The sequence below is a fragment of the Melopsittacus undulatus genome, chromosome 6, assembly GCF_012275295.1.
Source record: "Melopsittacus undulatus isolate bMelUnd1 chromosome 6, bMelUnd1.mat.Z, whole genome shotgun sequence".
In the NCBI taxonomy this organism is placed as follows: domain Eukaryota; kingdom Metazoa; phylum Chordata; class Aves; order Psittaciformes; family Psittaculidae; genus Melopsittacus; species Melopsittacus undulatus.
In genome coordinates this window covers 33,277,412-33,421,590 of record NC_047532.1, presented here as the reverse complement: position 1 = coordinate 33,421,590, position 144,179 = coordinate 33,277,412, and the positions used below count along the sequence as shown (strand labels likewise).

The 144,179-nt window shown below is 38.8% G+C and overlaps 2 protein-coding genes across 2 annotated transcripts; both read left to right on the top strand.

Moving 5' to 3' along the window:
• Positions 1 to 77,078: 77,078 nt before the first annotated feature.
• On the top strand, positions 77,079 to 89,521 carry LOC101880865 (phospholipid scramblase family member 5). The gene is made up of 8 exons (XM_013128551.2): positions 77,079 to 77,110; positions 77,688 to 77,913; positions 80,489 to 80,640; positions 84,431 to 84,473; positions 84,979 to 85,199; positions 86,148 to 86,309; positions 88,582 to 88,743; positions 89,483 to 89,521. The coding sequence occupies exons 2-8, from the start codon at positions 77,901 to 77,903 to the stop codon at positions 89,519 to 89,521; spliced, it is 792 nt and encodes a 263-aa protein (XP_012984005.1). The 5' UTR covers positions 77,079 to 77,110; positions 77,688 to 77,900.
• Positions 89,522 to 108,031: 18,510 nt separating this feature from the next.
• Positions 108,032 to 123,964, top strand: LOC101879867 (phospholipid scramblase 1). The gene is given in 10 exon segments (XM_031047292.1): positions 108,032 to 108,174; positions 112,566 to 112,597; positions 113,411 to 113,509; positions 115,327 to 115,496; positions 116,531 to 116,573; positions 120,047 to 120,267; positions 121,005 to 121,166; positions 122,203 to 122,364; positions 123,585 to 123,611; positions 123,613 to 123,964. Coding segments are annotated over 9 exon segments (930 nt in total). The 5' UTR covers positions 108,032 to 108,174; positions 112,566 to 112,584; the 3' UTR covers positions 123,646 to 123,964.
• The last annotated feature ends 20,215 nt before the right edge of the window (positions 123,965 to 144,179 follow it).

Below are 144,179 nucleotides of genomic sequence, written 5' to 3'. Positions count from 1 at the left end.
GAGAGTTAGGAAGGAGAATCCAAACAATGTAGCCCCCACGGATTGAGATAAGCACAGTTTAATAGCTAAGGCACAACACAAATCACTACTGCCATTACTACTACAAATAATAATGATAAAGCCAATAACAAGTGAAGAGAATACAACACCTCACCAGCCACTGACCCATAACTCACCCCACCCTGCCCGACCGAGCACCGACTGATACCTCCTCCATCCCCCCAGAGCTCCAGCCCTTCTGGGTCTCTCCCGGTTACATCCTGGGTATGATGTGCTATGGTATGGAATACCTCTTTGGTTTATCTGGGTCAGGTGTCCTGTCTCTCCTTCCTCCCGGCCTCCCCTCCTCCTTGGCAGAGCATGAGCTCAGAAAAGGCCTTGGACAAACCAAACATTTGAGCAGTAACTCAAATCATACTTGCTATCAGCAACCATTCCCAGACCGAAAGTCAAAACACAGCACTGCACCAGCTACCAAGAAGGAGAAAAATGACTGCTACTGCTCAAACCAGGACACTTCTATAACTGAAATACATTGACACTAATCAGAACAAAGTCTTTGGTGTTCATGTGCAGAGAAAAGAGCACCATGAGTAAAACCATAAATATTAAAATGGCTATGTGTATGCTATTTGCTACTTTGGTGCTTTAATTCTAAAAAGATGGATGTAATAGAAAAGTACAGAGAAAAAGTGAGAATCATAGAAAGTAAGTTATTTGTATTATTGTATTTTTTTCTGTAATTAATATCAGGACACCACAACTGCACTTGGAAAACACAGCTCACTTCTCAGTATTGCTACACTAGCACTTGATTGGAAAATGAATGAAAAATTTCCCTACACTTTCAAATTTGAAAATTGAAGTTTCATGCAATGTTGATATTCATAATCTTTAAAACTGGTAGAAAACAGGTGTAGGTTGTCATGGTATCATGACATGCAGATATGTTTGGTTTCCTTTCCCAGAATTTAGATTGTCAAAGAGCACCAGTCTCAGAGAAGCAGTGTAGGTGAGTACAGCGCATAGGTTCCTTCTAGGGAATATCCTTGTATTGTTAGCTAAGTGGCTATCTCATTTTTGAAAATGTTCTTATTGCTATAGTTCTGAATGTTTTTCCTGTATGTGTTTATGTAAATTTACCAAGTGAAATCAGTTTTAAATGAATTTGTGCAGTTTTAATACTCCAAGTCAATATGTCTTTCACAAAGTAGATACTTTCTTCTGGTTCTCAAAAGTCTCTTTATCAGTTTCCATAAATGCATGGGAAAAAAAACTTTATTTCAACCAATTATTTTTTCATGTTTTGAATAATAGTTTGGAGGGTTTTTTTTTATTTTTTGTTTTCTCCTCTGTGCTTTGAAGGAAAAGTCTGTGTGACAGTTAACAAAGCTGCCCTGACTTTGTAGCCTACATTTTATGACACATGAGATAACATGCTCTCTGTATGGGTCTCCATGAGTTCAGCTGGCCACAGCACATAGGCAGGCTTCAGGAAATGGAGACTTCTCCTCTACTTCTGCACACACATGTGTATCTGCTAGTGGGGGGCACCACAGATCACAGGCATAGCACAAAGAGGGTGTTTGGGAGTTGGTTGAAGTGTGCTTAGGCAGATTTTGGGCTATGCTATACCATTGCTCTTGTGTTCCTGCCAACACAAGCAGAGCTGGTAAAGTGGAGACCATGGAGAATACAGCCTGTAGTATTTGTAATGAGCTACAGTTGCCTCCGCTCAGCTATTTCCCCACTGCAGGAAATATCGGCAGTCTATCCATCCATGACTTGTTTTGGCCAAGAGAGGAGAAGAGCCTTTGTGGTGACATGAGGTGGTACATGTAGCCCTGTCACCAGCAAGAGGGAGCACCCAGCCACCAGCCTCACCTCGGGAGAACTTTCTGCTCATCACCACTCTCCTTTCACTCTCCTGAAATGTTAACACATATGCAAACAATACACGAAAATAACTAGAAGACAAACCACCACCAAATCGCCAGCCCTCATTCCTGAATGAGCCACTCACAGTCAATTGCCTTTTTCCTAGTTTAATTTTCTTTGTGCATATTATAACACTCTGTATGCTCAGTGACAATCGCTACGGTGAAGCTGCATTTCATTTCCTCTGACCACTAAAACTGTGGTCTGCTTTACTTGCCTGAAACAAGTATCATGCACAGATTTTAATTATTTAGTCATGATTTAGCATGCATGATATATGGGTATCATTACCAATGGCTGCAATATCTCTTGGCTATTTAACATGAGGAAGATGCTCTTTGTTATTAACATCTGTTCATCAGGGACACAGACCTTCTCAGCATTACTAGCACCTTCTGTTTTTGTCAGGAGAAGGGAAAGTGATCAAGAGCCTCATCAGAGCCTAATTTGGCACTGATGTGTTTTCCTTTCTCTTAGCATAGCCTAGATCTAAATTGTCCCTTAAAATTACAGCAGCTTTTAAAATACTGCTCAATAACTAGATCTGACTAGGCGTAGACTAAGATGGTACAGATACAGATGTAACATTATTTAAATGTTACGGTTGTGTGTGGGCTAAAAGATGAAAAATACGTTAATAAAAGACGTGATGGAATTAGAAAATAAGATTAGGGAATTGCTTTAGCTGTGAAACCATCTTCTAGCTATGAAAAAATGGCTAATCTTATTTTTCCTCCACTAAGCTCATTCTAGTTTTGATGCAGCCTAGTGAAGGCCTCACAGCAGAAATGTCCCCGTCACATTTACCTTGTTATTATAGCAGGCATTTCGTTAAGCCTTTTAAGGACATATCTTCAGTTCACAGTTAAACAAGGCTCTGTTTCTTTGCTGGTTTTTTTTCCAGTGAGTTTATAGCAAAGGTCCCCAGCCTTTTGTAGGAGGGTGTCTCTGTTAGCTGCGTTCCAGGTGGGTTCAACCTGAAGGGATGGACGTACTTTGAGGAAGGACTGCACTTGAACTTTTTTGCAAATCCCTCTTAAAGCAAAGGTAAACGAAAAAAGGGATTTCTAAGAAAACATTCGATCCTGTAAGTCCTGCCAATACCAAGCGAATATAACAATGTGCTCCAGACTATTATCTTATTTCTACCTAAAAGCATCAAAATCTGATCATGTAGATAAAAGAGGAATCTTCTCATGAATATACTCTACATGATTAAAACTCCAGCTCCCTATGGTTTAGACCTGGAAGACATTTTAATTATCTATCTAACATCTTGCTATTTCTGAAATTTTGACTGCAAATATTTCTGACATAGTGTTTCATGGAGTATCCTTTCCTCATACTGTGCTTTTTTTATGCTCCAGATGTACAGTAAACAACAAAAGCTTGTTTTATCTTTTACTCTCCCTCAGATGAAAGTGAAAGATAACTGAAAGAAAAAAAAAACCTTTTAAAGAATATGTTTTAATCATAGATATCCTGCTTATAATCTAAAAGTCCCATAACAATCTCAAATATACTTTACCAAATAGACCCAAACTACAGAGAACTGAAAACCCCAAACATTAACACTACTGTAAATAAATAAATGAATAAAAAAATCAGCAAAGAAAAACTGTACCACTTTCTTATTTTGTCAGGCAAAAATATTAAAAATTTTGTACATAATTATTATTTTTAATCAATTTTAGCAATTTTCAGTACCATCCTATCAAAAACTAACACCACAGAAAAAAAATTGCCATGATAATCATAAGCATGTTTTGATTCTGAATATGTAAGTAAGAGAACTCAAATGCCAGGGTGATTTTCCAAATGTAATACAGCCTACAGGGTAATACTTCTGCTAATAATATGTGAGAACCTAAATGTAGCATATGAAAGGCAGATACCAAGTTTACAGTGAAATGCTTTTAAAGTTTATATTAGAGTGACTACATAAATAGTTTTAAAGCATGGGGTTATTATATATTCTGAATGAGAAATACGGAGAAATTTGGACAGACTCAGTCTGTGCTGAATGCTTGAGGGTTTTCTAAAATTGCCATATCACTTTTTAAGCTAGAGTAATGGCCTGATTTTTTTAATATACCTAAAATACTGTCAAATACTTTCTCAAGTTTCCTAGATTTGTCCCTGATTTTAACTGATATGAAGCAAATGACTGATAACTTTCAGACCAGGTTTTTGACCCATAGAAAATGTCTACACTATGAAAATGAATGCAGTAATAGGATGCATGAGCTGGTGAAGATTTTAGCTTGCAAGGCAGAACTGTGCTCTGTAGCTTGTCTAAGCAGGGTTTAACTTCGTTACCCAAGGAGTATTCACTGCTGCATTTGGCAGCCTCTCACAGGATGTGCTAGCTGAAGCACAGCAGCATGAAAACATGGTTGGCATCTGAACCAGTGTCTTCATGGCAGCTGGCGCCCAGACCTGTGCCAGCACGGGCTGTGCTTTGTGACACTTCAGTGTTGCTGTGTCTGTTATCTTCAGTCAGGTGAATAGTGAAGTCAGGATTTGTAAACATGTTTGTAAAAGAAGTCTCTAAACTAGGGATGTGGTTTGTGAAATAGATCTATAAATACGACTTTTTCACATGAGAAGAAGAAAACCAAAGAAAAATGAACTAGTGAATTCATATGTACTTTGTAAAACCAAATTAACCACTTTGCTGATAGTTTGCACACAATATGTACTTATTGAATGAATTAAGAATCAATTCATCAATTGATTCTCACATCCATAACCTCATGTTGAGCAGGCATGTATCTTTAGAAAACCTGCTTTTTTTAAAAAGCAGTTATGTCAAACTCATTTTATATGATGGGCTTGATCTGATATCCTGGTGCTCGGTAGCAAACATGTTCAGCAGAAGTTATTAAGTTAAACAGTATTAATAGAAAAATAAGCTCTATTGTTATTCTATTTGCATTGTTAACCAATAGGTGCCTGTTAATAACTCTAGCAGGGAGACCTGGGGAGAAAAAGTGATTCCCGTATCTTTTGCTGCTGCCTCTTTTATGCTCACCTGAATAAAAATGGGACTTCAGAGGCTGATGTGATCAGCTTGAATTGTGACTTATTTGTGCCACGAGTGACGGGGCACCCCAGGGCCTCCTCTGTGTATTACCTCAAGCACTGCAACACGGACACTGCTCTCAGAAACAGGCAAGTGCAGCTGGTCTCCTGCACATAGGGCCTCTATGCCTGCTAGGTCTATGATGGCTGCATATATGCTCAGCTCCAGGGTTGTCTGGCTGTGTTTCCAGAGAAGGAGGTAGAGGAATGATAAGTTATCTCAAAACCAGTCAGATCCAGCTGGGGTCTGCTAAGTCAACACAGGTTGTGCTCATTGAACTAAACACGTGGAAATCCTCTTTTGGCAGCAGCCAGATTTCAAAAGGGCTTTTTTGGATGCATTTTACTGTATTAATGCATGGACCCATTAATGTCTAACACTGACATTAATATAATGAACTCTGGGAAACCAGGTGCTTAGAGCATAATGCAGGTATATCGAATAGCTCTGCAGGAGACAGTTTGATACAGCAAAACTCATACCGTTTTAGAGTTAATTGGTTAGTCTAACTGAACCAAGTCTGATTTTTCACAGAGATGGCAAGATACATGTGTACTGTGCTGGGTTTGAATTTTATAACACTTTTCTTCTCTGGACTTTTGCACCAACTATAATCAAGTCCCTGATTCTCAGAGAATGAAGTTGGTTGTGTTTCATAGAATCATAGAATGGTTTGGATTGGAAAGGAACTTAAAATCATCTAGTTCCACCCCGCCTCCCATGGGCAAGGATGCTTCACACTAGAGCATGTTGCCAAAGGCTCTGTCCAGCCTGGCCTTGAACACTGCCTGGGAAGCCACTTCTTTGGGCAACCTGTTTCACTGCCTCAGCACCCTCACAGTAAAGAACTTCTTCCTTATTTCTAGCCTGAACTTCCCCTGTTTAAGTTTGAACCCATTACCCCTTGTGCTATCACTACAGACCCTGACAAAGAGTCCCTCTCTGGCATCCTTGTGAGCCCCCTTCATATATTGGAAGGCTGCTATGATGTTTGATGGCACACATACACATTGCATGCAACACACTGGGAGTTGCTGTTGAACTGCTCTAATCTACACAAACTGCTGTAGCAATTCCTCTAAGCTGAATTAATGTGGAGTATTTGGAGTAGCTTCTGAAAGCACCATCTTCCACTTGAAAATACTAATTAACTGCTTCTTTCCCTGAACACAATCCAAGCCTTGTTCTCCTTGGAGCACAGGAGTGTTTTGAACATGTATCTGGAAAAAGATATTTTTAAAAAATGTCTTGCATGCTCAGCTCTGATTTGATCTATAAGTTCCTATATTATCACGCTTTTGTAGTTCACCTGCACTTATGCAAGCTTTGATAATTTGGGTGATGTCATAAGAGTTTTCTGAGCTTCTGTGTCTGGTCAGCATCTGCACATACAGAAGTCATGCATGCAAGTTTCTGACCATTAATATTCTGATATGGTAACAAGTTACGGGGCTATCAAAATTCACTATCTCTTAGCAAGGCAGCCTTACTCTTAGCAAGGTAGGGAATTGAATTTGCATTAGGTTTCTTTCCAAGTATATATATATATATATATATATATGTAAAGCTTTAAGTTAATAGACTAATTATAGCCAACCATGATAGTGCCTGAAAATTTCTGGGATAACACATATCACATTTCACGCTCAGAATGGAGCATGTGTACTTCTGAACCAGGGTGGAAAAGGTTCTGGGTTGTCACCTTCCCAGTGCCACCCCTGCAGTGTTAACATCAGCACTAAACCTGGGAGTTCTGTGCACCTGTGGGGCCCAGCCCCACCCCTGCATGGGGCTATCAAAGCCTGGGCTTGTTTGGTTGTTAGAGAAGTAGTGAGGTATTGTTGTGGGTTGACCAGGAGGTAGCTGACTGGGAGGTTTTCCTTATGCTGCTTTAGGTTTGAAATCTGGAGAGGTTGACTGGAAGTGGTAATTGATTTACATGAATGTCATAGTTGTGGAGCCATGCTGGGTAATGGAAAACAGTGCTGTTTTAAAGAGGTGTGGCAATAAGCAAGAGAGGTTTGTGAAGGAAGGAGTTCCCAGCATCAGATTAGTCTGCTGTAGTGGCTGTTCCTATGGCTTCCAACTTTGTCCACATCAGGGATTCTTAGGAGTTATATGTGGCTTTGGTGAGAGGGGTTGTTTGGCAGAGTGGAGGAATGGTATTCATTCATAGTCATCATGACTAGGAAGAAGCAAGTGTGGACCTTCAAAAGGCTGCTGCCTGATTTCCTGAAAAACAAATTTCCAGAAGCAAATACTGTTCTATTATTGAAAGATAAACACTTAACCAGTCAAGAAAAACTAATTGCTGTAAAATGCTTTATGTGGATGCTGTAAATGTAGTGGTGATATGGGAATGCAGGGTTAATTTTGGTTAGAGCTTATGTTTTGACTGGGATAGGAATTGCGAGTTCCTGTTTTTTGATCCAGCTTTGCATAAATGTTACATAATGTTTGAAATCCAGTGGAATTGCAGTGATGTGGAGCTAGTTTTCTGGTGCTGGATGGTGGAGCTGGGTTGATTTGTTTGGTGTTCTTTTTGTAGTGGATTTTATTATTTTATCTTAATTTATTTTATTATTTGCCTTATTTAGTCTGAGTTGTGAAGAATGCCAGAGTAACAGCAAGAAAACAAAGTTGGTAAAATACAAGCAGTAATAGGTCAAGTATCCAAATATCATCTTCTGTGTTTTTTTTTCTCTTTGCTCTGGAAGCAGCTTCAGAGCTTGAAAGACATTTCAATCTACTTAATCATTGTTAATCCAACAATTCAATACACTGAAAATTCTTATTTATGCCATGAAATTGCTCTAAAGGTTAAAATGTCTTATGTGCCAGCACAGCAAGTTTCCCTTGAGGTTCTGTCAGAACTGAATTTGAATGGCTTTGAGTCCAGGTAATTCCAGGCCAATTAGCTTCAACCACACTGAACCTGGAAGATGGCCTCATTCAGGAAGTGGCAAGTTTCATGCCTAGAAAACCCCACTCATATTCTGCTCCAGGGGCTGGATATAAATCTTTAGTGTTCTCATTAATTTTTTAAGCTGGGGAATGTAAGCATCTTGCACTTTCAGAGTTCGGTAACAATGTCTCCAACTGGTTATTTCACTTCTTTTGTCTATAATAATGCCCCATTTCATTCCCCATGTATTATTCATATATATCTTAAATTTAATCACCAACCCACTAAAGTTAAAATCACACTACACCTGAGATATAAACATCATCACACTGGATTTGAGAACACAATATGCCTTATCATAATTAGTCCCATGCTGAGGTAAGGTTCCCACCTTTATTTTGTGATGATGCCAAGGCTTTTCTGGTTATCAGTGTCTTTTTGTACCTGTAGAGCAAATGCAGCCTTTTATGGCTCTTTTCTTCTTGAGTCCCTTCTTCTCTACACAGCCAAACTTTTTACATTTCACGCTCAGCCTTCTGGTTAGCTGTTTACTGCCACATGTGAAAGTAGTGTTAGCCATTTAGGGATGTGCTGCCTTTGACTGTTGAAATCACTGTGTGCGCGCCCTTCATGTTCTCCCGGCAGAACTGCCACAGAGCACTCCTGATGTTACACAGGGAACATCTCCTGCAATAAGCCCAGGCAACGTTCTTTGCCTGTTCTGGCAGTTTGAGCACTGTCCCTGTCTTCATTTGCTCCCCAGACAATTTTGTGGTTTCAGAAGTGAAAAAGGATGCTACTATTGACTTGGCAGAGTGTTTCCACAGACAACTCTTTGGTATCGTTGGGATGGGGATTACAGCAACATTCTTGTGCATTGGGACAGTATGTGGCAGTAGACTGGCAGTGTGCCTATGTTTGCATGGCAGAGGGGTTCTGCTAGAGTCCGGATCATTCCTGTTATCTGTGACACCATGGAAATAAAGCTGGTCTTGTAGGTTGGTCTTTCTGTTTAATTACTCAGTCTTGAATGGAAGGTTGTGGACTGGCTGGCCTTTTACCTATTAAGTCCTAGGTTTCCACAGATATTTGCTGTTGGTTACCTCTCTCCTCTGTAGTTTTCTGAGCAGCATAATTTCTTATTTGTTCTTGGGTCTCTAGTCTGATCACTACAATGTGCTACCAGCTATCTTGAGTTCTGATGATGCCTCCTTATAATACATATACATAAATACATACATAATATGTATAATACGTATATGTATATAAAAGTAATATAAAACAATAAGAAATTTTTTTTGGGTGGACAATTACTGCACGACTATACGTGTATCTTCAACCTGTATTTTTGTCAGGCCACATAACAAAACCCTGGTTTTGCAGGTGGTTTGGGGAAAAAAACCTCAAAATTTTAGGCAGGAAGTAATCACAATTAAGTGGCCTATGAGCTGCTTAGCAGCAATTTATTTGGTATATAGCTAATAACTATCAAATATATTAAAAAAAAATTGCTAGAAGTCAGTCATTTGAACATTATTTAATTTTATTTTTTTTTCTAATGGAAAGCAAACCCAAGTTAATTGCAAGAAGAAAATTAAATTAGAATTGGCTTGTGTCTGTGTTAAACATGAAAATGTTGATGCTTGTTCAGTTTCTCTGTATTCTCTCATGTTTTAGATAAAGGTAATATGTACAGTTGGTGCTTTATACAAAAAGCTGAACTTTTCTCTGACCTTTGCAATACCTGGGGTCAACAGTGCATAGATGGAGTGAGAAAAAAATTATTTGGATTTGTTGCCTATCCATAATTAAAACCACTAATGTTGTTCTAATGCTGCCTTTGTTACAGAAATCACAGTGGTAAGCGCTACATCTCACTTTATGTTATCCTCAAGAAGCCTTTCATGCTTATGTATTTAATTATCTAGCTTTCTTTTAATATATTTGTCAAGCAATCTTAAATATATTATTGCAATACCGTATCTGTAATACTATCTCCACATAAACAAATGTGCTTTTTGACTACAGCATTGAGAACTCCCTCTGGTTGGATTCCCAAACTGCTCTGCAGGTTGCTGGCTACAGCAGACTACCAAAACAAATCTCTTACCATGATCAAGGTCAGAGCCAGGTCAGTCATTCACAGAATATTACATCTCTTCTTAGAAGCAGGAAGCATTTGATATTTGATGTCCCTATACACCATTCTTTGATGGATTTTCCTTTTCTTTCCTGCAGAGGGAAAAAAACTGTTATGTTAAAACTGTTATATATATTTACATATAATGACTGATATATATTTAATACTGATAGTGCCCTGGAAAACCATTAAGGAAATGCATCTTCTGGCTCTGCAAAAGTATGCAGTATGTTATTCTCCTGGAGTCTAAGGTAATACTTTGTGGAAAAGTGCGTTCACATGAGGACACTGGTCATAGTGGCTTACATTCACATCAGTTATTTCAGTAAATGTTTAATTCCCAAATAGACTTCTGCAATGATTTATGAATGATCTAGGAAAGGAACACGGTAAGCACTTTAGATGGTCAAGTTTACCTTGGTTACCTTGTTTATTATGGTAGGCTAATTTAATAGGCTAAGATCAAGGCTTCAATTTTCTGTATATGTATCTACAGCTACAGAAAACTATCTGACTAATGTTGTGACTGAAAACTGAGCAATGTGTATGCATACTTCAAAATCATTTGGCTCTAGAATTTTTGTACCAAAAATACGAATAAGATTGCTAAACCTGTGGGAGGACTCTTATTTTTCATTGTGCAGTTTTCTCAAGTTTTGAATTCAGAGCTGATAGTTTGAATAGTTTCTTTGGTAAGTTCTACTTGCTTCACTTTCCACTCCCCTAGCTTTTAAATGCTAGAGCTACCAGTGTTTTCTGATACAAGGAAAAATTAAAGATCTAGACAAGTTGTGGCATATGTCACATCTTTAGTAAGACAGTGGTCTCACTGTCAGTATGCTGTGTTGTGCTGGAATACAGAAAAAAGCTGGTTTTAGGAGGTCAGAAATGAGAAAAAACTCCAGTTAACTGAAATAAAATTGCTATGTGTGGCAAGATCAGCTATGTATTACTGAAATTCCAAGATCATGTGAATGATGACAAAGCATTTTTCTGAATTTAGCAGCAATGATAAACACTACTCCTTGGTAGCCCATACTCATGCTGTAGTGTGAATTCTCTCACTCATAGAATCATGCAATGGTTAGGGTTGGAAAGGACCTTAATATCATCTGGTTCCAACCCTTCTGTCCAACCTGACCTCAAACACTGCCAGGGATAGATCATGCTGTAATCTTTCATGAAGGACCTCAACAGACAGTGAATAGCCAAAAGAGACCAAGATCAAAGTGCATTAAGCTGAAGAAAGACCCTGGAGGGACCAAAATACGTGTAATTTAATTAATTCTAGTTTGCAGAAGTACTTTAGCTTTACTAGTTGATTTGTATGTTGCTTAGACACAACTTGTGCTCTAAGTGCTTGAACATATAAAAAGATGCAATTTGAGGGATTAACAAATTGTGCTCAGCAGCACATTATTTTTGAAAGTATATAACAAACCATGGAATATATTAATTTAAAACCTGTTACTGGAAATCTTGTGTGCAACTGATTAAGTTGTATTGTCAAACTGGACAAAAAGTGTTGATTTTTTTTTGTAAAACTAAGATAATTTACGTAGTGTTACTTGGATTGCAGGCACTCCAGAATAGTAAGAAGGTTGCAAGTAAGAATAACAATCTGAGTTTATCTTCTGGTAAGCAAAGTAAGATTAAAAATTTGTGGATCACTCTTACACCTTACATGAAGGTAAGCACCTCTCATTTCTGTACAAGTAAGCTCTATAATTAGTGTAACTCCCATTTACATATAAGGAAGAAAAATGGATTTTTCTCATTATTCCTGATCCAGATATTTCCAATTAAATAACCCTGAGCCAGATACCACAAAGAGCACAAAATGAAGCAATACACTCTTTTAATGCAACAGCCTCCTAAATAACAAGATCACTTGATTATTTTTGGTTTTAGGCACAGCTCAAAGTAAAGCTGGGCCTGGTCAGGATAGTCTGTAAATTGCACATAGCCAAGAGAAGCTGTCCTGCAGACCTATGTTTCCCCATTTCCACTGTCTGTACTGGGAATGAGTCAGATGATGACTGAACTAGTGTAAATCATGTCATATATGATTTACCAGAGGAGACAGACAGGTATTTTTCTCCTGGTGCTTTGCCATCCTAATCTGGCTGTGTGGAAATCCTGCATTGTGCAGTTAGATTCTTCTACTAGCTTGATAGAGTGTGTAATCAATGATAAATTGTACTTATTTTGGCATTTGTCTTGTTATTCATGAGAGATTAAGACTAAAATATGAAGTAAATCCTAATTCAGAGTGCCTGTGATGGATGGTTGGCTTTCTTATTGCTGCTCATAGTCCTTTAAACTACTTGTTGTAAAGACTAAGATGGTAGAAGGAAATTGCCTTGGAAGTTTTTATGGCTCATTACCTTCCTATTTATTTTCCTAGCCTCCAGTATCCTGGCCAAGATGTTGAAAATCTTTTGTTTGTTTGTTTGTTTGTTTTAAAATGCTAAAAACATAATCCTCTAATTTCTTTGCAATCAGTTTTATGATTTAACTTCCAGGTAGCTGAAGTTCAGGGATGCCAGTCACTTTCCAGAGTTATTTTTGGATAGAGAGACTAATATTCAAGGCAGGCATGTCAAGTCTTTCACAAACATGGTGACTGTCTTCCAGGAAGCTATGGATATGATTTTTGACACATTAAATCAAAACCTGAAAACGCTGAGACTGTCTTCTATCTAGGAAACCTGTTGGTGCCAGATTACTGCAATAAATATAGTGGTCTTTCATCCAAACAGCTTCCTTCACTGAAAAAGAAACACATAGATGCACATAATATACCTTTTTGGTTTCTTCTCTCCAATTATGCTAACAAGCTTCATGCTGAGAAAGGATTAAGGCTGGTGGACAATCAAAGACAATGCTTCTTTCTTGGTGAAAAGGTGTGAAAAGATATAGGCACTAGTGCTGGAGTTATTAGGCATACCTGCAGGAGGCCATATGACTAAGTTAGGCCATGAGAGACTGAAGTATAGAACATGCTTAGTCACTATTCTAAGCTCTTCAATGACATATTTAACACCTTTTGATTCGAAAGGAAAAGCCACAATGCAAATATTCCCCTGGCAGGTTCTGCTCAGTGTTTGCAGCTCAGCAGGGCAGCGTGACACCTGGCTGAGTAAAATTCCCAGTGGGAGACCTGCACTCGCCCTGCCAGCGGGGCACAGGCACCTGCAGGCGCTCAGAAAGCAAAGCTGAAGATTAAAGAGGCAGGAAGGTCCTATGGAATAAGCCCTATACCAATTTCATTCCATAGTAGGGGAGAATCAAAAGGTAGAATCAAAAGAAATGTTATGTAAGTACCTCTAATACTTTTTATTAACCTTATTATTGCTTCTTTAGAGAACTTCAAAGACTAGCCAAAGCAAGATGGTCAGGGTAAGACAAGATTTCTTGTTCAATTGCATTACCAAGCAATTATGACTTATATTTTAAAATAAAATTTATACATGTTTTGGCTTCCTTGGTATTTTTTTAAAGTCTTTCCTAAATATATTTTACTTTAATTTCAATCAGAAAGATTAGGAGATTGGATCAATTTTATTTCTTCTTTGTAGCTGGCTGTTTATTACCTCTTTTAAATTTATTCCTAACTTTGTATGTGCAGTTCTTTTTGGAACACCATAATTATATCTTGCCTGCTTTCTGCTCATGTGCACTATTGATACTAGCCTGTGAAACCCAGTGGTGTCCAATTGAACTAATCATAAAATACTATGTAAACATCTCCCTGCATCAAGGTTGTATATTAGGTTACATTCCACACAGACAATGTGAACTAAAAATATTGTAACTGAGAAATGGGTATCTAATACAAATGTTATTAATGTACCTCCCAAAGACAGCTCAGAGGCAAAGGTGACCACAGGGGTGGAGGTAGATGGTTACAGGCTGCCTTCTCTAACATCTGTGTAAATAGTGGAAAGGTGGCCCCTCTGAATTACAAGGGCTGCAGTTTCAAATATTAAACTACAAAAAAGTCTGTTACTGTACTAAAGAAATTGCCTCTAGTATCTTTTCTTTTTTCTTCTTGGCCGCTGGTACTAAGGGAAATACCAGAAGACCACCAAAGAAGAAAGGGGCAGGAAAAGGACATAGGCATAATGAATGCCAAGATTTAATTGACACAGTAGCAGCTCATACTGTCTGTTCTTTTTGTGGAGATGTAATCCTTTACATGTTGATAACACAGTACTATATAGAACTGACTAGTATTCAAAAAAATAAAGTTTCTTCTTTAAAGAATATTCTTTTCCACAAAAGTCAATAATCCTGAATATTAAAGTTGCTGAGCAGAATGTTTAGAAAAAGTTTTGATAGTGAGGAGAGACAGTTAGCTGTTAAAAATAGCCTTAAAAATTATTGTTGCTGTAGAGGCACCAGTAGTCTGGAGGAGGGATAGATAGGTGGTTTAAAATGGGAAACTAGGACATGGAAAAACTATGTTTTTCCTTCCTTTTCCAGTTTTCCTGTTACTATTTCCTGAAAGGCTATTTTGTTGTAATTCTGCTATGCCTGATTTTTTCACCATCAATTTCAGCTTACGTTTGCAAACAGGTGTTGAGGACCCCATGTAAGAATGCAAATCTGAGCGCAGGCTACAATTTAGAAATTGCTCCAGAGTGTATTTTAAGGATGTATGGAAGGAAAATATAGTTGAATATAAATGCAGTCTGCTATTTATGTAGGAAGAAATCACCAGTTCTAAATTTCAGCATTTCCATTTTCTCTTCAGTGGATAGAAACATTGATACAGTAAGACGTTATGACCAGTTCAAATAAGCAAATATCAGTAAATAGCAAAATTAGAGAAAATTTTAAGTTTTCCATTGCAAATAGTCACATGATCTTAACATCAGTAACAACTTTTGATTATAATTCATTTAGGTGAAAACTGCTTTTTGTGGTAGAATGGTTAATAAATTTGGGCAGTTCATGTATAAGAAAACTGATTGGATCAGAACTCTCTTGCTGCACACTAGAAGTATTGTGGCCTTATTTTAGAACATCCCTTAAATGAGACAATTCCATGAGGTACATGAGGAATTTCTTAAAGGAGATTTTGAGGCTTAGTAACGATATAGAGAGATTTTCCTTGGACTCTTAATCATCACTGGGACTTGAGTCCACTGCAGGTGATTTACATCCATAAACACTATTTTGAATATTTCCATCTCCCCATCCTTGTGTTTTTTACATTTTCCTAAAAAGTGTATATTTCAGGGCAATCCAGGTTTAAGTTCCAGTCTAGACAGAAACTTACATGTTCCAATTTCTGTTGGGGAAGGGAGGAAAGGCACACAGGGACAGAAGGAAGTATGGTACAAAATTACTAATACCTCAATGATAAGTTAATTTACCTGGTTAGTGCAGGAGTTAAGTTGGCTTTTAACAATTGGAGGTAGAAGGCAAAAAATCAGGAAGTTCACAAGCACACTGATATAATTGTTTTATGCACAGCATGTGGTTCTTCTGTATAGAACTGTTATAAGTTGTACTGATGATGGTCTTCCCTGTGAAAGTGTCAAATAAATAGTTTTAAAATAAAAACAAACAAACCCAAACCAAAGAAATTGCTGACAAACAAAAAAAACATCCTCCCCCTCTCCCCCCCCTGCCCTCCCCCCAACAACAACCAACCAGATCATCTAGCACTCACCATATACAACTGTCCTCTTATTTTCTCAGGGGGGAAAAAAGAAAAACTGACCAAAAAAAAACCCCAAACAAAACAGAAAACCTAAACACCCTAACATGTTTTAATGGTTCCTTATTACAATATTTGAAAGTTAGGTCCAGAAAGGTATAAAATTACATATGCAAGAATGCCAAGACTGTGTACGTATTTGAAGTTTTTGATTGCCAAGCTGTCAGAAGATTGGCCATAATAGTATAACTGAATTTCAGTACAACATTTTTTAAGTCCATATACAGTGTAGGTGTAAACTTAATGTTGTTGATGAGCCTCACTGCTTACCAGAGTGTCACAATTCTTTTCCTTCCACTGTTTGCTAGCTTTGATTTCAGTGAAGCTGCTGATGACTAGCCATGATGTTATCCAGATGAAGGCTTTTAAGCAAAACTCAGCAGGTATTCAGCTCAGCTGTAGCCATTCAAGTAAGGCAGAGTAAGATATGAAATAAAATCTATTTGTATTTAGGAAGCAGTCTAAGTACTTTGCTAATGCATAAAAAATGGGTGGCTATTTGCAGGACACTTCTATTGGAAAGACAATTGCTGTTGTAGGTGCTGGGCTCAGCAGCCTGTGCTGACATGGGGTGAGAGGTGGGAGCACCCTTTGCTCTGGGGCCTAATGTGTGTGGAGATGTGTAAGGGTGTGCTCTGGGTGCTTTAACATACAAGTATAGGCAAGACCAGGCAGTTGTGTGGGTAAGAAAAAAAAAACCTACATCTCGTGCTGTGTTAAGGGGCTAGTATGTTCAACACCTCTGTAGAGCAGGCTCTTGAATGCACTGGTCTCTTGAGCTTGAACCAGCCTGGGGAACTGGCAGCTGGTTTCTGTTTCCATCTCAGAGTAGGAGGACTGGGGTAAACAGCACAAAAGTGCCCTCCTGCTGTTGGATGCCTCTTCCTAACTCCTTTCAGATATGTAGAGGATTGATTCTTCCTCACACATGGAATAGCTGCTGAAATACTAGTACTGAATACACTGCCTGCTTTTAGCTGAAGTTAAAGCAATATTCATACAACAGTATGCTGCTCTGTTGACGGGAACACAAGCATACTTTTTATTGTATCAGTGTTTACAACTTTCAAAATTTTAATTGGAAGTTAATGATGTATGGCTCTTCTAGTAACTAAATGAATATTTGAACCGCTGCAACTTGCTTTAATAATTGTTCAGCTGATCATTTAAATTATCAAAGATCTTTACATGTGCAAAGTCATATAAATGCTAAAAATTAAAAATTAATCACCTTGATTTACGTAACTAAAAGCTGCCATCTAATGGATATTTTTCAACAAGAAGACAGCAGTAATTATGCAAAAAAAAATATTCGTTCTTGTAGTTTGAACAATTATTGCAATTTCCACCAGGGGATTTCGCAGTCAGGTTCCAGTTCTGGGCAACAGTGATTAATATAATGGTTATTAATGAGAATTCATTTTTGTACATAGAGGGGTGTTTGGGTGTCAGTGTTCCAAAAGCAATGTGGTTAGCATATTAATTATAAAAGATAGCTTTGGACTGGTGACTAAGTAACTATATTGATTTTTTTTTTCTCATTTTCTGTAATGTGAAAGGTCAATTAGACTTATAGAAACAATGGAGCCTTCACAGCAGGGACTATCGTTTCACTGTGCTGACATCTTTTTAACCATGTACAAAGTTCATTAAATGTGCAAAGGTAGTAATGTTAAAAGGAAGAAAGTGATTGGGTCAGAGGTCACAAACTGTGGCAAACTGACAGCCTCTTGTGGATTACGCCACAGGAGCTAAGTAATAGTGAGAATTGCTTTCCGGTTGCCCACTGGGACTGAGGGGAATGAAGTCATAAGCAGCTAATACTATTGGGTTAATTAAAAGGAATATTGACAGCAGCTTTGTTTGTTTTGTGCAGAATTGGATGCTGTTAAACAAGTATTTTATTGGTTAAATAATATTAGCGAATTTTTGTCTTGAATAACAGATTGACAAATTTTAACGTCTACGGTGTCCAGTAAAAATGTATTGAACCAAATGTGTCTGACACTTGTACAGTCTTCTATTTCACTGTCTCCCTTTGTATTACGTGTTGTCAGGTGAAACCCGTTCAAGTAATTTTCCTTTCCATTGAAGTCTGCTCTCCAAGTGTTAATGTCCAGGCCTTTTCACAGGAAGGTAACCAGCAGCTAAACCTCTCCTCTTCATGAGATAATGTGGCTTACTAGATGTAACTGGAATAACTGCTGTTCTATTCATTTGCTTAAGCATTTATAAAGCTTTTAATTCTTTTAACTAGTCTCATTCAAAGCATGTTAGGCAAACCAAAAATCCCATCTTTAAGGACAAGATGTGTCATAATTTAGGACTTGATTTGATTTGTATTATTCTAATGTTTGTAGAACAGCTGAGTAAGGCATTCATTATTATCCTTGTGGAATTAATAACTTTAAGAGCACATCTGTGAAGATTTCAAAATTGATTGCCATTGCTGCATAAAAAATTCCATGTTTTTGTACTATATATTCAAGAAAATAACACATTTTTATAAGTTTTCAAAGTGTTTTTCTTCACTGGAATGCTGAATATGCTAGATGTGACTAATTTGCTTGTAGTCTTCATCTGAAAACATCAGGGTTTTTACTTTTCCATGCTAAAAAGAACAAACTTGATGTGAAGTCTCTGTGTAGCAATATGCGTCTGATTGCTTCAAATTTTGTGTGATCGTTCTTTGATTTCAAAATGAGCTCAGAGCTGGCAGTGCAGTGAAGATGTACAGGTAGACTTCAAAGCTGACTTTCTTCTTCCGTTTTCTGTTCTGACACTACTGTCCCTTTGGTTTGTTTTGCAGAAGCCTACAGTAATACATACTTCAGTATTTGACAATGTTGGCAAAAAATGGAAGCAGAAATATAATTACTCTCTTCTTTCATATCTTGGTTGAAAAACAGTGAAGATCATGCCTTGCATGTACAAGAGAGGAGCATTATCAACTGTATTTAAGAAAACTGTAAAAGCATGTACTATTATGATATAGCCAGATTGTTACAAAATAATAATTTCTACCTTTTAAAAACTGATCTTATTGCAGATCAGGAGGAGTGCTTGGAATGGTAGGAGACTCAAAAGGAATGGCGCATCCAAAGATTATTAGAGTGTGCTGTTTATATCTTAAGGGTTGGATGACTTAAATTGAGAAAAGGACAAATTTGACATCTGACAGAAGCTAGCCTTCAGATAAACAAAATGATCTTTCTGCACTACCCCAATTAAATAGGTATACAGCTGTAGACAGCTTGTTTAGTAGTTACACAGTTATGAGCATGTGCGCTCTGCACAGTTTCAGTTTGTTAATAAGTCACCTAATTTCTTGCAATGACTCTTCTCCAATACTTTTTTTTTTTGGGGGGGGGGGGCAACGTAGGAATTAAAATAAGCCCTTCATTTTGGCCTATAATCATTTTCTTGTAAAAATTTGTCCATTCAAAGCATCTGGGAATGTCTTGTAATAAGTTTTGTGCCATATGTCATGTTAGGAAGATAAACGTCTCATCTTGGAGCAAGTGTCTAAGTTCCTCAGAGTTGTTAAGGCTGGTTGCACAACAGTCTTTTCAGATACAGGGACTTGGGGCAGTCTTGCCCACCATTTTACAGCTGTATAGTATAGTACAGCAGGTATTTCAAGTCAGGGTTTTCATGTCCCAGGTTAGCATCCCACTTGCAAACTCATCTGCTTTTTTCTAAGAACTGGGTGTTGTGTTGGTTGAAGTACGTTCTAACAAGAAATAAAACTTTTCTTCTATAAAAGCTGAATAGTAATTGTTTAGTGGAACGTTCAGCAGACATAAAGAAGGTGAGATGGCAAAGCAGCTTCTGCTTACATATACTGAATCTCTGAGGTAAAGAAATATATTCATGTTCAGTGGATAAGCACTGTGCTCTAGAGAGAGATAACTTGACACTTGTATTCACATCTTTCACAGTTCTCATCTGCAAGTGCTAACTTTTGACACCACTGTCTGTGCATGAAGGGTACTGATGGCAAGAGTAATACACAGTTGCCGTCCCCATATTGTAAGGCTGGCACCTGAAACATCTATAACCCATCTAATGAAATAGCTCCATGAGTTTGCACTCCAAGCTTACGTGATCTAATTTGAAGGCAAGTAAGTGGGTCATATCTAGTACCTACGCATGAGCCCTCATCATTAGTGTGCCTGTTATCCAGTGTTGTGTAGCATATCTGCAGGGGTGCAATCTTGCCTCCGGGTGTCCCTGATATTTGTGGTAACTGATTAGTTGCTGCCACTGGCTCTTCCTGATAAATTCCATATGTGGAGGCTAAGACCTGCAGTAGTCTGATGTCGTGATGCTTTGAAAATGTGTAATGAGTTGCTTCATCAGGAGAACTAATTTTTGTTTTCCATATCTACTTTTTAAAGTTATATGTCTGACTTGTTGACTGAGATTTATGTACAAATGCAGCATTGCCCAAACTCCACCTGCAGCATGGCTTATACTTCAAAGCTGCTGCTGCTTACAAAGCGTTCTTTTGTCTCTACAGTAGATTTACACCTGAATACCAAGTCTGCTGAAAAAGCAATGGGGTGCAAGGATTATAAAACTAATCAGATTAATTAATCTCCCTTTGTACTGAATCACAAATGAAATATATTCTCACAGTGGTAAATTTTTATTTTGAAGTGATCAAGAGGTTTTGCCCTAGTGCATGTTAGTTCATTAAAAAAACCAAACAAACCCCAAAACAAAACAGCATGGACCTCTGAGCTCCACTGCACCCTAGCACCCTATGTGTCTGCAATGGATGGGCGTAAGCCAGCTCCAAATCATGAGCTGTAACTGCCTGACAGATGCCCCAGTATCCCAGTGCATCACTACTGCTTCCAGACAAGCACTGGCTCATACATTGCCTCCTGAGGTATAGATGTTTCCATAGTGGCTCTTCAGCCAAGCATTGAAATAGTTTATGTTCAGTTAAGTCTGATAAATACCTAATATCTGTCAGGGACACCACTTTGACATCCCACAGCAGCCTGCCTTTCAAACAACCTGAGATTTATAGCTTTCAGCATATATGTTGATTCTGGGAGGGAATATGGAACTCTTCTGTATCAGTCACTCTACCCTGTCATGTTTCTGAAGCTTCTTGCAAACAGAATCTTTCACTTCTCTTTTGATCATGTAAGCTGAAGTAATCACTTAATTTTTCTGGAGAGTCTCTGTTCTAGATCTCAAAGATTCCCCCTCTTCCCCCCATCTCCCTTTTAAAGAGTATTTATGGAGAAATTCCCTCTTAAGCAGAAAGCTCTGTCACTAAGATTAGAGCTCAGCTGTAAGGTGCATAAGCTAGAGAGTTAAAAAAAAAACAGAATCTGTTACTTCACACATGATTACTTTGCTGTGTGCCTTTCTGTTGTCCTTCAGGCTGATGTCAGTTTTTCCACTTACAAGTAACTACCTTATTTCAATGTTAAGGGGGTCCACAAGGCAACTGGAGAGGCAGAATTTTTACAAGGGCATGTAGGGGTAAGAAAAGGGTTAATGGGTTTAAACTGACAGAGGGGGAGATTTAGATTATACTGGGAAGAAGCGTTTTACTATGAGTGTGGTGAGGCACTGGAACAGGCTGCCCAGAGAAGCTGTGGCTGTCCCATCCTTGAAAGTGTTCAAGACCAGGCTGGCTGCAGCCTTGAGCAATTTAGTCTAATGTGAGGTGTCCCTGCCCATGGCAGGCGGTTGAAACTGAATGATCTTTAATTATTCCAACCCAAACCATTCTATGATTCTGTGAAATGAAGAAATTATGCAGACTACCTCCCAACTCTACTATGATGTGATGAGCTTGAGGAGAAAATTTATTTATTTGGGAGGAATATGAAATCCCAACAGAACTGCATGGTTGGCTGTTACTTTTTCATTAAAAGATAATGGTGTAAAATAAAAAGGGAAAAATTTGGTAAATATTTGTTCTTTAAGCTTCTGTTTTATTAGAGATGTTGCCTTAGTGCAGAAATGGCTTTTCATCACATCTTTCTAATTGAAACATTGGAGACTGGTCATATTAAATTGAAGTCTTATGGTCCCAGGCCTCTCCATCTTCTTCATAAGGTTGTTTAGTGACAACTCTTAATTTGCTATTCAGTTACACCTAGTAAGTTGTGCTACTCTTGAACCAGATCCTCAGATCTGTCTTCATTTCTTAATTGTTCAAATGACAATGAACCAAATTGTGGTATTTTCTTGAAAGGAAAACTGCCTGGTTGTCATCACACTCTGGGGGAGAGGAGGGGAAAGGTTGTGTTACTCATGTATGTTCTGATTGTATTCTTCTCTATTCATCTAAAAAAATAATTGTGAGCCATCTGCAATGTTGAAACAAAGTTCTATTCTCTGTAACCTGAGAGAAAATTACCTGCTGAGTATCTATTTTCAGGTTCACTCTGCTAGTCTGTACCACTGTTCATGAAAAGAGAGTTGTAAAAGTTGCAAATTCCAAAAGTAAAAAAAGTACACATAGTGGTAACCAAAAATTGATGGAAGTGTATGTTTTCCCCTTGTTCACTTTTATGAAAGGTAATACCAGAAAACATGGATTTTTGAGATTCTGTAATTCTAAAATGTCACATTTAAAAAATAAAAAAGATAAAATTTAATTTTCGGGCTTAAATAGAAATGTAAAACACTTTAATTACTTCCAGATACTTAGACCTACATACAAATGCAACCTACCAGGCCATTCCTCTTGACTCAGTATCCTGACTCTGATCAAGGTTGGTATTTAAAAGTAATGGCTAAGTTATGGAGTGAACTGTCCACAGGGACAGTTTTTCTCTAACCCTCATTATTTAGAGTTGGCTTATATTCCACAGCATGATGTTAAGCAACTAAGATACATCATCAGTGGTGGGAACATCTCAGTTCTGAAAATCAAATTATTTATGTTTTTCAAAACTTATAAATCAATGTACATTTCTTAAATGGAAAAAACATGAAATTCTGGAACAAGTTTCTTTCAAATGTATATAGTACTGCAGTATAACAATTCTATAGGAAACAAACTCTTATGAAAGTCAGGCTTCATCTAATAGCTTCCACATACTTCAGGGTGAAAAAAAGTTATATACAAATGTCCTCAGTCTTTTGGAAAGGCTGTGACCTGCTTGATATTTAAAAGTCCACAGGAGTATATAGGAATGAACACAGCAGTTGTTCCCTCATAGTATGTTATTACAAAGAGAACTGGGGGTCAAATTGCATGAATGATAAATGGAAGGTGCTTGAAATGAGTTGGTTCTTTTTTGAACATTATACATTGACCTTGGCAGTTTTGACAATTACATCCATCATTTCTAAGAATCCATTCCAGAACACCCGTCTGTTCTCTAATGTGGCCAAGTAAACAGGATTTGTGAATACACGAATCAAAGATTGATCTCCTGTGCCTATACACTGATTAACAGTTGGTTTCCTGGTGCAACTTTTCCATTCTATGAATTATGTGAAGATCATAATTCACCATGGCACACCTGTAGACAAGCATGTTGGAATGCTTTAATCTTCGCTCATGAGGTCTTGGTAGGATCAATAGTTGGCTTCTGAGTTTGATAAGCAAAATGGAATAAAACCATTAAAAAGCACATTCTACACAGCAAAAATGGTGTTTCACTGCCTTAGTGTTTTCCCTAGCAACAGAACTTGCGGAAAACAAAGATGGGACAAACCGGGGTGGAAAAGCAATTTTTATGCATTCAAAAAGTAAAAAGAAATGTTTCTGCTTGGAATTTACAGCTGATGCATCTCAGACTGGCCATGTAAACAGGCCTTATAATCTTAAAACAGATAACAAAGCATACTTATAACAGCTATGTTTAATGGAGAGGTATTCTTGAGTAATACCTCTTGATCAAAACATTTCTATTAGTCTGGAAGGTGTTAAGCTGAATCAAAGTTGGCATGCAACTCAGCAGTACAGTAGTGCATATAGAATCTGTGCAGAGTTGTCATATGCTTTCCAGTATATTTCTACATATTCTGTAACAAAAGACATGGAAAACAATGCAAAGCTGCACTGGAGAGATAAATGTTGAGATGACTGAAAACCTGCACAGAGCAAATGGATGAAAATTGAGTCTGAAGTCCCAGGGAGAGGACACCCAAAGCTTTGTCTCCTTGGAAGGGATCCAAGCAGGGACCATCCAAGCATGTTTAGAGGTTTGACTTGATGTTCTTAAAGGTCTTTTCCAACCTAGTCGATTCTATGAATCTATGGTAATTCTGTTATAACGGCAAAATCTGAGTTCAGAGAATTAATGCAAGGACATCAGCTATGGAGGCAACCCTAAAGTAGATCTTTATCTCACTTTCATTTAGTTATTCTCAGAAGACTTAGCAAAAGTGAAACTAATGGAAGCTCTAAGAGAAATAGCTGGCTGGTGTGAAAGGGTGCAAGCTTTGTGGAAATGTGCATAGTGCAAGAAGTGGACACAGGAAAACATAATAATCTATCTCCAGCTATGATAAGAAGTTTTAATAACTTGTGTACTCTTTGACAGGTAATTGTGCACTAGTTGTTTGGTGGTTTGTTTTTTCTGTTTTTTTTTTTTGTACAAAATTACTCAGAATCGGAATATACTGGTAAAATGAAACAGAATCTTCTGAAAAAACTCACTGTTTTTTAATTTTACCTACTTGTTTTTACACTGCTTTTGGTAGAATAGCTTACACTTGTGTAAAACAGTGAATATGTGAATAAATCAGGCTTAAAATGCATACTGAAAATGGTCTGATTTGGGACACAGACTGTGGAAAGCATGTGCAGCACTATATTAATAAAGCACCTTTTACCCACTGGCATCTTGTGTTGATCCAGGTTTTTTTTGTTTGTTTTGTTTGGTTTTTTTATTTTAGAAAAGCAGATTGTTTTAGCAATTTAACTTTTATTTTGGAGATGGAAGGTACATTAAAAAAGTTATTTAATTACAATGAGGAGTTTTAAAAGACTCACTTTAACATAAAACTTAGAGATTTAAGTGGGATAAATTACAACATGCACAGACTTGGCCTAAGTAAGGCCATTCTGAGCTGTTTATTCCATGTTCCTGGAATGAACACAGAATTCCATGAGATCTTGAAGCTGAGTATTTGCTGGAAGTGACTCCTGATGAACTTACTCATATCAGCTTCAGGGAGTGGTGTTGGCTAGCCTTCATTTTCTCTTCCCCCCGCCTTTTTCCTATGGCTGTGAGAATGTCATGCCTCATAAAAGAATGTGATATTTCAAATGGATTCACTTTTTAGCCTATGTGATCTCCCTAATAGAAACACAGAATTCCTTTGCCCACAATTTATACTGCCCAATACAGATACTGCTCTTAATACAGGCTATTCTGTTTTTTTGCTCCCAATCTACCCTTTAGTATTCTGATGCTCTTCTATTTTCACAGTTGTATGATGTGCTTTAAAAAAAAACTGCACAAAATCCATCCACTATAACTAGGTCTGTTATTAATTTCACATATTACATTATAGGAAATTACAATCTACTACATTTATGGTAAATGTCAGTGTGGTAAATGTACCTTTGTAACCTGGTAACCCTAACTGCCCATCAGTTTGGTGTTACAGTATACCATTATGAGAGAAGGGTGGAATTAAGTTATACTTCAGTGAAGGCTGCCCTGTATTGCTGCTTTTTCACAGTTTGTTTTAAAGCACTGCCATTCATTTAACTCTTTATTAAGACTTCAAATATTGTTATATATGGCTCAGGTTTGCTGACAGAAACATTATATTCTAGCATATGAGTTATTTCAAATATTACTATAGAATTAGCTTCCCATGAAGCATGGGTTTTCCACAGTTTTACAGAATTATGTTTTCTTACAGTGGGTATCCTTTCATTTTGCCCTAAAAGTTTCAAAACCTCACACCCTTCTTCTGTGATGTGACATGAATCCTAGTTTAAATCAATAGGATCTGACAGAATCCGTACTTACCAAGATTTTTGTTGTGTCTCATGAGGTACTGCTGGAGAGAAACAATTTATATATCTAATACTTGGTCTCTGTAACCTCAAGTTATCAGTGGATGCACAGAAATACATATATATTTCTTTTTTTGCATGTTCTACAAAGAGATGTTGAGCTGATTCCTCTTTTGGGAAGTAAGTAGTGACATGTTAAATCAGGAACGTTTCAACATTGCTGCCTATATGGAAACCAGCTCACATTGCATGCCTCTGCAATTCACAGGATATGTTTGGTGAGTCACAGTGTTCCATACAACATCACTGAATAAAGTTTTTAGTTTTATGTTGCTGTGGGGCAACTTTAAGGATGAAGCATGCAAGAAGAGTGGCTTTCTAAAAAAAAAAATTTCTCGTTTCTAGCTCTTGAAGAATAGCACTAGAAAAGCACAAAAATGTTTTAAGGCCTTCTTTGGGGGGGATGAGGAGCAGGGGAAGTGGCTGGAATATGGATTTTGATTGTGAACTGACCTTCTGTTAGAGCAGAAGGCTACCTCTCATAATATCTAACCAGACAGAGCTGTCGTTCTGTGCCATGAAGCAGGAACATTTTTCTTGTGTGACTCCCAGTTTCTCCACTTCCTACAGTTTCTAAACAAAACCGGTGATGCAAATATTCAGGCAACTGAAGCATATTGCTTTGGTCCTTTACTATACTAGGAACTGATAGAGCATTTATAGTTTTACTGTAAGCTTAACACAAAAGTGAGTAGGAAAGTACCCAGACCAAATAGAAACATCTTGCTGGCAATCCTGTGTCATGTAAAGGCAGCTTCATAACTCATGGGGGTGGAAAATTATCAACAGTCTTTCTCCTTCCCCCTCTCCTTTTGCAATGAATGAACTATAAAAAGATCAAAATGGTCATGTGACAAAGAATTAAATAGATCGCCACAGGTAGTATCACAGGTGCCTGCTTAACTCCTGTTGACACAGTCTATAGCTCAGTGATGGGAAGGATGGAGATTCCCTGACTGCTGGTCAGAATGAGGGTAGGGTGAGGGAAGTCAGACTAATGGCTCTACCTCAAGCCATGAGTTTATTACAGAAGATTATTATTATTAGTGGAATTAGTTGTACTGGAACAGATCAGTCAACTGTCCTGTGACAGAAAGAGGCATGTGCTAACATGTTAAAAATCATATGTGGCATACCCTTGCACCCCTCTTGATAAAGGCAAAATGATCACATCTATGCTGTCCCTCTCTTCCTTTGACAGATAGAGGGATTGCTTCAGTAATCTGCTTACTGTTGGCTGATGCAAGCACAAAGAAGTTCAAATTGACACAAGTTTAGTGTAGCTGCTGCTATTGTCTGGGGGGTGAGCTCTTCAACTCACCAAAAGCACTGCTGAATTTGGACCATAAGGCACCTGGTTGAGATGTTGGAGCATGAAGGAAGTGCACAGAGCCCTTCTACCAGATGGGCTGGTAAATTATCAGTTAATAATAATAATCAGTTAAATCTGCTTTAGCTGATCTTTTCATAGCATGGATGGAAACCAGATTTTTGAGTTCATTTGTGCAGGCTGGGAATATCTAGCAGCTCAATACATAGACTTTCCTTTAGATTGCACTGCTGAAACTGGAAGCATGCAGAAATTAATTTCCTTAATTAAGGCAAATGTATGCACTTAATATAAGTGTCTGTATCTTCTTGTGAGGATTGTTTTCATTCATACCTGCCTGGGTGAGCAATAACCAGCTAAAAAGTTATTGTGGTCAGGTGTAAACAGCTCTCACCTTTGTATGTTAATCTCTGATAGTGATGACTTCCAAGAAAGTTGACCAGTCTTTGCTGTAACACTGCAGTAATCATCCTTGCAAAGGATATCAAAAATCATACATGACACGCAAGCTACCTCCCTTTGTTCTGTACAAGTCAAACAGTGGCCTAATGAAAGCAAGAGAAAATGCCTGTCAGAATGGTGTAAGGGTCACAATTGCATCCAAAAGCAATAGGGAGGTGCACAGCTATGGCTGAGGAAGAATGCAGAGAAGCAAAAGAAAGACCTGTGTACAGCAGCCCCCAAAATCTCAATAGCAGTGAACTTCAAGTACAAAGGGATGGAGTAAAATGAGCTACATGCTAAGGGAAAATCAAATGGGCCAGTTGTTGCTGTGAAAATGTTTAAATCTTCAGGCAGTTCTTGTTGAAGAGTGGTGAAGACTTATTTGTTCTGTGCAGTCACCTGCAGCCACTGTGCTGCCCATGCCATGCGCTCTGTGTACCTGCCTGTACAAAAGCCTTTGCACAGCTGGCTGTGTGGGTGTGGATGAGGTGGGGCATGGCTGAGATACACCAGAAGGCACATCTTGGCTCCAGGAAACACCTGAGGTTTTGTAACTGCTAGAGGTGGCTGGAGGAAGTCATCTCTGCCTCCTCTATGTGCCAGTCCTATGCTGTGGATGCAAAAAACCATGGAAAAAATTACCCCAAAACACGTTAAATGATGTTTTGAGACGAAAAGTTAATCTGTCCATTTTAATCTCTAGATCTGAATGCTTGTGTCTCATCACAAAGACTAAATTTTACCTAGACCCTAATTTATGTATATAATGGAAATGTGCTGGTGACACAGAAGTAGTATAGTTGAGGAGTTGCACTTTATTGAATGATGTAGTCTTGATCCACATAGAAAAGAAACTTAGTAATAAGTATACGCACCATGCATAATAATTAATCCATTCTGCATAAATTATGCCAGGCACAGTTACGCAAGTATATTTGGGTCAAAAGCTGAGAAAAGATGTTTTATTATAATTCACCTGATTATAAGTGATCCACTTATCTTATTGTATTTTATAATTAATAAAAAGACCTGCTTTCCTATTGCAAACAGTAGAGTGCCTGTATTTAAAATGTTTTTGAGTTTTTTTCCCTAAGCTTAGTTATTAAGGTCAAATTACTCTGCTTGGTGTTCCTGGTTTGTATATTGCAAGCTGGGATCAAATGGACTAAGGAGGAAATGTGAATATTAGCATAATATTATTTTATTGTTTTTCTCCTTTGTGGTAACACTTTTTATCTCCTTCAAGAAAGTAAGTGCTTATTAACGTGTAGCTGTTTTTCTTACTAATGAAAAATGTTTAGCTTGCTCCCTAAATAGGGAGTTGGGTTTGCAGACACAAGCTGTAAAAGTTTTCAGTATAGGGTAAAAAAAAAAGTTTTAATAGAGCCATCTTGGTTTTCTTGCCTTTATCTAACACTAGTAATTTAGTTGAAATTATGTGTATTTAGTTAAAATCATGTCTTGATGGGCTGTTCAACCTGGAGAAGAGAGTACATGGATACCTCATAGCAGCCTTCCAATATCTGAAGGGGGCCCACGAGGATGCCAGAGAGGGACTCTTCATCAGGGACTGTAGTGACAGTACAAGGGATAATGGGTTCAAACTCAAACAGGGGAAGTTTAGATTTGGTATAAGGAGGAAATTCTTTACTGTGAGGGTGGTGATGCACTGGGACAGGTTGCTCAAGGAAGTTGTGAATGCTCTATCCCTGGCAGTGTTCAAGGCCAGGTTGGACAAAGCCTTGGGTGACATGGTTTACTGTGAGGTGTCCCTGCCCATTGGCAGGTGGGTCAGAAATAGATAATCTTAAGGTCCTTTCCAACCCTAACCATTCTATGATGCCATTATTTTATACTGAAGTAATTGTATATGTAGGACTGGAATACTATTAGATCAATTCCTTAAGAGTGTCTGGCATCAAGCTTCATATGGATCAACAATTCCAGTATTTGGTGTCACAGATCTAGTTTTATGTTGGCACTTGCCATACAGGTAGTGTCAGAACTGTATAACAGCAAATTACTACTGTCTATGTGAGTTGCAGCCATGATAGTATCAGTGGACATGGCAAACACTGGTTGATTTTTATGAAAGTATGGATAAAATTTTGCCTGTGTATGCTCCAGCCCCAAGCCAGTTACTGGGCAGATATCTGAATTAAGCTAAATTGTATATAACTTTGCTTAAGAAAGACCCAGTGATTTTTGTGTAAAAGGTGCAGGCCTGATTTCCTATTCAATTTATGCATTTATAGTCTGCTTTTTAATGTCTGTACTGTTTGTGTGCCTATATGATAATGACTCAGTACAACATATGGATGTTGCTTTTTTCTTGGCTATATATTATGTTGCATATGCATAGAGATGGATTATGCTAAAGCCTATGCATGAAAGATTGCTTCATAACTTTCACTTGTGTAAGAAACATCAAGTGGTATGGTGGTTTTGCTTGTTTTAACAGAGATGTCTAGCGGCTTAACATGTGGAGACAACTTACTGTCATATGTACAGCTGTTGCAACATTAAGAAAACTTTGCCTAGTACATGGCACACCTTACATTTAAAGAATAATTTTCATACTTTTATGATGATACCTTATATACAATGTGAAAGAAAGCATAAACCATTACATTTCTTCCTTACTAACTCACTATGTTAGAGTAGCTGAATCATTAAAATACATAAAGGGCATCTCTCTGCAGAATGATATCTAGAATTTTCAGTATGAGTTAGACTTTATCCTACTCCGGATTTGATGAATGCTGGACATAATTTTCCATGCTACCTGAAGCACTATGATAGTGACTGGGACAGAATCAGTTGTAGACTGAGTTCGATTTTAGGTGTAATGAAAGATGAGTTTAAAGCATCAGCCCAAGTCTCTGAAGTGCCAGTGGGCAGGGATTAGTATTTTGATGATGAGTGTGAAGAGTTCTGATGCAAATGTAGCCCTGATAATTTGCTTTTTGTCATCTTTATCTTTTGAAAAGAACAGTTCTTGGTCACTTTAGACTCTCTGTCCTCATTAGGAAGTGCTGTATGTTTTACTTACCATTTATATCAGATTTAACTATTTATTTCCAACTACAAAGCATATCTGGAGTCTAAGGAATATATTTGAAGTTAGAAAAGCAATGATTGCTATGCCATAAGAATATTTTTCAACAAACTGCAGCTTTAAACTTTAAATGCCCACTTTCAGAAGTGGTCTAGCTGTTGTGGTGGATAATGGCACAAGATACAAAAATCCATGGAAGGTTACTTTGTATTAATAGCATATTATTATGATAGTTAATCCCTTCAGTTTAAAACAGTGGTTCATTTTCAACCTGCACATACTGCAGAAATTCTTGTCGGGTTTGCTCCTTGGCTGCTGCAAGTTTGCATATCTTACCTAAGCTTGATGATGACATGAAATTAATAATTTAGTCAGAAACCACTGTTATAACAGTACATGCATGACTCAAAAACAAATTCCAAGCAGGTTTCCCTTTTCACTGAAGCAGGCAGTTACCATGGTGATGGGAAGTGTGCAAGCACTAGAAGAGACAGAACAATGAATGACTTCAAAGTGCTTCCCTCCTCACCAAAAATGTCACAGCTCCCCATTCCCCATCAGTTCCTATGCATCAAATAGTATGTACCAAGTCAAGTGAGGAGTCCTAAAAGAGCTTTTCCACAAGCAGAGAGAATAACCCTATCTTCTGTTAAGCCAGGTCTTGCTGTCCACCATGTGCCTTCTAAACCTTCCAGTGCCTTGGAAAGCCTGCTGCCAAAACCAACTATCTTTATTCAGAAATCAGAATTACTGTAACCAAATGCTCACTGCATTTAAATTTTAAATTGCTCAGAACAATAGAATAATTAATATAAAGACAACAAAGCACATATGAAAAGAAAGAAAATAGGTTTTGTTTTGGAACTTCATCCTTCCAAATCTGATTTAAACATTAGTCAAGGCACAGAGGTAATGATAAAACTATGGAGAAATAATACTTGATCTCAAAAGGATATAATTTAGCTTAAGATTTAAGACTGACTCTGTCCTGACTTTCACCTTCAATGACGTCGAAGACATGATGCGAGTCAGGGTAGAGACTGCCCCGAGAGAGAAACTTTGAACAAAAAGAAGCGGCCTGGAGCCTTGCAGCAAAGCAACAAATGTCTGTGCAAGAATGTGGATCCCTGTAGGCAGTGGAAGGCTTGGAATCTCATTCAAATGTATAAAATAAGTACTGAGCTCTTGGAAAGGTGGTTCAGTTGTCCTCTCTTTGATTTCTACCAGCAGTGGGAACAGATGGCGCATTACATCTCCTCCCCAAAGTGAACAATTGTCTATGCTGCCATCCACCAACCCCAGCACTGCAAAAGAGGCAAGGACCTTGGAGCAGAGCTCCTTCATGCTGATTTTGTGTTGGTTTATTTCCACTGAAATTATCTAGCAAATAATCATGTTGTCTTTAGAAGAGTGAAGAAGGAGTCTTGAGAGAAGTATGGGAGAACATATTGAAGATGTATCCAATCTAGAAGCTAAGCTAGCCAAGGTTAAGTTCAAAACTGTCATAAAATCTTGCTGCAGTAGATATCACCAAATAAGCTAACTAGGGGAAAATACATTTTAAAAAATTAATTAATTTCTCTTTAGGATGCTATGTCTTAAGACACGCATACTAGAAAACCAAAGAATTCAAAACCATTCACCCAATCCCTCCATATAGAAGTATCTCTCAGTCTTTAACAGAAATATTTTACTAAATAGATGTACACTCCTTTCAGCCTCATAAAATTATCCTCACCACAACTATATTGGCTAGGCTAGAAGACAACTGAATTAATGTCCATTAAAGTTGATGTGGATATACTGAAGCTTTGATATGACTGCAAGTGGACATCCGGACATGAATTTAAATATACCTATTATACACATATTGCAGCATTTGGGCAAAGCAAAAAATGTTTTTGGAATAATATCTTTCCTGTTTGGTGATACTTAAGAGTTATATATTTTTTTTGTTTGTTTCAAAAGCCTTTATTGCCCAGAACCTCTTTAAAGGGAGACTTAAGGAGATTATCATAGTTACTGCTTTTGCCTCTTGCATATTTATATCTGTGTTTTCTGATCAACTAGTTCTCTGCATCTCTGTTCTGGCATATGTTTGTGTGATACCATCACAGCGAATGGTTAGTAGCAGAATATTATATGACATGACCAACAAATATCTAGCCAGTTTGGGGTTTTTTGTTTTTTTTTTTTTTTTCTTACTTTACACAGCTGCAAAGTAGAAATAAACATCAGAGAAGCACTTGCCCTGTGTATGACAATGAGGCGCAGATTAGCAACTGGCTACTTATCAAGAAGAAAGAAAACTAATCATTCTCTTTGTTAGTGCTCTCATATTGTTTTGTTTAGTGAAGCTGATTTAGCTGGATGTAATGGATACCTGTGTTCTATTATGCGATTTTGGGTTGTACAATGGGTGTAGAGCACCCTCTACTTTCTTTTGATCAAATAACACTTCTGGGCTTGAGGAGAAGGGTGTGTAGGGGAAACATGGATGTTTTCCTGCAGATTTTTGTGCTGAAATCAGAAGAAAGAATTTGTCTATAGGGTTCATTAACTGTTGGCCTCTGCTGGCAGTAACCCATGTTATATAGGCCACCATTGTGACATCCTCAAAAGAACTCCCTGAAGGAGGCAAAGTCTAGAAGGAGAATATCTACTCTGAAGTTTCCCACCTTCCCTGAACTATATCTGCAGAGCCACCCCAGGAGGGAAGAATGTGGCTTTGAAAAATAACACCTTTGTTATTCCAAGTGTTAGAGATGAAGCAGAATTTTCAGATGGCCCCAAGGTTTTTGCACCCTTCACCAAACACAGATGGAAACTGGACTCTTTGAACTGCTTTGAAAATCTGTTACCATGCATTGCTGTGGGGCCTGTGAAGCAGCCATTGCTAACTTCTGTCTGCCTGCAATTTTTATGACCATGTGATGACAAGGGATTAAATAGCTTAATTTTAGAAGCAGACAGCTTTTAAATGTAAAAATGAAAAACAAAATAAAACAGAAATCCCAATAATTCCTTGCTCAAGGCAAAACCTTAATAGATGCTGAGGTAACATTTCTATGAATGAGGTGAATTCTGAGCTAAAAATGCAAGCAGTTTAGAATTTAAAATTGTATCTCAGGCAGTAGTTGCAAAACATTTATAATGTTGTGATCTTGGTACATTGGAATCCAGAAAAGATAAATTATCCTTTGTTCCCTAATTTAGGATCTATTGGAATTACACTATGATACTGTGATAGTTCCTTGCAGTGTTTTCTATTTGTGCCTGTAATTTACATGAAATTATTAAAGAGGTGCTGAAAAAATATCAATTTGTTCGTATAATGAGAACTATTTTGACTTATCTGAATTAACTATGTAGTTGATGGCAAATAGCATACAGCCGTCTATAAGAAAACATGTTCTTTAAAAGTTGTATTGTGTCTTATTCTTTTAGACTATTGGAAATGCCTGTGCTTATTGCAACTTCACTTGGTTTATTAAAAAAGTGATAGCTTTTCTTTCCCACTGTATTATATATTGAATTTAACTAGCAATTGATTGCATTTTCATCTCTTTCTTTTGTTCTTTTTTTTCCTAGAAGTACTTAGTTTATCTGTTAAGAAATAAAAAGATGTTATTTTTTTAATAGATACAAAGTAATCATTCAGATATTTTTCTGGTTCATTCAGTAGGACTGATGTCAGATGCATGAATAGAGAGATATAACATGCTGCAAATTTCATCCAGTTTTCATGAGCATGATGGCTTTGAGCAAATTCAATAGCATGCCAAACAGCTGAATTATACAAGCCAACATAGACATCTGATAACCTATGCTGTATTCTCATCCATTATAGATATAAAATTCATGTGCAGCAGCTTTTCTAGTGGAACAATTTCAGAGTAGACAAACTGGGGCCTTTTCTGCAGACTGTCACCCAGGTTGGAGGGTCTGAGAAGGCAGTGGGTGCAGAAGTACCTGGGTGGTGTTGCTGCCTTCTTTGGGCTGAAGCTTCCCTATAGTCTTTTGACTGCAGATCCTTGCCTTTTCCTCTCCATAAGGTATGATGATCAGCTTTCTCTCAGCTGAGATCCTCTTCAGAAGTTGATTCAATTACCTGATTTTCTCTCCAGCTGGTGAAAATTGGAACATCCTGTGTTAGCAGAGTTTTTTTGTTGTAAGAGCTTCAAACACTGCAAGATGTCTTCGTTAGCTGAGTGCTTAGAGGTGGAGCAGCAGATTGTGTGGTTATCAAGAAAATTAATCTTTTTTACCATGTAAATATCTCTTACCTTAATTATTTTTTTCTTGAAGCACTCTGCAGTTTTATGCACTGGAATATACTAGCAGCTTGAGACATCCTGGTCTTACAATTTCTGGAGATCTGAATCAGATTTTCTCTGGAAACTGCTGCTTCTGATGTCACTTCAGCAACTCTGGCTCTGTCAAATGTTAATTTTTAGTCCAAAGTGCCTTACTGCATAAAATATAGTATGGCATATGCAACTGCAGACTATAAATTATTTAAAAACTATAAATAAGTATTTTAGTATGTCAGATGTTATGAACTGTTCTGGTCACTTCAGAGGAAGTGGAGAAGTCTGCCTGGAACATGATCTACCCAGAAAGAAGGGAGTACTAGTCTGCAGCTTCTCTGCACAGTCCTCATCCTAAAGATGACAAAGGGCTTTCAGTTCTGTCCACTAAAAGGTTTCATTTCCCCAGGAACTCATGCTAAGCATTACCAGTCTGAAAAGCCAGCTTGGGTCTACTGCCTTTCTGGATGGTATTGCTTATTTTGAAATAAGGTGGTGGTAAGGACATGTGCTGGAAGGCATATGGGAATATAATGCAACTTCCAAGACATGAGGTTGGTGTAGAAGTCCGGTGGGTAATTTCCAGCTCAATGCCAAAGTGGCAAAATTAATCTGTCCGTTACCACAGTAAGGCTGTAAAGTTCACCACACCTTTCCTTGAAGCACAGTGCAACTTAAACATCTACATGTTTATGATGAAAGAAATGTGTTCTACATATACTTGCATTGCATGAAACAACACTTGTGAAAGGAAATTTTATTCTAATTTAAGGAACCTCATTGTCATAGTTGCAGTTTACATGGAAGGCTTAGCTTACAACAGACATTGTGCCATGTGTATTTAGAATTTTCCCTTTGGGAAAAGGATGGCTTTTTTCCCACTAGTTGATAAAGGCGGGGACAGTTCAACATGCAAGCAGGACAGTGAGTAACACAAGGTGTGGAGGCACAGAGTCAGCGTGAGCAGTGATAAACTGGAAACAAATCTTTAGTATTTGCTTGCCACTAATCTCCATAACATCTTTACCCACTGATTGAACTATTTTTTCTAATTCAGTGAGTTTTGAACTTTAGCACAAATCATTTTAACTCTGGAGAGCTCAAGAATATTTTAATGTTTGGTCACAAATTTAAGCTGATACTGGAAATATTTTCCCTAATAGAGGTATAATATAAATAATTATCTGTCTTTTGTTATCTATATGATATAAAAGTATATAATTTCTCTACATTTTACTGGGAAAATATAACCCTCAGCAGAATTCTGATCACTAATTTTGAAAGCTCTCTTCTCTAAGATATATAGATCTTCAAAGACAGTGTTCTAGATGACTCAGTTTGGTTTGTATCTCCTTAAAGAGTAAGGGTCACTCTTAAGTCATATGTCACTAAAATCAGGATAATTGTGTAACAGTATTTGGAACCAGAACAAATATGCAGGCAGTGACATCAGCCCATTTTCCTGTAGGTTATGTAGTATTTACACATGTTTTAAATCTTATGGTAAATATTTTAAGAGGTTATTTTGCAGGTGTGAAGTGTTCCAGATGGAGGTTATACATTTTTTGCTTGGCTAAAATCATAAAGTTATTATTTAGATACAGTCTTTTCTCCACTGGCTTCTCTTTTTCTCTAGGTCCCTATTATCCTTGTTTCCTTTTCTTAAGAATCAGTTCCATGTATATGCATTTTGGTAGGGAGTGGTGGTGAGATAAAATACCAAACTCTGGTTTCATATTCCCTTTTGTCTCTTCATGCTTATAAGATAGAGGAAGGTAGGACCTTGTCACCAAGCTGCCTAGTTTCTCAGTTAACCAGAACTCATTGCTGTCCTCAGGACATGGATTTATTTTCTTTTTTTTTTTTCTTTTTGAAAAATTAGTCTAGAGATGAACATACAGGCAGCCAACTATGTTGAGCGGTCAGAGATCATTAATTCTGTCTCTTTCAGGATTCCCTTCAGATTCAGCTTTTTAGTCTGATTAGAAGAAGAAAAAGTTACTATGCAATAAAAGTGAAAGAAACAAGGAAGACAAACCTCAAAGTAGTTTATCTTGCACATTGTTGATTTACCCAGAGTGGAAGCTCCCTGAAAGAAATATTTTTGTTTCTGTTGTTTTTTAATAGAATTTTTAACTTTTTAATAGAAATGCATCACTACCAGGACTGCAAGAATTTGACATTTTCAAACAGGACCCTGGTCTTTGACAGATCTTGAAGATGTTTCACAACTAAGATTTATCATTGACAGGCAGGATTAGCCTCTTTCTGTTGCTGCTACAGGGGACTGCCCTGATGAGGAAATGTATAATATTCCAGATCCCTTATTTTGAGCAGAAATTATACTGTGGTGCTTTCATCTTTTTAAAGAAAGCCTAACTAAAATATGCTTCAATTAACACTTTTATAGTATTAGGTCACATTCTAAATGCCTTTAGTTTGGTTAGACCCAAAAGTTCAAGAGCAGCAGAAAGCTGAGTCCTGGCAATAAAGAGGGAGATAAAGAACAGGAAGGAAATTGGAACACAGTTATTTCTCTTGCTAACAAGCTGAACAGAGTTCTGTTATATGTCAGATAAAATCCTTGTGGGCCTAATGGGGAGGTGTGGAAAAGACTTCTACGATAGCAATCCTGTACGAGGATGTCCTAGCTGTATGTACCAGTATTTTGCTTCTTCATTATGACAGAGTGTAGCCTTGCTGTGGTCTTGGAGAGGTAAGATCCCCTGCCAGGATTACAGCACTGGCTGTATTCTGAGCAATCTCAGTGAGTGCTCAGTTACCCCTCTGTTTTAATAGCTGATACAGGCCATCTGTTAATCGTGCTACAGGTATAGATCTCTCTTATGTTGCTAATATAATCAAATTCTCTATGGAGATATAAAGAGATACTATACTGGAGATACTCAGTCTTCTTCACATGTCCAAAGTCTTTTGTAACAATAAAAGATCTGTTCATAGGCTTTTCCCTTTATGTACCTCATACACATGCAGCTCTATCTGTCCTTGCAGTATAACTGTGTTGATCCCATCTAAATACTAGATCAGTTTGTCTTTTAGCAGATTATGTTCCTAGCCCTCAAGCAGGAAAGGGGACCTTTTTTTGCAGCCTGTGACTGTAAACATCGTATTTATGAACTATGCCACATTCTTTGGGGCAGTGACAAATCTATCTCCTTGCTCAGCTTAGCTTGGCAGCCTATGTCTTTCTCTCATAGCAGTTACTTTAAAAGAGACTTTGGACTTACAAAAGGTCATATTAAGGCAACTCGGTATTAAGTACAGAAACTGGATGGCTTGACTACAAAGGGACAACTGGGAGAGGCTTAGTTTAATAAGGTACTTGTAGCTTATTAATGTACCTTACTACAATCCCTTCTCCCTTGTGAATATCCCGTTCAGAATAAATTGATCTTGGTTACTGTAGCTTTGTTCTCCTTTTAAGCCCCAAGACATAAATTGGATCATAAAAAATAATATATTTTAGACTATATCACTGACCCTTAGTTGACTTATGAACTTTGAGTGTCTTCCTGTAACTGGGACACATGCTGCATGCCTCAAGCCAGTCTGCCATGCAGAAGCCCACTTGCCTTCTACCTCCTCATTCACCCTGGAGGCAGGCAGTGATTCTTCCCTTCATATAAAGAAAGTGATCTCACTTGTTGGTTGTGGCAAAAAGGCTATGAGCTGTGGGATGTCCTTATTGTTTGCCTGATGTGGTGCTCATGCACCAAGCTTGTGCTGTCAGCTGCTGAGTAGACAAAGGCACTGTTAATCACCTCTTTAGAACAGTTGAAGTATTTGGTACAATGCACTGATTACTGCTGCTGCTAAAAGCTTGCAGATAAATGCTACTGGTCTAACTTATTACTGGTCTAACTTATTACTGGTCTGTAGATAAGTAATGTGCTTCTGTAGTTACATAATATGACACACCCTGAAGATATGCCTGAGGGGTGACAGAATAGCTGGAGAGCAGGAGATATTTTGAGATTCTTGGTTTTAAATGTAGGAAGGGAAAAGAAATGAGCTTTGCAACATTCACAGCATAATAATCTTGAGTGGTAATAGTATTTCTACCCCTATACTGTGAATAAGAGTTGCCTAATCTACAGGTATAGGAGCATCCAGTGAGACAGTGTTGATTCAGCCCTGCCTTTTCGAAACTGGAGGCACTTTTTTCAGTCCCGGAAGTGATTTTATATCTAAGATAGAGTTAAATGTTTAATTTTTGGAGACATGGTGTAATCAGAGTCACTCTTCTCTGCATTATACCATACCTACTAGTTCCAACATCCTTTTAAAGAGATTGAACCAGGCAAGCTTTTCATACTGTTCAGCTTTCCAGACTGACTAGTCCTAAAACTAGGAATGCCATTCTCTCTAAGGAAGTAATGAAATGTTGTGTTCTGTATCGTTGTTATCCCAAAGAAACATTGATCTGTCATGAATAGCTAACGGCACTTGTATGTTGGATGTTAACAGACATAGAATCATAGAATAGTTAGGATTGGAAAGGACCTTAAGATCATCTAGTTCCAACCCCCCTGCCATGGGCAGGGACACCTCACACTAAACCATACCACCCAAGGCTTCATACAACCTGGTCTTGAACACTGCCAGGGATGGAGCATTCACTACCTCCCTGGGCAACCCATTCCAGTACCTCACCACCCTAACAGTAAAGACTTTCTTCCTTATATCCAGTCTAAACCTCTGCTGTTTAAGTTTCAACCTGTTACCCCTTGTCCTATCACCACAGTCCCTAATGAATAGTCTCTCCCCAGCATCCCTACAGACCCCCTTCACATACTGGAAGGCTGCTATGAGGTCTCCATGCAGCCTTCTCTTCTCCAGGCTGAACAGCCACAACTTTCTCAGCCTGTCTTCATATGGTAGGTGCTCCAGTTCCCTGATCATCCTCGTGGCCCTCCTCTGGACTTGTCCTAACAGTACCATGTCCTTTCTATGTTGAGGACACCAGAACTGCACACAGTACTCCAAGTGAGGTCTCACAAGAGAATAGGGGCAGGATCACCTCCTTCGACCTGCTGGTCACGCTCCTTTTGATGCAGCCCAGGATACGGTTGGCTTTCTGGGCTACAAGCGCACACTGCTGGCTCATTTTCATTTTCTCATTGACTAACACCCCCAAGTCCTTCTCTGCAGGACTACCATGAATTTCCTTTTTGCCCAACCTGTAGCTGTGCCTGGGATTGCTCCGACCCAGGTGTAGGACCTTGCACTTGGCATGGTTAAACTTCATGAGGTTGGCATCAGCCCACCTCACAAGTGTGTCAAGGTCCCTCTGAATGGCATTCCTTCCTCTAGCGTATCAACAGAACCACACAGCTTGGTGTCATCGGCAAACTTGCTGAGGGCACACTCAATTCCACTGTCCATGTCAGCGACAAAAATATTAAACAAGACTGGTCCCAACACTGATCCCTGAGGGACACCACTCGTTACTGGTCTCCAGCCGGACGTTGAACTGTTGACCACAACTCTTTGAGTGCGACCATCCAGCCAGTTCTTTATCCACCAAGTGGCCCACCTATCAAATTGATGACATTCCAATTTAGAGACAAGGATGTCATGTGGGACAGTGTCGAACGCTTTGCACAAGTCCAGGTAGATGACGTCAACTGCTCCACCCCTGTCCATTGCTTTTGTAGCCCCGTCATAGAAGGCCACCAAATTGGTCAGGCAGGATTTCTACTTAGTGAAGCCATGCTGGCTGTCACCAAGCACCTTGTTGTTTTTCATGTGCTCTAGCATGACTTCCAAGAGAATCTGCTCCCATATTTTGCCAGGCACAGAGGTGAGACTGACTGGTCTGTAATTCCCCAGGTCATCCATTTTCCCCTTCTTGAAAATGGGGGTTATATTTCCCTTTTTCCAGTCATCAGGAACTTCACCTGTCTGCCATGATTTTTCAAATATGATTGCCAGTTGCTTTGCAACTTCATTCGCCAGCTAACATAAGAATAGAATTGGTCATTGTGATCAAACTACTGGGAATTAATTATTTTCACAATTTTTTTGTTAGCACTCTTTCTAATGAAATGCTTTCAATGATAAGCAATGCAACATCTCATTTAAAACTCCTTGGTATGTGGTTCTGCAAGATTTAGACATAGTCAAGAAATACTTCTCAGTACATGGACAACAACTCCATGTTTAATGTTGGTTTGGTTTTTGTGGTTTGGTTAGTTTGTTTTTTTTTTTACCTCCTGCTGAATGAGTCACAGCAGTTTGCATGTAAAATGTTTTCTGTACTGGCAGGTGTCTCTAGCCTCTCACCTGTGAGTAAATTCAGGCTATAAGCTGTTAAGAACTGAATAAGGTTTAGATCCTGATGTCTTTTATAATCAATTAGATAAATACAAATTCTGTGGGAATTTATATTCTTCAGGGATGGGAAAGATACAAGGGCCTTGGCAACTGTAAGGTAAGTCACTGGTTCATTTTCTAATCTCTTGTGCGATGTATATGAAATAGGAAAGCAAGTGGAGCATGACCAGCAGGTCAAAGGAGGTGATCCTGCCCCTATTCTCTTGTGAGACCTCACTTGGAGTACTGTGTGCAGTTCTGGTGTCCTCAACATAGAAAGGACATGGTACTGTTAGAACAAGTCCAGAGGAGGGCCACGAGGATGATCAGGGGACTGGAGCACCTCCCATATGAAGACAGGCTAATAAAGTTGGCACTTTTTTAGCTTGGAGAAGGGAAGGCTTCATGGAGACCTCATAGCAGCCTTCCAGTATGTGAAGGGGGCCTACAAGGATGCTAGAATGGGACACTTCACTAGCGACTATAGTGATAGCACCAGGAGTAATGGATTAAAACTTAAACAGGGGAAGTTTAAGTTGGATATAAGGAAGAAGTTCTTTACTGTGAGGGTGGTGAGGTACTGGAATAGGTTCCCCATGGAAGTTGTGAATGCTCCGTCCCTGGTGGTGTTCAAGGCCAGGTTGGACAGAGCCTTGGGTGACATTGCTTCAGTGCGAAGTGTCCCTGCCCATGGCAGGGGGGTTGGAACTAGATGATCTTAAGGTCCTTTCCAACCTTAACTATTCCATGATTCTATGATTCTAAGTGCAAATATTATTTGTTGGATATTATTTTAGAGAACACAACCTATTTCCAATTTCTAAAGATTGCTATAGTATTCTGAAAGGAGGTATTTTTGACATAAGTTTTAAAAATGAACCTTTTGGTAGTCAGACAAAATCTGTTAGAAATTAGATAACTTTATTTTAGTAAATAAAAAAATTAGCCTAATTGAATTTAGTCAGCACATTCATCAGCATAAGTCATTGGGGAGAAACGGTTAGGCAGTTCTTGGAGCAGCTGTCATCAGTCTGTACACTCTTGTCTGAATAGGTGTGCATAAAACTATATAAAAATTACCTATGTAAAAGAAGTTGAGATTTAATTCATATTCCTTAAAATAAAGGAAATCTCCAAACTTGAAAGATTTTCTGTTGAGGAATGTTGGATGTATAGGAGATTAATCTGTTGTGTGTCCTTTCATGGCCTTAAATCTTTACTTCCCTTTTCTTTTCTATATTTTTGCATAGTGCAATTGTAGTTCAAACATCTCAGTTTTCACTTTTTTAATATGAAATACTTAGTATTTCTTTGATGCGCTTTTCTCTTGGAGCATGTTGGAGTGGTATATTCTCAGCTGGTCAAAGATGCTGAGCTCCCTGTTGTTCTAATATATTCAAGTTTGTTGTTTATTCACATCAGCTCAGGATCAGGGCCTGGAGTAATATATATATTTATTTTTTTTAAGAACTTAATATGTAAATGTTCTGGTGTCTATTAATGCTAAAGGTCACCTGGCTGATTTAGTTCTTTCTTTGGATTGCAGCAATCCTTTGAAGAGTGTTAATTGATTGTAATTGTTTTAGTCAATCAATTTCAGAGGATCAGGAACCTATTTTACATGCAGGGGTTGTTTGCTTCCAGGCAGTTCACAGAAGTAGTTAAAACTACCTTAGGTCAGTTGTTTCTTTATTTTAGGTGATTAAGTGGTTTCCATGTATGAGGTGACACTGTGTTTGGGATATGTTTGAGCGGACCTATCAGGAGAGTATGGCTCCCTCATATGCAAGTTGGACAAAAATCTTTCTGATAACAATTGCTGAAAAGGTTCAATATTTCAGATGGATTAAAGTTTCCTCCGATACTGAGAAATTAAAGATATGGGGCATGTGTATGGGACTCCTACAGATTTAGCTTTTCTAAAACCTGGAGGTTTGGGTTTTTGGTTTTTTTTTTTGTGGCGGATTTTTTTGTGGTTTTTGTTTTGTTTGGGGTTTTTGTGTGGGTTGTTTTTTTTTTTTACCATTGTTGAAGAGAAGTAAAAAGGCAAAAGAGAAAGAACCCTGTCTGGGCTTAATAATTCTAGCAGCATTTAAGGCTGCTTCACCAATACAGACGTTAGTGTGTTGACAGCTTTGAATGATCAATCCGGTTCCTTGAATAAAAGCTTGAGGCTCTCAAAATGCTAGGCAATACAGAGTCATAGGCTGGAAGAGATCTATAAGATTATTGAGTCCAACTGTTAACCTAATGCTGCCAAGACCACCACTAAACTATGTCCCTAAGTGCCACATCTACGTGTCTTTTAAATACCTTCAAGGATAGTGATTCCATCCTTCCCTGGGCACTCTGTTCCAATGAATGACAACTCTTTTGTCGAAGAGATTTTTCCTAATATCCAATCTAAATGTCTCCTGGTGCAATTTGACTGTTTCCTCTTGTCCTATCAGTTGTTACTTGGGAAAAGAGACTGACACTCGCCTTGCTACAGCTTCCTTTTTCAGGTATTTCTAGAAAGTGATGAAGGCTCCCTTGAGCCTCCTTTTCTCCAGGCTAAACAACCCCAGTTCTCTAGGCTCCTTGTAAGACTTATTCTCCAGACCCTTCACCATCTTTGTTGCTCTTCTTTGGATGCACTACAACACCTCAGTATCTGTCTTGTACTGAGTCCCAAAACTGAACACAGGATTCCAGGTGTGGGCTCACCAGTACTGAGTACAGGGGAATGATCACTGCCTTGGTCCTGCTGGCCACACTAATGATACAAGCCAGGATGCTGTTGGCCTTCTTGGCCACCTGGGCACACTGCTGGCTCATATTTAGCTGCCTGTCCATTGGGGTGCCAAGACTTGCTCAGAAGCAAGGTGTAAGCATAAGGATTTCTGTGCAAGAGCTTTCATTTATCTGTGAAGGGGTGTGTGCTCACTTCAGGAAATATGTCAACAGTGTTTGTTTGCAGTAAAAGTTTGTGAAGAAAGGCCATGTAATAGACTCTGAGAGCAAGTTTTGGAGTTCTAGATTTGCAGACTTAATCTACTCAAAATTTTTGGGATAGAGGAAAAGTCTGTCCTCATTTATTTTCCACTGCACTTTTATTTTCCCTGTCTGCCACTCAAATAAGGTACATTATCAGAGAATGGGCTAGTTAAAGCATTGAATGTATGTTGCGTATGAAACGAAAGCAAAACTGCATTATAATTTTAACATAATATGGCTTTAGAAATCTTTGGTAGGTAAGCATTTAAATCCACTAAAGTGGCCTGTCCTATGAGAAAAAGATGAACTTCCTGGTTTCATCAGTGATTTTGTAGCACAGCCTAATAGTACAAGTTTAAGGCATGCTAGGGCACATGAAAAAGAGAAATCTGCTTGGTGACAGCCAGCATGGCTTCACTAAGGGGAAATCCTGCCTGACCAATTTGGTGGCCTTCTATGACGGGGCTACAAAAGCAATGGACAGGGGTGGAGCAGTTGATGTCATCTACCTGGACTTGTGCAAAGCGTTGAACACTGTCCCACATGACATCCTTGTCTCTAAATTGGAGTGTCATCAATTTGATGGGTGGACCACTCGTTGGATAAAGAACTGGCTGGATGGTCGCACTCAAAGAGTTGTGGTCAACGGTTCAACGTCCGGCTGGAGACCAGTAACAAGTGGTGTCCCTCAGGGATCGGTGTTGGGACCAGTCTTGTTTAATATCTTTGTCGCTGACATGGACAATGGAATTGAGTGTGCCCTCAGCAAGTTTGCCGATGACACCAAGCTGTGTGGTTCTGTTGATACGCTAGAGGGAAGGAATGCCATTCAGAGGGACCTTGACACACTTGTGAGGTGGGCTGATGCCAACCTCATGAAGTTTAGTGACATGACAAGTGCAAGGTCCTACACCTGGGTCGGAGCAATCCCAGGCACAGCTACAGGTTGGGCAAAAAGGAAATTCATGGTAGTCCTGCAGAGAAGGACTTGGGAGTGTTAGTCAATGAGAAAATGAAAATGAGCCAGCAGTGTGCGCTTGTAGCCCAGAAAGCCAACCGTATCCTGGGCTGCATCAAAAGGAGCGGAAAGATACAAGGGCCTTGGCAACTGTGAAGTAAGTCACTGGTTCATTTTCTAATCTCTTGTGCGATGTATATGAAATAGGAAAGCAAGTGGAGCATGACCAGCAGGTCAAAGGAGGTGATCCTGCCCCTCTACTCTTCTCTTGTGAGACCTCACTTGGAGTACTGTGTGCAGTTCTGGTGTCCTCAACATAGGAAGGACATGGAACTGTTGGAACAAGTCCAGAAGAGGGCCACGAGGATGATCAGGGGACTGGAGCACCTCCCATATGAAGACAGGCTAATAAAGTTGGCACTTTTTTAGCTTGGAGAAGGGAAGGCTTCATGGAGACCTCATAGCAGCCTTTCAGTATGTGAAGTGGGCCTACAAGGATGCCAGAATGGGACTCTTCATCAGGGATTGTAGTGATAACACAAGGGATAACGGTTTCAAACTTAAACGGTGGAAATTCAGGTTGGATACAAGGATGAAGTTCTTTACTGTAAGCGTGGTGAGGCACTGGAACAGATTGCCCAAGGAACTGTGAATGCTCTATCTCTGGCAGTGGCTAAGTTGTTTGGAGTGTTGGGTGACATGGTCTAGTGTGAGGTGTCCCTGCTCATGTCAGAGCAGTTGGAACTAGATGATCTTAAGGTCCTTACCAACCTTAACTAGTCTATGATTCTATGAAGCTGTCGCTTGTTTCAGAAACTTCAAATAAACTGCATGGCTGTTCTTTTCATCTACTGAATGTGTATTTTTCTGGATGTCAGGAACTTGCTGTTCATTTTTCCCCCATGAGTTTTGCTATCTGTGCAATAACATTCAAAACTGGCAGATGTTCAGATGAATTAAATACCAAAATTCTGAGGGGAAATAGAAAAGGCTTCTGACCCACAAGTATGAGTGACTCACTGAGAGGAATGCTATTAGCAAAAAATGCCAATAAAGATAGTTAATGTGAATCCTGGATTTCTGCTAGGAAGAGAAAAACAGAAAATGAAATAAAATTACCCAAATAAAGAAATCTTCACTTGTGAGCTACATAGTACAAATATCATGCAAGGGGGGTATGAGTTAAAGGCAGTTTAGCATAAATTTTACCATAAAATTGGAAACTCAGCGCAGGTATGTGGAGGAAAGGAGAGAAAGGAGTAACATTCACTTTAATGACTGAAAACTAAAAGTAGATGATGGCATGCAATGAAGAAGTGATGGAACAGGGGTGCATTTTTTCTGGAGTCTTTCATTTCTTCATTCTGCCCTTGCTTTCTCTCCCAGAGCCCTGTCTATGACTTGCTCTATATCTGTTCACATGTATTGCACACAAATATTTCTTGTTTCTGGGACCCCTGGGAGTGAGTGATGTTCCTGTTGGACCTACCAAACTGGGCAAAACCTGAGCATATGTAGTTGTGCTGCCTATACGTTTTTGTTTTAAGGCATGGGTAATTATTTGGCATCAACTGAAAACCAATTAAATTTAAGAGTCCTAGTGGTTGAGTCTCTAAGCAGGGAGACTGATAAGAATGATTATAATAATCTTATAAGAATGGGGGGAAAAAATGGCTATAGTGAAGCAAAGCAGCAACAAACAAGACATTGAATGAAGATTGTTGTGTCAAGCCCTAAATGCCCTTTACTGCTTTACTGTGTGCATTTTGAAGGGGAGTAGGATTGCATTTGGTACATACCCTGATTGCTTTCTTGTTGGGTAAAGCACCACTGCAATCCCTCATGCTGTTAGGAAAATACATGGAACTAAATTTTCAAGAGAGAAAACCAAACAAAAACTTTTTTTTTTTTTTAATTATCAGCATTTTGGGGGGCAGAGGAGGGGGGGAATTAGTCTGGTTCCAGCCTTCTAACTTCCACAAAAAAATGGGAGTTATGGTAAAGTACAGCACATTCCTTCTGATTTTGTCTGCCTCAAAATATCACAGGTGCCTGACTCATTTTATATACCTTTCTGTTGTTAAGACAGGCAGGAAATTTGAGAACAATATAATTGTCAGTATGATAAATGAGAAGGCAAAATACTGTTGAACAGTAGAGGACACTGGGTGTTGTTATGGCCTATTGTTGCTATGAATAGAACCACCCAGACACCAATTAACATCTCATTGCTATGATTACTTGCTACAGTATCTGTTCCACTAATCAAACTTGCACCTTTTTAGTCCATATTTTGATTTCAAAAAGTTATACCAAGAAGAGATTACATTTATCTCAAATGCAAATAAATGTGAAGCTTAAGAAGCTAATTAAGTTTATAACCACTGAGAATAACATTAAAAAGAAAATTAAATTGCTTGGTTTGGAGGAAAACCTTTTAGGAAACATTTGTTGAATAAACATAAAAGAAATTCTTCTAATGTACTTCTATGCAAATAGTGTTCTGTTTATATTTTTCCATATGCCAATCATATATAACTCTTATGATTTTTCCTTCACAAACCACTCTTCTTCTTAGAAATATTCACTATCAAGAAGACAAAATGTTGTAACTATGAATGCTACAAAACAGCAGCCTGCTTAGAGCTTCCCAGATTTTTTAAGAACAAAATTCCAGTTTTGTAAAAATTTTAATGACATTGCAAATATTTAGCAAAGAATTGCTCCAGGCATGGATATGGAAATGGCTAAAGCATACAAAATATTCCTTCTTTCATTTTTCTTTTGTTAGTGGTCATAAAAGGTACTAGATCAAAGGCCCTGGAGAAAGGAAATTTCTGATTATGCATTAGACAGCAGTACTGCAGAATTTCTTGGGCTGAGCTCCATCTTTCAGAGCAGTGTGGTGTTGTCCCTGGTCTAATAGAGTGCTAAGGCATGTTCATCATTTATCTCAAATCAACATAAAAAGAAGGGTAGTTAATTAGATTCTTAAGGGTTTTGCTGGGTCACGTTGCTCAGTTCCCTGACAGGCTGAGTCTATGCCCCAGCAGTGCCTCAGCTAAAAGGCTACCCAAATTGCCTTCTTCTGGGAATAGTCCTGGCTGGCACAGACTTTGCAGCAGCTTGCTGCCCAGGAGAGTTTGGCTAGCCTAGAGCTCCTGTCTCAACCCCAAAAGGATTAGCTGCACTAGGAAGTTTTCTGGCTACAAATGTTCTTGATTTAAGGAAAAAACAACTTCTGAAGGAGAACTGGGAATTTATATGTCCAGAAGACAAAAGGGATGACATGATTTCTGCGCAAAGAGTAGTCTCGTAAAGAGTATTGACTTGGCTTCTGCTGCTTGTGCTCTTTCTGTCCCCTTTGTGGAGCAGAGGCAGTCAGTGCAGCATGCACTCCTCCTTTGCAGCTAGTTTGGCTCTGCCAGCGCATAGAATGGCAAAGCCAAGCCTCTGTGTCCTCTTTGTGCAAGTAAATCTGGAGAGGAGATTGGGGCATACTTTGTTTTTGATTCCTATGTACTGTGTTTAAGATTTGACTGCAGCAGTGTCATTCGCAGGGACTCATGGCAATAAATATTCTGTTTTGACTTACCCTGTAGAGTTGGATGTCCTGGATGAGCTGAGCAGTGGTTCTACACTCTGCTAGTAATAGCTTTGTTCCTGTGCGCTGGACACAGTGAATATGAGGAGGAAATTGGTGTGGTAGAAATGGTGGATATGATGTAATTTCTGAGGCCTTGAAATTTTTATTCTGTTAATCTTTAATGCGTGTCTTTAGCTCACTGGTGTGTGGAGAGCACTACTTTCACTGCAAGGGTTTCAATTATGACTCGATTATTTTGAATTTTGAAATGTGCCCCTCATGATCCATCACAATTTTTTAAAAAGCTTTGGACATGGAAGAGCAGTGTTGAACTCAGAGCTTAGATTTAGATATAATTTTTTTATAAGGCAGCTGACAGGATTGCTGGTTTAGTGTTTATAATACTTATTGACATCCCATGATACCTTTCCATAGCTGAGCAGAGTTTAGATTGACTCTGGAGTATTAGCACTTGATGAAGGTAATCTGTTTTCTTGGCTGAAGCTCACAAACAAAGCAGTTAAATCCCCATTACAAATGGCTAAACAGGGACCCATTAAACTTCTTGTAGGCCTGTCTCATTTCTATAGCCCCTGAAACATTTATAAAGGGCACTGTTAAAAATTTACAGAACCTTGAAACAGTGTCTTAAGCAAAGCTACTCTGTACACTACCTGAAATATACCCTCTTCTTCCAAGAGTGAAATAAAAGCAGTTAAGCAAAACTTTTTCCATATGCTTTGACCTGCAAAGTGTTTTGGCTTTTCGTGGTTTGGTTTCAAAGTTTCATAGAACAGCTAGTGTTACAGGTAGAAAAATCTAATTCATGCTTAAGCTACCACAGGAAGGCAACTGGGACGGTTATTAATAATCAAACTGTCTTTGTTAATGTCTGTTTCAATTATTAGTTCTCCAATCATCCTTTTTGTATGGGAAGTCACTCTGGAAATTGTTGGCACCAAATTTGAGATGAATATGGTAACAGTGGATGTATCATGTTAATGAGAATTCTCATATTAAGAAATATAAGACACATTATTTTAATGATTCTACTGGCATCAAACCATGGAAGCCACAAAGTTATTTTTTTTAATGAATCAATCCCCACACGCCTGAAGTAATTGTATTAAAACTGTAGGGCTTTTATTTTTTTATTCCAGTAAAAGACAGCACCAAACTGAAATTACACTTTTCACTGTTTTAGCTGATGTTTTGCAATAATAGCAGATATTTTGTAAACCTCAGAAGAAAGAAAATGTTTAGTACAGCACTGGAGTGGGGAGGTTAAATCAGGCCTCCCAGTGCATGTCAATAAAGACATGATAATTAGAGAGAGAAAAAAGCAAAGCCTTCATTAGGCCACAGATTATTTGGGTTGCATGGGCAAACTGTCAAATTGAGCTCACCAGGGATGACAGTATCTTGTGAGACAGCCTGTACCTTAGTGTGTGGGGATGGTGACATTTGTTTGTATAATAGGGACTTAGTACCATGAAGGCGGTAGGGATGGCCAAGACTAGGAAAGCACTATTGTCTGGTTTGGTTCCTTATATTCTTATGCTAGTCATCCTCTCTAAAAGCTTAATCTTCTGTTCAAGTATTTTCAAAATAAATAGATGAGCGGTTTTATCTTTCTAAACATGGGAGGTGATATGGGAGTGTGGGGAATAATGAAACCACACTGTGTATATATTTTCTAGTTCCTGTGAATTTTGATAATTTCCAGATGGTCACTTGTAAGTATAATCAATCAAACATGAAGAATGGCTTTATAGACTCAAATATATATTCTAGGAAACCCTTAAAATATCTAGAAAGCTTGAATTTTTAGGTCTTATTTTTTTTTTAACCAACCACTGATGCTGCAAGGAATAATAATAAAAAAGTTAATATGACAGTGTGTTTTTTATTTTCCTGGATCCTGAATATATATGCTAAACCACCTACACCATCTGCTTCACTAGGGTCAAAGCCCAGCTGTACAAGCTTAGGAGTAGGTGCTGAAGAGCTGATATTTTATATGGCTGAAGCTGTAGTTTCAAGCAAGTCTTTCACAAAATTCAGGGATGCAACCAGCACTTGCTAGCATACTATTTCTTGTGGGTTTCTAGTGGAAAAATATGACCTCTTTACCAGGTGTCTTAAGGTACAGAAAAGTAACTTCTCTGCTGGATCAGAAAAGCAGAAAGTGTATCTTCTTATCTACTGCTCTTTGCAGTAGATAAGAAGGTAGCTGTGGGTCAAATAGGCAGTTAAATGCCCAGCATAATTTAGTTGACCATTCTTCCAGTTTAATGATTTCTGCCTTCCCACCTCCAAAATATGTTCCAGCTGTAAAAATGCTACTCCATGATCATTTAATTTCTCTTCCTTTTTGTGCTGCTGTTTGTCAGTTATTTATTATCCATGCAGAAGACACTAAGGAATAATACAAATCTTTGTGGTGACTGTGTATGGTCCAAGTACTTGTTTTAGACCTATGTCCTTTTCAAGTGATGAAGTTGATCATTAGACACAGCACAAGAAGTGTGGGAAATCGGCATCAGCTGTTGCTAAGCAGTTTGTGTTGTCTTGACTCTTTTGAACATTTTTAGATAAATATGGCAGAAGGAAAAGATTGCAGAACTTAACATCAGAGTTTGGTCTTTACTTTTGCTCTTAACTGACTGTATTCCTAGAAGATCCCATTCTTGTTTTGCACCTATTTTTGCAGCCTTATTAATCTAAAATACTTTATTTTTGCTAGATGGGTGATCTAATTTAACTACAGAGTATTTCCAGCCCTTGCATCCTAGCCATCAGTCAATCTGTAGTAAATATAAAAGCACACATTTAGAGTACGACTAAATTGAGCCTAAAATTACCAAGAGTAATCTGCTTTCACAAAGGCTCCATAGCTTTCAATTGTATTCTTCTGAAACATTAGTTTTCAATTCTAGAATTTGAAAGAAACACAGAAACCTCCACGATCTGAGAAGACAGAAATCTCCATCCATTTCTGCCCATCTCCTTAAGTGGGCACTTCCAGATATTGCCAAGTATTTCAGTGGTTACATCTGGCAGACCATGTTTGAAAGCAGTGGTGAAAACAGGACTGAAAAGGCAAACTTAATATTTAGAAGTACTGCCCAGTGGGTGGGGCTCTAGCATATCACATTTGTACTATTCTGCCTCTTTAGCAGTTATGCCAATATGGCATACCAGAATGTTTCAGTCATCATCAAATTATTGTTATTTGTTATTACCTAATAAAGAATTTTAAACCCATGGTTTGCACCACTTCTGAAAATGCCACCTTATGCACATCTGATGAAGTGCTATTTCGATATATGCAGGATCACACAGGGACTTTGAGCAACCTGGTGTAGTGGAACGTGTCCCAGCCCATGGCAGGGGTTTTGGAACTAAATAATCTTAAGATCCTTTCCAACGCAAACCATTCTACAATTCTAAGGCCTGCTGTAAAGCCCCTTAACTACTGTGAGTTGGTTGTTTTCTACTGAGCAAAGGTATGTCTCTTTCTAGAGTCTGGTTCCAGCATGAGCTACTGAAGTCAGAGGTATGAAATTAGGCAGGAAAGAGAGGATGTTCTGGGAAGCCTATGCTGCTGTTTCTGGGTAGACTTTTAGTGACTGTTATCCCAATTTATCTATGTGTTTAGGCTGGAAACTAGTTTAGTACCCTTGTTTTTTTGTGCCAGTAGAAACTATTATTTTATGATATCTTGGCTAGATTTGTCTACAGACAACAGACTGTTTCATTTGCACATTAACTATGCATGTGACAACAGGAAGAGACTGCCAACTCTCTCAGATCAGTCTTTATAGGGACAGAATAAATCAGTTTGGTAGGAAAGAACTCATTGAGAAATATCTTCCCTGCTAGAATTAAGGGTGATCATGACAAACCTTTCCAGTTTCTGCTTCATTTGTAAGACAGTTCTATTTCAGATTTTTTAATAATTTTTTTAAAATTTAATACTGGGGCAAGTTTTCAAACATCAAGTATTTGTAGGAATATGGTTCTGTTACACCAGTGCTTTTTGGAAAACCTTTGTAACTCTAGAATGGAATATAATAAGTCTTGACAATGGTCTCACAAAAGGTTATTACCCATAGGGTTTTGTCATCCTGCAAAGGACTCAGCAGCTCAAATTCTCTTCCTATTCAGGCTGGGGATTAGACTGAGAGTTCTTAATGTCTCTTCTATTGTACTCTCAGAGCTGTCAAAATGGCTGTGAGCACTTTCTCTCTTCTAGGATATTAAGATCCTTGTCTTAATTCAAATTAGGAATAGCTCTAGGCTGTCACACCTTGCTTAACTTGTTACTAGAAGATGCTTAAAGGTAGCATTGTAGGATCACTTAGGTGTTGTGTATTTAAGTTACCCTACACCTCCTGTCCAGACCTGTATCCTAAGACGATACATCCCAAGCTTCCCAGACTGGATTTGCACCTCTCTACCTCGATGCATTCTGTCAGCTGTCATGGGAGTTTTTTCTGGGTTGTGGATTAATCTTGCTGTGAATTCAGAGAAGCCACCTTGAGCATGTCGGGGTGCTGAGCATGTCAAGGTGGCTGGCCCCTCTGACCTGGCCACTGGAGAGCATGGAGGGCTAGTGCCAGGTGCTATGGCTGTTCAGGAGTTGGCACTGAGGACCAGCACATCTGAGCAAGGACTAATGCATCCCCTTGCCTGGCCTTAAATGTCTTGCTGCTGTGGTCTTCAGCATGTTACTCAAACTTTGGAGTTAGTTCTGAGTATTCCCCTTGTAATTAGCCCACATAATAGGTAAATGGTTAATTTCTGTGGTTGCAGTTAACATTATCTGTCATTCTGTTAAGTTCTCTAGATGTTTTAGAAGCTCTCACAAGTAGGAGCAGTCTTTCATTTACAAAATCATGAGTGCAGGTGCTGTGAAGAAGCAGTGGCTCTTACAGGTCATAAGATATCTATTTATATGAGAAATGTGTGTCTTTGGCAGACTGCTAAATGTTACTGCTTAAATCTATTACAAGGAAGAACAATTTTCTGTAACTTAATTTCCTAAGCCTAATGAACCCAGTAAATTTCCTCTGATGTCTTCCCAAGTTAATATGTTAAATCTAATTTATTTGGCAAAAAATTGGACAAATCTTCTCTTAATTGAATTAACCTAGAAGGAAAAAATGTATTGTTATGGAAATCTGTGACTAATAATTTGCAGATGTGAAAGTCCTGGTTTTGGTTCCATTCATTTACTGTCTTACAATTGCTATTTTTGTTTGCTATAATTTAGCTAGAAAGAGTTACTTGAAACATATATGTATTTGAAAAGTTTGATAAGTGGTACTGAATTTCTTTCTTGTCATTTAACATTGCAGAAGATTTTTCTGTCCTATGTGATTATATGCATACTTATTGAATATTATATTTGCCAATTGACTTTATTGATATATTGCTGGTATTTTGTGGACACTGTTAAGGAGTGGATGATGCATCTTCAGCAGCAACAATACATTCCTAGCAATTTTGCTTGAGCTCAAAGTGGTACAAAAAATTTCTCAATGTTTCTGTCTTAAAGTTTGGAAAACTGAAGCACTAAGTCTCAACAAAAGCCAAAGCAAAACTGGGACTTGGAGCAGGTCCTGGACATAGTCCAGTAGCAAAACAAAAACATGAGTTTGCCTGTGTATGCTACTTCGATTTTATGCAAACAGGGTGTAGATAAGAGGGATATAATTGCATGTCTCCCTGGAACGTAATTCATATTCTTCATGCCAACAGCTATAGTCCTGCTTTCCTGCCACTTCCTTAATATATGTGGAGAGGTCTGATGTAAACAATGGAGCCAAACCTCTGACAAATAAATTACAAGGGCCACTAATGAGTGCAAATCCATGTATGACCTTTAGAGAATTCATGCAGCTGTCTTCATCCTCTGATGTGGTTTGTGCTGAGAAGAACAATTTCAAAATGACTATGTATATCAAAATAATAGAGTTGATTTCTTTCTGTTTATACATCTCTACCGGTTTCAGAACTGCTCAGGGCAGAATTTGGCTTTAAAACTGTAGGCCAACATCTTTAATGTTCTTTCATTTTAAAGTGTGTATTAGTGATATGTAAGATAATTTACAGATGGTCCAGGAGTTTTCTGCTATAAATATTTATCCAGACATTTATATCTTTTCCAGCACAAAAGCAATTGTATGAAAAATAGTCAATAATCTGCATCACTAAGGTCAACAGTTTTAGTATTAAAATCAGTTTTACAGTATGTTTGCTTGACATGCACATAAATTCAAAGAGGCAAGAAGTATAAACAGAATAGCTGATTTCTTGGATGCACTCCAATATAATTATAGCTATTCACCCTTGTGACTCTTTGTGTGTGTAGCTTAAAGGTATTTGCCTGCCCTAAGGTACCATAGCAGTATTTTTATACATCTTTGTATCTGATTGAAATGCAAAACTCAGTAAACCTGGAAAGGATGCTAACAAGCTTAAAGAAATGTATGAGTAAAATTAACCTGCAGACTGAATATGCATTTTGACATTTATTAGCAGCAGCACCCATTTCCTGGTATGGGTACTTCTCATTCTCTTCAGTTTTGAAACTGAGATATCCCTTATGGATTTGTCACCAAAATAGTGTATTTCTAATAGGCAATTATAAAAAAAAATCATCATCAATCACATTTATTGCAAACATCTCATAAAACAGTAAAACATTTATGTGGCTATGGAAGGCAACATTTATGTTGCCATGTAATATACTAAGATTTGCATATAAAGAACAGCAGGCAGCAAACAAGTATTTTTCCCTTTCTTATTCCATTTATACAAATGCCTTTGATGCAATGCATCTATTTAATTTACATCAAAATGTTATAGCTAGAACACCTGAGTGATATTAACTGTCATTAAGTCTCAGAAGCACACCATGTGAGGGTAATGGGTAATGCTGCTTCCTTCAGGTAGGGTCCATCAGGCATGTTGCACCTTGTCACAACCTATCTGTCACCCAGGAGGCAGGATTCGCCTCAAGCTGATGTGCACCTGTCACAGATACATAGATATTATTATTTCTTTTTAAATTTACCTTCTTTCCCCATCTCCCTCTCCCACCAGTATATTTTTTTTTAACCAGTATCATTCATGTCAGGCTTTTGCTTTCATGCTTAATTCCAGGGATACTGGGATTTTATATTGTTTCCATGTGAATAAGAATAAAATGCAGTTGCTTGGAAAGAAACAGCTTTTCTTGGGGGGTGGCATGGCAACTGACTATCGATACCAACATCTGCTAATCTTCTCCGTAATCATCCGTACCTTGTGCTCAGCAAACATTCAGAAATAATTTTCTCGAAACTTTTTTTTTTTAATAGCTCAGACTGCATCTACTATGGTGCTGCATGATATAAAATGACTAATAAAATGTGAGGTTATTTGTGTGTCAGAGTTGGTAACAACTGTCTTTATCTGAGTTTTTCCACAAGCCTTGAGGTAAAATGAAGCAGGCAGCATTGCAGAGAGAAATGAATGACAGCGCACTGTACAAATCTGTGGGATTTTTTGACATTTGACTTTCAATTCTCATTTAAAAAAATTTGCCTTCTATTTACTTGTCAGAACTGGGTTTAATTCTGTGCTGCAAGGAATTCACCATGTTAAGATATTGATATAACAAATTGCTGAATGTTTTAGAGATTGATTCTTGCTGACCAAAATGGGCTTTCAGATTGGGAGCCTTTTTTTCCAGGAAACACCTGCTGAGATAGAAGTCTGACAGCTACACAAAAGAAATACAGGGTTTGTTTAGTTTGTTCCTATCTAGCAATCTGCAGATGCTATCAAAAATTGCATTTTTTAGATGAAAATTACCTAAGGGTTTGGCAAAGGACCTTGGTTAAAATGGACTGAGTGGCCACTGTCAGGTGAGTATTAACAGAATGATTGGTTGTTACTTCTGTCAGTCTTTTTGCAAAATTATGACAGGCCACACAGCAGGGAGCAAATGATCATTAATACTTCATCCCCTGGGACACAATAAACTGCCATTCACTTGCATACAAATAAAATATATAAAGCTTGTCAGACAAGGTGATAGAAAAAGGTGCTTTTTCAAAACGATTTTATACTACAGTGGGATGTGATCAGTTAAGACATGTTTTTGTATTGTGTGGTATACGACCTTGGCAGTGGTGTCTTTGAATTCATTCTGGTTTAAAAATATCTTTTAGTGTTTTTTCTTGATGTTTATTTTATTTCATTAGAAGAACACAAGAATTTAAACACTATTCTCATCTATACAGTGGAAAGTTAACAACAGCTTGTGCAGGAAAACACTACCCTCAAGCCGGTGCTGTTTCTGTCATCTAACCTAACACCAAAATAATCCAGACTCTGTGTCCCCCAGTGTGCTAGTTCAGAGGAACAAAAAGTCTGATGCAAAGAGATACCCATTGGAACAAAGATTCCCAAGATAGAAATAGGTATTCTAACCTTGAATAAGCTGTTCCCACAATAAAAAGTGATATGTTATATTATACTTTTGGTAAGGTCAGAAAGAGGCTAGAGTTAAAGGTAGCTGCTTAGCCACTGCTTCTGGTAATGCTTTTCTGTTCTGGGAAGTTCACTGAGAAAAAGATAAGTACTGATTTATGAGGAAATTGTTCATGTACTGCTTATAGGGTGTTTTGGTTTTGACACATCTATCAATAAATTTTTAGGTGGTTACTGAACTGGAAGTTTTGTGTAGGCAAGGCACACAGAGTTGCATAACTGGTCAGTGTGGAGCCTGATAATCTTACTGCATTGGAAATTAATTTCTTTGACACTCACTAGAAAAACAAGGTTTCTGACATGCTGTTCATGCTTCAACCCCCTTTCCTCCTTTAATATTTCCCATGGATATTTATTTGATGCTCTGTATATTGCTTTGTGCAAGCATTTGTTTCATTATAAAATAATAGAATGGTTTGGGTTGGAAGGGACCATAAAGGTCCTCCAGTTCCAAACCCCCCACCATGCCACGGACACATTCCGCTAGACAAGGCTGCTCAAAGACCCATCCAACCTGGCCTTGAACACCTCTATGAATGGGGCAGCCACAGCTTCTCTGGGCAATCTGTTCCAAGGTCTCAGCACCCTCATAGTGAATAGCTTCTTCCTAGTATAATTTAAAACTCCCCTCTGTCGGTTTAAATCCATTTCCCATTGTCCTATCACTAAACATGCTCATAAAAAGTCCCTTCCAGGTTTTCTGTAGGCCCCCTTTTGGTACTCGAAGGCTTCTCTAAGGTCTCCCCAGAGCCTTCTCTTCTCCAGGCTGAACATTCCCAACTCTTGGCTTGTCTCCATCAGAGAGGTGCTCTAGCCCTCTGATCATCTTTGTGACCTCTCCTGGATACACTCCAACAGGTCCATGTCCTTATTATGCTGGGGGTCCCAGAGCTGAACACAGTACTCCAGGTGGGATGTCATGGGATTGGTTGGTTGAAATATTTCAGTTTTATTAAAACTACACTTTTAAGAAAGCAAAAGTTGTTTCATCAAATATTTTAACAGTTCTCTGGAACTACAGAAGCTTGGATTGTACCAATGGATCTTGTCCACAGAACTTGGAAGTCATACTTCATTGCTTATTTGGATATTTCTTTTGCCAAAAATGGTTCTGAATTAATACTTTCACACTTAGATTCTGTCAGGATTTTACTTTCTCCTGGCCTTGATGGCAAAAAGAACTACTAATGAATGCTCTCTCTGAGTTAGAGGAAGTAAGTACTGGAAATTTCACATGAAGGCTTGGTAGGTCTGCCTGTGTACTCCTCTTGGTTTTCTGCTGCGTCTGTGTCCCAGTGTCACTGTTGATATTGTAATGTCACCTACTTCAAAGATGAATATATGTCAAACCACCTATGAATGACAATGTAACCAAGAATTAAGCATATACATATAGTTCTGATGAGGAATCTGCCAACACTGAGTAGGGAGAAACAGTTAAATGTTAGTGAATCCACAGCACCAGTATTCACATGTGTGATTGGACAGAGAAGGAAAATAAAAGACTAACAGGAAATACCTCTTGTATCACTCCTGCAGCTTTTAGTTTCTTTTCTCTTGTGCACTGAATTATGTAACTACTACACTGTGAGAATAGAGCTCAAAAATTAATCAATGCTCTAGAAAAACAGGAGGAAACTGGTGCAATGTGATTTTTCCCTTTCATTCACAACTGCATTAAGCAGTTGTGTATTATTGTTTTTCTGTCATTAGAGAAATGGAAAAACACCTGCTGATCTCTGACCTAAACAGAAACTAAATAACACTTTTAATAAATAAGTTCTCTTTTTGCAAAAGATTATATAAAGATGGACATTTTAATAGATTTTCCAGATAGACCTTTCTTATTAAAGTCTATCTGAAAGGGAAGACTCCAGAAGGTAAACCTGAGACTGAAAGCAGACTGGATGATTGCCTTGAATTCTGAGTGAAATACTGTGAAGTGTTGTGTTTTGCATTGCTCGGGGGTTGTGAAGTTCAGTGATGCAATCAGGTTGGGGTGGGTTTTGGGTTTTTTCCTAGTAATTTCAGTTCACCTTCCTTAAGTCCTACCCCTTCTGCTTTGTGCATGCAGATGCATGAAATTTAGGACTGATTAGATGGCATTGACATTGCAAAATCCCAAGAAAAATACTACTGTTAATGAGACTTGTGTGTATAACCCCCTGCTTGACAATGCAATGACAATTCGCTCCTATGATTCTTTCAAAAATTGCAAAACAAAAATAAACCTGCTCGCTCAATAATAAATAACTGCTCAAGATGACTATTTTTTTCTTTTTGTTAACTTTAAAATGCAATAGTGTGTCTAAATTCTCAGCTAGATTGAATCCACCTCTTTCCACTGAGTTCAGTGCAGCTAAACTTATTTATTAATAAGTTTATATATTAATAAATATATAAATAGTTTATAAATATAAAATATATAAATTTATATAATATTTTTATTTATAAATATAAATTATAAATATAAATACGAATTTATATAAATATTTATATAATTTTTATAATATTTATATAAATATCAATTTAAATATAAATTATAAATATAAATTATAATATATTTATAATATATAAATTTATATAATATACTTATTTATATATTTATTTATATGTAAATATATAAGTAGTTTATATATTTATAAATATATAAATAGTTTATATATTAATATATATATAATAATAAATAATATTTTATTTATTAATAAGTTGGGGAAATTAGCCTGTTGTGACTCAAACTGCAAATTATGCAAAAGTTTTGGCAAATCTGTTTGGAACACGGATGGAAATGAAAATGGGGGTTTCAAATGTTAGAACACAGCATTGGTTAAAAAAACCTGAACAGCTTAAACCACTGTTTGAAAATACCTAAACTGCCACTGCATATGTTCCAGTAATTTGCTCAGCCATGCAGTATGTTGTATTCATTGAATGAAGAAAACTTCTCGTGAGAATGTTTCAAATGTCACTAAGGTTCATTCTGGATCAGGGTGCAGGTGGCTCTACAAAGGCTTTGCTGAGGGGATGTGTTTATACAGTTGCTGCTGACGGATGGTATTGATTGGCTAGGCAACTCATAAAACAAGCGACCTCACTTTCATCTTTGTGGTTTCTGTTCTCTCAATAGATACAAAAGTGGTTTTAATTATTCACATCATCCATTTTAATATTTATTTTACTTTTATCCACCCACTCTCTTATAACAAAGTAATATTCTCATCTTCTGATTATTGTACAGAACTTGCAAAGCAGGCAAGTGTGGGCAGAGAGAAGAAATTTTTAAGAATACTGGTAAATTTAGCAGGTCAAAATATGCTGTAGTTGACCAAGCTAGAAAAAGATATTCTTGATTTAGGGAACAGAATACTTCATTGATTTGCAGTTGTCAGCTTTAGTTAGCATGTGCTCTAGGTTGTAGGTGCATGTCATCATCATGACCTATATGTTCTACTTATCATTTTCACTGACAAACTTATCAATGAATAGTGCATAGGAATGATGGCTACAGCTGCTTGCTAATTCTGTGGCACAACAGACTTGAGTCAGGCTTTCTGATGAAAGAGCCTTTGAAATTATCTAAGGTTTTCATAGTCTGTACATGTATGTTTCCCTAGAATTGCTGTGCTAGAAAAGTTTCCCCTTGGAGCTGAGCTACAATACAGTTGTATTTTCTAAGTGCCTACATATATTAAGAATTTATAGAAATTATAAAAGCTGCAAAATCTTTGCTACTTGCTGGCTTGATAAAAAGGTGAACATGTGAGACAAAGAAACACAAACTATGATAGAGCAGAAGAGTTTCTAAGTTGACCTGGTTGGCAACCAAGGAAAAGCAACACATAGAGAAAGAGCATTGCTTCTGTCTGTGAAATGGCCTTAGAGAGCTCTAAAGATGTCTCTAGCAACGTTAGCCTCATATATGTTACATAAAAATGCACAAGTGTATTTTGGTTCAGAAATAATATGTTGTATATGTGGCATAGCAAGTAAAAAGAGAAGGGAGTATAGATGGGAGAGTTCCTTAGCCAAATATTGGAAAGGATTGTTCTGACAAAGCTGGAGGGAAGAGTAACTTTTCTGTAGTTTTTTATTGGCTGTTTTTTTTTTTTTTAATCCTTTTTTAGATGTTCCCTTTTCCCTCAAGCTAATTTAACTCTAAACCAGCTGTGATTATTTTCTTTTTAAATCAAGTTGAGATTTAAGGGGAAGGGGGGCTAGGGAAACAAGAACCAAAAGCTGCAAGGTGGTATCCTTTCTGCATGCAGTCTTCTTGCAGAGCATAGCTCCAGAGAGAGCACTGGTGAATGGTAGGAAAAGCTGCCTCACCTGCCCCATGACAAATATATATTAAAAAAAAAAAATAAGAAAGGGGTGTGTGTGTGGAAGTACAGCTTTTCAAAGCCTTATTTTATGCTTTCTTAATATTTAGCAGTATAATCTTTAATACAGCACCAGGTTAGTGTATGTGTATATTCTTTTTATGCTTGTTTTGTTTTCTCTATCACTTCAGCCTTTCTCTCAGAAGTAATAATTTGTGTGTGGAAGAAAAAAGTTTAGCTGATTGCAGAGGATGCATATTCCTCTTTCCCAGAAAATAAACTAGGACCCCCATGTAAATGAGGCATACAGTTTATAATGAATTGGGCTGATCGTGATGATGTGTTCAAGTGTGTCTCCTAAAGTTCATTAACTTAATGTAGTATACAGTGGCAAGAATAATACCTATGATTATTCCAATTAAAATTATAGTTTTCTGCTTTTCTGTGATGCAAGTTAGTGCTGTGAGAACATGAAACACACCTCATAAATGCCACCCAGCTGCAAAAGTGACAAAGTGAGTCTGACAGCTTTTCCTAATGGCGTAGAGAATAATAGGCATGGCTGCAACTGGCTTTTGTTATTTCTGGAAGCTCTGGCAGCTCACCAAGCATGGTAAGACCAAGGCAATAAGTCTATGATAGCATTGCTCAACAAGTGATTAGAATACTCTACGGGAAACATGAAAACATACTCTTAAATGGAAATAAAAAGAAAGCAAATACCATTCCAAGTATATGGCATGTGGATAGCATTAGGAGAAGGCTGTAAGCAAGTGAGGATAGCACACCCCTGCTCAAAAGAAGTATAGGATTAAAGCTTTGCTCTGTTTTCAGCTTACTGCTTATTAATGAAGAGTGGATGGTAGCTGAAGAGATGAAGAGACTGCATTGTGAGACACCACAGAGCCCTGTGTGTGTGATGTTCCTTCTGAAGCCATAATAACCATTTGATTTCTGACCCTGAGGTGAATTTTGTATACTCATATGCATGAAAGAGGTGAAAGGATATGCACTGAGATATGCCCTTCTTTCCAAACTGTGTTTTTAGAAGTGACATAATTGAGGTATAAATAAAATAACAAAGAAGTCTTTCATAGATATATATTATTATTTCAAACTACCAACAGTTGTCTTCACATTTGCTGATATTTTAACATCCTGGATTTTAAATGGCACAGCTCTCCTTTCCCATCTCCTGTAAAATGCAGTCAGTAGAGAATATGTCTCAAGGGAAATTTCCAGAAATCAGGTCTGTAATAAACAGTCCTGGGAACTTTACTTGAGTTCCCTGCTCATCTGTTTGTCTTGTGACTTCTCCAACAATAAAGAATACATCCCTAAAATTGGCACTTAGCAATAGGCGAGTCCATATCCTTTCCCCAAAATTAAAATGGGGACCTAGCGCATGGTAGTTGCTTAAAGTGTCTGCCATTATGTGGGATGCCAAGAGGCCACCCCCTGCCGTTTTCCATTCAGATGGATGGGAAACCTATGGATAAATTACCACCTACAGTGCGTGATAGCGGACATTGTAAGCAGCTGTCACTGTAGCTCTGTAATTATGCAAGTATTCTTCTAATATTATGCAATTAGAGGGCCCCATCTCCCTTTCTTTCTCTTGATAATGTTTTTGTAGGTGTCAAGAGCACTGAACTTTCTCCTTGTTCAGTCACTTATGTCTCTGTGCAATCCAACTAACATTTTCCTGATGCTCCCGGAGCTGTCACTCTACCTATACCAGAGGTTGACTTCTGCTGCTTTTTCAGTACTGTATTAGTTCTTTGTATTATAAAATAGCAAAACCCATGAGGATAACTGTCAGTAAGCAGTCACACCTTACCTTCACTAGAAGTATCAGGAAGTGGTTGCTGTTAGAAAGATGCAAGCAAAGCTTCCTGCAAGCATTTGGTGGCTGGAGTGTGATTTGAGCGATAGACCAAAATGTGTCAGTGCATCCTTTCTGCATTCAAGGGATCTTTGTACTACAAGGAATGGGAGAGTAACTGTATGTTATGAAGCAAAGCCAACTTTCTAAAAATTAGAGTACAGTTCTCAGCTGGGGGAACCACCTTAGTAGTTTGTTCCTTTAAGTTGTTCAAAACCCCCATATTTTACTACAAAATGTTTCTACATTTCTCAGTATATTCTCCTTTTCCTCTCCTCAGGATGCCAGTCTATAATTAGTTGTGTGTTTATGAATACTAAAAGATTGACTTTTTCTAAAGATTCTTAATAGAATTGGTTGATGTTTCTTTTTTTTTTCTTGCAAAACCCAAGCCTCAGTTGACATTTTACAATCTAGTCCTTCTGATTTTGTCCGTATCTCCTGTAGCTTGTTTCTGCAAGTCTTTATCTGAACAAGAAACTGTGGTGATGTCTTGGTGCCATACAGGGTGTCAAATCATAGAATCATAGAAACATAGAATAGTTAGAGTTGGAAAGGACTTAAGATCATCTAGTTCCAACCCCCCTGCTATGGGCAGGGACACCTCACACTGAACCATGTCACCCAAGGCTTCATCCAACCTGGTCTCTTGGGATGGCATTCATTCTGGGTTGGTCAAATATGAATTGTTAAAGCAATCTAAAAAATCTGCCCAGTTTAGTTTTCTCTATATTTCTTAACCAAAGGAAAGTAAATTACATAGGATAAAGATCTGTTCTTTGATTAATCTTTTCCTGTTAGACTGAAGTTTAAAATCAGCTTAGATTCAATGCTAAGGTTGCATAAAGTACTTTTTTTCTTTTTTTTTCCTAAATTTGGGCTAAGTCACAGTGAATTTTATGTTTCAAAGGCTTCATTCTTGCTGCCTTCAAGATAATTCCTATAAACAAAAATTGCGAGCCAATTTTGAAATTGCCCTTAATTCTGCTGTTTACAAGATCCTCAAACCTTCTTTCTGCAGAAAGCATGCAAAGATTATTAAATTGCGCTTCAGAAGCAGCTGTAATGATTAGCACATTAACCCTCCCTCCCGGCACCCGGCTGTGTGAGCTGTACCGGTAAACTGGAGTGCACACTCAGAAAGGGTTATGGAAACCACCATTTTACAGACTTGTACTTATGTTGGCAGTTATGCAGCCATGTGAGAGGTGAGCACTGTTGGTGATGTTTTAAATCACGGCAGTTGTAGAAACAAACACGTGCCTCTGCCCAAAGGCTCCTGAGTGGTGGCACCCAGGGCAAAACACAACCCAGCCATCCTCTGGGATTTTGCTGGCTGTGTGGTGGGTATTTACACAAAACATCGCAGGGGACCAGGAAACTAGCTGAGACCTGGTGACAAAGCCAAAGTAATTTGACTGGATATTGCAGATTACTGGTTCTCCTGTGTGTGCCTGGTGTGCTGTGTGAAGGCACAGGTGGATTCGATCTGGCCAAGAGCCATTCTGCCCTCTCCCATTACTGCTGCGGCTGCATTTCAAGTCAAGTGTGAGAGGATACCTTCATGCTGTGCAGAGCCTAGGACTCTGAAGTTATATTGCTTTTCTCATCTCTTCCCAAAGGTTAGTTCCTTCCTTTCTTTGTACATTCACTCAGCAACAGATTTTTGGCACTTTGCAGATTAATCTGAGATTTAAAAGTATGAAAATGGATCTAAGTTAAGTTGCAGGTGATAAAAAAGGATGCATATCCCACACTTTGGATGTCCTGAAAAAGACTTTTGAAACAGCAGAATATGTAGAATATGTAGTTTTATACATTTATTTCTTTAGTTGGTTTAAATACGTAGTTTTTGAGAGCTTGATGAATATGCCACTAACAGAACATCATTCTGAAGTGATAATTTAGAAGAACAAACCATGGTAATATAATGCCCCCTATGGTTTGTAAGGGAGTATGTACAGTAACATTGAGGAATGCTTCCATACATACTTCCTCTTAGTAGAATTAGAGTTACATATTGTATTCCTCCGCTACTAAGGAAAAATATTCAGCTGGATTTTCTAATAAAGAGGTCAGATGCTGCTAGTTTAGATGCTCTAAATCTCCTCCCTCTTTCTAGGGATTCAAAACAACTGGGATCAAAATTGTTTTTGAGTAATGTAATTGCAGAACTAGTGGCAGCTGAGTTAATACATTCACAAAACAGACACTTTAATATAGGAAGTTATCACCTAAGGAAAGGCAAGCGGCCTGCCTCAGAGGGATGAGGGAGCTGTGTAGTTGAATAAATAGCCACTTGATGACAACATTTTACCACACATAAGTAAACCCAGCAGAATCTGACAATTAGAAACTATAAACCTGGAAACATGCACATTTCCTCAGACCCAGTTAAAAAAGCTCCAAACATTCATAACACATTGTTTTCCAATAACCTATGAAAATAAAACTTTAATCTGCCGTATCTTGCATATATCACAATTGTATGTCTGTCTAGGAATTCCCTTGTTTATAGAATTTGATTTAGCAAGTTAGTGCTTCCTTCAGTAAGCTAACCCTTTCAAGAAGAAATGGACATATTAACAGATCTACAGAGTGATAAGTCACCTTAGCAGTAAGTTGTACAGAAGATAACACATTAATAATGATACAGTATTTTTCTGGTAAATTAGCTTTCTTCCTATTCAGAGTGTTTTATCCTGCTCCTCCCTCACCCCCCCATCCATTTTAAAGGCATGTCTTCATCCTTGTACTCTCAGTTCCTTTATGCTCCCATGGTGCCAATGGGGGCAGAAGCGCTACTGTACACAACAGAGGGAGCAAACCTGCTGCTCACCAAGTGCTGTGATCCGAAAGCACTGACAAGCTGGGCTGCCCTGCTCTGAACCTGCTTAGGATTTGGTTGCTTGGTACAGTGTGGTGAAGTGATCCAAGACCTAAAATGGATGAAATTAATTATGTCCATCTTTGAACCATGGATGACTTGCTTCTCTTTCAGTTCCTATGGAGCCTACAAATTCACTTTTAAACCTTCCTGGTGAAAGAAAGCTGCCGATTCTTACATGGGTGTGAACTGGCAGCAATCAAGGCAGACCTGCATGTGCCTAGGACTGCACATGTAAAGTAAGAAAAAAAAATATATTGGCTGTTGCAGATCACTAAGGAGCCAAAAAGCACATGTGTGTAAGTTGACTAGTCAAGCAAGTTGTCTAAGCAAAATGTGATGGAGGAGATGTCTCTCAGGCCCAGCATTTTAGGATTGTGTCTTGTATTATTTTGCCTTTCAAGACTTCATAACCTTGATTATGCATTTCTTCTATTTCAGTAACTATTGAAAAGGTTATGGTTTTCTTATATTTATGTCTTTGCAACCTGGGGAAAATACAGGGACAAAGTGGGAGCGACTCACTGGGAATAACTGTTACATGTTGTCAGAATGTAATGAAAATTATTTTAGTTTTCAGCTTTTAAGCTGGAATTGTGCTAGGGAACTGTAGCAGATTGATTTAGCAGTAAGTATACTTAGAACTCTGAAAAAAGTCCAAATTTTCATTTCACTAACAGTTTATGATAGCAATCCTCTCATTACCTCTCAGAGCAATCATATGTCGGGAGTGCCTTTATTTCCTTGCTCCTTCTGCAACAGTCATTTATTTGTTAGACTGGGACTGAAGACACAATTCACTGCTAAATTTGCCACAGCTAAGGTTAAACAAATAGTTATTTGTTATTGCAGCTACTGGTCCATGGGCATATATACAGTTAATATTTAAAATCCATGAAAAGACATATTCACAAGGTTTGTGAAAAATGAGGCAGTCTTCCTTCCTGTAATGACAGGGATCTCAAATGACTTGTGTTGTCAATGGGAGCACAAGAGGTTATATAGTTTTCCATAATCTATAAAGATTCTTCAGAATCATGTCATTAGCTTTCCTGTGGTAGTGCACAGCAGAGCTAATAATGCAATTATGGTTCATGTAGTTAAACTATGCTATTGATATTTTTTTTTTCCCAGGAGGCCTTCATTTCTAGCAATTCTAATCATCTTCATTGTACAGTTGTATGGATTCTACGTTTCACTATGAGGGAAATAAAATTGCAAATAAATATCATCTTTCCTAATGTCTCTGTAAATGCCAGATTTAGTAACCATTAACCAAATGCTGGAGTCTATAAAATGTATAATTCTTTGTATAAAAAAAAATACAGAAGAAGCCATATTCACATACCAGTCACCAAAATAAACTATTATGCCAGAGTAAATGAGAGCAGAATTTCATGCAATATTTGATTATTTTCATTTCTTGCTGCTATAATTCATTAAATCTTCTGCATTTGGTATACTAACTCTTCCTCTGTCTGTCTACTATATTTAAACTGTAAGTATTAGAGCAAATTAGTATAATTACCACTTGAAAATGGTGTGTGTGTTTAGCAGGGGGGAATCTTCTTTAACTTTCTATTCTTTTGAACAAATCTGGAATCTGAAGTACTGTACTTTTACCTGATACGCAATAAGTTTGAGAGCTGGCAAGTACAGGATAATTAAGATGCTATTTGCTTTATTATTAAGCATTAAGTTACAGTCCCATTAAGGAAATACTGTATTTTTTTAGAAAATTAATGGTTCCATCTCTCACTATAGTAAAAATCTCAATCCTGAGAATTAGAATCCTTATTCAAAACCATAAAAAACCATAAAGCAAGACATAAGCATGTTCACTCCCTCTGTGGTATTAGTCTTCCATGATTAAGGCTGTTCCAAGAATAATTATTAGAGCAATGAGTATCTGAAAGAATTGCACTGTTTTCTTGAGAAAAATTTTGTTTCTATTAACTATTGTGTTTCTTCTGAGTAAAATACCAAACACATCACAAAGCCTTTGGAAAAGTCACATTATAAGGTGAGAGCATGTTAATCGTTTCACTGAGAAATACCCTCCTCCTTTAAAAAACCTGGGACACAAAGAGTTGAAAATAAATGTAAAGAATGATTGCTATTAGGTGCCTGAGGAATAAACACAGATATGAGTGTGACTTGCAAATTAGGCTTCCTCGATGGACCACATGGAGATGGAAAGGAGCTGAAAATAAAGCAAACATAGCTAAGGTCTTCAGACATTCTTCAAAAAAAGTTTTTCTCTGTGATAATGCACTCTCTGTGCTCTTAGTATCTTTAGAGAGAATACCCATCATTTTCCTGCATACATGCAAGGCAATGTAGTGATAATTTTATCAGGTTGTTGCTTAGGTGTCTCATGGGATATACAACAGTCCAGGTCAAAACCCAAGGGAGTCAAAATCAAGGAAGCTGAAATGGGGAGACAACAGGACCAACTTTAACTATCAAAACATCTTGTTATGGGCACAGAGCTGTTCCTGCCTTTCCCCACTTCATGAGTGCTAGAAGAGAAAGGGACTGTGCAGTGGCAGAGCTGGCAGAAGGATTAATGAAGTTCACATGCATTTTCCATTATAACTCATATTTTTAAGTTGTTCATCTCTTTTTCTGTATTACTTTAATGCTATTTTTTTTTCTGTTACATAAAAACTGTTTTGACTTTTGTTCTGCAGAAAAGTGTTGACAATATTCAATCTGGTAGTTTGAAATATATAAGCAAAATAGCTATCAAGATACACTAGAAATGTTGTGCACACATAACTTCCTAGTGTCCTTTTTTGCTCTTGTTTGTTTTACAAACAAGCTGGTGCTAGGTCAAAAAAGCAGGTTGTCTTTAAGGGCAAGTAGTTTTGAAATTACAAGTATCAATATATTTTCATCTCTGCAGAAGTTTTCTCCTTGGCTTTTTTTTTTTTTTTGCTAACTTAAGCCTTTGATGCTTTGCTAATATTTTCTTCTCTCCTACTTCATATAACAGGGAATCTACAAAGTGGTTGGCAGGAATCTAAACTACAAACTTGTGGCTTTTGGGAATCAAAACAAATGAAAAAACTTGTGATTTTTCACTGGTGTCCTGGTTTCAGCTGTAACAGTTATTGTTTTCCTTCTTAGTAGCTGGTACAGTACTGTTTTGGCTTTAGTCTGAGAACAATGCTGATTAACACATCAATGCTTTAGTTGTTACTCAGTAGTACTTACCCTGATCAAGGACTTTCAGTCTCTCATGCTGTACCAGTGAGGAGGGGCACAAGAAGTTGGGAGGGAGCAGACAGGACACCTGACCCAAACTAGCCAAAGGGTTATTCCATACTACAGCACATCATACCCAGTATATAAACTGGGGGGAGTTACCTGGAAAGGGCAGATTCCTGCTTGGGTTGTGCTGGGTATCCGGGCTGGGTATCGGTTGGCAGGTGGTGAGCAATTATATTGTGCTTCACTTGTGTTTATTGTTTTGGTTTTTTCTAATCTTTACCATTTTAGTTTTATATTCTCTTCCCTTGTTATTTCCCCTATAATTATTATTATTATTAGTATTATACTGTACTTTATTCAATAAACTGTTCTGTAGGATTTACATTCTCTTGTTTCTCCTCCCCATCCCACCCAGGGGTGGGAAGGCAGGGGTGTGTGAGCAGCTGCATGGTACTTAGCTACTGGCTGGGTGTAAACTACACAACTAGTAAGTGAACTGTGATACAAAGAGAAGAAAAGGAAACCAAACTCGAGGAAAAAAAGTTATTTTTCCAGATCTGTTTTGAGCAGAGTAATGAATTAGCATGTCTATAAAAATGTGTGATTTTACCAGTAGTATAAAAGTCACTCAGTTTTAACAGTGGAAAATAATAAGGATAAATAAAATTACCTGGTACTTTGCAGGAATTACATTTCACAGTGAACCACTGTCATCCCTTTGATAGGTTGAATGTCTGAAATGATTTTGCAATAATTGCAAAACCAAAACATTTTCAAATTAAAACAAATGACTAATAGTTGTGCTCTACTATTAGGTAAAATTCTAAACATTGCTTCTAAATGTATAAAACAAATTGGATTGAGATCCTTAATTCCTTTTATTATTTTTTTAGGGGATGAAAAGCTGTATTAGAATTAAGCTCATCTGAAACTTATTATTCTTTCACTATGCTAATTAATAGAGAAGGATCATGGATTTGTTAATTAAAATAAGATACCTCAGGGAAACTGAAATTAATTTTGATGTCCTAATAGAGTTACCATTATATCGTTAAATCTTGTGGACGTCTTATCCATTTCTCTTCTTTTTCTTCCCTCAAAAAGTGAAAAATGTTTTCTTTACTTTAAATTTAGAATTACAATATTGAATGGTGACTTTCTCAAGAAGTGGAGATTGACTGATAATCTTGGAATAGCTGTAGCCTTCATGGGAGTGCCAGGACTGTTAATTTTGTGCTCTAAATGAGTACAAAACTGTTCACCTCTGGGTCACTGGATCTGTATTATTAGCGATTAATTTGTAAACAGTCACTCCAGCAGTGTACTACAGTAACTTAGTAATGTTGGCTTATATTTTCCAGAGATGGAACTAGCAAAACTCAACTATCAGGCATACATTGTAATGACTGCTAACAATCTACTGCGCCTTAATGAAATGTCTTTCATGAGGACTGTAGTGATAGCACAAGGGGTAACGGGTAAAAAGGGTTAAAACTTATACAGGGGAAGTTTAGACTGGATATAAGGAAGAAATTGTTTACTGTAAGGGTGGTGAAGCACTGGAATGGGTTGCCCAAGGAAGCTGTGAATGCTCCATCCCTGGCAGTGCTCAAGGCCAGGTTGGACAGAGCCTTGGGTGGCATGATTCAGTGCGAGGTGTCCCTGCCCATGGCAGGGGCGTTGGAACTAGATGATCCTAAGGTCCTTTCAAACCCTAACTATTCTATCATTCTATAGAAAGTATATCCAACAGCAATCAATCTGGTCAGGTGGGTATGTCCATGTTAGTGATTTAATTCATACACAGTTTATAAAGAGAATCTCTTAGTCATCCTCACTTGCTGCGCTTGAGTGTAGTTTTGAAATGATTCTGGAGTGTGCAGACTGATTCCTGTTGGGTGGGATGAAATTGGAAGATGTGCTCCAGGAGCATACCAAGAACCATCAATGGCATTTAACTGAAGAGCCACACAAGAACCAAAGCAAAACCCAGAGCCACTGAGCATGGGTGAATCCTCAGTGCTTGTCCTTTCTTTCTACAGGTCTGCTGCTGTTGCACCCTGCTGTTGGCTGACATATATTTACCTAGTGCCTTGAGATCAGACTATTGATGTGATGGTGGATGCAAATGTTGATTTTAATTTAAGTAATTTTTACAGAAGGAAAAGCACCGAAAGTATACTTGGTGTTTTCTGATATTCTGACTTCCCAGTATGCTTTCTTGCAATTTAAATGTTTTGCAATGTAAAGAAAGGGAAAATGAGAGGTATGTATGAGAGAAATACTGGTTTTTCTTCTACAGCAAGGCACAGTTGTTCTAATTTTACCTAATGAACTTTCAAGACCAGCAAAGTTCTGCATCATCACCAAAAGTGTTAATTACATTTGTATCTACAACTTCTGTCATTCAGTGTACTGCAAGAAAGAAAGAATTTTATCAATATATCAGCATATATTGTTGGAGTACTTTATCTTGTTTTATCACTGGTTTGAATGGGTAAAATTTAATTAGATACAAGCACTATATCTAATTGTTAGAGGCTGCTGAGCAGTTGTAGTTTGATTAGACTTGTGAAAGCTTATGACTTCCAAGGAAGAATGCCTACTGTTTGCTTTCATCCTGAAAAGTGTTCAGAGTGATTTGGTTACATGTAAAGAAGGGCAAGATGTAGTTCTTTTACTGTTGTCTGTGTTTAATAACCAAAAAGAAGTTGAGATGGTTTTTAATTTCAGTTGAACTTGGCAAATGGTTTCAAACCAAAATAAAAAGAAAATCGGGTAAAATTCACTTCAGCTTCTTAAAATACATTAATCACAGTACTGTTTACTAAAGCAGGCAGGAAAGATGTATAAAATGTCTTTGTGTCCAATTCACAGTTAAAGCAGTAAACTTACATACCTTCAGAGTGCTGTTTCCACACAGCTATAAAGTTATTCTCTCTGACACTCCAACCTAAGGAATATTCAAGGATATTTACCTGGAGCTGAATAATTTTAGGATACATTTTCTGAAAATTCCCTCAGTGTGCTCATTAGGGTAAATTCAAGTGAGAGATCAGTTTCAGAGTTCTTTCATGACCAAAGAGAAGGTTTGGTATATGTTATGGTGGGAGATGAATGTTCAGGTCTTGTGCCCTGCTCCCTTCTGGCCTTATTTTTCTTAAATCTCATTGGTCAGCTTACATAAATCAACATTATTATGGCTACACCTCCTCTTCTTTTATACTAAAACATGCTAAATGTGATTCTAATTGTAATATTTGAGTCTGGTTTTGAATTCACTATTTTATTTCATGCAACTCTTTTAGAACTGCTAGGAAACAAGAATGCATGAGGCACTATTCACCAGCAGTGCTCACAGTCCCTTGGTGTGCTGTATTTTCATGAGAATGAGATTTTACATGTGGTTTAAAAAAAAAACAAACCCAACCCCACCAAAAATCACCAAAACACAAAACAAAACAACCTCCACAAAGAAACCCCTCCAAAAACCTAACCCCCCAAAACCCCAACAACATAATAACCCCCCAAACCAACCAACATACAAAAAACCCAAACCAACCAAACAAAAACAAAGTAATCCCAACCTCCCCCCCAAAAATCTCCAATCCCCCAAAACCATGAAAACCTGACAAAACCAAACCCCAAACATTTCTTTCCCCCAAACATAATGAAACAGGCAAAACACCCAAAAGCCTTCTTCATCTACTGTGCCCAAATTGGGTATGGAAGCTGGGTTATGAATTTCCAGCTGGTTGCTGCATTTTGCAGACATCTGTGTTCAGGCTCTGACCCATATCAGTGTTTGCTGGGTGTAGCATTAAAATTTCTGGTACCTATTCAGTACCCTTGTACCATTTCTAAATACAAATGCTTTAAAGGTTTCTTTCTTGATCTTTTCTTATGCAATAATTTTAAGATTGCTATTTTGATACCATTTCTCCTAGTTCAGTTAAATGCAAAATAAAGAACAGATTACTGAACAGTTGTTATTTCGAAGGTTGTATTTTTCTATTAATTCACACACAGTAGTCACCTTGTTGAATAGCTATGGTAAACCTACCATCGACAGGCAAATGAGAGAAGCCTGCTCTGCAGCACAGTGTGTGATGCGTGTGCTGTCAGCACGGGAACTGACTGGCAAACCAGCCGGTCAGCACTGCCGATGCCAGGCTGCTGCCTGCAGTATTTCAGCATAATTGCAGATGTCTTCGGAGGGGAGGAGTTACTGTAGACATGAGCTGAAGCAAGACGCCTCACAAACCAAAGTTCAAGGTGAGTTCCATACTAGACAGTAGCTGGTTTTAGAAATTTATTATTTTGGTGGGTTTTTTTTTTTTGGGTTGGTTTTTTTGGTTTGTTTGTTTTTTTTTTTTTCCCCCTAGTGCAGAAAGCAATACTCTGTAAAAATTCTTGGAGCTTATTGCACAGGGTCACAGTCTGATATACTCATGCTCAGCATTTCTTCCTGTACTAAAAGCAAGTCTAAAAAAAGGAATAAGGTTATATAACTTCTATTAAGATACTGACAATAACAATGTATTTTAAATATTTTAAAGAAAGGAAATTTTAAATGGAAATGGGCATTAGTGATCATCCCTCTTAGTAGAAGGGAAGCTCAGGCACTGCTTGGTGATGTTTTGAATGCATGTCATGATTCTGCACACTCTCCTTGACCTGCCTGCTGGATAGCACCAGGATTCCCTGGATGCTTGGACTTCAATAAATGCAGGTGGGGAGGAGCTGAGGTCTCTTGCCTTAATGTGTAGACTATGGGGACAAGGTAAGAGGCAGATCCTACTTACCTGGGGAAGCCAATAGTGAGACAGTGGGGAAAGGGCATTGTTGTCTTTTTCCCACTGTATGTCAAGGGCAAATATCTTGCACCAGGTTTATAAGGCAGTTTTCCAAGAAGAAGGGAGCAGGACAAGAAATCAGCATTCCCTAATACTTTGAGTTTTGTTGCTGTCTCTTGACACTTCTGACTGCTAGTGAAAGTGTTTTTTTTTTTTGTGAAACCATTGCCATATTCTGGCTCTGATGCCTGAAGACAATAGAAGAGTTATTAGGTTCCAGAAAAGCAGCACCTATGCTGAACCATATAGTATCTTTGCCCTATTGATCTACCTGGCTGACTATTACTACATGCTTTCTGGATTAAAATCTATGTTTTGGTTCTGTGCTGTCCTGGGACAGTGATGTCTTCGTCCATGGTTAGGTTTCCTACAGGCTTCAATAATTTGTGTAATAGCCTTTAACTGCAGTGGTGTTTGTACATAAGCTTAGTGGGGATGGATCCCAGTGCTTTTGGAGAAGTTGTAATTATAGAATGCAATAGGAAAAAATGGAAGATTCTAGATGCATAAACTCCTTCACTCAAGCAGTACTTGCCCTGATCTGAAGTCTCATTGATTTTAATGGATCCATGCTGCACCTTCTGATGATTTGCCCATCAATTTTTATAGGCTGTACAGCATGTGATAGAGCAAGTATATTTTATAGGTAGAGGGTATATATATGCACAAATCCAGTTTATTTATCTATTTTTAATACCTGTGAATGTGTTTCAGATGTCTGCCTTGTTTGTACAGAGCAAGGGAGTATATTTTAGTGCTCAGGCTCCTGATGATAGAGTAAATGTAGGCTGTGATCCCCTGGAGCCTTCTTCAAGGGGCAGAGGCAGCAAGCTCTGTGACTTGGCAGAATTCCCCTTTGGGTGTTGCCACTCTGCCTTCTGAGGTCCTTAAGACTTGACTAGAAATAGTCATATGCAATTCTTTAAAGATTTGTCCTGATTTCTTCAGTAGTTTTTCCTGTGCATTTCTAAATAGTACCAAAGTATGGCTACATTTCTGTCTGGATAAGTATGATTAAGTCTTCTGTTCTGGAAGGCCTTATTTGAGGCCACTTTTAATCACAGCTGGAGCAGATTTTGACCAATATGTGAGTATTTATTAAAAAAACATAAAATTAAAAAAGCCAAAAGTTCAGATTAAAAAATTTCTTAAACATGGTTTTACTTGTAAGGACATATACCAATTCAATACTATTACTTACAAATCTTGTGGAAATCTGATATAATCTGCTAAAATTATTGCTTCAGAATAAAACTAGAAGAATAGGGTAAGAGGAGACATTGCAAAAGAGGTGGAAATCTGGGAAAGAAATGGAAAAATATAAAATGCACATCAAGTTTTCTATCTTTCTATTAACTATTTACTGCAATTTTGTAAATAATGTCAGAAAATCAGTTTTTTTTTCAGGGCAGAACAGCTTTAGGTAAATGTTTATTTCATGAGCAGAGGGATAATGAAACCTGGCTGCTGCAGACAGGTGAGCCTGCCTGTGCCACTATGGCTCTTTCCTGGAAGCCTGCTCCGTGGTGCCAGCACCTCCCAGAACCTGCAGTGCCTGCAGGAATGGATGGGGGCTGGTCCCATGTTACAGTTACTGAGTACAGCACAGACGGGCTGCCTTGGCACCTGTGTGCTCCTCCAGATCAGTAACTTGGACTTCTCAAAAAGCCTTTAAAATGTTTGAAGTGTCTTCTTTCAGCACATTTTATTTTTAGAATGTTTTGTCTGTTTTAGGCGCCTTTCTTGATATTCTGCACCTGCTTTATGCATTGACCAAATTATTTTTTTGTTTGTTTGTTTAGTTATTGGGATATTTTTTTCTTTGTTTTTCTGGGAGGTAAAGCAAATCTTTATTCCTTTTAAAGGTAGATACATACTGTCTTGCCTGAGTTTTTATCTGTCATTTTCAAAACTAGGTTTACGATGTTTGTTGGTGTTTGCTCTCCAGGTTAGATCCTCTGCTCCAAAGAAGCACGTCTTTGACAGGGAGAAAGGAAGCAAAAATTTTCAGTCATTCTTAATCTTTATTTCCAGTGATGTCAAACTTCTTCCCAGTCCATAAAGAGTTGTTTAGTGCCCACTTTACACCAACCAGGTTTTTGTCTGTGGGCTACCCTCTCTTCACTGGAGTTTCCAGGAGTGAGTGCACAAGAATTTCCAAAGCAGGCAATGATAAACTCCTCAGAATTTTCACATAGCTAAATTTTAACACCTTCTGTAGGTAGACCTGAGGCCCTTGCATTTGTGAATATAGTCATTAAAAGTCAGCCGCCATATCTTTTTTGTGTTTTTTGGGGGGAGGGTTTTTCTGTATTCTTCCTTCAGAGAATCCTCATCAGCATCTTCCTGAACAGCAAACTCTGGAGTTAAATCTGCTCAGACATGCTCCTAGAGACCGTTTCAAACCAGTAGGACTTGTACTGGTTTGAGAACAGGAAATGATCCCCGACACCTATCTGCTCTGCTGGGCTCTGTACATAGGCTCTGCCATTTTTGCAGCCATGCTTCTTATCTGTCTGCAGATCGCATGTACGTGAGGATCTCCATGGTGACTTGGGCACTTGAGGCAGAAATATGAGCTGGTAAGTCAAGGTTATCCTCCCTCCTCCTCTTCCTTTCCTCCCAGCTCAGTATGAGTGATTATATGTGTTATGTTTTGGTATGGAGGGTGCTTGTCTGGAGCAAAGCACAGTGAGTCTGTTTTAATTCTCCAAATCCCGTTTAAACACCTCACACAGATGCATGGTGTGTGTGTGTGCAGGGGGTGGGTTACAGAATAATTTTCTGGGTCTGTAGGCAGCCATGACACCCCTTGTAGGGGAGGCTTATGCTGCATAGGTGGAATACAGTGGTATATCCAAGGAAGATTTTCCTGCTTTGTGCATTGGAAGAGTTGACTGGGGGCCAGCAGTAGGGAAATACAGCTAATTAGCTCCTCTGTCTTTACTGGATACCCTGAAGATATGGAAACATAAATACTGAATTTTAAAGACAGAATTTGTGTAGTCTCAATGTATACATACATTATAAAGCAGAATTTTAGGTCAAATGTGTTCAGTTAGCCAGTAGGTACATTGAACTTCTGCCTTTTCATATTCACAAAACACTTTTTCTATTGGTGTAAACAACTTGAAATGAAGTGTTTTTCTTGTTTGTTAGCATCATCTCCCCCTGTTGTCCATCGACATAAAATGCAGTGTTCTGGAACATGAGAAAGGCAATACATTTCCTCCAGTTCTTTGTAAGCTGATATGAAGTAGACAGACACCTTCTGAAGTTTTGTGCATGCTGTGCTCTTTTTTTCTTTGCTGCAACAAGAAAAGCCTTTTCTTTTAACCTGGCTTCCTTTGAAGAAGTAACTCAGGAAGCTTCATGGCCTCTCAAGGTAAGTGCATCTATAGTCTGTATTTTTAGATCATGTTTACAGAAAACTAGTCTTGTACGTTTCCAGCAATCAGCAGTCTGATGAAATGAGAGTTTCAGGCTAAAACCACATCAGCCAAAGCACAATTGTTTTGGCTTTCTTTAATTTTTTAGCATTCAAGAGGCTCCTAAGGAGACTAAAATCTATACGAGAATTTGTTTGAATAAAATGTTATAAAATGTTAACACCATGTTCAATCAGAAATATAGAATTTGTATTTTTGTGCTTAAAGTTGTTGGTTCAGAATGCTTGGGAAGGGCAGGTATTGAGCCAAAGGTACCACTATTTTTGAACATTTCTTTCTTATTCCACTTCAAAAATACTGCATCAGCAAATGCTTTTGACTTTCAGAACTGGACAGAGTCCTGATAACCATGTAGGGAAATGACAAATATCTGAAGAATAACTGAATTTAACCAGATTACTCCTATCTGGGTTCACCATTGTCACACATTGTGTTCTAGCTGCAGCTGGGTGGGTACTCAGGGCTATCAGCAAACATTGCAGCACACTGATCTAACCAGCCTTCTAAATTTATTTTCTCATGCTTTCAAATATTTAAACTAAGCAGAAGGACACAAATCTATTTTTTCTCAGCATGAATACAGCTCCACAGAGGTCACCCTCCTGTGATGTACAGAGGCAGATGTTGGCCTAGGGACTTTCAGCAATGTCTGTTTAAGTTTGTCAAATGTTTACCCCTCTTTGCCCCTGAAATACTTGTGACATTCTGCATTTACAACATTAAAAGGTATTCAGCAGCAAGCAGGTTTTATGGCATTGTTGTACTCTTGCAATATACTGCTGGTTTTATATATACTTTGCTTACCTTTATCCATATAAGAGATCTGGGTTTGTATATTTTTAAATGCAAAGTAGTTAACATAAGTATGAAAATAGTAATGTTGTGTAATATGGTTTTCAAAATGAAGTAACTTGATAATATACTTCTTTTAGGAACAAGTAACTCTACGAATTATATTTGTACAGAAAGCTCACTATATCATATGCTATCTTTTAAGTTTTCCCATACCATAAATGAAATGGAAAACATCCACAAAAATAGACAAAGTGTCAGAGTAGCTCAGATTGTCATGAATATTTAATGTATTTACTGTTTGATTTTTGTATAGCTTAAAATTTGACAGGTAGAACTGCAATTTGTTGTCTTTCTTTTCCTCTTTATTATTCAAGAATAACACTAACACTTGGCCACTTCATGGCATTTCATGTAACAACAAGAGTTACGGCAGTAACAGAACCCTGTGAGGTAAAATGATGCAGAAGAGCCTATAAAATATTTATTACACAGTTATGCATTTTTAAAAGCTGGCTACAAATTCAAAGAGGTTACTTCTTCTTCCTGTGGTCTCAGACTTTGAAAGAATGCAGTAGCTGCAAAGACAAATTAAGATAAAAATATGATTAAATGATGAATCAGCCACACTGAGCTCAAATAATGCTAAAGGATCTCATTTAAACCCACAACAGCAAAAGCGAGCTTCAGACTTGGCCAAAATTAATTCTGGACCTCAAAACCCATCATGCTTATGTATTGTCACACATGAGACAAAAATTATCAGTTTGGGTACTGCTTTACTGCTGAAGCACAGGGACTCAGCTTATTATTAGAAGGATTTGCCATTTTATATTCAGGAAGCTTCAGCTTGCTCTTGCTTGTTTTGGCAGAGCCAGTGTTAGTGAAGGCTGTGGGAAGATGCTCGGAGTAAAACCTGCTTGTTTTGCTGAAATTGCTGAGAATCAAATGGCTAAGGTTATCACTGTGCTCAGAGGCTGTGCCTGTGCATATGAAGGGGTACAGGCAATCAGGTGCCTGTAACAGTAAATACTCTTATTAGCATCACATCACTAGCCAATGTAACCATCACTGTGTCCTAAAGGATTAGTTTGCAATAGCAAACCAGAAAACACAGCTTAATGATATCTGATCTTCTCATTAAGATAATAATAAATAATACACTGTAAGAGTCTGTTTAGACTTTGATACCAGAGTTGTAACATCTAGCTTAGGGAATCTGAGATCTCAGGAAAGATTATCTCTAATTAAGAGAAAATATGCATACCCTCAAGATGCTAGAAAGCATCTTGCTAGAAGCAAGCCTTCAGCAACTTGGTATACATTAGCATGCAGGGCAGCTCATGGGGAGCAGGGCTCAGAACCTGTGCTGAGGAGCTTGTGGCCATCCCGTGTGTGAATCCAGACCAGCTCCAGCCTTGTCACACAGTCAGTGCTTGCAACCTGTCAGAGTGGATTAGCCAAGGCCATACACATGTCCTGGTTAGCTTCATCTACATCAATTCTACTTTGCATACTCTAAGATTGCTTTATAAATTGAATCAGAGCACTGTAAGTGTGAGACTATCAGATTTGTTTCAGATCCTCACTCCTGATCTGAATTAAAATGCTGATATAGTTACAGGCAGAATGTGACATTGTTCCAGTTTTGATCTGAACAGCTAGCTGCTGTTTGATCCTGTTAATTTCTGATTATTTTTTTTTCTTCTTTTCCTGAAGAATCTCAGGGACAAACCAACCCAATTTTTAAGGATCACCTCCCTGGTTCTTCTGACCTTTCTGGACAGAATAAGCCTGTTGAACCAGCAAGCCTCTGGAAGCAAACCTCCCACCCTCATAACTTGCCACCTGGTCTGGAGTACCTGAACCAGGTCCTGGATACTTCCAAATGTTAGAATTATCTTGGGGGTTTTGTTTGTTTTTTTTTGTTTTTCTTGGGGGAGGGACAGGTGGAGATGGAAAGGCTTTATTGTTGTTTGATATTACTATGAAATAAGGAACCATAGGAGTGACAAGCCCTTCACTGTGGCCGTTCATTTGCACAGAAATTGATTTGTTGTGCATGCAGCTCTCCTTGCACCAGAATCATGGTTTTCTTCTCTCTAGGACTTTTTCTAGGTCATATTATTATACTGCTCATTGTGCCCCCAGTTTTCTTCCAGCTGCTTAAGAGCTCACCCTCAGGGAAATGACTATCAAACTCTGGCCTGCCTCAAAAAGTTTAAAACAGGCAGCGTGTGAAGGAATTGTCACCTCCTTGCAACCCATCCTTTGAGGAACATGAAGGTCTCATGAGCAAACTCCTGCTCACAGCAGTGCTCTCCAGGTTAGATGTAAGGTCCTGTGGAGAAAAGTTCTCAAGGACACAACTTGTGAGTGTAAGTCTGGGCAGCTACAAACCTGCATCTGCATTGTGTTGGGTCATGGGGCAGGAAAGTGCTAGTGCCCAAGATAGGAAAATGCTTGGAAATGGAAGCAGACCACTAGATCACAGGCAGGGGAGGGAAAAGGAATGTTAAAGTCTTCTCTGTCCTCCTGCTAAATGTGAGCTGTCCATCTTGCTGTGTGAAAACTCTCAGTCTTTGGAGCTCAGATCTATGATGGTCTGCAGCTTTGTTCCAGAAGTTTCATCTCTTCCTGCATTTCTTTACTGGGAGAGTCACTCCCCGCTACTGCCTTGACACTAAGTCCTGTTTGCATTTCAGGTGTGGCTGGATTCTGCTGCTCTTATATATGCTGAGTAACAGGTCATACACCCTGCCTGGTATGGTCAGGAACAGAACTGGGCCTCAGGAAAGTTAGGCTGTGAGTCTGATACACACACTTCTGCTGTGTTTGTATTTTGGTGGTGCTGGGAAATATTTATGGCTCTTGAGGCATGTATTTTAGATATACAATTCTAGTAGTTTTGTACAGAAACAGAAATTGAATACATCTTATATTTCAAGCTAAGTTACCCAGATAGCTAATGAAACTGGGAGTCACTACAGATATCATCTTTCATGTGGAGCTATGATTTTCATTTCATGGTGCCCATGCACAAAATATCAGTTGCCAATTACATGTGCATTTGATCACACTGTGGGAGCTACATTTTTTAGTCTGAGGAGTGATTTGCTCAGCTGTTCAAGATGCACCAAAAATGGCCAATAACTTGCTTCTGCCTTGGCAAACAGATACTGTTCTTTCACTGTCACAGAAGTGACACTCTAAACAATTTCCCACAAAAAGAATTTGACCAAACCTCATTATTATCTTCTAGATCACAGCCATAGTTTGAGGAATTGTCCAGTGTCCATCAGAAAAATCAAGGGAACCTTTCCCTGTAGCAGAAATACGCAGACCAGGCCTTGGAGAGCTTTCCAAGTAGCTTAACAGCATGTTGTGCCACCAATCAGGCTTAACCAATTTTGTAAATGCTTCTTAGTTTAGACTTGGTTAGACTGATCAGATGTAAATTCCACAAAACAGTATACTAAGAATTAGCTGTGTATAAGGAATTTTAACACAGCTGAACTCAAGAGGGCATAGACCCTTGTAAACAAAAGGACTTTACATGCTTTCAAATGCAAGTGCAGAATTCACCTAATCCACAAGTGTCCCAATAAAAGGTGCATCAGAACAGCTGTCTTGCCCAAACCAGGGAAGGCAAAACAAGCCTAACAAGTGTTACTGCCGTGTTGTCTTAACATTTTTTATGCATTGCTCACAATAAACCAATAAACAGACCAAAATCACTCAAAGCTTTTAACAGTTTCAGTCTCCTTTATTTTCTTTTCCTTGTGAAAGTCTATGTGGGGCAAAGAAATCCATATTAAAATCAAAACTAAAATACTGAAGCAGCTCTATCATCTTTAACATTTTTATTCTTTTCATATTATTATATTTTTATATTATCAGAGCACTTCACATGAGTTCCAAGTATTCACATCTCTCATGAAACCTAAACAACAAACAGCAGAGATCCTTGGGAGAAAATTTTTAAGTCCAAATATTTTTTATTGTTTTTTATTATTTCAATTACTGGCATGCACATTTCAGAGATTAATGAAAGGGATAAAGAAGTTTCTCTTGTACCGGCTTTTCTTTGCAGCCTGAACTAGCTGCAGGAGATGACTAGAACTGACAAATGGCTGCAACAGTTTGTATATGTACCAGGCAAGGTTTATCAATTGTAAAATATACAGATGCTGGAGAGCAGTGACATGCTGGTCTCAGAAGGTCGCTGTGTGCTTTGTGTCTGAAGCTGTGAGTAATGGCAAAATCTTGTGACACGTGTTTGCCCATCAGGAATTTAAGGAAAAAAAGATTAGCAAAGCCTAAACTATCACATAAAACAGTCATAAAAAGTCACATAAAACTGAAAGGTAGACTGAAATTAAGTCTTGCTGATTTTATAATGCTAATGACTGCTCTCTAAAGAAGAGTAATGTTGGAGGGATTGTAAGCACAGCAAAGCGAGGGTATTGTGGCAGTTATTCTCTTGCATTTGTAACCAGCTTGCAGGGGAAGACAGTTTCAGTAAGCTGGGGGTTTCTCTGGGGAGTGTTGCTTTGCCCATTCTGGCACCCTGGTGTGACTGTTTGCCAGATTTAGGGTGCAGAACTACCAGTGCCTGAGATCAGTGTTAAAGATTGTGTGTGCCTTTGCTGGCATCAGCTAATTGCCTTGCTAGGCTGCTCTAGCAAGGCCCTTTGAATGTGGCTGCAGTGTTTCCAGGAAGAATTTCTTTACTGTAAGAGTGACAGAGCACTGGAACAGGTTGCTCAGGGGGGTTGTGGAGTCTCCTAAGTTGGAGATATTCAAGGCCCACCTGAACAAGTTCCTGTGTGATGTACTCTAGGTTACCCTGCTCTTGCAGGGGGGTTGGACTAGATCTTTTGAGATCCCTTCCAATCCTTGGGATTCTGTGATTCTGTGCTTCTTTCACTGCCATGGTGCCCCGCACTAACCTTAGCTTTAGGGTAAGGGGCCAAGCACAGGAGGGAGGAACCAGAGTCTGAAATGGGTCCTGCTTTTCACATACATCTTTCCATTGCTGTTGTCTTCCTCATTCTCTCAGTGACGAATCGTAGAACTGTAGAATGCCAGGTTGGAAGGGACCTCCAGTATCACCTGGTCCAATGACTAGGTCAACCACTCTTAGTTGATCTAGACTAATTGTCCCAGCTCCCTGTCAGTGAATCTTAAAAGTGCCCAGTGTCAGGGAATCCACCACTTTCCAACAGTTAATTGTTCTCATTGTGAAAAATCTTCCTTTGTGTCTAATCAGAATCTCCACAGCAGTAACCTGTACCCCTTGTCTTTTCCATGTGACTCCTTGTTAAAAGGGAGTCTCCATCTTCTCTGCAGCCACCCTTTAAATACTGGAACATGGTGCTAAGGTCTCCCCTGAGCCTCAAAGATTGTGTTTCTTCAAATATGCATGTGAATTATATAACCACAACACCCAATGTCACACTCTTCAGTCATCATTTCAGAGATGTCTAAAGTGTGACTTGAGATAGACCTTGAGAACACACCTTATGCACCTCTGGAAGGAAAGGGAACCTAGTATAAGGGAGATAAGCAATAAAACCAGACAGGTGATGGTGATCACCAGGAACTCCGGACCTTTCCAGCACCCACCATCTTGTTTATTTATTTATTTTTTTTTAACAGCTGGACCGGATAATTATTCATCAGCAAGTGGAGCTTCTTGAAGGTATGGTGACTTCAGTGAGGCAGGGGCAGGGGCAAGACTTGGAAGCCTTTTGGAGGCATCTGTTTTCTATTCCTCAGAATTTCAAAGTACTGAACAAGTATTAAGTTTTGAACTTAAAACATTTTAAAATGCATTTCTCCCTTCAAAATGTTTTCGTCCTGATTTTTGGCTACTTCACTGGGGGAAAGTTTTGCTCGCTGAAGTGGGACAGCCTCATATTTTACTTTTCACAGATGATAAAGTAAGAAAAAGCTCAAACTAAAACTCAACTGAATTCTGTTTTGTGATAATGTAAGTTAGTGTACAGCAAATCAAAATCTTTGAACTAAATGTTCCTTCAAAATACAGACCTGGTATTATTATTATTTCCTTATAATTGCATTTTTCCTTTGTGTCATTACTTCAAAACAATTATTACACTTTGTTCCATAGATTTTTAGAATATATTCTAATATATATGCTAATATTATACTGAGGCAATTTTCTACTTATTTTGCTTCATTAGCCATAGTTGGCACAGAGACCTCCAGCAAATACGAGATAAAAAACCATTTGGGACAAAGAGTTTACTTTGCAGTAGAAGAAAATGATTGCTTTGATCGTAATCTGTGTTCACCTATAAGGTCTTTCACCATAAGGATTGCTGATAACATGGGCCAAGAAGTAATTACAGTGAACAGACCCTTGAGATGCAACAGCTGCTGGTTCCCCTGTTTCCTACAAGAGGTGAGTGAATCCTAACTGCCCTTTGTCTGAGCTTCTCATTGTATGTGCACAGCATTAATAAAGCCTTCTGCAACCCCTGTGAGGATGGCAGGAAGAGATTTACACCCACATCTCAGCCTGGAGGACTGCATGGAGGCCTTCGCTTAGAAGTAACTATTGATAAATGAGGCGCTTTTGTGAGTTACATTCCCAGCATACCTCCCTCTTTCATGGGTCTTTACTTTCCTGACATCCCAAGCTTTTGTGTCTGATGGTACAGATATCTCTCCAGTCAGATAACACCCCAAAACACTACTTGCCCTGACACAGACTAATATCAGTGCTACAGATGGAAATCACCCACTATACTCCCTGAGTGTGAAGGATAGAAAATCCCTGGAAACCATTAGTATGTGTGGGTATGACTGGGAAGCAGCCCCCTGAATCAGTTGATGCTTCACTCCATGGCTCTTTCTCCTCAAGGCCATATATCTCTTGAAAATAAGCTGCTTTTAGAGAAAACCACAGATCCTATAACTTACCAGGTCTTTTCTCATTGTTTTGGACTCTCTCTTATTCAGATATTTTTCTTGTTTTATAAAAATACTTTAAGAGTTGACTCATCTCCCTACATTCTCAGTACTACATCAAGATCCTTTTTAAAAGAGGTCCTTTGGTAGCACATCTACTGTATAAAAAAAGTTTGTAAAGATACTTACTCATTGATTATAATGACAAAAATTTTTCACAGTGTATAGTTTTTATCAAATCTTATATGTAAGCTATATGGTGTAGCTTTTGACTTTCATATTGTCCAATATATTTAAACCCACCATCAGATAGCCTTGTAATATCCAGTTGACACTTTGGTGAAGTTATATATTTTGTCATTATATAAACAATACACTTTTAAAATATACTACTATAAAGTTACTTCAGAAAATCTTTGTTTTCTCTTTTTTTTGCTAGTTAGAAGTTCAGTCCCCACCAGGTACAATAGCTGGATACGTTGTACAGAACTGGGACCCTTTTCTGCCAAAGTTTACTATACAGAATGAAAGTAAAGAAGATTTACTAAAAATAATTGGCCCATATGCAACCTGTGGCTGTTTCGAAGATGTTGACTTTGAGGTATGTTTCTTGTGAGAGTTGAGAATTTTAAGGTTTTACTACTTTGAATAAATTTCTCAGTCAAATATCCTGTGATTTTACCCTTAAATATATGTTGCTATAATTATGGAACAGAAATACAACAAAGTACATTGGCGTTCCTGAGTTGTACACTCAGATTTCCACAGACGCTTTTTGGACAGGAGTGACAATTCCTTCAAGGAAATAAAGAAGCTGCTAGGTCAAGTCCTGATATTCTATAGTCCTTGAGCACTCAGCCATTGATCTTTACAAACTCAGGGTTTTATGAAGGGGAAGTCATGTTTGACCAACCTTATAGCTATGAGGAAGTGACTAGGTGGAGAGATGATGGTAGAGCGGTAGATGTGGTTTTTCTTGATTTCAGTAAGGCATTTGATACTGTCTCCCACAGGATTCTCATAGATAAGCTAAGGAAGTGTGGGCTTGATGATCAGGTAGTGAGGTGGATCAAGAACTGGTTAAAAGGAAGAAGGCAGAGGGTTGTGGTCAATGGCACAGAATCTAGCTGGAGGTCTGTGACGAGTGGAGTCCCTCAGGGGTCAGTGCTGGGACCAGTGCTGTTTAATATTTTCATCAACGACCTGGATGAGGGAACTGAGTGTACCCTCAGCAAGTTCACTGATGACACTAAATTGGGAGGAGTGGCTGACACACCAGAAGGCTGTGTTGCCATTCAGCGAGACCTAGACAGGCTGGAGAGTTGGGCAGGAAGAAACTTGATTAAATTCAACAAGAGCAAGTGTAGAGTCTTGCATCTGGGGAAGAAGAACCCCATGTACCAGTACAGGCTGGGGGTTGACCTGCTGGAAAGGAGTGAAGGGGAAAGGGACCTGGGGGTCCTGGTGAATAGGAGGATGACCATGAGCCAGCAATGTGCCCTTGTGGCCAAGAAGGCCAATGGCATCCTAGGGTGCATTAGAAAGGATGTGGTTAGTAGGGCAAGAGAGGTTCTCCTCCCCCTCTACTCTGCCTTGGTGAGGCCACATCTGGAATATTGCATCCAGTTCTGGGCCCCCCAGTTCAAGAAGGACAGGGAATTGCTTGAAAGAGTCCAGCACAGAGCCACAAAGATGATTAAGGGAGTGGAACACCTCCCTTATGAGGAGAGGCTGAGGGAGCTGGGTCTCTTTAGCTTGGAGAAGAGGAGACTGAGGGGTGACCTCATCAGTGTTTACAAGTATGTAAAGGGTGGGTGTCAGGATGATGGAGCTAGGCTTTTTTCAGTGATATCCAGTGATAGGACAAGGGGCAATGGGTGTAAACTGGAGCATAGGAGGTTCCACGTTAACATCAGGAAGAACTTCTTTACTGTAAGAGTGACAGAGCACTGGAACAGGTTGCCCAGGGGGGTTATGGAGTCTCCTACATTGGAGGTATTCAAGGCTGGCCTGGACAAGTTCCTGTGTGATGTACTCTAGGTTACCCTGCTCTTGCAGGGGGGTTGGACTAGATGATCTTTTGAGGTCCCTTCCAACCCTTGGGATTCTGTGATTCTGTGATTCATGGCTTCACTATTACCTGAAACAGTCCCTTGAATCCTGTGGCATTGAATCTGCTGTCTTCATTGCTTTTAGACTGAGAACCACAGGCAGGACTGTCCCATACATCTAAATTCATTTGACAACATTTATCAGGAGAAAAATAATTCTGAGGAGCCATTGAAGTATGTAATGGATGAGAGGGAGAATGGGAGATAATCAAAGAAACCCTGCACAGAGTTTTCTGATGTGAACAAAGTGCTTTTCCTTAATTAAGGAATCATAAAAGAGCTTCTTCACTGATCAACTTGTTAGCCAAATAAGTAGACTTCACTGGGTACTGACTGAAAATCTCAGTATACTGTGAGAAACATGCAGATAGCTACATAATTGAAAACTTCTCTGTCAGTTGTAAGTGAAAGTGGTCCACAGCATTGGTACTGCTATGATGTGGAGCATATCAGAAACACAATATAGAAAACAAAATCATTGTGAAAGAAGAGCAAAAGTGTGGTATAAATTTTTACATCTCATTTCCTCCACTTTTCTGTCAGCTCTAAAGATGCTGATGTTTCCACACTTGAGACCCTTTCTTGTGTGCCACTCCTAAAGGAAAATCTGACACTAATAGAGCATCTCAATGATAAGAAAAAAGGAACAACCTGACGACTATAGAATTCTCTGTGTGTCAGGGCACAGTCATTAATTCTATGGAGATATTAATGTGTACTCGATTTATTTACAGTTAGGTGTATTCCTATTTTTTGGTGCAGGTAAAAACTCTCAATGAGATGTCAACGATTGGCAAAATTTCCAAGTACTGGTCTGGATTTGTAAACAATGTCTTTACCAACACTGCCAACTTTGGGATCCAGGTCCCTGTAGATCTTGATGTGAGAATCAAGGCAATAATGATTGGTGCTTGTTTCCTCATTGTAAGTATGGGAAATAAAGAGTTAGACCCAAAAGGGCCTCTGCTATCAGTTGTGATCCTACAAAGCTCTAAGTGTGGAAAGCCAAACCTGCTATCTAAAAGAATGATTGTTAAGTTAATCAGTTAAATGAACTTAAGTGAAAACCTTCTAGTTTTTATGTCTGTATTTTTTTCTTAACTGCTGAGCATCTTTAGGTTCCTAATTTTTTTATTAAACTGTTTAAATAGTATTTCATGTATAGTTCAATATCTCACATGGCAGGATCAAATATCAATGTACATGTCAAAACTACTGAACCCCCCAAACCCCCTTATCTGTTGTGGTATGGTAATGGTAATTTCAAACTGTGAGTGGCACTTAAACACTTCTATCAAGTATTACATGTAAGGCCTTCAGGTCATATGAAATTTCCTACAAAAAATTTAATTGTGAAGGTAAAAAGAAGATAAGAATTATATGAAAAAGTAAATACTCATTGCTAGGGGTAAGGATGAAGTTAAGATGCATGTGGGAACACATGCCACGCAATAGCCACAACAGCCCAGAAATAGAAATGTAACTCTTATGACACTTAAGATTTTTGGATTGTGTCTTCAAAAACTTGTGTTGTTTAGTGGCAGAGTGATAGAAAACGATTGACTAGTCTAATTACTTCATGTAACAAAAGCCTACAAGTAAGACTTTTGATAGCAATTGTTGTATTTTTGTACTATACATATAATTCACTGTTTATTTATAGGACTTAATGTTCTTTGAAAACTCTTTGGATGGATTATAACAAGATGACAGAAACAATAAAATATGCAGAATGTATTTCAGTAAGTAAAAATGAACATAAATTGAGCTTCTTGCTTTGAAGACTTATACATTAGATACTTTCTAATTCTTTTTCATTTTCTTCCAGAAATCGCTTGAGCTTTGGACATGATTTTGAACCTCACAAATCCTTGTTCCTTACGGGAAAAGATAGGGAGCTAATGATGATGTTTATTAAAATACGTCTCATGTAAATAATAATTTCCCTCTTACATTTTATGTGTGTTGTAGCTAAACAAATATTTTTCACACAGAGCACTTGCTTTGGAATTGTGCTATTCTTTTCTTTCTCTTTTGATGTTTCTTCATGGGAAATCATAAAAGATTAGATGAAGGCTTGCAGCATCACTGATGAAAGTCTATGTTTAGAGAAGCCTTTGATGTTTTGCAAGTGCTAGTACCAGTTACTAACCACACGAAAACGTGTTCTGGGGGTTTTGTTTCTCATAATTTTTAGAAGCAATTTTCTGATTTGTTATTTAATTAATAGTAGCAAACTGAGTTGGAAAGTAACAAATAGAAGACATCACCCGATGGGAAGTTTAAGATGTTATCTGTTGCAGTGAGTTGAAAGAAGGGAAGCTATGTTTGCTAGTAAATTAATTTTATGGCAAAGATTTGTTTAATGAGTTGCAGGCAGGAATTAGGACTCCAGCATTAGACTTGGGAACATAGACTCTATTCAGATAATCTGGTCTTCCACTCTTTTTATCGAAGGCAGGCCATAAGGTTTGAGAGATGGTCCTCTATGTGCTAGAGGTGCACAAATCACTTCACTTCTAACTATCCAGTGTTGTTTCTTGCTTCCATTGACTCAAACATTCCCTTAAAAGGTTTGTTCTTCTTCTGGTGGGTAGAAACTTCATTCAGACTTTCCTGAGGCCACCCTAGAACAGAATTATTCTTTTCCTTTGGCAAGCTCAGGTATTTTCTATGATAGGACTGTACAGTAAGAGCTTTTTCTGTTTCAGATAGCAGCTTTAGATAGCTGTTAATTCCTGCAGTTACACCTCATTATACAGTTCCCAGCCATTCTCACAAACAGGCTTTTATTAATACAAACTTTCTTTGTAGAAGCATCCATACTATATATGCAAGACATTAACAGAATAATATTTTTTTTGTAAAATATTTTCTGTATGAACTTGCTTATCCTCTCCTAAAAACTCCAATGAGTCCTTCAAGAAGCAAATCAGTAGCATACAATATTGGTGGTAAAAAAATGCTATCGTAATTACTGGTCAAGTTTCCAAAGGAAGCATCTTATAAATCAGGGAATGCTGAATATTTTTTTATCATGAACTAGTAATTCAATTCTTGAAAACAACCAACACATCAACGGAAAGGAGAGGAGATAATGAATAATTCATAAAAATGAAAAAGATCTAAATTTATCAGGTGATTAATTCTCAACAAATATTTAGACTAATTTTAAATTAATGTTCATGGATATGAATTCAAACACAGTGAAGTCAGGAAGTTGCAACTAATGTTCCCTTAGTGAAATTAACTCAGGATTGCTTATAGATTTAAACAGTATGTTTTAGATTATATACCACACTTAGGTATTTATACAGATTTACATATGTCTTCAGAATAATTGTGGTTAACAAGCTCTGACAATCATCATTATCTTTTAACCATTTTATTACTGACTCTTGCTGTGATTCTTAGCAGTGCAATCAGGCTGCAATCTGCAGAAGTTACGAACTCACAGGGAACCATTGCCATCACCTTTCCCAGGAGGAAGCAACTTGTGAGCTTTGTGGGCAGAGGCTCCCTCGTGTGGAAATTTGTAGTTTTGCAGAAGAATACAGATGACCGATGCCAATTCGCTATTCTCACTAGTTTCACATTGATGTAATTTTATAAAATTCAGTCCTTTCACTCCTGACTTACTGTAATGCAAACTGAAAAAAAAGAGACAGGTTTTAATATTAATCTTTCTCTTTGAATCCCTTTTCTATCTTAGGCAGAAGTGACTATTTTTGTAGCCAACATTCTTTAGTCTCATGCAAAAACATGTTCTTGCACTGTTATTGAGTTGTATGTATCTGAATGCACAGCTCAATGTAGTGCCTGGTGAGATCAGCGGGCTCCCTTGCTATCTGCCACTTCCTCTGCTATTTCCAGACTTCTTATGACCCTTAACAAGCTAAAGACCTCTTTGAAGCAGATGTGTGCAACTGCCACTGAAATCAATACAAAATAAGGTCTTATTTACCTGCAGGGCTGAGATTTGGCTGAGTGTCCACATATATACCTTGTAGGTAAACAATGCATATAGATTTTATGTATTGTAACCAGATGATATCATTATTTCTTGCACTTAGCGACTTCATTGCTGGTTTTTGTGTTAATATGACCCTTTTTTTAAAAGAAGTGTGGGCTAGGAGTGGCTCGCCAAAGGAAAATTCCGCATTTCTCAAAGGGGAACAGTGATCTTTAAAGCAGATTCATGGCCTGAACATCTTCTAGAAAGAAACATGATTGTTCTAATGAAAGAGAAATTTTACTGAATCTAGCTGAGCGAGGAGTGTCATAGTTGATCACTAGCCAAATCTGTGTAGTGTATAATTCTTGTGTTCAGTAGATGGCAGCAACAGTTCATTATTACCTTTCCACATATCATTAGCTGTACCCAGGCTGCTGATTAAAAATCAACACACCTTTAACCTCTAATTGATTTCTACCATTATTTGGAGGATTTTATTTTCGTTTATATTCAATCTTTGTTACATGACTCTGGGTTATCTTTACTGCCTGCAATTTACAACTGAATTATTGGTGACTGGTATTTTATGAGCTCTGGCAGGTGCATGGGCAAAATCCACTCTACCACAAAGTGAGCTTTTCTCGTCAGCCCCAAACCTAGTTTTTGCACCTGGAACATCTCTCCAGCTTCCACAGGTGGACAGAGGAGAAGTCCCAGGATGTTCCCCACCTTCTGCAGAAACAGGGCCGTATCTAAAGAAGATTGCTTTGTGGTGGGGTCCCTAGGAATGTGGAAGGCAAAATAAATTTGCCCCTTGTCATGTCATCATGGTCCATCACTATGTGCTGTCCTGGAGTAGAGGCATGGAAACCCCCTGTAGTGTGCCACAAAAGTAGGTGACACAAGTATGTGGGAAGGAGCTAGTTTGTTCATAGGGAGATCACCCGCTTTTTGTAAAGGAGTGGCAACACAATCTCTGTAAGTCTGAGGTTATTTTTGTTTGTTGGGTTTTTTTTGTTTGTTTGGTTTTTTTTTCCTGATAATGTGGTGGATGCAAAAGTACTGCTTTGTACACTTTATGTATATGGAAAACAATTTGTTTCAACTGGGTTGTTCAATTCTAATTAAACAAATCTAGAATGATCCAAAATACATATTTTCTAATGGAGCTAAGTGGCACTTGTTTGGGAAAAAGAATAAATATAATTTCTTCCTCCTGACTCTCCTCTTTTCAATTAGAAGGGTATGTTCTATGTTAGAACAATACATACTAGTTTAATTCAAAGATAACTTAAGCTTTTTTAATATGCTTTTTTCTTTCCTGAATATGGCTCCCTTAAGGAGCAAAAAAAGACTCCAATTCCTTAGGGAAAATTAAAGTATCCCATATCCTGTGAAATGAGAATTACCCCTCCTTCTCCCCTCTTCCCACCACCCCTGCCCCAGAATCCTGCGTGCTTTCCTAAGAGGGATCAAATAGCTTCCTAAAAGGCAAATCAAAAAGTATTCTTTAGCATCTGCCATAAGACAACGTTTTTTTTTCATGATTTGGCAGCACTTTACTACTTTACTCCTCCATGTAAAATGCAGTTAACAAAACATTTTTTAAGATACTAAAGCCTACTTTTTGGAGTGAGGCAGCCCAGGCCAGGTGCAACTTTCTGCTTTCTTTCCAAATTTCTCAGTATTATGTTTACAAAAGCACAGTAACCTTTTAGAAAACAGTCAGAAAGACAGAGGCAGGTGGGTGCCCAGCAACTGTGCCCTCAAGGTGCATTCATTCCTTTTTCCCAAATGACAGTAAATTCCTGCCACTGTGAAAAGGAGACCTGCAGGTAACCTTATATTGCTGTGATATCTTCTAGATTGCCACTGCAAATTCATCTCAATTCACAATTAGGTCTTATTCTCCAGTCTCTCTTGTAAACAACAATGCAGAGACTTCTCACCACTATTATCACCTTCGTTTTCTTCTGGCAAAGGAGTATAAACATAGTTATTACAGTATTGCTGTGGGAATCAGAGTCCTGACCTCATCTGCCTTGATACCCAACAAACCTACTTGAAAGCTACAGATTTCATATTAAACCTTATGTGCTAAGGTACACAGGGCTATTCAATCCAGTGAACCTCAGGTCTCAGTGATTACTGAACAGGCATACAGTGCAGTACACGTTGATAGGCTCTATTTCCAGTGTGGAGTCCTGGGGTTGGCTTCCAAGCTGTGTAGCACTGTTACTTGCATAGCTGGTTTGCCCATCTTGCTTTTGAAATAAATTTACTGTATTGAGTGGATTAAATCTATCCTCTCCACTTAATATGCTCATTCACGAGAAATAAATGAGGCAATCCTGTATAGACCCAAATTCATTGCTTTTGCAGGCTGCAAGTTCAGTTCTGTGCATTTCTTAATATGTGGGCTCTGCACAGAATAAATCCTAAAATCTGGATATTGGAAAGCAGGTAAGCATGAAGCCTGCTCAAATGCTTAGAGCTAAGTGAGCACTTTGTCTGCTTTTGTTTCTAAAGAAGCCAGCACCTCACAGGTTTAATCCTTGCATAACTATACAGTAAAAAATGCTGACAAGAACTCCTGAGGTCTCACATAAAATCTTAATTGGGAGTAAAGTCCCCTCTTACTTGAGTGATCTCAACTCTACTGCTTGTGTTATCTCATAAGGTAAGGATATTTCCTGGTAAAGTCTGACAAAGTAGATATAGTATGCAATTAAATAAAATTGTACTATGCAAAAATACAGGATAGGACCGAGTGTGGAGAGCCATGAGGTAGCATCAGGAAAAGGCTGTGGCACCCTCTCCTCCATTGCATGGCACTTAGGCTGTGTGAAACTTAAAAATAGGGAAGCACACACCACATATTTTCTATCCAGTCACAGTGTGTCTAATAATGTTTTTATTCTGGCAGCTGGGTCACTATTGAAGGAAAAATCTTCTTGCAAGTAATTTCAACAGGACTCACTAGTTTGATGTATCTTTCCACTTAAGATATTAATTTGAGGAACTTCCTTTTGCTCTGTGCCAACCTTATCAGGTAAGTATTTACACTACTGATATTTTGTATTCAAAAAACCCCAAACACAACAACAAAAAAAACACCCCCCCCCCCAAACTGTTGCAGGCACAACTCTATTGAGAAATACCTGTTTCTATCTAGAAATGACCTTGGACTTTCTTACCACCAGCACATTAAGAGAAAGAAAATGCACAGTGCATGTGTTGAAGTCCAATCTTGCTTTCTAAGTCTTTTTGTAGTCATTTATGGATTGATTGCAGAAACTTATGGAATTTTTGGACAATGCTAATGACTCTTTTAGTTTTCAATCCACATGTTTTTTTCTAGAACCTTGAAGAATTATATTTTGCCATCAAAAGTAATTTTGGGCAACTGTCATGATAATGCCCTTGTATACACTAATAAGGACTGAAAGAAGAAATTCAGGCTAGGATCAAAATAACGACCACTACTAGAAGTACCTTATATGCTTCACATTTTTCTACATGTCAAATTAAAGCTTTGAGTTGGGTTTTTTTTGTTTGTTTGTTTGTTTTTTTTTTTGGGGAGGGGGAGTTTTTTTTGGATTTGGTTGTGTTGGGTTTTTTTTTTTCAATTCTTTCTGGGTTTCATGAAGAAACCAAAGTGGCAAAATACCATTTTATTTAAAAAAGCAAAATCCTATTTGCTTTGCTACGATGGCTGTTATACAGGATAGTTTGTTGAGTGTATAGAATAGGAATAAAAAAGATTTTTAAAAAATGTATTTATTTATTTTAGCTTTTGGCTTATCTTTACTTACAAATAGCTATAGATTAAGGCTCAGAACACCTGGGAGCTAAGTAGGTGCCACAAATGATGCTTCCTCTAGCCTTCAGCATTTCCCAGCACCAAGGCAGTAATGTTGCACCTGGAACTGCAAGTTTCCCTTGATAATAAGATGGCTTAGACAAGTCCTTACAGTTTGCCACTCAAGGAATTTTCTTAAATATCAGTATTTAAATCATCTCGACATGCATTTTAAATTCCCGAAAGTTTGGAAAAGTTTTTATTTGATATATATTTAGATTCTGAAACGTTTTCAGAAACAGAGCCTACCATATCAGAGCAGCATCACTCCAATGATCTGAAACAAACAAGTTTAGTGGAAGCCAGGACAAGCATGCTACTACTTAAGCTAACAAGTAAGTGAATAAATTAATTCTGTAACAGGAACAGTTTTATTTCTGCCTTTCTTGCTGCAGACTATCAAGGACTTGATATAAAATAGTGTAATTTAGTGCAAAGTCACAGAAAAGTGAAACCCCAAAAAGAATTAGTAGCTTACAATGTATTTCACCTTTCTTGACACAGTGCTGTGGCTGTTGGACCAGCAGTCAATGCAGTCCCGCAGTTTGTTTCATTTTCTAGGGTGCCCAACAGAAAATTAAAGAGTCTTTTTCCTTTCAAAGGTCTGCAAGATGTGTCATTACCAATGTGCTTCACCCTCCTGGATGCTCATCGTTGTGATACCAGAACAGTACTCACATTGTTACAAACACACACAACATGGAGTGGCACTATGCTGGCTACTGAGGAAAGCTTGAACGGGCACATTTGCTTTTTGTTTTGCTGAATAATTGCAAGCATGAGGAAATAATGTGAACTATGAGCTAAGGCTGAGAGACATACCAGGTGTGTCTTTAGGAAAGGTTTGATCAGTAAGATAAGAGAAACACCAACTGATATGCTGACATCAAACGTGCCACCAAGTGCAACATCGAAATAAAACAAGTATGTAATCCATGAAGACTCCTGTAAGCTGAAACTGTTTGCTTTTAGCTGCAGCAGCTGGAGCCAGTGGGATTGAGCATTTTGTCCTGATCTTGTTTGGGGTTTTTTTTGTTTTTTTTTCTCCTCCTATGGGCATATGCATGTGACCTCTATATGCACACCAGCGTGGACACTGTTATTATAGACAGGTGTGGTTATATGTTGGGGGGGGGGAAGTGTGTGATCCGAGTTCGGACTAACCTGGTTTTATAAGCAATCTCTTGAAATTATTTAATTATTTTTGGTCTTTGCTCAGTCCTCTCTTGGCAGTACTGGGTTTGACACGTTTCAGAGAACAAACATGGTGTTTCAGTTGATCACCACCCTGGGTAAGGCTGTTGGCACTGATACCAGGAAAAGATTGAATGATTGTGGAGACTGACCCACATGAATCCCTGTAAACCACTGGGTAATTTAAGCTGAAGGAAAGAGGAAGGGTGCCATGGGAACAAAACAACCAGGGGGCAGAAGAGGGCAAGGAGAATGAAATGCTTCTATCAGAAGTAAGTAAATGCTTTCAAGTAACTGTGAAGTCTCATCGGGTCATTACAAATATGTGCCCAGTGGAAAAAGGATAATGGATCTTCATTACAGAGCAAGCATCTGCTTGATGAAGTCATGGTTATCTAACACACTGCTGATCTGTTCAAGCTACAACACTTATCTTGTACTTCAGAAATACTGATGATAGAAGGTGTTTAAGAAGGAAAAAATGTCTTAAGAAAGTCTGAAGAGAAGCAAATGCATCATGCAGCATTGATGTGTTTGGCATTATATATATTTATTAGTACAAAAACATGTTAGCTTTCTTGGTGTACTGAGGGGGACAAGGAAGATGCATCATAGGAGGAGAACTAAAAAGAGAAAAACGTAACTTGTGCAAACAGATCAGACTCCTCTCTTCCCCCACACTGTCCTGGAAATTAAATTCTGTAAATAGCTTTGTTCAGTTTGTTGTTACGAAGCAACATCATCTTAACTGCAGTCTTGGTTAAAGGAGCATATTGGTTTCAGAAGCTGCAGATTCCACCTGCATAGAGTTGTAGGCCAATTTATCCCATCCAGCTTGCAGAAGCTGCAAGTCCAGGGGACTGAACCTCCTGTCACCAGCAGGAGAGTGGCTGTTTTTCAGGATTGGGGGCCATGGACACTAAACCTCCTCCCGCAGCAATGCAGGAACACTGTGGGCTGGCTCCTGGTGTGCATCTCTGCCAGAGCAGTGTCCTTCAGCAGCACATTGCAAGCGTACTGCAGCTGGAAGAGAAACTGCAGTCTTTAGCCATGAGCTCCCAACAAGACCTTGTGCATGCAGGGTGGATATATCCTGCTTTTGCCTTGCCAGCAGTGAGATATTGTTAAGGGGAGAGGAGAGAGCAGCTCCTTGATCAGTAGGAACCAGCAGCTCAATACATTAAACAACTGAATCAAGTGCTGAATGTCAAATACAATTTATAATACTACATGATACAGCAACCAGGGAGAAATATCTCCTGGGCTGCTAGTAGCAAATCTGACAAACTTGATTTAAGAAATAATAGGAGTAAATGTGAATCTCCTGAAACCTGTGCTCAGGATTTCTAAGGACCAGTCCTGGCCTGAGCATGATGTCACTGCTTTGATGAGCAATTTCTTCATGTTTAATTACTCCACATTAATCACTATAAAGAGTTTACTGTACCTGACATTAGTGGCTAGGTCTTAATTGTGAATAAGGTTTATGTCTGATGTAAATCTTTTCTGTTTTCCTTTTCCTATATTTTCTCCTCCACAGCTTCCAAATCTCCCCAAATCCCCCAGTTCCCTGTGTGAGAAACTGCCTGGTGCTGGCTTTCCTCTATTTTTGTTCTTAATTGTCCTGTAAATTCACCTCATAAATTCTTGCAGATCTAGTGGCCCTTCTACATTTACAACTTTTTAATTATCTTCTTAATTAATGAAAGCCTCAATGTCCTCAGTACATTTTTATCAGACAAGTCTGTTATGAGTTTTATTACCTTGGACTTTATTGGTTTCAACAACGTCCCTTCCTCAGCCTGGTTATGTGTTTAGGTATTGCACTATTCATCTTCAGGTTGGTAAAAGAAGTGCCAGTGTATATCACAGCACAGTCAACCAACCTCATTTACAGCTTCCCCTTTTACAAGCAGCCTAGGGTGCCTCATAGGAACAGTAAAGTTAAAAGGCTTCTTTTTTTTTTTTTCATATTGCTGAATTTAAATGCAATGCTAGCATCTGAAAGACTAAAATATTATAAACTAAAGCAGATGTGGGCCTGAGTGCTGTCAGATATTCTTTGCTTTGCTTCACCAGAGGTTCTGGAGGATAAGCAAAAGGAGTGGAGGGACTCCTCCCCTCGAGCCAAAGATACTCCGTGCACCATGGGACTGGGCTGCTGCTTGACGGCTTTTAAAAGGGCAAATGTCAGTTCAAGGCCCCAGATGTCCTAACATAACCATTTGATGTGATTCATAGCTCTGTGATTATGCGAGATTTGTAGCAATGTCAGGTCTAGAGGAATTTAGCCAGTGGATCCCACCCATGAGCATTCCTTGCTTGTGAGGAAATGTATTGGAGGGAGGGAGTGTTTAAGGACTAGTACCACTTCATTGCTTCTGTCTGATCTAATATTGCCTGTAGCAGTGCTTAAATGAAAGAACAACAACAAAAAAAAAAACCCAACAAAACAACCCAAATACAGACAATACTGATCAGCCTGGAAATTCCAGTTTTGACACACAGAGCTGGACATCTGCAGGATGGAGTGCATGGAATTGGCCTGAGTTTGCTTTTTTGGTGTATTGTATTAATTAAGCTGGTATTAAGTATGCTTTTTAGGACAATAAATCATGCCTAGGAAAATGTTCCCTGTAAATATCTATTTGCAGTAGCAATATCCTTTTAGCAGAAAACAGGATTTATACAAGGTGCGTTTTAAATTCTTGGTATCACGGTTAATCCTAAGTGCTGTAAACTGTAATGGCCTATTTCTTTATGTCGAGTTGTTCTTTTTCTCCATATAACCTGCTTTCTGACTCTGAAGCGGCTTATGCCAGTTCAGCTGCAGTGCTGACATTCAAGAACTTGTATGACAGGCAGCAGTCAAATTTTATTTAGCCTCTTTCTCAGTATAAGAAAGAAACTGGTTTGGCACAAAACCATTCAGTAGCAAAACCAACTGTGTTTTATTGTTTCTGTTGTTGTTTCCCCTTGTGTTCAAATATCTTAAGGAAAGACTGATGGTGATGGCTGACAGCTCACTGTGGGAATTGCCTTTCCTGTTGAAAGCATTATCATGATTTTTAGTGACAACTAAAGGGGACATGTTGCTGGTCAGCATGTGTAAAAAAGTATAAGGACTGCTGCTTTATGGAGTTTTGAACTCTTAACTATACAATCCTGCTATCTGGATGCTAAATTAACAAAGATATTACAATACTAAAACCATTTTCACCCAGTTTCTCTCTCAAAGGAGAACCTAAAACTCATTTATTATACTGCAGGCTTGATAACTGACTTGACATTGTTAAATGAAATCAAATACTCTAGCAGCCCTGTTACCACAGTTACAAATCTTTAATACAGAGATAATGTGTTAGCTGCCTCTTCTGGTTTCATGAATACATTTTTTATTATCTTAGTGAAGGCCTAATTACAGAACCAAAAAGAGAGCTACACTGGGACTTGGGAGATGTTGGGTGCCTGTCAGCTGTTAGCATGATGGAATCCATTTGCCCCAGTTCTACATCAAAGAAATAATAATGATAGTAATTTATCTACTTTTAAAAATGTTTGGATTTAAACTGCCTTTTACTGTATGTACGTCATGTCTGACACACTGGTGGTGGTCTGATATTAGACTTGTCATGTTTTATTAAAATGTAGATTTTTGCCTATTGGAATTCTTTATTTTCCTTTTTGTATTTATGCTTCTTCTTGTACCCAAGCTAGCAGTGGTTTTGAAAACAGATAAGCAAATAATAATTCATTGATTCTGGATAAGATTCCTAAAATGTGAATAAATTGGGGTGGGGGTAGCCTTTTAAAAGACACTCTCCCAACTAGTTCAAGCATTGTGAGAATCATATCACACAACTGTCACTTTAGTCAGATTTAAAAAGTGTGTTTTTGTGTGACTGTAAATTGTGTGGTCTTTGTCAGCAAAGCCAGAAAGGTCCAGAGCAGCCGACATTGCAATCTCTGGTACAGTCAGGCTCTACCATTCCTCCCATGTTTACCCAAATGTTTCTGATAGCTGATATTGTTTCTCTTTTGCCCCACCATTCACAGACGATAAAACTGATTCCAGTTTACTCCATCCTCCCTCATCCCTGCACCAGTTTCCATGCAGAAGGGTGGAAGGATTTTACAATGCAGAAGTCCAAGCACTGCTCAGCAGGTCCTAAATCTTAGGTCAAAACCTGAAGGTCCTGGTTTTGTTCAGTACCTTTTCTGTTCCTCTGTGTGTGCAGTTTGAGTGATGGCAGCCTTTCAGAGCTGTGTGCAAGTGAGGGATTGGAAACAGCAAGCAAGAAAGCGTACCACTTCTCTTGGGGCTGCTGCCAGTGCAGCTCAGGAGCCCTTCCTGGCCTAGCGTGGGGAGGGGGATATCTTTTTCTTTTTTTTCCTTCTTTTTCTTTCTTTTTCCCTTCTCCCCCTTTTATTTCCTGCCAGCACCCTCAAGTTTGTACCTCAAGTTCCATTATGTCTGTCTTTTCTGTATTTAAGACAATAACAGCTATTCACAGCTAACCTTTCTTTGTGTCTGCCAGGGCTGTTTGCTGTTCTGGATTTGTTTTCCAGTTCACAAACACTGGAGAAGTGATTCTGTGTCTTCTGTGGGATTATGTCCACAGACAAAAAAGGAATACCTGATGGTAATCGCTGTTATTTCCTGTGGCATGCAAACAATGCCTTTCTTGACATTAAATGCAGTTATACATGGTTTGAGCTGTACAAAGGCTATTTGCTTCTATTGTATAGCCATGAGTGGATTTCCTCCCATGTTCTATGACACAGGCTGTGCTGCCTGAGCATTAAAGAAAAAGAAGCTGCTTAGGTCATGTTAGGAAGAAAGATGAAGCTGTTTTGGCCAACAAAACTCCATCCAGCAAATCAGTTTACTGGAGACTGTCAGAACCTGATGGAGGAAGTGATCCCATTTCTGGTGCTGGGCACCATGGAATCAGACAAGATGCCAGAGTCAGGGGGATCAGAAGCTAAAGAGGTAAAAAGTGATATTCTGAATATGCAGACTGTAGGCAACATACCTAGAAAGTGAGGTCAAGAATCTACTGGTTTTGGTTGGTTTTTTTTTTTCAGGTAAGCATTTTTAAACCTAAAAGAAAAAAATATTAGAAGCATGATCCCTTTCTCACTTCCTTTGAAGCAATTCTAGCTTCTCTTTTTTCATGTTTAAGGGTTGCCTCTGTGGCTCTAATTACATCTGCTCACTGGAGAAGAGGTAAAAGTAAAGGTACTGCAGTAAAGGCACTGGGCATTCAACCCACTGATCTAACAAAAAGGCACTGACTGCCAGTCATTACACCAGTGATCCTAGTTTGGATAAGAAGTGGAGCATTATTTGATATGGCAAAACCCAATAATTTACTTTGTATTGTGTTAATCATGGCCTCTTTTCTGGCTCTGCAGGTGAATAGGTTTTTTCCTACTGATAAATGCCTGAAAGGAAGAGAGATGCTGCTATGTCTGTTCTCTTTGAGAAGATGAAGACATCCTCATGTAAGAAATAACACTCATTCCTATGTTAGAAAGTCACATTTGTTGGGCAATAAAATCTGTGTATAAGTGTCAACTGAGCTAAATATAACTATGTTATATTCCTGTTAAAAAAGAAAGGTAGTATCAAAAGCTACTGTGTATTTCTAATTTCCAAACCATGTCAAAATTATTCTATGCCTATTTTTTAAAAACCTATTTCTTGGTGACTGGCATTAATCCTCTTAATGGACTCAATGCAGATGTGTAGAAAAAGGCTAGTCAGCTTTAGATTAGATTCTTATGTACCTGAAGAAACTAGCAAAATAAAATTCCTGAATCCTTGAAACATCTCGTGTCTAGGTTAAATTCAGTGCAGGGCTGGAATAATAGGGATTTTTGTTTACGGGAAGTTGAATATGGAGATCTTATTTTGGGAATTATAAGAGAAAGAGTATGTAAAGCTTCAAAATGATCTGCACTTGCTCATTTCTGTTTTCCTTATTAAAGTCTGAAATTTAATTTCCAGTCTTGGAATTCATGCATGAACAAATTACTGTGATCAGTTTTGTCTGGTTTAGGTAAGTTCAGCTTATTTTGCAGAGACATACAGGGACACTGGCAGTTTCAGCATGGACTATGTGGATGTATGCAAAAGGATGAAAAAGGTCAGTTCACCAACGCTATTAATCAGGACAAACCAAGTAGCTCAAAGAGCTTTCTTCCCCAAACAGTTCGGCATTTGTTTGTTCATGTTCCTGTAAATATGGAGTCCACATGAATATAACTTCTTGCTGAGGTAGTGCCCTATATGCAAGGTAAAGTTGTTCCAAATATAATTTATTTTCCTCTCAAGGGGACCATGCATTCTAGGCTAAAAAAGTAAAGAAAAAATAAAAGGCACTGAATTGCCATTATATTCTAAGTTTGGAGATGGAAAAAGTCAAAATCATAAAGAGAAAAGCTATGAAATCTTTAGAAAGTTTTTGTATTTTACATTGAGAAACAAAATATACTTTCTGCCTTCCCACTCTGAAAGAGGAGAAAAAAGCCTGAAAAGAGAAACAGTTAGTTTTGGGTTGTTTGCTGTTGTGTTTGTTTTTTTCTTCTTTCCTATTGAAACAGAGGAATACATTTGGATAGCAGGTTGGGTTTGGTTTGTTTGGTTTTGTTGGGGTTTGGGTTTTTTTTGTTTTTTTCCCCTTGTCTGTGCTTCTTGTATGTTGCTTTTCTGTTGTTTTCTGTTTGTTTTTTGTTTGTAGCAGATATTAAACATGTGGATCTGTAAACAGCATGGACTTCAACATCAACAACATCATAATGTCATTCTTCTGAGGGCTGCTATGGGAATGAGCTGAAGCCCAGCCAAGTGCTGCTCCTGCCCTGTCAACCATATAAGTGTGTGGCTCCAACTCAGGGAGGCAGGGTGGTGAGAACAAGGGCTGGCTGCCTGCCAGCACTGGGAGGCTGTAGGCAGCATCCCTACTACTCTTTTCAGCCGAGTTTTATTCTAAGGTTGCCTTTAAGGCAATCCAGAAAAGTTGCTACTTTTCCAGATGTATCCAGGTTTTCCAAAAGCTAGGATGGGCATCAAGGATCAGCTCCCTGATGATAGCAGGAGCACACTAAAGCATCATTTTGAATCATTTGAATTATTTCATGTGATAAAGTACTAATTTGTGTAGCTCATCAAGCCCTCAGCACTTTCACTGTTTTGTTCATACTGAGGCTCTCAGGTATTTCTATGGAAGTTCAAAGCCCCATACTCCAGGAGCAATTTTTCAAGGTGATTTCAGCCCTCGGTGTGGCTGAGTGCAATCCCGGTCAGACTGAAGGCCATGAAAACTGAGCTATTAATTTGGTAGCTGCAAGAGATGACAGTTGGGACAGGATTTCATACTGTTTTCTAGCATCCTACCTTCGAGTGGTGTGAGGTTAATGTTTAATTTTAAGTTCTGTTCTTTCCCAAGGACAAAGCAATTTTGTCCTTCCCGGTTACCCACCAGGAGTTCCCTGTGTCCCTGGTATTCCTGGAGAAGCTGTCAGGACTGATGCTGGCTTTTTTACTGTAAGTCTCTAATTCAGGCTCTATAACATCAAATACAGCATCAAATTCTTCATCTACTGCTTCAAGGTGTATCATGTGATCCAAGCTGAACTGCAGTGAAAACGTTGCTGCAAAGGTATTCAAAGCTGTGGGATCTAACTGTTGTGCTGTCTGGGCAAGGGGCTTTATTTGATGTCGTCCGAAATCCCTTGTGTTCCAGAATGACACTACTTATTATAGCCTACATGACACTGTGATCATTTGATGTTTAGATGAGCTTTTTCCATTCTTTTGAAAACATCATACATATTTGTTTCTACTCATCTCCCAAACAGGACTGTCTTCATAGGTAACTAGTACTTGTCTGGAAGTACTCCCAGGCCTTGTGGAGTAGGAATAGATAATGAAGGAAAAGGATAGCAGCAGCCTAGAGATGCAAATATCAAAAGTGCATTTTGCTACCACAGATCCATTATTTAGACCCTCTGACAGAACAGAACCATTCTTTACTTTGTTTTATAATTCTGTCCTGAAAATAAGACTTGCATACTGCATCTCATTAGGTTTTATCTGCACCTGTACAACTGTACATGTAATGATATCCAAAGGCTTCTGAAGAATGAAAGACAGGGCTTTCAACAATATGAACAGAAGTTTGAAAGATCCTAATACTTTTTTTTTTAAGCTCAATTTATCATGTTTATTGAATGATCTGGGACACAAAACCATTGAAGAGACTAACAGGAGATTTCAGTATTAGATTTAAAACACAAGAAAATACTTTGTTATTCACTGTGATGTGTCAGAAAATATTCTAGACTGTAATTTTTTAATACAATCTCATGATTAAAGATTCATTAATATGTAAATGAAAATGAATTACAGTGAAAATACAGACCACATGTTTATAGACAATAGGACTTCCACATGAATCTTAACAGTGACATTTAAAGAAATGTCTCCACAAACCAATCTTCTAAAATATGAATTTATGATTATCATTAACAAGCGTTGTGTAAATCTAAAATGACCCTTGTAAAATCAGGCATTATGGTTTAATATATATATGGCTGTGCGAAAATAACAGAAGATTGGTGAGGAGGACCATAAACATGCTCAAGTGACTTGCAGCTGGGATGTAGAAAAATACATATACTAATCATTGTTTAGTCATCTGTGTTTGGATAGCATAGGCGAACATAGGGAGGTTTCCCACTGAACACGCTTGAGATTCCTGCCCAGCTGTGGGAAAAATCAAAGCACAGTGTTAAACCACTGTGTGGATCCCTGATACATAGGCCAACACAGCAGGCTCAGTGATCCTTTAGCATGGACCAATCTCTGTGGTGCGTGTGTCCTCACTTGTGTGCTGCTTTGAGGACATCCTGTCTGGTGAGGTAATTAAATTTATTCTTTGCATTTACTCTGATTTTGTAGCTGTTCCTGCATCCTACCTGTGCCGGCTCACGCAATGGCTTATCTACATAACACTGGTGCTAATTGCATCTTTTCACCATCTTCAACCTGAAAATACGTGGAATATTGTTGTGGTTTAAGCCCAGCTGGTAACTCAGGACCAAGCACCCGTTCTCTCACTCCCGCATTTCCGCCCCCAGCTCCAGGCAGGATGTGGAGGAGAATCGAAATAACTGTTACAGCTGAACCCAGGATAAATATACAACACATTTTGTAATAAAAGAGCTTCTTTCTTAAAAGGTTGAGCTGAAAGTGAGGGATTTAATGCTTCCGTCTTAATCTCGCATGATTCAACAGCAAATCCACCAACAAATGGAGCACTTTGAGATATAATAGTTTTTTTTCTTAATATATTTATGATATGCTTTGTTTAACAGAAAACCTGATGAGCCTTTGTTTTAGAGTGATAATGTGGGCCCAACATTCCAGCTGCTTTTACGCGAAAGACCTTCAGCAGTTCTACTGATACCCTTTTTGGACCTCTTATTCTTTACCCTAAATGGGTGCTGCTAATGGATTAAGGATGGTGAGTGGTTCTGCAGTGTCTATATGAAAATGGGAAAGTACAATAAACTTGGGACCATACACAAAATGTACTTGTATACAGTCCAGTTTGAAATTAAAATGCTGTCTGTCTTTCTTGGGCTTCACTGTGTACAATTAAATTTGGTATCAAAGGAGTAAATAAATGAATGGTGCCCCCATTCCTTATCCCAGCTCTTGCCATCACATGCCTGGATTCTGCATCATGAAACTGTTCTTTTCTGTAAGGCTCATTTTTGGGGTACATATCTATTGTAAAATGTTTTTTAAATAAAAAACTTCAGAAGTTTTACACAACTTTTAGAAACCTTTTCAGACTTGTGTTTCCTCAAGCAACATGAATGCACTGCACTGTCCATACTCTAGTATCATACTGTTAAGTACTAATGCAGTACCGGATATTAGAATGAGCCAAAGGTAAGGTAATAATTTCTTCACCTGTATTTTCAATCTTTCAGAAATAGCCCAGCAGGGTAAGCACTAAGGATTTCAGTGTTTTGGTTTTGCTGGTTTTGTTTTTTTTTTTTCTTCAATTGGCAGGTCGAAGGAGGTGATCCTGCCCCTCTACTCTGCTCTTGTGAGACCTCACTTGGAGTATTGTGTGCAGTTCTGGTGTCCTCAACATAAAAAGGACATGGAACTGCTGGAACAAGTCTAGAGGAGGGCCATGAGGATGATCAGGGGGCTGGAGCAGCTCCCATATGAAGACAGGCTGAGAAAGTTGGGGCTGTTCAGCCTGGAGAAGAGAAGGCTGTGTGGAGACCTCATAGCAGCCTTCCAGTATCTGAAGGGGGCCTACAGGGATGCTGGGGAGGGACTCTTCATTAGGGACTGTACTGATAGGACAAGGGGTAACGGGTTGAAACTTAAACAGCAGGGGTTTAGACTGGATATAAGGAAGAAATTCTTTACTGTGAGGGTGGTGAGGCACTGGAATGGGTTGCCCAGGGAGCCCATGAATGCTCCATCCCTGGCGGTGTTCAAGACCAGGTTGGATGAAGCCTTGGGTGATATGGTTTAGTGTGAGGTGTCCCTGCCCATGGCAGGGGGGCTGGAACCAGATGATCTTAAGGTCCTTTCCAACCCTAACTATTCTATGATTCTATGATTTCACAGGAACCAGCTGTCTTTGCTGAACATTTAGTTGACAGGGGAGGCTTTATCCGAAGGTGAAGGTGACAGTGTAAAGATAACAGGAAACCTAAGATACATACTTTTAAATTATATTTGGTTTACATTTTACTGTGAATAATAATTTGATATACATCTCAAAGACAGCAGTTACATGGTAAAGTGTGAACTGTCTCCTTAATGGAAGAACACTAACGCTATTTCATTTGTAGAAGTTATACTGCAAGAGACATTACTACCTTCTAGAACTAGTGTATCGCTTAATTTTAAGCCAATATTTCACCTTCCGTTCCACTCCCGTAGCCTAACAGTGGTTAACCGAGCCAGCAATGCACACGGAAACGGCGCCCAGCGGGGGAAAGCCCCTCGGCGTGACGTCCCCGCCCCTTTCTCGCGGTTTAGAAACACGGTTCCTCCACTGGCAACAAGAGACCGCCCCGTGCACCCACCCTGCGCTTCCCGGAGGGGTGGTGGTGGCCCGGCCCGCCCAGTGCGACCTCCCCCGGGGCGGCCCCGAACAGCTCCCGCCCCGTGGCACTGGGGGTTCCGGAGGCACTTCGACGGGACGGGACGGGTGGAGCGGAGAGGGGCTCGGCAGCAGCGTGGCCAGCACTGCTGGAAGCGGGGTTCGGCGCCGGAGCGGCTCCTCGCCTTTGGGAACGGGTATTCTTTTTTGTGAATATAAGTGTCTTTACCGTGTGCGATTTCTTCTCGGTGGTCCAGTTAGAAAATGTGTCTTCACCAGAGTAACTCGCTTCTGAAGAAATGGTTTAAGAAATGATCTTGCTGCCGAGGCTCTGCTAAAGAGAGCTGGCAGCATGAGGCATGGCTCAGGTAAGGGTGGTCGTGTCATCCAGCAGTGAAATGAGCAGCGTTAGACATGTGCCCTCATGTCCCTGAGGCTGGGTACCCAGAGCATGATCTGTTTTTTTGGCCCTTGGGTGTTGGCACTCACAGGTTGCAGGAGAGGTGGCAATGTCCGACAAAAGAGAGTGCCCTGTTGCATCAGAAGAAAATAATTTTATGCCAATGAATATCTCTTTTCATTCCTTCTCTGAAGGCTGTTTTGTTAACTTTAGCAGAAAATAACCTGTTTAATTAGATTAACTAAATTGTCTTAAAGTATACTGTTTCTGCGGTAGCTGAGGTTAAAATCCAGTGTCTGAATAGTCTAATATAATGATGAAGGGAAGTGCCACAAAGCTAGCTAGGGTGAACTAATGCATGCCTTACAGCTGTTCGGCTTTTGGGTTTGTTTGTTTTTTTTAATAATCAACTTTTCTTGGAAATGCCCTGGCTTGATATTTAAATGGCACCATGCTTGGTGTTTGTGCTTGAGGGCTTATGTTAGTATGCTCTTGGCAGTATTTCAGCAAGCTGAAGAATCGAAACTGATTGTCACGCTAGTAGACTGTTTTTCTAGTAAAACCCGGAAGCTTTGTAGTTAACTGGATTAAGATATCTCTAAATGATTTATGTACTGATATGTATCAGAATAAAGAATATGTGTAATACGGTTCTGAAAATGGAAAGTGACTGAAAAGGGGCATAGCTATTCTTTCATTCCTTAGAAAAGAGCAAGCTAGGAATGTTATTTCCTTAGTTTTCTCTGAACCAGTCTTGTTCTGACTTCCTTTCGAACATTTCTTGTAATTCCTTCCCAAAAGTTTTTGGCTGTCCTTAAGTGTCCTGACTCAAAACTCGTGGAGGGGAAAAAACATTATACCTGGGCACCTGGATGCTCTGCTTCTGCATTACCCATTTGAATAATGATTCAAGAAAGTAAAGAGACAGTGAGGAACTTGGGGTATGCTGGTGCTGGGTTAGAGAGTTTAGCAGCAATTGACTGCTACTTCTGAGAGCAAAGGGAAGTCTGGGGAACTCCTATGGATGAGGAGGAAGGCTGACAATATGGGTTCTGGGTAGTACAGTGTATAGGGACAGGGTGTGAAGAATGAGACTTCTTGATATGAATTCCTTTCTCTTGTGAGCGTTACAGCAGATGAGGTTTGAGGATCTGTCAGCTTCATAACCCACAGCACAACGGTTGCTCTTGGCAGTCAAAGCACTGCTGGGGGTAGGTGTGTGTGTTCTTTTGCCTTCCATTTTCTCTCTGCGTCAGTCATGCTGCAGGGTTCAAGTGGTGTGTTTCAGGAGAGCCGGCTGGCAGCCCCTGCCCTTCCCACTCCCAGTGCACAGGCGTAGTGGGGGTACCTCAGGCCATCCAGACTGTTTCATAAGGGTCATTCACTATCAGACAGCTGCTCTCAATGAAGTGTTTCCCTGGTGCTTCCCTTCTGCCAGCAAAATCACTTCTCCTTTCCCCTATGTAAAGCTGAACCAAGGCATCATTATATCTTATCTGTACTCCCTTTGGGAGCATTGACCCAGAACTGTAAGTTACTACAGGAATCTGTCGGGCTTTTCCTGTCACAGCCTCTCTTGCATAGCCCTAAATATAATGGTCACCACAAGGGGGTGAGGTGATGGGAGCTGGAGCTTGGACCCCACCATCCTCTCTTGCCCTTTAGCGCTTCAGCTGGGGGATTTTGGTGAATGTTTGATCAGTAAATATCTCAAGTAATGCAATAAAATGTGAAGGACTCTTAATAATCCTAGCATAATTTGGGTTGGAAAGGATAACCTTTGAAGGTTATTTGGTCCATTCCTCTGCTTAAAGCCAGCCTAAATTCACATGTAGGTCACATTGCTCAGAGCCTTGCAAAGTTTTTTATCAAATGTATGCAAGGATTTGGAGCTTCTACTTGAACACCACGGCGAGCTTATTCACTACAACACAATTTACTCTCAGTTTATGTTGTAAATTCAGGTTGCCGCACATGGCCAGTGTAGTGAGAGGGATTCATGCAGCTACTGTTTTATCGAACCAGAGTTAATTCAGTAATGAACTTTTACTTGCTGAAGCACCTTTTTTATCTTTTTTCTTTAGTTCTATGGATTTTTAACTCCATTACAAAGAAATAATATTCTCCTTCTTTTGTATTAGTGGGAGCTAAATGCAAATGCATTTATTTTTCCTTGCAAAGTAATGTTTCAGTTATTGTTCCCTATATTTAAAACTGTTACTAGAACTAATAACACCTAGTGGCTTGTAAAGTCTCATTTTGTTAAACTGAAATGATGATGTAGTCTTCATTTGTTTGTGTAACCCAGGTAGCTGGAACCAACTTGTGTCTGCTAACTAAGAGTTACTGCTCTTTCTTGACTGAGGTTTCACCATGTGGGAATTCCCCCGTGCTTAGTGACATTATTGAACAATATACTGTGCAACATAAAATTGACAAAAGTGAGTTTTTGTTCCTCATTCCTTTGGTGTTTCACAACTTAATGTTATTTCACAATATTCATAAATTATTCAGATGAAAAGCAAGGCATGAATGGCAATGTATTAATCTTGGTGACTGAGTTCAATGTGATAGAAGGAGTCTACATAAAAAGCAACAGAAGAAGAAAGACAATTTTAGTAAAAGACATAACCTTAACTGTTCTTAACATAATGTCTGATGAAATGAGAGTTGAACTTTGTAAAATGTAAAATCTTTATTACTTTTCTTGCCATAAAGCATATCACCATTTTCTAAATCCTAGATTGTGCAGTGGCATATATGTGTGGTTGTAGGGAGAAGAAAGATTCTGGGCTTTCTTATAAACAAAGCCTTTCTTATAAACAAATCATATGATATCATATGATATGGTCTCTACCCTTCCTTTGCCAAAGGGTTCAGTTTGAATTCTCAGTATTTCACTAAAGTTCAGGTAGCTGGAAGATCTCACAGTATAAATTGAGCTTTTTCTAGTTTAAATTTTATTCATCTTTAGTTTGTGTTATTCCTATAAGCTGGTTGTTTTCTCAACATATTTTAATATGGTCATATATTAAACTTGTCAGTTTATATCATCAACTGCAAGAACAAGATTTGAAAAAGGAACACTTTAAGACCAATACGCTAAACAAAGAGGATGTTATGTGTAAGCTAGGATGTGAGATAGATGCTATGTCATCCCAGCACCATTAAACATCCTAGTGTGATGTCTGCTTTTACTCCGGGAGTAAAAAGCAGGAAGGAACTGGTTTCAGTTTCAGTTTCCTTCCCAGCTTTGAATGACCATCTTCACCAAACTGAACTAGTTGGAAGAGTCATAACAGACAAAATATATTACTAGTTTAACTTGAACTGCATTCTGTCTAAAGAATAACTAGGTTTATCATTTGTTAGAAAGCTTTCAATCCTATAAAAAAGGAGCTCCTATGCTGTTCTTTTTTGTATGTCCGCTTGTGGCTCTCCTGGCTGTTTTGGACTATTGTCTTCAATAGAAGTTGCTGCCATTGTTTTCCTTCTCTCATTACTCCAGAGGCAGAAAGGAATATCTCTTAAGGTTAATGCTGGCATCAGTAAATGTTCTTTGTGCTTTTTTTAAACTCCTTTTGACAATTATGGAGAAGTATAAGGAAAAAAACAAGCAGTTGTCCCTTTCACTCATGCTGTTCTGCTGTGGAAGCCCACTCCCCTGTGCAAACCCATCATTATCATGCTAAGACAAATATTGGATACATGATATTTAGTAGTACCACTTTAGAAGTGGAATAGCGTAAAGAACTGAGTAGGTGGCAGCATGGCATCAGGGCTGCTCCAGGATATACCCAAGCATGTTTTATAGTCAACATCAATATACTAAACCAGTTGCTGCGAAATTACTCCAGTAATTTGTTCATATGAATTGTATGATGTTTCTGAATGGCTGCACAATGGAGTCTTGTCGTGCAGTGAAATAACTGCACATAGCAATGCTTTCCTCTGACTTAATAATTTCAAGATACTCAAAGCATGAATACAGGCATACGTAATTCAGACTTATGGTGTGGTGGAGACATACCCTAGAAGGAAGCAGAGGTACTTGGGTTTGTAATTCAGTTTTCCTGTACAGTTTAGACAGGCAAGTATCTTTTAGCAATAAGAGAGATCTTTGAATAACTCTTGCGTAAAATTATATGTATCTATTAAAAATACCCCTTTATTATTATTTTTTTGCAGAACTTCTATATACGCATCCATGGCAATGCAAGGTGAGTATAAACAAAATGTCATCTTTTGATAATATCAAAAGATAATATGGATCTTTCCACAATGTTCAAGCAATACTAGCTTAGCTATTAGTTTACTTACCTTCTATTTTTATGAAATATGTATGAATTTTTGTTGAAATTATTTACATTTTTAAATTGAATAAATTCCAATTTACATTTTTAGGTCTTGATTTCTAAAGTTAGATAAAACAAATAAATAATCTTGAAATTTAAGTTATTTCTGCTTACAAAATGAACTTAGTAAATGTTTTAAATGCATAACCCTCTGAGTCTGCTGGTGAGGCATTAGTGTAGTCCTAACTTGAAGAAATTGGTGGAAAATATTTTATACAATGAAAAATGACTCACTGATAGTCAGTTCTGTACAGGAGGGCAGCCTGTCAGTTCCCTGGCAATTCTTTGTATTAAAACCTGCTTCTAAATATAGATGAACAAAGGCACCTCTGGTCCAGACAGTGAACTGACCCTGCTTGGACTAGGTGATATCAAGAGGTTCCTTCTGAGCTAAATGATCCTGTGATTCTGTGACATCTTCATGACATCGCGTGTAATATCTGCTTTTTTTCTGCATGTTAAGGATGAGAACTCCTTTAAGTTCTTAAACATTATACTGATGTTTAGTATACATATTGTGCATAAATGCGAACTTGTTGTACAGTTCTTGCTATACAGAAAATTGCTGCTTAATTTTATTATGTCTAGTCTGAAAAAGGAGGCAGTGTTGGGGATTTTTCACTGTAGGACAGGAGGAAATGAGCAATACTCACACTTTATGTTCTATTCTTCCAGCAGATAAACCTGACCTAGCACCTGGATTTTCAAACATTAACCGTGTGCCAGGATATCAAGTCCCCTATGGCTACCCTCAGCATGTACCTGGGACTCACCAAGGTAGGTTGCTTGTCTACAGATCTGGAAATCAGGACAGGAAATGCGAGGTTTCATTTCACCAGGGTGACCATCTCTGATTTCCTTCTGTTGATTTTGTAGAGTTTCTGTTAATTTCTGTTTTGCTGAAAAGTCATTGTTTCCTTTGTGGTGCTGAGCAGTACCAACAGTGGTAGGAGTTAAAGATGTTGGATGTTCCTCAGTGGTTACTGTGTGGATTTTTTTAGGGTGGTATTACTTATGCAAAGCAATTAATGTGTGGCAGCTTCTTGCTGATGATCAGATTTTTTGATTAATATGCTATTTCAGTATTTCACTTTACTTTTCTTTAGAAATCCAGAACCAAAGAAAGAATTGTTTTCCTCTCGCCTGTTCTGCTGATCCATGTATTTTGTGCCTGTTTCCTACCCTATTGCTGTACTTTGCATGTGGTTATACCTTGCACAGATTTGCTTTTCTCCTCTCCTATTTCATTTCCTGCTCCACATTCAAAATGCAGCACTTCTAAATAGCTTCTCATGTTCTGGCAACTAATTGCTTTCTGAAGAACTGAGTCTAACAATCAAACTCCAAACATAAGTTGTAGATAAAATGCAAACCATTTGGCCTGAGTTACTGTGTTGTTCATAAGTAAAAGCTTGTGCATGTTGTGGCAGGGCAATCTGAGCTCTAAAAGTACAGTTAGCTTCAGCAGGGAAAGAGCATGTGCTGCCTGTGTGATGAAGGTCGGGGGAGCATGCATATACTTACGCATGACAGCAGTAGATCATTTGTGTGCAAAACCTGTGCTCAGACATAAAAGCGATTTTGTATTCCATAAGGGCAAATCCTTCTCTAGAGTGGGGGCTCCTTCCAGCTACGAATTTTAAGCCACAGCTGTTTACATCACCTGAGGTACTGTCCTGCTTACGGCTACAGTATGAGCTTTCATATGCAACAGTCCATGTACTGGAATGTAATGTGAAACACTGGTGCTGAACAGATTTGGGCTAAAATCTTCAGGTCAGTATTTCGAGCTATAAATAATGAAGTAAAATATAAAATTCCCCTCTATCAGAGTGGAAACCTACAGCCTACCAGGGAAGTATTAGGTGAGGGAAAAAATACAGTTCTTGTTCCATAACTTCAACAGCAACTTCAGCAGCTTCAGCTGCAAAGGCTGTGTTGCTGCAAGCAAGGCAGGGCTCTGCACACAGCCAGGGATGTGGGGTAGGCTGTGAGCACCAAGGCAATGCTGCGTGTGCCATCTGGTGGGGTGCTGAGCATTTAGATCCTGAAGTGCTTCATGAGAGCTTGTGTTTTCTATCGAGTGGTAACTGGAGAAGATTTACTCGGCATTCACAAAATGTGAAACTATTGCCTCCTTTACTGTGCACCTCCTCCTTGAAGGAGTTGTGGATTTCTTCAGTTTTGAAAGAGAATGGGAAAGTGCAGGTTTTAGATCACGCTCATTTGGTTTGAAAACGGCAGATGAACTTTGCTCAAAGGACATTTCCTATCCCATAAGTAGAAGGTATGATTCCAGGAACACTTTGTCTGAAAATTCCCCAACTGACAATTTGTAAGCACCCGTACTTTTAATCTATTTTAAGGTTTATGTCTTCTTTATAACCTTCATCTATTTATTTCTATTTTTTTAATTGCCTGTCTTTATGCGAATAAAATTTCTACTATATTCAATAATGATTCATTTACTGATTTTGTTTGGTTTTGTCTGGAGGGATTAGAACATCCATATTGAGTATAACTTCTTTGCACAAAAGTATTAATAATTGAAATAACATCTAACTTCAATAACTGCATCTCTCCTACCACACCAGGTGTCGCAGGTGCAGGGAGCTATGGCTTTCAGGTACAGGCCATGAGAGTCCCATCTGAACTTGCTGTTCCACCCATACAGAACCAGCCCATTGTGAAGGAGGGAACAATCTGGATGCCCATCCCTCCTCCTCTTCCCAACTGCCCTCCTGGGCTGCAATACCTCACTCAGGTACCTGCACCCTGCCTTCTTTCCCAGAGAACAGGTATTCATCTAAGAAGCAGCCTACATCTGTGAAAAAGCTAAAAAAATTATGTGGCTTTGTTGCAGCTCTGTGGGTTCCTGCTTTTGGGCTGCTAAGTGAAGCCTTTTGTAATGCAATTGATGCACATCCAGTGTGGAGATGCCTGTTATGGTTGCAGCACTTCATGCAGTACTCTTCTGTCAAGTGAGATGCTAAGGGAGTAGGGGCACAGGGCTATCATAGATGTTTCCTATTTCTGAAGGTACCATTTGTGAGATGTAATGAGATTTGGCAAAATGTCTATAATAAATGTATATAATTTGTGCAACTGTAGCACATTAAAAGTGCTTAGTTTTCTACATGGTGCATTCTTCACACCTCTTCGTAATATTGTTAGCAGAGATGCTAGTCAGACTTCACAACATAGGGGATGCTAATAGCAAAATAAGAATCGTTTCCAAATTGCAGCATATGTCCTTGTACTGTAAAAATACAGTTTATCTTATCACTGGGAGCAAATATCAAGGCTTAACACTGATAGATTTTTGCCAAATCTGCAAATTGCTAAAAAAAAACAGAACAAAAAAACACCAGTGAGGGAAAGCCATGAGACCATGTATCCTGAGTTTCTCAGAGCTGAGCAGGAGCTCTAAAATTTCTTATTTTCCTGCTTTTGTCTGTATGGACTCTTAGTGTAAGCAACTGGGATATGTGGTGTCGAAGGCTCTTTTAGGCTTTGTAGCTGAGCTAGCCTGAGCCCTCTGTGCTTGTAGCCAGCCCAGCTTGGATACAACTTCTGTCATCTGCTCCAGTGCCCTGAAACACTATTCTCATTTGGGAGAGGACAGGATGGGGGTACATGAGCTAGTTGCGCGCTTTACCAGTAGATGATCTGCCTCTATACAATATATTGATCCATAAATCTGCATTCTGAAATGAAACAGTAATTCTTGAAAATAGGTTTCTCTTATTTACAACTTGTTAATTATTTATTCTGTTTTATATTTTCAACCATTAACAGATTGACCAGATATTAATTCATCAACAAACTGAACTTCTTGAGAGTAAGTGTAAAGTATTTATGACAGAGAAATGTTTAAATCCAGTAATCCCATGAAATGATAGAATTTAGACTTCGATACTATCTTTTAAAGGTGGATCACAACCTCTCTCTTTCCTGCCTCTGTTATCTGTCTCAGTTTCTGCAGAAGTTGTGGAGGAGAGAAACAAGAAGATAGGAGGACAGGGGATTTTAAGCTGGTTCTGTATCTTGAAAGTTTCATAGCAATATGACTGAGTGATCTTGGTAGATAGTTAAAGCTGAAGTTCTGCTTCCCATGTTATCAATCATAGAATCATAGAATCATAGAATAGTTAGGATTGGAAAGGACCTCAAGATCATCTAGTTCCAACCCCCCTGCCATGGGCAGGGACACCTCACACTAAACCATATCACCCAAGGCTTCATCCAACCTGGTCTTGAACACTGCCAGGGATGGAGCATTCACAACTTCCCTGGGCAACCCATTCCAGTACCTCACCACCCTAACAGTAAAGAATTTCTTCCTTATATCCAATCTAAACCCCTGCTGTTTAAGTTTCAACCCGTTACCCCTTGTACTATCACTACAATCCCTAATGAATAGTCCCTCCCCAGCATCCCTGTAGGCCCCCTTCAGATACTGGAAGGCTGCTATGAGTTCTCCACGCAGCCTTCTCTTCTCCAGGCTGAACAGCCCCAACTTTCTCAGCCTGTCTTCATATGGGAGGTGTTCCAGTCCCCTGATCATCCTCGTGGCCCTCCTCTGGACTTGTTCTAACAGTGCCTTGTCCTTTTTATGTTGAGGACACCAGAACTGAACACAATACTCCAGGTGAGGTCTTGTGAGAGCAGAGTAGAGGGGCAGGATCACCTCCTTTGACCTGCTGGTCATGCTCCTTTTGATGCAGCCCAGGATATGGTTGGCTTTCTGGGCTGTGAGTGCACACTGCTGGCTCATTTTCATTTTCTCATTGACTAACACCCCCAAGTCCTTCTCCGCAGGACTACCATGAATTTCCTTTTTGCCCAACCTGTAGCTGTGCCTGGGATTGCTCCCACCCAGGTGTAGGACCTTGCACTTGGCATAGTTAAACTTCATGAGGTTGGCATCAGCCCACCTCACAAGTGTATCAAGGTCCCTCTGAATGGCATTCCTTCCCTCTACCGTATCAACAGAACCACACAGCTTGGTGTCATTGGCAAACTTGCTGAGGGCACACTCAATTCCATTGTCCATGTCAGCGACAAAGATATTAAACAAGACCGGTCCCAACACTGATCCCTGAGGGACACCACTCGTTACTGGTCTCAACACTGAACCGTTGACCACAACTCTCTGAGTGCTTCCATCCAGCCAGTTCTTTATCCACCAAGTGGCCCACCTATCAAATTGATGACATTCCAATTTAGAGACAAGGATGTCATGTGGGACAGTGTTGAACACTTTGCACAAGTCCAGGTAGATGACGTCAACTGCTCCACCCCTGTCCATCACTTTTGTAGCCCCGTGGTAGAAGGCCACCAAATTGGTCAGGCAGGATTTCCCCTTAGTGAAGCCATGCTGGCTGTCACCAAGCACCTTGTTGTTTTTCATGTGCCCTAGCATGCCTTCCAAGAGAATCTGCTCCCAGATTTTGCCAGGCACAGAGGTGAGACTGACTGGTCTGTAATTCCCGGGGTCACCCATTTTCCCCTTCTTGAAAATGGGGGTTATATTTCCCTTTTTCCAGTCGTCAGGAACTTCACCTGTCTGCCATGATTTTTCAAATATGATTGCCAGTTGCTTTGCAACTTCATTCGCCAGCTCCTTCAGGACCCGTGGATGGATTTCATCAGGGCCCATGGACTTGTGTACATTCAGGTTCTTAAGATGGTCTCAAACCAGATCCTCTCCTACAGTGGGCTCAAGGTCTAGGTTTTCACAGTCCCTGTGTCCACCTTCCAAGACTTGGGTTTTGCGGTCAGAGCCTTTGCCAGTGAAGACCGAGGCAAAGAAGCCATTCAGAACCTCAGCCATCTCCAAGTCCTGTGTAGCCAGTTGTCCCGAAAGTTTCCGGAGGGGGCCTACATTGTCCTTAGTCTGTTTTTTAGCTGCTACATACCTATAAAATCTCTTCCTATTATCTTTAACATCCCTTGCCAAGTTTAGCTCCAATTGGGCCTTAGCTTTCCTAACTTGGTCCCTAACTACCCAGACAACATCCCTGTATTCATCCCAGGCCACCTGTCCTTGCTTCCACCTTTTATAAGCCTCTTTTTTTCTTGTGAATTTTTCTCAGGAGCTCCTTATCCATCCATGGAGGTCTCCTGGCCCTTCTGCTGCACTTCCTTCTAGTTGAGATGCAACACTCTTGAGCTTGTAGCAGGTGATCCTTGAATATTAACCAAGAGTCTTGGGCCCCCTTACCCTCTAGGGCTATTTCCCATGGATCCTTGCTAAGCAGGTTCCTGAAGAGGCCAAAGTCTGCTCTCTTGAAGTCCAGGGCAGTGAGCTTACTGCACGCTCTTTTCACTGTCTTGAGGACCTCGAATTCAACCATCTCGTGATCACTTCATCCAAGACTTCCCTGGAGAGTCACATTTCCAACAAGCCCTTCCCTGTTGGTGAGCACAAGGTCAAGCAGGGCACCTCTCCTCGTTGGCTCCTTTATTGCTTGCAGAAGGAAGTTGTCTTCCACACAATCGAGAAACCTCCTGGATTGCTTGTGCTGGGCCGTACCGTCTCTACTTGCTTCTCTTCCCTACTTAAAGATGTTATTTTCTGTCCTTTCTTACTCCGTCTAACTCTATAGACTAGCATGAAGCTCTAGTCTAGTTTCCAGGCAATCCTGCTGTTTTAGTGAATTCAGCTGCTTTCCTTCTACTACCCTTATTCCATTCACTTTAAGAATATCAAAGTCATGTTATCAGTGTCTTTCAAATGGAAGAAATAAAATGGAACATCCATGTCAGTTAATGCCTACTGTTGCTACATTTTCTTTCCATAGTGCTTCAGAGAGTGCTTTCATTTTTTAGAAAAATTAATGAAAAATTCTGTCCTGGCTCTTGTTGTTTTCTATTTGTGCTGCTGTGAATCTTGACTATGAGGTTTTTTTAATGGCCTTTTCATTTGAATGTTCTTGCTTCACCAAATTCACAAGTTTTCTTTTTAATTCTCATTCCTTCAGCACTTCCTTCCCTGGGAATCTTCTATGCTGTGTTATTTATATAATAGTGGTGCTTGCTCTGCCAGTAAGTGTTCCTGTCTGGTGGGAGGAGATTGATGGACATCTCTACAATTTCTGCCTTGTCATGTGCATGGTAGCTTCTCTTCTCTGAACTTCTCTGTTAGGCTGCTCTGCTCAGGCATCCTGCAGCACTTCATTTTGCCAGTAGCTGCCTCTGACAGACTTTGAGGGAGGCCTGCTGTCCCAAAGGGTAGCTTTAGAGTCAGCATGGTGACTTTTCTGATCAAATGCACCTCAGAAATTTAACCATTCTGTTCCTGTTTTTCAGTTTTGACTGGCTTTGAAAAAAACAACAAATATGAAATCAAGAATACACTGGGGCAAAGGGTGTACTTTGCAGCAGAGGACACTGAGTGCTGTACCAGGAATTGCTGTGGGCCATCACGGCCCTTCACCATTCGGATTATAGACAACCTGGGCCATGAGGTGATAACACTGCAGAGGCCCCTCCGGTGTTCTTTATGCTGCTTTCCCTGCTGCTTACAGGAGGTGGGTTGCTCCCTCTCACTTTCTTCCTTCACATGGGAAGTGGTCCATCCGTGAAGTTTTGAGATGGGGCTGTCTTTAGTTAGGCAAAGTGAAACAAGTCAGGTTTTGCCTGTAAAATGTGGGGAGAGAGCTGTGCGATTTGCTTATGGGGTCCTTGGTCTGGGAAGAAGCAAGTTTGCTGCAACACTTGTATTCACTCTGGCCATTCTGATTATGGTAATGAAAAATTGGATGAAACAGCATGTCAGGGAACTTGTGGCCATTACCAAAATCTGTGCTGGAGATGAACTTGCAATGTAAGAGTTAGTGACTTTCATAAAGTAACAGCTAGAGTTTTCAGTTTACTGCTGCTGTGAAACCTATAGTGAAATTCAACATGAGATGATGAACTTCTTTATATTAATATGGGGTGGTAAAACTTCTGAAATCACAGATCTGAGGTTCTTGCTGAGGGATATGTAGTAGCTGCATCCTGTAATGTGTTCAGTGAATGCTTTCAGGATGCTCAAAGCCTTTCTTTGACTTTGATCTTTATACTGGAGATGTATATGAGGTCTGAAATTTGTGTGCAGTTTTTTGAAAACATTCACAGAAAACCCCATACAGCTTCATCCATTGGAAAGCCAGACTGTTGTGGAAAGATAAGTTGCGTTTGGTTTGTATGTTATGGTGGGGTTTGTCAAACAAGCTTAACAAAGCATGACTGTTCATTTGGAGGTTTTCTTTTTCCTGTGAAGATGGAAGTTCAGGCACCACCAGGAACACCAGTTGGTTATGTTGTCCAGAACTGGCATGCCTGTCTGCCAAAGTTTACCATTCAAGATGAGAAAAGAATGGATATATTGAAAATTTCCGGCCCATGTGTTCCCTGCAGCTGTTGTAATGATGTTAATTTTGAGGTATGCAATGCTAAAAGTTGTTTGTATGGATCTTCTTTGGTAGTAGTTTATTGCTTGAATTGTTGCTTGAACTTGTCAACTGAACTGTAATATATATTAAGTAATTAGTACAGAATACTTTAATGCTAGTATAATCAATTCACTTCTCTAGATATGTAGATTACTCTAGATAAACCAGAAAAACTTCCAGGATTGATGTCTTAAAGCCATTCATCAGTGATCAGTGACACTGATTCCCTGAGGTTGCACACAGATCTATTAATTTAAATATTTAGCAGTGAAATCTTTTTGAATCTATTGTGTTTGACCCTAACAAAAAGATGTTATTCTTAACCGTGTCATGTATTTGTTAAAATTACTTCCTACAACCACTCATTTAATATTTTAATAATCATGCAATGACCAAGTAAATCAGTATAATTTAGACCTAAAATATAGATTTGAATGATGGAAGACTTACAACTTTCATTTAAAAATAATAGTGACTAATGCATCATTATTTTCATGAACACTAATTAGTAGATACACTAGTTTATAATTTAATATTTAAAATGATGTTGCAAATAGTTGCTAAAGCAAATTTAGTATAATTTTAGTTTGCAAATCAGATTTTGCAACTCTGACAACTGTATCAAACTTTAGGAAATAGTAAAGGGCTAATTTCTGTTTTGTAACAGAACAACATAGTTTGTTTAATTTTCACTCTGGCAGCACCTGATACATGGCAGGAAAAACTAATTTGCTCTCGTGGTTAACAGACAACACTTGCAGCAGTGTGTGTCTATGTGTGCAGTAGGTGTCTTCCAACACCATTAAAGATTTGAACTCTGTAGGTAGATTTAGAATTAAGTTCATGTCTGTGCTACTTAAGACTTATGTTCTGATAGTCAGGGTTGTTTTTTGGTACAGTTACGTTCAATGACTGCATTGATTCAAATAACACAATCTATAGCTTTCACATGGATCTGTGATGAGTGGGATTTGGGAATATTATGAATGACAGATTATATGTTTTTTTAATTTTATATATAACTAGGTGAAATCTGTGGATGAGACTGCTACTGTTGGAAGGATTTCTAAGCAGTGGACTGGATTTTTGAAAGAAGCCTTTACAGATGCAGATAACTTTGGAATCACGTTCCCAATGGACCTTGATGTAAAAATGAAAGCTGTCATGATCGGTGCTTGCTTCCTTATTGTAAGTCTGTCATTCACTGATACTTGAGTATGAACTGACCTTTTCATTTTTGTGTTCAAAATGTACTGTTAAAGAATTTGATTCTGTGCTCCTTGAAATGGGCCATAACTTGTTGTGAAATTGCTATGTGTAGAACTAAACACAGAAGGCAACAAGGAATTATTTCAGATAATAAGCTTGTTCTAGACTACATGAAGTACTAACTGCATTTAAGAAGAGCTACATATCTGATGGGACTGAGAAACCCTGTAAAGGGAAGACTCCTTACAGAGTCTTTAAACATTACATTAATAGAGGAAAGCGTGTTTATGTGGATGGTGAAACCATGAAAAGTGCATATCAGCAATTGCCAAGATACCAAACCAGAGCAGCCTACTGAACTGGCGAACTGGACAGCTGGATGTGGCAGCTACTTCCTCCTGACTCTCCTTCTTGGAAGTGTGTGAATCACTGAGCTGAGCGGAATTAAATGCTCTCAGAGGAGTCATTTCCAGTGCGAGGGACTTCTGTGGAGGCAAGGCACATCTACCTTGATACAACACTTTTCAGCTGCACTCTGACTCTGCCATGGCAAATATTTGTATGTGTATGTGTTTGAGTGTATGTGATACACTCATGTTTCCACTTACCAGTGCAATTCAGCATCAAGGTACCATTTAAAAAAGTGCTCTTCTGCTGTGCTGGCAGAGCTGCAGAGGGAAAGGGGCATGTGAAGCACCTTGAGTTTGGAGCTCTCACCAGCCTCTAACAGCTGTATGCATCAAACAGGTTTTCTTAGCTGTGTTCATTCATGTGCTACCATGTGCATGAAGTACAGTGTTAGTGAGTGCGAGCAACCCAGGACTCCAGACACAGAAACCTGGGCCCCCAGATGTAAACTAAACAGTCATCATTATGATGGACTCCACTTTAAGGTAAAATTGAAGGGGCTGAGTGAAGTCTAACAAAGCCAGGGCAGGAATCCTGCTTAAAGGAAGCATAGCTTTGGCTAGTGCTAATTTAAAGTTTCCAAGTAGGTCTTTCACCCCTCTTTCTCTCTCTGTGGGTGTCGTATTTTGAAAGACCCAGGTAATGTGGGATGGAGGGAGGTGGCCCCATCATCTTATCTTTGAGGCTGCTGAGAGGAAGAGGCTTTGAATACTTTGCAAAGCAACCAGGAGATCTCTAAACTAAGAATCATGTTTAAGAAGTGTTTAATTTGCTTTTTGTTGCCTTCTTAGGACTTCATGTTTTTTGAGCATGGTGATTGATAACCAACAGCGAGCAGGAGTTTGGCAATGAAAACTTTTATACAGAAGAAGAACATAAATCTCCCAACTTTCTAGTGGATTTCAGAGCTCCAGTAAGAATGTGAGAAATGTGTATCGTATTTCTATAAACTAAAAGCTTTACGTTTTATTGTGAGTTTTTCTTTGTAGTAAATAGTAGTAAGTAATTTGTAGTATTCAAATAAGAACACTTTGTGCAGATCAAAACAGAAACTTATAGAAATATATAGCAACCTTTCTTTACAAGAAATTTGGAATTGTAAAATAACTACTTATAGTTGCTTTAATTCATAAAAAAAGAGGACTTCTGTATTCATTATTAATGTAAGCAATAAGCCTAATAAAAAGGTCCTGATCTTTTTCTTTGTATTGTTTGGTACTTTTGCTTTGGTGTTCACATTCTTTGTTTCCAACTTCCTACCAAACATATACATTCAAACCAAAGTAAGTCTGAACCAGATGATTCTTGAGGTCCGTTCCAATCTGGTATTCTCTGATTTTCTGATTCTGTGATCTAAGTGAACAAAAGTATCAAAAATCACTGTAAAATTGTATAGTGATGGTGATAAATCTGCTGTCAAATGACTTCTGCAGTGTATGTTAGTTTCATAATTCATCTTGTTTTGAGACTTAATGGCTTTGAGGAGACAGGAAATATAAAAGAAAGAGGAATTCTCTTTCCTCTTCTTTTAGTCCATGCATTTCACAGATTGTAAGTCTGACTGTGGGCGTGAGAGTGCAGGAATAATTCCTGCACAGAATTATTACAAACAGAACAATTCTGCTTCAAAAGCAGATGCATGAAACGTCAGGTCTGTTTTTTAGCATTTATAGCTTTACTTAAATGTACAAGCTATGGGTAAACTTGCAGTTTCTTATCACGGCTTCACAGAAGCATGCACATATAGTGGTTCTCGGGATCCAGCAATGGGGAGAGGTCGTTGCAAATATTTTCATTTGTATTTTAGTTCTGGTAAAAATTCCTTTTGTTCAGTATTTTCAATTTATTGATTGCCTCTGGTCAGTCAAAAAGCAGAGAAAAAGAAGAGTGCCATGGCTGCTATGTACCTGGACTGTCTTTGATGTTATAAGAGTTGTACAAACTCATGATAGCAATCTAGACTGTTCAGAAAGTCTTCAAAATTATATATTGTGCCTTGTTAAATTTAGCTTCTGCTGCTAAAGACAAAGTTCCTTGAATATTGTGTCTTTAATAATAGGGATTGTGGAGGTGCATTTTTGATTCATCAGCACTTTGCTTAGGGAATTAAGTAATTATTAATTTGAAAATATTTAACTGACCAGGTATTAATGAGATACTGGAATTTCAGCCCTGCTGATACCTGCTAAAAATTTCTGATTCCTTCAGTTAGGAATAGAAGCTGCATGTATAGAAACCAAAGTGACACACCCAGGACCAAACCTGTCCTATAGGGATCTGTGTGCTTAAGCCCATCAGTATTATTTTCCCTGCAAGGAGTGACACACAGCTTCAGTTCTGCCTGTAGCTCTGAAGTCCTAGGCTCAAGCACATTCAATGGCTGCACTTTCAAAAGAGAGCAGAGTTAACTCAAAATATTCCACATACTCTTTTTCTTTCTGAGATATTTGAAAATTCTTGTTTAATTCCATGAGAAGTCTCCTGAGAATTTAAACTTACATTTTACACTAGAGTGAGGTCTGTTTGTGGCTGTTCGAAGAGTGGATAGAATAATATGTCCTAACAACCTTGCATAAAAATTACATATTCATTCATTATATATAATTTACATATTAATTCACATACATCTCTGTAGAGCAGTAAGGGAAGAATACGAGGTTGCAAATAGCCGAGAATGATCAGCTTCACATCAAGATGTAGGAAAAAAGTGTCGCAACTCTTCTATCATAAGCAGAACTGCAGTTGCAAACAGTAACAATTCTGTAAAGTGTAATCAAAGAAAATATACCTTTGCTTACAATCAGTTTCTCAAATACAGTGAAACCCAACAATGAAGTAAGTTGTGTAAGTTGTGCTGTTGCCATTTAGATTTTTTGATTTTGTGCTTCTTAAATCTGCTGGTCAAATTGCTACAGATGATTCCTTTACCATGTACTTAGCAAAATTAGTAAATAAGGTGAAGAATTAGATAACCTAACCCAAGGGAATCAGTATGTGAATCCAGCTACATCATAAGGTATAAGATGCTCAAGCTAAGCCTCTTAGATTTGCCAGAATTGTGATAAGAACATGAAAGAAGTTCCACAACCTCATATCATAAAAGGACAGAGAGAGCATTGGACTAGGGGAATTTTCCATCAGTTGGGTATCTGGTTAGTTAGCTGATACTGATTACACAGCTCCTCAACCTTTTTTTTCTTGTGAAATGGTTCACACTGTTATGAAGGTAAAAATATTGCATGAGAAATTTGATCTAAAGCTATCAAGGAGTAACTCTAGTTAACAAAACAGTATCATATCACCTTTGTAATTTCTTTCACTTTTTCCTTATGATATTGAATTGGAAAATGCTTGTTCCTTAATTTTTTTAAGAGATTCTGGGGAGAGCTGTATTCACTTGCTCATTTCAGAAACTGTGCTAAAAGCAGAACAGATCATTCTTTGAGTTGACTTTCTTCATTTTCAAAGAACCTGTAACAGTATCCATGTTCACTAAATAACGAGACTCTAGAATTCTCCACTATTTATCCATCAGACTATAAGCAATACACTGATTTATCCTTCTATCCATAAATCCAGGCTTTGGAAAGTATTAGAAGACTTTCAGCATGCTGTCTGTTATTCAATACCATCTCGGTTAGATGGAGCTGTTACATAAAACCTTTACAGAGTGAGATTTGTAGATGCATTTCTCTTGTTCTGTTAATGACCTTTCCATCTGTATCATCCCTGTAAGGTTTTCATCTCCAGCTGTACAGGAGATGCAGGCACTTAATGAAACCTTAGGGTCTGCAAGCACAGAAATGTGTAACTTATATGATGTCTCAGTAGAAAAGCATAGTTGATTTCAGTTTTCAGAAACTAAAATTATAAATGAAAAAAAAGTGATTTACTCCTCCTTTACTTTTAAGCAAGATCAGGTTTTTACTAATTGAGGAGAGAAAATAATTTTACTAACTGGAGTAGAGAAGGAGCATTGTTTGAAAGTATTGTATGATAGTTGGTGTCCTAAAAAAAAATAATCCATATGAGTAAAGTTCATAAAAAGGCCTAATGGGTATTTTGTAGACCCAAGAGCAGCCCTTACATCCCTCATGCACCTCATCTTCGTTTTACTAATGAGAATAATTTTGTCCAAAAGCTGTCAGTGGGAGCAGGGACTGCAATGTAGCTCATTTACTGAAGGTGCAGGGGTGCACCTTCATTGGAAATGCTAGGTGTAAAAAAGAAAATAAAATCTTTTTTCAAGGGAATGTATTGCGAAATTGCATGACTTAAGTTTTTAACTACTAATGTGCATTGCATTATATGAATGCTAACAATTTAGACGGGAATACTTATGAAATTCATAAATGGTAAAGGAAAAGGATGATGCAGGGAGGAAGTTGTGGAAGCAGAGGAAATTGCAGATAAGGGAATTTCTCACGTGGAGAATTCTGTTGTGTTGAATCAGGGCTCTATATGTGCTTTCAGGATATATTAATAAATGCTATGGATCAGATTGCTCCAGGAATCTAGTAGCTCCCTGCCACATCTGACAGGGAGACTTCCATACATTGCTGATTCGGTTCTGCAGAGTTTATCTTACGTTCTGCAGATACATTCGACATATCACTTGATTGTGGGTTATTTGCATTGTTCCCCTGATAACACTGTTAATAAAGTGGTATTAAAACATTGCAATAAATACCAAAGGGGGGAGACGAGACGAGAATAGGCATCTACAACTGCCTTCTGTTTTTCACCAAGTGGCAATAGGTGGCAGTGTTAGCACAGGAATTATTTTCTCACTGCTTTAAAACCCTGCGCTGAAATTCAATCAGTTCCTTAGTTGTCATTCTGATTTTCTCAGTGGAAGAATTTCAGATTACACTATCTCCAAAGTATGTATTCCCTAAATGAATGTGGAGAGTTAGATGTGTCTTTCCCACCAAAGCTGCAAAATCTTAAAGTTCAAATACAATTATGTGCCACTAGGAAAATTGAAAAATGTGTGTGAAAGGATGTTAAACCATGATTGATTTAAAAAACCTCAGACAAATTCTGTGTAATGTTCTTAAAGCTGTATTAGGCTTGGTAAATAGTGGAATTTGGAATTGGACTATGATTTCTGGTATAATTTACTACATAACACAAAAAGTTATTCATATATCGCATCAAAGAAAACAGGCTAGTTTCACTGCTGCAGTGGTGTCGCATTTGCATCTGAGGTGCATTTAGCTCCCTAGACACGCAATGGCTTCAATGTGCATGGCTGTGATGTGGACTGCAAGCACTGCAGGGCAGTGGAAGAGAGGGCAAGGGACAGAGAAGAGAGCAAGCGACTGGACAGCAATTGCTATGCAGGCCTGGGAATCTGCTCCAGGATTGCCCTGAGGCTTCAGTTATGTGTTTCTTTTTTTTCCCTTTTCCTGTGGGCTTTTTTTTTTTCCCCCTAGGTTTTTGGTTGGTTGGTTGGTTGGTTTTTGTTTGTTGTTGGGTTTGTTTGTTTGAGTTTTTGTTTATTTTTCTTTAAATTTAAACTTGCTGACCATGCCTTGGCTGGTTTAATCTTTAACTGACCTAGTTATTGAGCCAGGGCAGCTGGTAGCATGTAAGGAAGTCAGTATTTCTCCTGTGTTAATTGCCATTTACTGAGGAGTAAACAGAAACTGGCACAAGGCTGGGCAGCACGCACAGAGGGTAGCTGGCACTGGTGCTGTACCCACCAGGACCTCAGCATCTCCTGGTGTTTGTGGCTTTGCTGCACAACCGGCTTCAGTCCCTGATTACAAATGCACCCAAAAAACTCAGGGACTTCTGGCCTGGCTGACTTCTTGCCAGGAGCCTCCTATTCGTTGTATGTGCTACAGAAAGGGAATGACACGGAGATGTTCAACAACAGGAAAATTCCTGTGCAACTATACAGCATGACTGCAAGGAGCACAGACAAAGGTGTATTTCAAAGGTAAGTGGTCAAATACTGCAGTGCTGCCATAGCACTGCATATGAAGCTGGGAGATGGTGCTGGCACTGTGCTGATGGCAGTGTAGTGACAGTGAGCAGGCACTGAGTCCCAGGAGCTAGCAGTGAGTGGCAAATGCTGCGTGAAAACTACACAAACTGGGGAGGCTGGGGCTTGTGGTGAAGGCTATAATTAAAGCTATTCATAAGAAGAAAAACATAAACAAATACTAATTTGATAATTTAAATGACCCAGACATACTTTTTGACCCTGAAGACACCAAAGATTTTGGAGCTGCCTTGACTTCATGGTTTCAAGCAACATTCTGCTGGTGTGTATGCATCAGTGCAATACTGTTTTATAACTGAGATCCTGGCAGCATGTTCATGCTCTGAAGTACAGTCCCTTTTGTGTAAGTGTACAGTTCCCCCTGTACGTTGGGATTTTTTTTGGCACAATTTGAACAGCACGACCTCCCAAAGTATCCAGACTTGTATAATCATTGCTTTCTGCTGGTCTACTTTCTGTGTAGTTATACCCTGCTGTACAACTGAGCTGTCATGTACATCACCGATGAACTCATTCATACAGTCTTTATATTCTGCAAGTTGTTCCTTCAGTTCTTTATGATCTTTCCCAATCTCCCAGCTGGTATTTCAGCTCAGGCTCTGTCTCAGGGTTTTACTGTAGCTCTCCCTATGTAGTATGATACACAGCAACACCGGCCCTGGGGAATCTGAACAAAATAAATCCTAATACTGCAAGGGTTGTGTACATTTGCCGGAGACCTACATGTTAGCAGCTAAATCCTGTCTTCTTTCACTCCTGCAGCCAGTCCTGCTTTTTAACTGGTATAAAACTCTTCAACTGTTATAAAACTATTTGTTATCCCACTGAGTATGGCTGTACAATGGAACCCAGGCACACTGCTTTATTGTGCCAGCAAATTTCTCATTTTCCAGGGAGTAGAATTTGTGGCTCCTGGAAAATATAGGTCTTTCAGTAGACTGAGGCTGAGCTTGCCGGCACACTGTTTATGTCTATATTCTGCTTGTTGCCAGATTAGGACAGAAAAGAAATACAAGTGAATTTGTTCAACACAGACAAGGGCTCACTGTGTCCTGTCCTCTTTTTCCACTGAACAAACTTTGGAAAGGCCATGAAAGGTAGAAAGCTAATATTAAAATGCAGTAAGAATTAAAGCCAGCCATTGAAATGAACAAGAATTTACCTGTGCATTGCAGCACATGTTTTTCCATGGAGAAAAACAAAACAAAAGGAAAAAAACTCAAACAACCCCAACCCCTCAAGCCCCCCTGACCAGATAGTTAACATTTCAGTGACAAAGCAAGACAGAGATGATAAAATCTCTGAATGAACCAACTAAATTTATGTACATTGTTTGTGCTTTATTTATGGTGTTCAACATTCTAAGCAAAGTGTAGTCAAAGGAAATATTTGTGCAAAAAATGCTTAATGAAAAATACATTACAAAAGTGTCAGCAGTTATGTATGCTTTAAGAGAGCTACTAAAATGCAGTGCCAGAGTAAAACATCAACTAATCAACACCTCTTAAGGTGCAAATATGAAATTTTTACAGCAATGTTTTTCCTGGGGATTTGTGCTTCAGTAATTATGTGGTGAAATGTAGCAAAAGCTTTCACTGTCATATAAACTCAGTCCAAATTTGCAAACAGTAATATGCACTAGACAAGTTTTTATCTTTCAGAAAGATGTAATGAGGTGTAAGCACCCATGAAATAAGTTTGACTTCAAAATCCGATTGAGCCGAAGCTCAGTTAAGTCAAAGGCAATTTGCTGCCTGGTCCAGAGGGCACCTATCACAACTGATAAATGTCTGCATCTCAGCTCAGATCTAGCCACACCAGTATTTCTATCAAAATACAGATTACTTTTTTTTTTTGTCTTGTTTGCTTAATGTATATTTAAGATTAGAATTTGAACAATTAAAAAGTACAAATATATACCCACTGACAATGGAAAAATGAAAGAAGGGTGCCAAAAATAACAGTACTTGGAGTCTCAGCATAATCAAGCTGCAGCCTGGAGTGACTATGAGAATATGATGAGTGCTTTCCTTGGAGATGTGCTTTGATGCTGCCTGAATATAGTTATATGGAAAACTGTTGCAATTCCTGAAAATTCGTCCCTTCCTGGGACCATTGCCTTCTGCTCCACCTGAGCTATCTACCTGCAATTCATACTGACTCAAGTGCTTTTTCTTCAGGGAGGAGGAAGCGTACGGCATGTCCACCCAGGCCACAAAAACTAATGCTGTCTGCCTTTTTTGGCTGCTGAGGTAAATCTGTATTGATAAAGCATTTGCAAATGCCTTCCTACAAACTCCCACAGCAATTCCACTAATAGCTGGTTGCTGCTAACAGGCTGTCAGCATGGCATCAACAGTTTACTCTGCTGAGGACCAAAATGTTTCAATCTAAATCATGTTCCTGGCTATAATTTGAGGGTACGTATGAGGAATGCAATGAGCATAACATTCTGGTCAGAAGAACTGATCCAAGTGTCTTTTCTCATGTTAAGAACTCCAATTTTTCACCCCCAAAGAAAGCAAAATAAAGGCAGCCAGGTAGAATTATGAAGATGCTCCTGTTAATCTAGCAATTTTGTGGTTAAGGTTTTTGTATTTTCATGTATGATGGAATTCTCCAGATAATGATACTTGAATTAATGATTTAGTTAGACAGTGCCCTGTTTATCATAGATTTCAGTGCCTATGGAACAGTAACAAAGTTTCTTCTACGTCCCATGAGTTCCTTGTGAATAATGGAGCAGAAGACCAGTGCAGAAGGTTACTTTGGTTTTAAAGTTTATATATGCAACTCCTGAATGAGTTTTAGTGCAAGATTAAGTATTTATTCCATACATTTAAAATCTTTAGAAGGCTGAAAAGCATTCAAAGGAATCATCCCATTAAAAGCAGTAATCGCTTTCTCTACTACCATTGAAAAGGCAACGGGTTCTCTATAGCTCTGCTATAGGGTGCAATCCTGGGGCAGCTGGGGAGGACCAAGGTGTTGTGCAGAGTGGCTGTAGGTCTTGTTGCCAATGACATACACTGTCTCCCAAGAACTTGTCATGAAGCTGTCTCAGGCACAGCATATGTGCAGAAACAAAGCATACTTGCTAGTACCTGTTTTATGAATCTTTGCTTACTGCCAAGTATTTTTCAGTGGGTTATGGGGAGACCACATCACAGAGAAGTGCTGCTTTCTTGTTGTCATCTATGCATCATCTAAATTAGGTGTTTTTAAAATGTTTAATCACCAAAGTATCAAAGCCTTTCTCTGCCCAGTCATGCTCTCCAGTTATGGAGCCCCAAAATGATGGGAATCACAGACTGAGGTTTATGTGGAGTTAGAATTGAATGGACAAACTCAGAATAAAACCTTCTCCATAATGACAGACTGATAAATCACGTCTGTTTTTATCTACAATGCAAAGAGGGAAAAAGCAAAGGAATGACCTAATTTAGTCATTGAGAACTATGGTGTGACAGAAGAGTGCTCCTAAAAATGCACATAAAACGTAAATCCATCTTTCCTGTAAGTGCCTGGGCAACAGTAACTTCTGTGACTCACTTAAGAGAAATTCCATGGGAAAAAGCTTAGGCTTTCTCTGGGATGAAAAGAAAAAAAGAGTAAATTCCATGAACGGTGATTGTAAAGCAAATCCCTGCCTAATATTCCCTGTCAACACTATATGAAAAGCAAACACAGACAGTAAAACTTCAACTGCTGCAGTAAGTTCCCTGTCTTTGAGAGGTGAAGAGTACATGCTCCCAAAACCAGAGCTCGGCTTTGAAGGTCAGCCTGGGAATGCTGATCCTTTTCTGAAGAGAGAGGAAGTGCATCTCCTCTGAAGCTCCTGACATATCAGCTGAAAACCATGGACATTTAACCAGTAGCTTTTTCCTCAATCCAATCAGTCATTGGTTTGATGTAATCTACAGCAGAGTCATGGCCAAAACATCTTCCCTAATTGGCTGCAGGGAGAAACAGAGTGGAAAAAGTGTGTGGATGGCCTACGTGCAATTTTGTTCAAATGCACAGCATTTGTTTATGGAAGCTTATATTCAGCTGCACCATCAGCTGTCTCAGTTATAATCCTAGAGCACAGGGTGAATAAAACACTAGTAGTATGTTTGAGAACTACAGAATTATTTGTAATAGTTCAACAGAACAAATACATATTGATACACAGCAAGCTGGGACACTCATGAACAACAGTTGGAAGATATGAAGGATTAAATGGCCTACTCTTACTAAACAAGAATATTCATCCTCTCTGAAATGGATTTGGAAAAAGATACATGAAGTACCAAGAAGAGAAAAAGGCTACAACTAACATTTTACAGAAGCCTGGCTATAGCAGTGTGTGAGTTTTCTTGAATGTCTGTGATTTAGAGGGGAATGTTTTTGGCCTTTACTTTGTCTTAGTTTTTCTTTGGAAATTGCATCATAGTGATTTCTCTAGCTTTAGTAGCTACTGCAGGCATGGTCCAATTTAAAGATTATAATTTGGTTTGGGAGCAAGTGATTTCTATTCTTTGGACTGGAAAGCTGGAGATGCTATCACTATTATCTCCAGGGGGATAAACCTTAAAACTGGTGCCAAAATGGCAAGCTGAATAGGGTGTGGCAATAGCAATGTCTCACATCAGCTTTATATAGCAATCTGAGGATTCATGATGGCTCAGTAAATAGTTAATAATAGTCCGAACATCATCATTCAGATTTTAAAGGGAGATAGCAGAGAGGAATTAAACCCAAGAAATGTAAGTGATGTACAATGCAATTGCTCATTACCTGCTGACTGATGCCCAGCCCATCCTTGAGCAGTGATTGGTGGCTCCCAGCCAACTCCCCCAGTTTATATACTGGGCATGACATGCTGTATCCTCTTGGCTAGTTTGTAAATATCCTTTGGCTAGCTTGGGTCAGGTGTCCTGTCTCTGCTTTCTCCCGGCTCCCTGTGCCCCTCCTTACTGGCAGAGCATGATAGACTGAAAAGTCCTTGATCAGGGTAAGTGCTACTTAGCAACAACTAAAATATCGGTGTGTTATCAGCACTGTTCCCAGACTAAAGCCAAAACATGGCATTGTACCAGCTGCTAGGAAGAAAATTAACTCTATCCCAGCTGAAACCAGGACAACTGGAAACCATGGCTTTTATGTTATCTGGCAATTTGAAGTCTTTCAGACAGCACTAACTTTTAGGGGTCTGATCCAACAACTCCCTTGATCTGTGTTCAGTTTAGGTACAAACATTCCAACAGGCTAGTGTAAATATACATGCAAAGTGAGAGAACTAAATGATCCACAGTCTTGGGGTCTGACTTTTGCATCTCAAGAGCAAACAGCTTGAAAAGGACCTTAAAAAAAGATGAAGGCCTCATGACTGGAAATGCTGTACTCATAGCTGAATGCATTTACTGAAGGACTGGAAAGGCATGTTGATGTTTCTGAACACTGTTCCAGGTTGGAGCAGACTGGCGGACTTAGAGATGGTTGACTCATGTCCACACAGAGCTGGCAGAACACATGATTATACACAAAAAAGGGGGGATTTAGCTAAAGATAGTCACACATTCCTGTCATAAAATACAGAGAATGAATTAAGTATGAACCTGCAGAGCATTTATATTGAGACTAGACTAATACAGTATAACACAGCTCTAGCTGCATTGCACGAGAATATTTTCATAGAAAAAATAAAAAAGCAGCATCTACAAAATATGGATAAATGAAAGAGAAATATGAAAATGACTGGTTTAAACCATGACAGGTGTAAAGGGTGTTTTTAATAAATTTTATCAAATCTATCTGATTAGAAACAACTTAGTAGCTTATCAGAAATGTTTACATGGCCTTTCCAAGCAGAGTAATATTACTGTTTTTTTCTTTTTCCTTCATTTTTTTTTTTCTGAATCAGGCGTACAAATCCCACTCTGTGAGCCTGAATGCAAAAATAAGTAATATCAATATTTCCTATTACATGTGAGGAGCATTACAGCTGAGCCACAGTGAGTTCTGCAGCCCTTATTTCAGCAGAATTCTGAATTCTGGCAGGCAGAATGTAAGCACAATATGACAGCCACATTAATAACACTTTCATAGAACCTAGTTAAGGTTGGAAAGGACCTTAAGATCATCTAGTTCCAACCCCCCTGCCATGGGCAGGGACGCCTCACACTAGACCGTGTCACCCAATGCTGTGTTCAACCTGGCCTTGAACACTGCCAGGGATGGAATGTTTACCACTTCTTTGGGCAACCTATTCCAGTGCCTCACCTCCCTTATAATAAAGAACTTCTTCCCCCTTGTCCTGTTGCCACAGTCCCTGATGATGAATCCCTCTCCAATATCCTTGTACCCCTCCTTCAGATATTTCCTGTAAGTGTTTTGCAGAGGTGATAATTTGCTACGTAGCAGCCTGCCAGAATCAGATATAAAGGCTATAACATTTTCCTTATTTCTTGATATATGAATAATGTCCAAAAGAACATTGTTCTTGTGTAAACATCACAAAGGCAAGAATATCCTTATGTTAGTACAGGAATAGAAGGAAAGGGCACTTGTGTCTAGTCCTTTTCTTTGCTATGACAACAGGATGGCTTTTTACCTGGCCGTATACTAGGAGTATCCTGGGGATGTGTGCTCTGTGCTATTGAGCTACCCTCCTCCTTTAGGTACCCTGGAATAGAGGCTGTCTGCACAGTTTATTTGAGGACACTTTTAGATTGAATATTATTTCTACTCTCCTAAACCCTATGAGAGCGGTTTTGGCTTACATACTCTGCATATCGTCTTGATGGAGTGAAGAAAGACTGAGCAAGAGGTAAGAACAGAAGATGACAGTGACTCGGACTCATCACCGTGTGATGCTTAGGCTATGATCAAGTTTGGTCACCTTCTTAATTCTGCTTGGGATTTTATGAACACCCATTCACAGTGTAATTCCGAAATTACCCTCCCAAAGCCCAGACTACAGGACCAAGATGCACGGCCAATGTCAGGTTTTGGCAGCCTGACAAGTGATGAGAATTAGTTCATATTCCTGAGGATTCAGACTACAGAAGCACAAATTGTGGTCTTTGAGAAATTATTTCAAAGATTCAAAGTAGCCATCCTTCTGGCTTCTCTTGAGTGATGTGCTACAATATAACTAAATTTCCTAACCTTTTGAAAAGAGACCTCTTGAGAATCTATTGGAAGTTCTCAATTTATTCCAGTCATTCCTTGAACAGCAGATAGGCGAGTTGTCTTGAATGCAGAGTGGATCACATTTATCAAAACTATGCTGCTACTCAGAGCATGTCTCCTCTGTGCCCCTTCCAGAGTAAGCTGAGAACAGTCAACCTCCTAGCCTTAATTTTGCTCACTGGCCTAAGAAGTACAATGGAGAAGAAGCATCCAGACTGAATGCATTTCACTTTTACAGTACACAGTCTGAAACCTAAAACTCTTTAATTGCTTCAGTAACTCCTGGCTTTTTTAGTGTTAAATGTCTGAATCTGTTCCACTCTCACACCCTATCAGTTACAGAGTTAAATGATTAAGTACACTAGTGAAGGCTAAGTTGTGACCCCTGCTCTGCAGAGAAAGTTTTCTAATAGTGATCTGAACATAACCTCCCTTCATATCCCTTTTTGCCAAATAAAACTATGTGCACATGCAATGCAAGTTGGAGAAGAGGATAAGGAAAAAAGAAAACAAAACGCCAAACTCAAAGGCAGTGTTTAGTTCCTAAATGTTTCTAAGCTTGAAAGCATATTCTCCTACTGATTTGGTCATGAGATTTTCTTGCTTATGTCAGGGACAAAGCTCACAACCTCAACTTTCCTAGTAACTGTATTTAACTGTTCATTTAAAGACTGGATTGTTACTTTCCATGCCTTGTTTTTATTGGCTGCCACCTCTTTTCTCCTGAAAAAGGTCTCCTTGTCAAGTTAGGTATTGCAAAGCCATGTGGTATTTTGACAAACCAGTGAGGCACTAAATTAAGATCTGTAGCTGCTAGTTTTTTCTTACCTTTCCTGTGGTCAGTCTGCCACACAATTCCTGCAGAAAAGTGGAAGTCGGAAGGCTCTGTGCAAGGAGACTTCAGCAGCAGCAGCAAAATAACAGCCAGCAAATATCCTTTCTTTCTGCCTCAAATCCAGTGCCCCAGAATTGCTTCCAGGAGCTGTTGTGGGGCCAGATTCCTCATTTAGGTCATACAGGAAGTAGGAAATAAGACTAATTTAATAGCAGTTTTGTTATAAATCAAACTAAATTAAAATTACTAAAAAGACCTACCTGTCAAAATTGGGTTTTGTCAGACAGCAGTTTCTATTTACCTTATACAAGTTGGAGAGAATGAGATCATTGTGGACAGGCAGAACAGTCATAAAACTCCCAGAGCAGGGGCAGGAAAAGAAAGTTCGACCAAAACCGTTCCAGTAACAGAGAATATGAAATCTGATGTCTTCCCATAGGGGAATACTTGTGGGCCATGCTTCTCTGCTCCAGTGGTTTCCCAAATTACCACTCCAGGAGTTTTCAGAAATCACCAAAAAAAAGTAAGCTTTAGGGTAATTATTGTAAAACACATACTGACCTCCCCTCTTCTATTGGCCATACATGTGACATACTTCAGTCTCTTTAATAGCCCACGCTTACTTCAGAAGATTTTTTACATTACGATCATATGTTGACATAAACACAAACACTCCCAGACTCCCAGTTTCAGACAATTTCATAAACACATTTTTCTACAAGTTCCTATTAATCCCACTGTAAATGCTTAGAATTTTTCTTTCAGCCAGTTTTCCTGAAAAAGAAACTTTTCCATTATGTTATTTTCTGCATTCCCAAGCTGTAACAAAAGCAAGACTTTAAATTAGTCATTATGCTTAACTGTTCCTTTTCAACACCTCCCATTTGAGGCTCTGGGAAGTATTTTATAGTTTACTGGGTGATGGGACAGAAGACTTTACAAGATCAACCCTGATCAGCAGGGTTTACAAGATACACTCTGCAGGATTTAATTCTCAGTTTCTTGTGCCTATAAAAATCCCATAAAAATGAATGCAGAGAAAACAAAAATGGAGGTCAGACCTTTGAATCCATCAGAAGCAGCAACTGAGATCTAAACCATCTGTTTTGAAGCCAGGTCTGCAGGATTTGTTCTCTTATGATGCTCACTGACTTCTGTAGTGCAGGATAGGACCCTGAGGCTGAAGCAATTTTGTCATAAATACCAAAGAATGGACCACAGACAAAAATTTAGCATGGCTTTTCATGGGCACTCCTGTCTTACTGCTTCATCTCAGTAAAGAAATATAACTCTCCTTGTAATTTCAAAGCCACTCATCCAATCTTTTGAGTAATTATGGAATGACAGCTGAGTATACCCTGGAAATGCTTGCTTACACTATTAATCTTTTGCTTGGATGTGCTGTTTATAGCTTTAATTGTAAATGAGTGAATGAAACAAAAGAATTTCTGATTGGGTGGTTTGGGAAAGAAACTGACTACTATGAAAGAAAGGATTCACTCAGCACTCAATAGTGAAAGGTGCTGAGTGTCCACTGAAATCAGCATGGCATCAGCACCCCTGAGAAGTGCTCAGCACATCTTGTCAATGGGCTGGATAGCACCCATAATAACAGGTTTGGGGCAGCATTTCAAAGAAATGTTCTTATTGAAGCTGAGGATAAATTAAAGGGAGGCAACCAAAGCAAAACTATTTTCAGACAGCGAGAGTAGAATTTCAGTAACATTTAGCCTGATTCCTTGGAAATAAATTGTCTATGGAAGATTTCTCATTAAGGTTGAAGTACTTGAGAGGCCCTTATTAAAGGCTCACATACACTACAAAGTCTGGGAATGTGATGCACAGTTTAAAGCTATATTATTGCCAGATGGGCCTTTCCGTTCATATTGATGTAGTTCAGAAAATTCTGGTTTAAGTCTAGTGTTTTCTTGACTTGTCAAATGAAAAGAGCCATAAGCATCTAAATAAAATATATATCTAAAGAACCTTTTTTTCCCATGACTGAAAAGGGAATAAAAAATTCTGTTACTTAAGAATATTAATTTCATTGGTATTATTCTATAATAACAAACATCTCTTTTTAGCTAGCCTTGGCTCATGTAAAATACTGGTATGTAATTTATAATTCAAAACTAGTATTTTCTTTTTAGAAATTACAGAAAGTAAATAATTTAACTGGAAAAATAGGTGTGACATACCCAAAAATGTTTTACTAATCTAATGATGAACTCAGCTAGCTACTTTGATACAGTAAATTATATCAGTGATGTAACAAAGCCAAACCTTCCATTTAGTTCTATAGTTTGTATGCACTTGACCCAAGAAGTGAAATGAATGGCTATGTAATTATCTCTATAACACAGACAGGACAAATTTTATGACACTAGAAAGATATTTAAGAGGAAAAAGCTAGGACAGAATGGGAGAGGAATTAATCTGTTCTTTGTAAAAAATGACTAATGACTGCTGCTATTGAAAATATATGGAGACCAACTGACTTTTTTCCAGACAACATATACTTTTGGTCATTATATGTCAAATCTATTGTCTGTCAGAAAAATGTTTATGATCTGTATTGAAGTAAGGGACTCAGGATACTTGCATGACTATTGTTTTTATTTTATTTTACTTTATTTTACTTTATTTTATTCTTGGAATACTGCTGCTGGTAAATGTTGGCTATGCCCTTTGTCTCATGGCTTTCCACAGACCAATGTTGTTATTTTTCTTTTGATTTCTGTATAATGAACAATTTCAGTATGATCTTTAAGGTCCCTTCCAATCCTAACTATTCTATGATTCTTTGATTATAAGATTAGGGAAGTAAGATTGTGTGCCCAATAGTGCTCCATTTTAGCATCTGTGGAAAAAGTATTTTAGTGGGGCTCCAGATGCTAGGTGAGATGAGTTCAAGGACAAACACAGCACAGCAGGAGCACAGACTGTGTGGTTTTTTTAAATACAGTGAAATGAAGAGTAGTTAGAGGATGAGAAAAAACTCTCTTATAAGAAGCTTCTGTGGTTTATGGAAGGCAGCTTCCTATGTCAGGACTTACCTGCCTCTGGCTGCAGTGACAGGCTGGCGATGTAATGGACTACATCTGTTTCCACTCCACGTGGCACTAGCTATATGCATTTTGAAATATAAAATTATTTGTGGTTTGGGGAAGATGGACATTGCCAACTTCATGATGAATTCTGACAGGCAATTAGGAAAGAGATGGGGAAAAGGAGATAGGGATAGGCAGATATAGACAGGGGCTTACTACAACTGTAAAAGAACTGTTCAGATGTCTGAGGAAAAGGCACTGAGGGAATGGGAATTATTAACAATTCAGGAAGCTGTTATGTCCTGCAAAGGTCCTGTAAAATTTTGCCCAAATATCTGCTAGCTGAATTCCAGGTATTAATGCTGATCTGTTGAAAATGCACTGAGTCTGAAAAAAAATATTGAAAAATTAATCTGGCACCTGACTGTGGGGTGGTTGTGGTTTAACCCCAGCTGGCAACTAGAGTATCACACAGCTGCTCCCTCATTCTCCCCTACTTTGGGATAAGGGAGAGAATCAGTAGAGTAAAAGTTGAGAAAATTTATGGGTTGAGATAAAGACAGACAGTTTAATAGGTAAAGCAGAAGCTGTGCACACAAACAAAGCAGGAAATTTGCAGAAAATCAAGGAATTCATTCACCACTTCCTGTTGGCAAGCAGGTGTTCAATCATCTCAGGGACAGCAGTGCTCCATTGCACATAACAGTTACTGGGAAGACAAATGTCATCACTCCCAACATGCATGTGTGTTTGTGTCCCTTCTTCCCCCAGCTGTTTATGCTGAATGTGATGTCATAGGGTATGGGATATTCCTTCGGTCAGTTGGGGTCTGCTGTCCTGGCTGTGTCCTCTCCCACCTTTTTGTGCACCCCCAGCCTACTCACTGATGGAGTGGTATGTGAAGCAGAAGAGGCCTTGGCTCTGTGTAAGTACTGCTCAGCAACAGTTAAAGCGTCCCTTTATTATCTACACTGCTTTCAGCATAAATCCAAACCATAGCCCCATACCAGTTACTATGAAGAAAATTAACTCTATCCCAGCCAAAAACCAGCACAGAGGTTAGAAAATACTTTTCAGTGACTTTCTGAAGTGATGACTGCTACCAGTTCCTCCCTTTCCGGTTTTGCTCACTATTGCTGGATTTTCAGCACAAGAAAACCCTGTGGGCTCCACTGTTCAAAGCCCCAGAGCTAACAGTAATGAACTCGATTCCCTTCTCCATGTCTATTTAACCAAAGTGATTTATCTTTCATGAAGAAATTGCCTTGTTGCAAAGGAAAAGGAAAAAGGGTTGATAACATCAAAAGTCAAAGAAGCGAACAGTGATAATAGCAAGAACATGAGACTTTTTTGGGATATTTGTAGGAATTGCTTCTGGAGGAGACCTCTGTCGCATATGAGCATACTTGCATATTACATTATACACTGTGTTATTCTTTAAAATTATTTTGATTTGAGAGTATGTTCCTACTTTGCAAGTCAGAGATTTAAGTGTTCAGTACTCTAGAACAGTTTTAAGTACTGAAGCAGCTTGCAACAGCATTAGGAGTGCTGAAGGTTCTGCTAACCACCAGTTGCCTGTTCAGGCCTTGAAGTTGGTATTTCTGGACAAAAGTAGCTTTTCTAACCCAAGTGCTTGTGGAGGCAGGGCAAGACAGAGCCCTTGGGCACTGCACAGCTGGCGTTGGTCTGCTCTGAAGTTTCACAAGCATTTTCCCTTCCATCGGCCAATGTTTGACTAAAGCCTCTGGGGATAGGAGATGTTTTGGCCACATCTGTCACTCTGAAAGCAGTGTTTTGGGTAACTTTCAGCTCTGCTTTCTCTCTGGGAGCAAAGCCTGCATTTTCTAAGAAGAACTGAAAATGACATTAGCCTTCAAGAGATCAAGAAAAATTACAAAATGTAAAAATTTCTAGTCACAGTGTGGGCTTGCACTTACAGGTAAGAGCTGCATTTGGATCACAGTTCTCTCAACCCGTTTTCCTCATGCATTAGAAATCTGTCTTTGCCAGCTATTTCCTTTTCTTTCATTATTGCGTATTTACAACCCTCCTTCACTAATGCTTTCCATTCTTCCTTGCTGCTTACATGTACTTTTTGATAATAAAATGTCTCTTAGGGTTTCTCTGAGATGCTCCGTCTTCTGTATACTTGTTGGTTTCCACCTAACAGGTCTGTTTCAGGACCTCTGTATTAGTGTCTGCTGAAACTAGCTGCTTATGACAGAGTTGAGGTGTTAGGCTGTGATTTCTCAGGGCCCTGTGCATGTGCGTGATACTCAGCAGATTTACTCTAAATTTGCAGGGCTGAAGCTTCATCTGCTTCCTGTCCTGTCCATGGGAGCCATGACATCATCACCATGGCATTCTGCAATGGTGCCAAACGGTCCTGTCTTTTTCCCCTCAGACTTTATTGAAGAAATCTGTAATTTCTTCCATAGTTGATGGTAGTAAGTGTGCTCTGCATGTCTCTTGTGATTTGATTCCTCCTCAATAATTTATTTTTTCAGCCTTGTAATTACACTTTTTTTATGTCTTCAAGTGTTACTGTTAAGCTGTTCTGGATCTGAGGTGAGGTTTCCTCTGTTGCAGACCTCTTCTGAAATGCTTGTTTACCTGTTTGCTACCTGAAAACTACAGCTGTGATTTAGTAACTATTCTTTCCTGTTGCTGCAGGAGTCACGGACAACACGGAGACGATCAATGTGATCGAGCAATTGCCAAAGTTTATTCAGATACAGTGCTCCTTTTATACCCTTAGGTTTCTTATGTAACAGTCTTGGATACGGAGCTCTAATTGGTTAGTCTAGAGGTTACTACTGTTTACAAAGCTAATGTTTATAACTTGTTATAATTGTGATTAAATACCTTACTCTAAAAATACAGAGGGAAACTACAACGTTGGCAGAGATCATTCTCTGCACGTTTTCAGTGGAAAATTACAGAGGCCTAACAAGACAATTGACCTTGCTTATGCCTGCCAAAAATCTTCTTACTTTACAGTAATAAGGCTCAGGGTATCGGGATCGCTCACTACGTGGCCTTGGCTCTTTCAGATTCCCACACTTTCCATCTTTGTTTTTCATAGTCCCCATTTCTGAAATATTTGTTAAATATATATATATATATAGTAGAAGAAGTACTTGCAGTACTGTCCAGTCATGGCATTGCTCACTTTCAGCTAATGCAGCCTACATACGTATGATCAGCAGCAGAAGTGTTGGTTCTTGGGAGAGTGAGCAGAGGCCATTCATGGATGTGTGCATAAATGTGGTCATCTTGTCTATGACCAAAAAATATTTCTTCTCTAGTGAATCCCTGCACACCTGACAGGGGGCAGGAGAAAGTAGGTTATGAGTATCTATGCAAGACCTGGAGGGCCTTTTCTGTTTCTCCTATAGTTAGTTACTGCAGCTTCATCATTGCACAATTACATTTTCAGTATTTCCCAGCTGCTGCTTTCACAGTCCTTCTCAGTTGTAGGAGCTCCTTTGGACTGAGGACTCAGTCCTTTTCTTTGGTTTGCTTTACCTTCATTCCTGCTGTGCGTGCTGCTTGGTCCTGGAAGAATGAGCTTCCTCAATTAGCCATAAAAGCATGTGGGCACATAATGCAGGCTCTGATTTCTACGCTGGGTTCCAAACAAAAGCATGGAGTTCTTATGGTTGCAGTAGCCAAGGTCAAATTTTGCCTTCTTTTCCCCTTTTTTCTTTCCTCCATGACTCCAAAAAAGCACATCTGTTAGGCCCATAGAGACATTTAGGATAAAAAATGAGGTGTCTATTTGACGATTATATAGGTGGATCTCAAATACATGAATCCTGCTTTCAGCACTAATTTTTGTTTTGGATTATGCCCTTGGTCCTCAAATAATATTTCCAAGGTGTAAATCCACACAGATTCCAATAACCCACCATCTGTTTTTATAATTTTATATGACTTCTAAGCATCTAAGCTATTGTTTATGGTATTTTTTATTTTGAATATAACTTGCATTGCAATAAGAGTGGAGGTGGGCCAGTACACTTCCTTCATCATCAGTATTTTAGGGCTTGTCTTCAATAATTTTGTGATTCAGTGGGTGTTTAATGATAAAAGTGTAACAGCTTTGTGCATCGAGATTAGGCAAACGAACTGTTTCTTTTATGGAAATCTGCCAAATGAGGAGTGTTTGACAGGCAAGTTGTTCACAAGCACTGTGGAGGCACAGTGTGGTCCCGACACCAACAGTGCTTCCCCCATATGCAAAAGGGTCAGATTGTTTCTGCTGCCCCATAGAATCATAGAATGGACTAATGGCTTCGGCTGCTCA

Bases quoted from the DNA above. Each gene is read 5' to 3' on its own strand.
- LOC101880865 (XM_013128551.2), top strand. The intron at 85,200-86,147 runs GTGAGTGAATCC...TTTTTTTGCTAG, and splicing joins TCCCCTGTTTCCTACAAGAG to TTAGAAGTTCAGTCCCCACC. The intron at 86,310-88,581 runs GTATGTTTCTTG...TTTTTGGTGCAG, and splicing joins TCGAAGATGTTGACTTTGAG to GTAAAAACTCTCAATGAGAT.